Here is a 108,802-nt window from a genome sequence, read left to right on the forward strand (position 1 = left end):
ACATGGTCAGACCACCGTGGAATCACCGGATTGAGTGCTATGTACCCACAGCAAACCCGGTCATGTAAATACCGGTCAAAAAATACCGGTTGCAATGGTCTAGATACAATATATCATAATATCCTCTAATTTATGGCTTTCCCTTGTAGGGCTCATAACTTTGTCAAATCTTAACCATTTTACATGATCAGACCACCGGTGGAATCGCCGGATTGAGTGCTATGTTACCACAAGCAACCGGTTACATAAATACCGGTCATTGTTGCACCCCATAATACCGGCCCACCCGTCTCCATTGCACCCTATCATGCCGGCCCACCCGTCTTCATTGCACCCCATATCACCGGCCCACTCGTCTTCATTGCACCCTATATCACTGGCCCACCCATCTCCATTGCGCCCTATAATGCCGGCCCACCCGTCTTCATTGCACCCCATATCACCGGCCCACTCGTCTTCATTGCACCCTATATCACTGGCCCACCCATCTCCATTGCGCCCTATAATGCCGGCCCACCCGTCTTCATTGCACCCCATATCACCGGCCCACTTGGTCTTCATTGCACCCCATATCATCGGCCAGCTCGTCTTCATTGCACCCCATATCACCGGCCGACTCGTCTTCATTGCACCCAATAACACCGGCCGACTCGTCCTCATTGCACCTCCTTTACCGGCCCACCCGTCTCCATTGCACCTGCTATAACCGGCCCACCCGTCTCCATTGCACCTGCTATACCGGCCCACTCGTCTTAATTGCACCATATTTACCGGCCCACCCATCTCCATTGCACCTGCTATACCGGCCCACCCGTCTCCATTGCACCTGCTATAACCGGCCCACTCGTCTCAATTGCACCCTATTCTCCGGCCCCCTCGTCTTCATTGCACCTTATGTACCGGCCCACTCGTCTCCATTGCACCTCATTTACCGGCCCACTCGTCTCCATCACACCCCAGTTCCCCGGCCCACTCGTCTATATTGCACTCCATTCCTCCGGCCCACTCATCTATCACACACTGGATTCACTACTACTATTCATAATTTCCTATATAGTACATTGCTATACTACCATCTATACTATATACACCGGCCCATCCGTTTGCCTTGGACACTCCACCCCCTCGGCCCACTCGTCTAACACGGTACAATTATTGCCATGGGCCGGCACCGGGTGGCCCATCTCTATTGGTACATTGTCACGCCCGGCTGCCCGTCTGAGACGGGTGAATTCACTGAAGGGGCTTGCGACTGCTCACTGCTCAACATGGCCCCAGATGTTACCAGGCTTGTTTGTCAGTTCTGAACTGCAACAGGGTCTTCAAAACAAGTCTGGTGTCACATACCGGATCCAAGCACCTCCAATACCACCTGTGAACATCCCTACCACTAGTCCGACCCCCTGTTTCCCCATCCACTCCATCCCTCCTTCTCCGACAATGCACGAAGTGCATTTCAGTAGGACTAGCCCTGCTACCTCTGCCCAACTCTATTCCGCTCCTCCAACACTACCCCTATTTTCTCCGACACTATATCCCATACCTCCGGATCTGGAATTCCGGATTCTCCCCTATGAAAGTCCAGTTCTCTGTCCCTGTCCCACCCAGCGCTCCATTTTCATCTCCGGACTTACACCTATCTCCTTTTTAGAACACTGCTCTCCGGTTACCGGTTATGTCCTATTCCGCTATGCTTACTGATCCATCCATTCTTACTTCATTTCTGACTTCACTGCTTTGATCTGTTACACTTAGTAATAGACTTTCCACATGCTTCGTACATAGCCCTTACCTTTGCTGACTGATTTACTTACATGATACCTACAGTATATAAACCCCTGTAATACTCCAGAACTCCTTAGTTTGAATATCATCTTAGTTCTGCTCATTCCTGCAATCTCCGGACTTGAGTCTCATCTCTTGTCTACCTCCAAGTCTTAGGGGTTAAACCTTAGGACTACTTCTCCGGCTCTACCTTAGGGTAGTCTAACCTCTGTTCTGTTTCTACTCTGGACTTCCGTAGTAGCCTTACTCCATCCCCACATAGTCTTCCGGAGTTCCGCCAAACTCCACCGACTTCTGTCCTCTGGAATTCCCCAGACTTCCATCGGACTTCCCCTCTGTCCCCCGGAAATTAAGGGCACGTACTCGGGTAAGGGGCACAGCACACAAGCTGAAGCCGAAGCCCTTTGAGTAACCTCTCCCCTGAGCATGATCTTAACATCTGGCCTCACTCAGCACACACATACAAAGTACGGCACCCCACAAATACAGTGAGACCTCAATTGCACAGCTCCACTCACAGGTCCCAGATTTATACCTCCAAGGAGTCATTCTCCCACTCCAGCAGGTGAAAACCAGGCTATCAATGAGAATTTTCATTAAGACACAGTGGGCAAGCAAGAGGATGGAGGCTTTGTACCTGAGGAAGGTACTTGGGTGGACATAGGGCACTTATTCTGCACATTCCATCTGCACCTCACAGGTGAGTGTTTTTTGAGGAGTCTGTCATACTATGTCACTCATTTTTTTTTGACTTAGGACTCAAATGCAATGCTAACAGGTCATTTATCAACCAGGATACACCCCCACCACCTCATATGGATGACCCCCTGACAGACTGGTACACCTTACAACAATCAAGTTGAATTTGAGATGGTGGAATTTTTATTCACACACAATCAAATGCCTGCAAAGCAGATGGCCATTTCAAGTGGATTGCGAGCTTGTGAGTGTTGACACGCGAAACATGGCCTTTGTACGCGGTCATGTGAAGATTCTCCTCTAGCGTGCTTTGATCTAAATTATACACATGCCTGAGTGCACCTAGTCAAAAGGACTTGATTCAAGAATTGATGCCTCATTCCCTCTTCGTCTCTGCGCTCATCCCCATTTCGCGCGTTGTTCCCTCATTTTTGTCCACTATGTCTACGACATCGCAAATCTTGATTAGCCTCATGTCCACCCCAAACCTTCTGTCTGGCTCTTCGGACCACTTCTAACCCAACTTCTTCAGCCCCAACAGGCAATCCAACACCGGCTCCTACCGCATCATCCGGCATGATCATGACTCATGATCAAATTGTGGCTGAAAATGCCCATCGACTTACAGATAATGTAGCCCTACAGTCGTGCAGAGATGCAGGAGACATCAATGTTCCAGCTGATGAGCTTTTGATCCCACTTCCCCCTCAGCCTTCAGGGACTGCCCTACAACAGTGGATCTCTGCTTTCACGAAACTATCGCCCACATCACAAATGCAAGGCTCGGCCATTCTAGACTCAATCATTCCCAAGGTCATCTCCAGGCCCAGTGTTACTTCGGTTGTGAAGGTTCTGTTTGGCACAGCCAAGGAGCTTCCTTCTGGCTCCAGCATCGACTCCACTTACAGCTTCGGCATTCACAGCTTTGTTCAGGATCTTCTTAATGCAGGACAATACTGTCCTGCTCACTTTGTTCACTAATGCTAACACAGAACACCTTCACCGGGAAGGCTATTCCCTCAAAAGATCTAAAATTCATGTCAACGGCGTATCACACCACCTTCTCGACCTCTCCCAATTTGAGAATGAACTGATGCTTGATCTGTTATTGTGACAAGAGGCGTATCAATGCTATCTCACCTATGCAGGTTCCATGGGTCACTCCGTCAATGACAAGATTGATGCCAGCAACTACCTGACGGAATGGGGCACAGCAACAGAATTTGCAGATATCATAAGTCCCATCAAACTCTCTTATCCTGTTGTGGGTGAGGAAAATAGACTCTGGGGTGATTCAGATGTCTAACAAGGGTGCGAGACCAATACTTGTCCCGAGGGGATTGCTACTGGGTAGTGGGTCCTCAAGTAAGTGCAAGGAAAGCAAAGACTAGACTCTGTCTAGCGACCCGAAGGGTTCTGGTCCTTACTAGGACTGGGAACACAAAGATGCAGAAGGTACGCAACAAGCGGAACTAACGGAACTAACACAGAACAAACAGAACAAACGGGGAACAAACAGAACTAATAGAGGAAAAGGAAACTACAAGCCTGCAGGAGGATGATTGGGCAAAGTCGGACCAGGCTTGTGTCTGGTACTTGCTCCAAGTCGTCGGATCTGATGTCGGGCGTTTTGAGTGGAACTCATGGAGGTAGGAACATTGCGATGAGATCAGGAATAGAATCAGGAAGATATTTTAAACAGTGAGTGGAGTACTGGGAAGTACTCTGTAAGTGGAAGTGGAGTCGAGTCTATCAGAAGGTAAAAAACTAAGATCCCATCTATTGCTATCTATATAGGAAGAGGTTCCGGAAAGCGCTATGCTACAACCAGGGAGGCTGTGAGATAAGGAACTGGTTCCAAGTAGCAGAAGGATCCGTATAAGTATCGTAACACATATGAAATGAGATAGGAACATGTTAGTAACACGGGGAACATAGCTAGTACTCACCAGTGAGGATGGAAGGACAGGGACAGGATGGAGGAGGACGTTCCGAAGGATAAAGGGGTATAATGTGTGTGGTACGTGATTGTTCCACTGGGTTCCGCTTGGTTCTGTGTAGCAGACGGGTCGGGTAAGACACGGATGGGTAGCAGAATGCACGGGAAGATGGTGGTAAGGCTTGAGAATTATACGGGATACAGGCCTACAGTGGGGATGTTCCCCACACTGTACCTCTCTGTCTGGACGCACTTTGCCATGACTTTACATGTCATCCCTGACACACATAATTCATCATTTGAAGGCACGGACACGTACACATACTTGCGTCTTCTTATGCATTATCCTATCAACATACCTTGATACACTCTCTTCTCACCATCTATCATGCAGATTTGTACTGCTCCCCCAGGTGCACAATTCGCCACCCTGGACATTGAAGCCGCCTATTGCGGTATCCCCTGCACTCCCAAACACAAGTGCTACATCATTGTCTATCACGACAGCAAATTATACATTGATCACAATATCCCATTCGGCCTAGCATCAGCCACAGGTCTGCAAGGTGAAGTTGCTGATGCGACGGTGCAGATCTTGCATGAGCTGGATGTCAAACCCTCCAAGAAGTGGGTTGATGATATCAGTCTCTTTCGCTTTCCATCACCACATGGCGCATTCTCTGCCATATCCAATGGTACCATGCACAGATACAACTATGACCTCCCGCATACCAAATCTCTCATCACACCTGCCAAAGTTCCCTGGCACAAAGACAAAGGACAGCCCTTCTTAGACTCGGGGGTATACCTAGGTTTCTTATGGGACGTGCCTGCCAAGACCGTGATACTGGTCGAATGCAAACATCTCAAGTACATTGCTCGCTTTTCCAAGTTTCTCCCTCATTGTCTAGACTTGCAGGCTCCAAAGTGAGAGCTGGAGCATATCGCTGGCTTTCTTAATCACACCTCCTTTGTGCTCCCTCATGGCCACTCTTACCTCTCCAACTTATACTCAGACATGTCCGCCTACAGGACTAGAGAGTTCAACCCTCGCTACATCAGCAAGTCCACCAGATCAGATCTCAAATGGTAGCTTGGCATGCTCACCGCCTCTCAATCACTGCTTGATCTATCTCCTCCTCCTCCCACGAGAGACTATGGCATCTGGGTAGACGCATCTACAGGCACGGGCATAGGTGTGCTCTGGAACCAACACTGGGCCTTCTGGCGCACGGCGGCAGACCGGCGTGGTCCATCATGGGACATTGGCTGGCTAGAGGCCTCAGCCATTGAACTAGCCATTCATCTTATTCACGCCAAGGGAATACATCATGCCAATATCCTGATTCAAAGCGACAATCAAGGTGTCATTGCTGCCTTTCAAAAAGGGCGTTGTTCCAATTTCATGATCAATCTGGCTATTCGCCGCTCAGAAGCACTTCTACACGAATCTCGCATATCCCTCTCCCTTGTGTACGTTCACATGTCCATCAACCTTGTGGATCCCATATCTCGGGGTATATTTCCCTCTGTCACATCGCACCTCTCATTCCCCCCCTCCCTTCCTCCTGAAATCAAACCTTTCTTCTCCAATGAACGAAAGTGATGTCTATTGACAGGTCATGCAGGGCGTAGATGTTGACTGCCACTGCTAATGCCTTCTGGGCAGCACATCCTCCATCCTTTGTTCGCAATTCTGTCTCCCTCTCTTTGCAGCAAACTCACACATGCACCCCGTGCACTCCACACACTAGCTCATCCATCATCCCATCTCAGCACTGTCCTCTCATTCTTGCAAGCAACCATCTACTTTTGTGGACCACTCCATCTGGTACAGACTGGCAAACTGCCCTTGAGCAGAAGTATCCCAACTTGTCTCTCTTTCGCCTTTTTCAAGTGTGCCCTCTCGCGTTCTCTCTCTCATCTCATCTCACCCATCCAGGTCATGATTTGTTCTCTTGATACAGACACGTGCAGCAACTATGGTGTAGGTCTCTTGCGCTATACTCAATTTTGTGACTCCATTCACATTCCAGAGGCCAAACGCATGCCCACCACGGAAGCTCTACTATCTCAGTTTGCAGCAGCGTTCACCAGCATGTTATGACCCACGTTCACCAATAATGATGAAGGAGAGTTCACGACCACTAGGACTCGGTCAGAGATGATAACGAGCAACAGGATAGATTGAGCGTAAATGTCTAGGTCACTACAACAGTAGGAAACGAAGAGGTTAAGTCTAAGGAGCACTTACGCTAACTACCCTACTTTTATACATAACATTGAGTAGGAGTCTGAAAGAAATCAACCAATGAGAAAAGAGTCGTACGATACTGCGGATGAGTAAGTATGACATCATGATATATAAGCGACTAAGTAAGACGGTTACTAAATAGAAACCCAAGATCCGACCGGTTCTTCTTTAGGAAGTGAGATTGTTCTAGCCCTGTGGAGTAGGGGAGCCAATCAGAGAAGCAACAGGTGATCTATGACAAGGAGTCACGTGACCGGCTCGGGTACTGGAAGTAGCCGAAGGAAAACTGAGAAATGAAAAATGGTTCATATTAGGAATTTGTGACATTACCCCCTTTCTAGGATGAGCGTCCTCGCGAATGTAAGATGGTCAGTATGTTTTTCTGTCTCCATTCGAGGAAGTCAGGGGTTGTCAGAATTGAGGCAGAAATTTGTGCTGATTTAACCGCATTTGGGTTTTCTGCATAAAAGTCGGCTACAATGAGTGGCGCATTCTTCACATCTTCTTCTGACTGCCATGTTGCTTCTGCTTCTGCATATCCTTTCCATTTTACTAAATACTGCAACTTGCGCCTGTATAGGCGGCTTTGCAATATTTGCTCTGCTTCATATTCTGGGACTTGATCAACAATATCCGGCGGTGGATGCATTAGAGGTGGGCGATCAATGAGTTGACAGGTTTGATGTGGGGTGAGTAACGATACATGGAAAACTGGGTGGATGCGATATTTAACTGGGAGCTTCAACTTGTAGTTTGGCTCGCCAGTCTTCTCTTCGATTTCGAATGGTCCAAGACGGTGGTCGGACAATTTTTGGCTCAGACGGCGTTGTTTGATATTTGTCGCGTCTAACCATACCTTGTCGCCTGGTTTGAATTCTGGTGTGTTTTTTACTTTATGATCATAAAAGCGCTTCATTCGATCGTTCGCTATTTCCAGCATTGCTTTCGTCTCTTCTTGTGCCTCCTTCATCTTGGCTACTCTCTGGTCAGCATGGGGAATCGTGTGGGAAGAATTAGGGGGAAATCGTAAACTCGGGATTATAGCCGTAGACACATTTGAATGGGGAGTGTCCAGTAACGGTTACTGAGTTGTTATGCGTAAATTCAGCAATTGGAAGCCAAGAAACCCAATCATTCTGACAGTAGGATGTGAAGAGTCAGTAAGTACTGTTCGACTTCTTGATTGACTCGTTCTGTTTGTCCTGTCAGTTTGTGGGTGATATGCTGTTGACATGGACCACTTGGTTCCTAGTCGTTTCGAGACTTCCTGCATGAACTTGGACACAAACTGTGTTCCCCTATCCGAGATCACCTTCTTCGGCGTCCCATGTAACTTCCATACGTGATTGAGAAATAAGTCTGCGACTCCCTTAGAATCAACATTCTTGGTGGTCGGAGCAAGATGCGCTTGCTTCGTGAAACGATCAACAACTACCAAGATACTGTCTTTGCCCTGGGAGATGGGTAGATCGGTGATGAGGTCACAGCTAATGGTCTGCCATGGCCCTTCTGGAACCTCGTTCAGCTTCAAAGGTCCATGGGGTTTTGATGGTAGCACCTTTGTTTGCTTGCATCGATCACATCCATCTACGTAGTCATTGACCCATTTCTGCATCTGGGGCCACCAATAGTTCCGCAAGACAAGTTCAAGAGTTTTGGCACATCCCATATGTCCTGCTGCAGGCGAGTCATGGAAGATCTCTAGCACTGAGCGACGTATTTCCTTGTTATTGGGCACATAAACCAATCCTCGGAATAAAATGAGTCCATCCTCCGTATTCCACTCTTCCAATCCTCTTCTCAACTGCACAGGGGCCTTTTTCAAAGTTTCGATAGCATTTCGGACTTCTGGATTTAAATCGGTGCAGTTTCTGATACAGCTTCAACAGCGAATGCTCTCCTTCTATCAGAATCTGACCTCTTTTTGCGGCTTTGATATGAAAAAAAACTCGGGTTTCAGAAGCACGCGATCGGAATTGTCGTTTTCTACCCCCCCTCTGTGGTCTGGCCTCCTGGACAGAGCTGTCGGCAGTGTCGTTAACCTTTCCCAGGTTTGTGTTGCAGAGTGAAGTTGTACTCTGCAAGGAACAAGGACCATCTTGCCTGTCTGCGAGTCAACTTCTGGCTTGTCATGAAGTACTCGAGGTTTTTATGGTCCGTCCAGATCTCTACCAGGATGAGGTGTTCCTTGCACATAATGCCTCCACTCCTCCAATGTGTGGATGATAGCTAAAAGTTCTTTGTCGTGAATGTCGTAATTACGCTCTGCATCCTGCATTGATTTGCTAAAAAAAGCCACTGGGTGCCATAGTCCAGTCTTCTTCCAACTGAGAAAGTACACCACCAGTAGCGTAGTCAGATGCGTCGCTTTCTATCTTTTGTTTTTTATTCGCATCTGGCATGACTAGCACTGGCGCGGAAGTGAAACTGTCCTTCAGAGCTTTGAAAGCCTTCTCTTGTTTGTCCGTCCATTCCCATGGTACATCCTTCCTGATGAGTTCGTTCATGGGTCTGGCAATGTTCGAGAAACCTGAGAATGAATCGATGATAAAAGTTCGCAAATCCCATGAATCGCTGAATGTCTTTGACACAGGTAGGAGTGGGCCATTCCTGAACTCCCTTAACCTTGACCAGGATCCATAGAGACTGTGTCCATCTTTGACGATCAAACCGAGAAACTCCACTTCCTTCTTCTCAAAAGAACACTTTTCCGGTTTGAGATAGAGATCATTGTCCTGCAACCTTTGTAATACCTCACGCACTACCTTCCGATGTTTCTCTACATCACCGTTGGTGAAGACCAAGATGTCGTTGATGTAGACTACAACGACCTTGCCTTCCTTTAGATCTTGGAAGATTTGGTCCATCATAGTTTGGAAGGTAGCTGGGGAGTTCGTCATGCTGAAGTACATTACGACTGGTTCGTGATGTCCGAAGGGAGTTTTGAAGGCGGCCTTCCACTGGTCTCCTTCTCTCATTCTGATATTATTATAGCCCCATCGAACGTCCATTTTCGAAAAAAGCTTCGCACCGGAGAGGCGATCGATAAGGTCCTGAGAGCGAGGGAGAGGGTATGCATTTTGGATGGTTTTTTCATTCAACCTCCGATAGTCCATGACTGGTCTGAGCTTTCCTGTCCTTCTTAGCAACAAAGAAGAAAGGAGCTGCTACTGGAGATTTGCTATCTCTCAGTTGTCCCAAATCATATTCCTGCTTCAACCACTTCTCACATGCGTCATTTTCGGCGGGGGACAGGGGATATGCTTTTGCATTGGGGGGAAGGTCAGTAGGATCCTTGAGATCTACTTTATGATCCCACTTCTTTGACTCGGGGAATCGAGTAGATTCTTCTTCAGAGAAGACCTTAAGATAATCATGGAGCCAGTCTGGCACCATTTCCTCTACGGGCTTCTTTTCCTTCTTCTTTTCCTCCTGCTGCGCCAACTCTGATGCCACCGAACTCTTGTACCTGATCCACACATTCTGTGATGAATCCTTATCCTCGACTTCCTCGATCTGCACCTTCTGACCAACAGTAGTAGCAAGGTCCGATTGTTCTTCATCCTCAAGCCTGGCAGGTATAGTACCCACATGTCCTTGCATTTTAGAGCTGAAGCTGTTCGACTGAACCCGATGATGGATAGAGGCTTCCTCGATATCCTCATCTTCATCATCTTCTGCTGGTAACAAATCGGGCAACACCGGAAGGATCGAACAGTTCATGGCTGTTCGCTTTTTTGCCTTGGTCTTCTTGTCCTTGACCTTGGCTTCTTGACATTTAACCTGGGCAACAGGTCTGATGCCACCTTCCCTGCATTCCTATCGATACTGGGGTTGTGGAATCGTAGCCAATCTATCCCAATGATGACATCATCGGATCCTAGGTCTGTGACCAGAAAGGCTACTTCTTCCTTATGATCCCCTATGGTAAGCTTTAAGTCTGCGTAATGCATCAGGAAAATGTGGTAAGGCTATATAGCCACCCATAGCGCTATAGACTGCTATACAGACTCCATAGCCCTATAGCTCAGTATAGCCAAGTGCCCAATTGTGCAGGCTTACTACACCAGTGTATAGTGCTATATAGCTCTATTAAAGTTGCTATAGCTGGGTGGAACATACCACAACTATTGTAGCTATTATAGCTCAAAACACAAAGCAAAAATTTCTCTTAATAGCTGTTTGTTGCCATGATAGTGTTCTCAAAATTAAAAAAAAGCGAAAATTCCAAATTATATTTCAACTACTACAATACATGTAAACTAATAACTACAAAACAGGCAAAAATGCGAAAATTACAGGAGGAAGAGGCAAGAGAACTAGAAGGAAGAATCAGAGAGGAAAGATGAATACAAAAAAAAGAAAGACTTACCAAATAGTGAAAATTGCGAAAATTCTTGAGGGAAGAGGAGGGAAGGGAGCTAGAAGGAGAGGATCAGACAGGAGGAAGTGAGAGTCAGAGAAAAGACTTGCCAAATGGTCAAAAATGTGAAAATAGTTGGGGGGAGGAGGGCAGGAGGGAAGAGAGCTAGAAGGAGAGGGTTAGAAAAAAGATTAGTCAAATAGTCAAAAATGCGAAAATTATGGAGGGAGACTTACCAGAGTTCAAAGCACCAGCACCAGTACCAGCACCAACAACATCAACACCAAGAGAAGGATAGAGAAGCAAGAAGAAGAGAAGAGAGGCAAAAACTCGAAAATTGTAAGAAAAATATGGAAGATAATCTAATGAGGGGGCAGTGGGGGGGGAAGGAAAGAATGGGAAAAGACTTGTTGGTTGACCGCATTTTTGCTTACATAAGCAGTGCCAAACAAAGCCACAACACAAGACTTGGTGAATTTTCGAGTTTTTGGTTAATAGGACTAGGATTATGACAGTAAGAAAAAGACAATGAAATTGACTGTTAGCATTAGGATTTTGAATACACATAAGGTGAATTTTCGCATTTTTGCTTACATAAATAAGGTGTACCTTAACACTTTTGAACCCTTCAATTCCAAGTATTTTCCTTATAACTCACTAAGATCTTGACCTATTGAAGTCATTAGACTATGGATAGACTTCCCTTGACAAGGACTACAACTTTGATTTAATCGAAAAAAGTTCCCATGGTCAAGTTGCTTTCTTGAACCCTTCAATTTCGAGTATTTTCCTTATAACTCACTAGGATCTTAACCTATTGAAGTCATAAGACTATGGATAGACTTCCCTAGACAAGGACTACAACTTTGGTTTTCATCGAAAAAAGTTCCCACGGTCTACTGGGGTCTATAGTTGTTGAAATGTTTTACTTCTAAATACACTTACCAAACTTTATGGTAATATATAGACTTTCATGATGTCTATACTGGTCTATAGTGCTGTGATAGCTTGCCATAGACTGTATAGAGCTGTGGTGTGCTATTGGGGCTATATAGAGGATGGTCCTCTATATAGAGATATAGTTTTTCCTGATGTGCGTAATTGGTCCGGCGGAATTGTCTGTTTCGTCAATGTTACGGATCGACATTGGTCGCAACAACTGCTTAATCTGAACTTGATTTTTTTCTACAAATTTTTTGCTGAGGAAAAGGTTTGTTGCTCCACAATCCACTAGAGCATTGACAGCTGCTTTCTTGTGTTTCCCTTCCAACGTAACTGGCAAGTAGAAATGGTCTCATTTATTTCCAGAACAAACTTCTGATACTTCTGCAAACATAATTGCCGAGTCACTGAGAATGGAAAAACGATTTCTTTGATCTAAGTCCGCAGTCGACTTCGATCTCCCTAAAAACCCTTTTGTTCCTCTTTCTTCGCTGGGTTATACATGGTAGAGAGACAGATCCTCTCGTTTACGATGCGATTAATATCTTCCAGGGTGAGTGCTTTCACCGCTGGAACTTCTTCCACCTTGCCGGCGTGGACAGCTGGTCCTTTGCCCTTGGTATCAAGTGGCTTCCCTGTGCAGTTATGGGCCATATGCCCTTCTTCTCCGCAGCGATAGCATTTGAATGGCTGCTCCTGCGCGCGGGGTCTGCCTCCTGCTCTGGTTGCGTCAACGTCCATGGCATTTCCTCCTTGCGACGTGGTCTTGGGTGCTCCAGCTGGTGCAGGTGGAACAGCGGAGCCTCGCCAAGGTTGTCGCTGAGCGAAGCTCATCTTTCTCTCGTCATCAAGCTCCTCGAGGTTCTGCCCGACTAGGAGCGCCTCCCTGATCAATCCTTCCAGGGTATCTTTCCTGTTAGGATGGATATTGGCCAGGTAGTTTTTGACTCGCTGGTCTAATCCATGATGGAGTTTGCGCATTAACTCGTAGTCGGAGAAGTGACAGAAGGCGAGCTTCTGACAGAAGAGGGAGATATATTCTCCAATGGTATGAGTGCCTTGTCAGAGAGTTTCCAACTCTCTTGCTGCTTTCTCCTCCTTGTTGACGACGGTCCACATGATCTTCATGTCCTTGACAATGCTGTCATAGGACCTGGGATGACCGCTGAGCGCCATGGGGGTAATGCTCTCTGCCCACTTGGCTGCTGCTCCGCAACAAAAGGAAACAAGACAGGTGCATTTCTGCTGCTCTGTTGCTCCTGGGTAACCGGTAAAATAGATGGTGAGCTGGGTGAGGAAGGTGTCGATGTCAATGGAATTCTTATCCCCTGTGAAGTCCATAGGTTTCGCCATCTTCAGATCAGAGCCTGAAGTCCCAGATGTAGTGCCTGGGATCCTTGTCGTAGGCAAGTTCTGCAAAACCGAGATGTGGCTCTCTGCCACCATTACGGAGTTCTCCAGATCCCTCACCCTGATCTTCAGATAGTTGATCTCGTCGTCCACGTGTACCAGACCTGCTTGCAGTTCGTCGATCTCCTTCTGCAGACCGTCTATGAACTGTCTGGTGTACTCTCTTTCTGTTACGACGATGGCATTGATTGCGTGCGAAATGTCCTGATGGGTGATGATACTCGACCTGGGCCCGGAGATGCCGAAGGGTGCAGAAGGGCCTGCGGTTGGGGTGGTGGATGATTCTGCAGGTGCTACTGGGCCTAATGGGTTCCTCCATCCTTGCAGGGCCGGAGAGTGGATTACTCCCCTTGGTGGAGTCACTACTCTTGGTACAGCTGGGGGAGCGTCTGTCACTTCCATATCTTCGGAAACGACGATCCCAGGCTCTTCTGGATTCTCGGACATGGAAGAAGGTGCAATTGGAATCCAAACAGGAAACAGTGTGGAGGAGCGCTTCTCTGGCCGCGACTAGGCGGGATCTGTATGGCGGAGCCGTGATAACAGAGGTGTGAATGCAGCGCGTGTAGCGGTTCATCAACCTAAATGAACTCGAGAGGAGTTCGCGAAAGACGCGGTGAACTTCAGGTCTACTTTTAGCACCCTAAGTTCTTAGGTATTGTACTAGGGTTTTAAGACCCGCGAGTGCCGTTCTGTTACGTAGAAAGCAAGTAGGTAGTGTACAGTTGGCAGGGTTTGGGGCTGAACTGCAGACGTACGGAAACAGGACCTAAAGTCACTGATCCTTATGAACTGGCGGCTTGTGTAAGATGAGGGCCTGGTCCACTTCTACTTAAAAACTAACGTAAAGAAATTGAGATAGAGAAACGCGTCGGGGAAATGATGATTGAACAAAAAATGTGATCCACGAGAATATTCTCGAGCAGAACAGCATGGTGAAGTTCGTCGAGAACGGTGACGTCCAAGACAAAGTTCGAGTCGGAGTGGTAGAATAGACTTAACCTAATGTTATGACCCACGTTCACCAATAATGATGAAGGAGAGTTCACGACCACTAGGACTCAGTCAGAGATGATAATGAGCAACAGGATAGATTGAGCGTTAACGTCTAGGTCACTACAACAGTAGGAAACGAAGAGGTTAAGTCTAAGGAGCACTTACGCTAACTACCCTACTTTTATACATAACATTGAGTAGGAGTCTGAAAGAAATCAACCAATGAGAAAAGAGTCGTACGATACTGCGGATGAGTAAGTATGACATCATGATATATAAGCGACTGAGTAAGACGGTTACTAAATAGAAACCCAAGATCCGACCGGTTCTTCTTTAGGAAGTGAGATTGTTCTAGCCCGTGGAGTAGGGGAGCCAATCGGAGAAGCAACAGGTGATCTATGACGAGGAGTCATGTGACCGGCTCGGGTACTGGAAGTAGCCGAAGGAAAACCGAGAAATGAAAAATGGTTCGTATTAGGAATTTGTGACACAGCACCACTTCAGCCAAAACTCTCAATAACTGGTTGGCGGGCCTTCAGTTCTGGCATGTTATCAATGGTGCAGATTGGAAAGGCCCACATTTACTGCATCACACCAGACATGGTTTCTCCAAGATGGTTCCTTCATCTTTGCACAGAGCCAAACACCCTCCCATCACCATAGATGCCTTGTGTCTCTTATTCAATAATCTAGATCTCTCTCTCCCTCTTGACATGGCCATGTGTGCAGTCGCTCTTGTCGCTTTTTAGTGCTGATCTGTGTACCGTAGGGCTGCCTTGATGCGAGCCTGATCCGATAATCCGACAATATCTGCTAATTGGGCAACTTCATGGAAGAAGGGTAGTAGTTCCGAAGCGATACCGGTAAACTGTGGTGTGATGTCCGATGTGCTCAGAGGCATAAAGCTCATTGCAGATGACATTTCTATGCGGGGTGCAAGTGTTAGGTGTCAGGACCGGGTCATGGAACGCTATGCACGATTCTTTGACAGTGAAGCGGATCGAAACAGATACAAAGCGGATAAAAAGCAGATCAGAACAGATACAAAGCAGATAGAAAGCAGATCAGAACAGATACAAAGCAGATAACAAGCAGATAGGAATGGGTCTAAAGTGACTGCTAGCTTTCCAGATGATCCCCTTGCAGTGGGCTCCAGTTGTGGGTACAACAAGTGCAGCAGTGAGAAATTGATCTACTACAAAGTTGGGTCTTTGCTGCCTGCTGCCTCACTTGAGAACAAGCATGTTCGACCCTAAAGGGGATTGCTACTGGGGAGTGCTAATCTCTGTCTAAGCGACCCTAATCAACCCTACCGCAGGTAGGATGAGGATCTGCAAAAATGTGGAACAAGAGGAACAAGCGGAACTCAAGTGGAACTCAAGCAGAATGAAATGGAATGAAGTGGAACTCAAATGGATACAATGCGGAACATACAGATTCATCAGAACTTGCGGATCAAGTTGAAGGAAGTATATCACAAGGTTGGATTGATAGTGGGCATAAGTCAAAGCGGTCCTCTAGTAAGGTGAAGGAAAAGTCGGAAAAAAGTTGGAAGGTAAAAGATGGGATTTGATAAAAAAAAAACACCCAAGCCCTGAGTACCACTACTTATAGGGAACATTATTTTCAAGGAACACTGAGGTACAGGTAGTAAGTTCTCAGGAAGCAGAAGTGAAGGCAGGCAGTGCACAAGGGTGCAATACTCCGCAATAGGGGTTCGTGCCATAGGGGCATGTGTCAATGTGATCCGGACAATGTTAGAAGCAATGGGAAGAGAGATACAGCGTACCAATGGACCTGGAAGGATGGGGACAGGACATGCGAAGGTTGTCCAACAATGCGTAGGAATATCAAATAGTGCAGGTGAGTTCCAAAGGATGCATGGGAATGCGGAACCCATCGGACGATGTGCGGGAAACACGGAATGTGCAGAATATGTGGAACTGATGTGAGACGATGCAGAAAGGACAGGGTTTTATGCCTACAGTGGGAGTATTCCCCACAATGCATCACCCTCTCTCTATCATCCCTTCTCTCAACTCTCTGTCTTGTAGGCTAGGGGAACTAGTTATCCCAAATGTTAATATTTTCAACCCTCTTAAGCATGTCTCATGCTCTGTCACACTGATTTCATCATTTGAGGTGTTAGACAGTCACAACACTCAGGCAGCAGTTTTTCACATCCCCTGGACCAAGACTACAAAGGAACAGGGTGCCGACATCTCGCTCACATCCGAGATCATTGCACTTGCCCTTTGCAGGCACTAGAACACCACCTACTCATCAATCACAACATCCCAGATGAGGCTCCCCTGTTCACCTACCTTACCTCTTCTGGGTGGGCTCCCATGACCAGATCCATTTTCCTCACTTGCTACAATGAGACCTGGGTGGTGCAAGGTTTTCCCAACTTGCCAGGACACACTTTTCACATCAGAGGTGCCACAGAGTTGTTGCTTCAGGGTGTTCACCCGGACGTCATTTCCACTCAAGGGAGGTGGTCTTTGGACGCTTTTTTGGAGTATTGGTGTCGCATTGACACCATCTTGCCACTGTTCATTGCGTCTTCCGCCAATACACAACGTCTAGCTGATCTCGACCACATTATGGACTCCTTTGCCCAACACCATCACTTATCTCATAATGCCCCTCCATCATAATACTCACTCTTTCCTATTGTATCTAATGGGCCCCACATGTTGCATTCAATTTGATTCCATTTCATTCATCTGATCGTTAGCTTTAGGTGTGTGGGTTGGGTCCGTCAGGACCCACTTTCACTGTGAGCTGCGCTCCAATGTGGTCTGAATGTGTGTTTTCCTGATGGACTATTCGGTCTGTACACATTTCACCCGAACACGCTCCGAAGGTTTGATTATTTGATCCCCCATCACTTGGTACTCAAGCATCTCCTCGTTGCTACCTTGGGGTCACATGCTTAGTCCAGACACTGCCTTCCCATGCGGGCCTGGCTTCGCCAGACCTTCCCACACACAAAACAAATCTACTTATGTTGTCTTCACTTTGATTCGTTCTCAAAGCTTTCTAACTTTCACAGTTATTCTTCCCTCTCTTCAGCTGCACTCTGAACTAACTGTACAAGAAATATTAAAGCTCATCCAATAGTATTGCATCCAGTTTAATAATTAATCTCCTCTCCATCTTCTATTAGACAACGCAGTTCATACAAAGGTTGATACACTTCTCGACTTGTGGGCTGCAACTCTCATTAAGCACACACTCCCCCTTTTGCAAACCATAGGGACATGTCACAAATTCATCTGCCTTTGCTGCCTTGACTGCCTTAGAATAAATTGAACAAAGGATAAAATTAGTAACTTACTCCCCTTATACTGCCTTAATGCTATTTTTAATTAGTTTTAAGTAATCTAAGGTACAAAAAGGAACTCAATAATTTGCTGATGTTTTTTCCAAAAGACCTGCAAAGAAGACAATGTACCTGAACTTGAGTTGTTGCAGTGGATCAGGACTCACTGGGCTTCACTATACAAATGTCTCGACTATATGTTACTCTTACGCTGTGTGAGCATTTTTTTTCTTTTGATGTTCGAAGCCTGATATTTATAATTAAATAGGCTATGAACCATTTCACGAACCTCGCTGACGAAAGCAAAGAGGTTCAGAATCTTCACAACAAGTCTTACAAGGACCTTAAGCTTGATTGAAAACACGTGCACTGGTATGAAATAACGCTGCCTTCTTGTGACCCAAGTATCACGATAAGTGCTATGGGCCGGAGGAAGGAACAAAACGTATTTGTCGGAGGTTTAGAACGGCTCGCCGAAGTGGTTTTTTGGTTTTTTCTGCCTCGAGGTGGTGAAGCAGCTAGAACGTCTAAACTTGTTCCTCTGAGCATGTTCTCAAAGCGGTGCGATATTAGATATTGAAAGATAATAGCAATGTGCGCTCACGGTCTGCATTATCTTCCGAGTCGGTGTCGTACCACCCTCCCCATGCAGGTCCCGTCAGAATTCAGAGAAAACCCTCCAAAGGAATTTTAGCTCTTGAAGCCGCTGCACGTTTTCATCTGACTTCTGGCAGGCCACTACGAAAGTCATGAATCATCGTCCCAGAGCAAAAGAGAAAAAATACATGAGATGTACGCTACGAATTAATACAAAATGTCAACAGCCAAATGAAAGCAAGAGCAGAACGTCGAAACTCATCATAGACACGATACGACACGCATTAAGGAGGGCATCATGACCGCGACCGAGAAGGAGCCACTTTATGGGCGTCTGCCACACTATCCAGCTGCGCACTCCGTTTCTGAGCGAGTTCGTTCTGTCGTTCTAGGCTCCTACCGTCACAGCATCAGCACGAGATCTTGAACATGGGAGAAAGGACAAACCTCATCTGATTCTCCAACTCTAAAACCCTCTCCTTCGCACCCTGTCGCTCCCTCTTATACTTCTCCTCCCCTGCCTTTAACCTCGCCTCATACTCCTTCACCCTCGCCTCCCATTTCTGATCAGCCGTAGTCGTCTTCTGGTTTATATTCGAAATCTTCTCTTCGCTTAGGAGGAGCTGGTTTTGAACCACCACGAGGCGTTTCTCGGCGTTCACTGCACGTGAGAGGAGGGTTTTGGTTTCTTGGGAGTCGCCTTGGGTTGGTCGACGGGATGTTACTACTTGAGAGGTTAATTCTGCGTTGGTGGCCTTCATAAACAATAAGCATGACTCGAAATTGACGAAAAATAAAAACCACCAACCTTCAACCCCTCAATCTCTCCCTCTTTCGCAGTAAACTTCCGTCTCCACGTAGCCTTCGCCTCCCCATACGCTTTCACGCTCGACTCAAACTTATCAATCTGTTTCCACCGTGTATCAAGCTGTCTCCGCATCTCAGCAAGCTTTTCAGTGAATTTTGTTTCTACTTCTTTAACGCGTTTGTCAAAGTCGAGTTGGATTTGAGAGAGAGCTTTGAGTCGCGTGATTAGGTTGTCGTGGAAGACGCTGAAGTTGGTGAAGGGTTTTGTCTCTGCTTGATTGCCTTTCTTCTGCAACATGTTTTATCAGTGGCGCGTGCGTCAAAAGAGAAAGAGACTTACGGGAGTCTTGTCCACGCCGAGGATCTTATCCATGTACTGATAGATCGTAAGCAGCAGCGTATTCCGCTCCGTAAGCTGATCACGGTACTGGTTCTCAGCACTCAACAACGTCCGCTGGTCCTTAGACAACCGCGTCTCCAGCTCGTTCACTTTCGTCCTATACCCAAACAACTCTGCCTCGGCGGTCTTGAGGCTGCTTTGCGTGCTGTCAAGCTTATCTGAGAGACTGAGACGCGCTTGGGTTTGTGCGTTGACCTGCGCAGTGAGCTGTTGTACTTCAAGCTGCAGTTTGTGAATCAGATCTTCACGATCGCGAGTCGTGCCTTCTCGGTCCCCAACATCCTTCCGCGCACGCGTAAGTTCGTCCTCTAGGCGGTCGACATCACGTTTCAGTCGGTCAACCTCGAGTTGCAACGAGAAACGGGCGGTTGTATGCGTCTCCCCAAGCTCTTTGGACCGCTGCTCCATATCCCGGAGCGCGTTTTGGACAGCTTCAAGGTCGCTTTGACGTTGAGAGAGGAGGAATTGTGTACGGGAGAGGTCATCAAGGGCGCTGTGAAGCGCAGAGTCTTTATCTTCGAGCGCACGGCGTTCGTGTCGAAGCTCTGACTCGTGTGTCTTCTCTACCTCATCGAACTCGCGCTCGAGGCTCTCCCGAGCTTCTTGCTCGCGTTTCACTTCGACAACGAGGTCTTCGATGTGCCGCGCTAGTTCTTCCTGTCGTGCTCGATGCGCATGGATGTCTTGGAGAGATTGGTCGTAGTTTTCTTGAAGGTCTTGGAGTTGGGATTTTAGACCGGAGACTTTCTAACAATGGTGCTGCGTGAGATTTTGAAATGAGATATTGTGAATGAACGTACATCTTTGAGTGCAGATGCGAGTGCTTCTGAATGTTTCGCGCTCGACCGCGTCTTCCTCTCTGACACGTTCGTGGTCTTCAACCATGCGATCTGCGTCTTCCTCAAGTGCATATACCTGCTTTCCAAGGTGCTCGATCTCCTCGTTCGCAGCACGAAGCTCAGCATCTTTTTCCTCAGCTTCTTGCTCGAGGTGTGTGAGGGTGGCTTCGAACTTGGAATGGAGGTCGTTAGTGTTAGCTTCGAGTTCTGTGATGTTGAGGCGGAGTTCTCTTGCTTCGTTTTCGCGTTCTGCAAGGACCTATAAGTGCGATTGTGAGACACTGAAGGGAAGAAATAGAATAACGAAACGGACGTCTCTGAGCTCTTCGACCTGACTCCTGGCCTCTTCAACTTCGCCCCTCCACTCCTGCTCAACTACGTCGACAACACGATCGTGCTCTTGAATTAAATCGTCGATCTCCTTATTCTTGAGTTCCAGCTCGTCCTCCTTCTGCTGTAGCTCGATAGTGGCGGCAGCAAGCTTATCCCGGATTGCGTTGAGATCGTCCTCCACAGCCTCACGTTCCTCTCTCTCTTCGAGTACCTGAGCCCTACTCTCACTGCGCTCAATACTCTCCGCTTCTCTCCGTCGCTGCAAATCCTCGAGCTCCAGTTGCAGGCGCTCTGCATGATCAGCAAGAGCCTCAGTCTCGTCCTCACGTTGTATGAGAAGTTGATCGCGCTGCTCGAGTTCATGGCGAAGTTCTTCATTCTCCGCACGTAGATCTTCAAGTTTGCGTGCGTATCTGTGATCCACGGTGTCGTCTCCACTGCGCTCGACGATAACCTGGGCCTTCCTCAGCTCCCTGATCTCGTGCTCGCGTTCCTGGAGCTGCATCTCGAGATCGCGTTCTCGTTCATGCAGCTGAGTTTCTAAATCACGTTCACGTTCGTGCAACCGCGACTCTAGATCATGGTCACGAGTTGAGCCACGCTGGAGACGCTCCAATTCGCGCTCGAGCTCCAGAACAAGTTTCTTGAGTTTCTTGATCTCGAGACCACGTTGCTGGACCTCAATCTTGAGATTGATGTTCTGTTTGAGAGCTGCATCGATCTGGTCTGGCGCGAGCTGTGCAAGACGCTCCTCGAGGAAATGAACGCGGAGCTTTATGTTAAAGTTTTCTTTTTTGAGAGAGTCGATGTGCTGTTATGCAGGTTAGATAGAATCGGGTGGCGGGTCATAGCTTACCTTTTCTTGATCTCTTAAAGACAAAGCAGCGCCTTTTCCTCCTGGTGCGCTTTGTCTTGGACGTCGTGCGCGTTGAATGGGTGTGTCTGGGACATCACCAGTGCTAGGAGCTGGGGAGGATATCGACGGGAGACGGAGTGGTCGGCCAGGTGTACTGGGCCCTGATACGAACGACCCTAATGACAGATCCGGGTGCGTCCCAGTGGAGGTGTCTGCACCGTTTGGAACGGCCGACATGCGCGTTGGTGGAAGCGATGAGCACGGGTCGGGTTGATTACTAAGCAGCAGTGAGCACTTTATACGTGCGGAGTAACTTGACCGCCGATCAAAGGAGGAACGAGCCAAAACACAGTAAAGAAGCCAGTATCAAAAGACAGTAGAGAGGAAGACATTATCGCAGGCAGATATAGTACGTGATCAACCAATGCTATAGAGTGCTACAAGTAGACAGTTTCTAGGTATTCAAGATCAATGAGGAACACTGATCCGCTCGGTATGTTCGGGAAGTCGACCTCGACCAAGCCAACACCATATGGTAGCAGCCTCCATCCAACAGATATCTCTTCTTGGGGAGAGGCGTATTTAAATCCAATAAAGTCGGTACACCTTGGTTTACAGATTGGCGGCAGACGTGAGCTGGAGGATCCTTTGGATTCTCGGAGTAGTATGAGGCCAGTCGACTTGCCCCGGATCCCTAAGACCTTGCTTGATCTACCACTGAAAATTGAATAATTGGACAATACCGAGGGCGAACTCCATCTGGCTAGGAACGTAGCCCGAGGTGGTGATAATAACTTGGATGGTTGGACACAACGGGCAGTCAAGTGCGATGTTGATCCCACAATCGTCCAGATACGAGCGCAAATTGAGAGGGAGTATTACCAGAGGTACTCGCAAACCGAGGGTGGTCATATTCATCTCCAGTCGCGTTTCAGCCAACCCCAATTTGGGAGAACCGACAAAGCTCTCTGGCGAATCAGGGATGGCACGCGAAGAACCGTATCGCTCAACGTCACCCACCCAGTTGAGGACAGAAGGGTCGCCAGCCTGCATGATGGCTTCCATGAGTCTGCGAAATGCGCGCTCGCCTCCTTCTCCATACTCAATCTGCAGGCTCACATCGAACATTCCCATCAGGGAATAGGCGACGTCTTCGACCCTTGTTGTTTTGCGTCTTGCTGCCCAGACCATCCGCTCATCCACCCTCATCGAACCTGCATTGAACCAGCAAAGCTCGTGGCGAGGAATGCCAGTGGCTCTTTCCAGAGTCTCCATTAATTCTACCCCTTTGCTAACCTTGTCATTTATATCACCCGTCAGGGGAATCCAGTGCTTGTTGAAGAATTTGATATGGTACGGTGCGAGGAGTTCTTGCAAGGTCCAGCCCCTTCTCGTCCATTCATCAAACAATACATCCTCGATAGCCTCGCTGTTTGCCAGATGGACGATGCAAATGGTCGCATTTCGGTACCATCGAAACATGGAGCGAATCGATTCGTCGAGCTCAGTACTGCTGCTCTTGTCGATGCAGCACGTATCTGACCACCCGAATTCCACGCCGTACTCCCTGGCCTTTTCGCAGAATTTCATCAACTTCTCGTATCCCAGACCTGATGCTGTACCGGCTCTCATCTCTTCGTAGGTTGGTTCTCCTCCATCCAGCCATCGGTGAGACAGTATGGCGTACTTGACATGGCGGGAGGGATCAAAATCATACGGCGTCCAGCCAACAGAGCCCCGGAAGTGCTTCCTCACATTATCACGCCCAACAAACTTCATGTCTGATAGGCGTATGAGGCGGATTGGGATGTCATTCATCACATATCGGTTGAATGTGTCGAGGTTCACCTCGTTCATGACAAATCACTACTAGACGCATGCCACAATGGATTGGTGCAACAAGGCAGCATAGAACAACACCGACCTGAGTGGACGTGGGTTAAGAGATGTTCCGCCAGACGGGACGTTTGGACGCGCGAGAGATCCTCGCACTCGAACTTAACCAAATGCAAATAATCAATCGAGGTCTCGATTGCGGCCAAATTCTCACTCACCTCAGACAAGTTATACAATGTCTTCAAGGACGGTGCCGAGATGGTACAACGCCTATACGACTGTTTTCTCCAAATCTCAGTTCTCGATGTCTACAAATTATTTGAAACATTACCTCGAGCGTCCTTGTGGTACAATGCAGATGTGCGTTCCGCAGTGTGCTGTGAGGATGGTGTGCGGTCCACGAGGATCTGGTCCAAATGACACGTGAGTCATGACATTATGAGTTTGGTACGAGAGCGCTCAGGCTGGAACTACTAGTCTCCCCTAGCCAGACCCAATGTATAGATAGAAGGAAGATAGTCGTTCGGAACAGATTACATGGAAGTTCTCGACAAACGATTACTAAGCAACGGCCAGTGGCCTCAAATCCTCCTGAGTCCTTCGACTGTGTCCGTCGCAAACAACATGCAGACAGCCAACTCAAACGTCATGTCCCGACGTCTTCTCGTTCGTACTATCCAGTAACGGGTCTGCCGACACAGTCTTACGCCCATTTACCCACACCAAACTTCAATCCTTATGCATCGCTCATAGATGGACGTACAAACACCAATTATCTCACCTGCTCGATGCCCTCTCTCCCCAATTTACGCACGCTTACACGTAGCGGCACAGAACCGTGGTCTCATGAGGAGTTGAAGGCATTTTTGGTGCGGTCAAATTGTCCCTTGGAGAGCCTGATTTTCAGCGCTGGAGTCATGCCGACAGGGGAGCAGCAAGCGGAATATGTTGCCCTCATTCCTTCCCTCGAAGTAATAGTGGATCCCGACCGTCGTGAATGCTTTGCATGAGTCTTTATTGATTGTTCTCATCAAATCGAGTAGATTTTCCAGTGCATTCTAATTCTCAAGCGTAAAAATCACGTGTGTCAGGCCTGTACGCATACCAACATTTGCGGCTGGAGTGGGATGGCTCTGACTCGGACGCCGCGCCATACGATTGTTCGCATGCTTTCGATATTGTACATAGGTAATATAACTAGCACTTCCTACAATCCTGATATCATAGTTGCGGTAGAGCCAACGGCAACCGATACTATAGGGTACTACAAATGTACAGTTTCTAGGTATTCAGGGTCAATGAAGAACAATGATTCACTTGGTATGTTCGGGAACTCAACCTCGATCAAGCCCACACCGTGTAGTAGCTCCCACCTAGACGTCTCTTCTGGGGGAGAGGCGAATTTAAATCCAACGAAGTCGGTACCTCTAGGATTACAAATGAGAGAAGAGAGCGAGCTGGAGCTGCAGGAGTTTCGGTACAGGATGAGGCCGACCGACTTGCCCCGGATCCCTAAGACCTTGCGTGATCTTTCACTAAAAAGTGAATAATTGACAATGCCGAGGGCGTACTCGAATTGGCTGAGATGCTGCCACTCAAGAGCGTGGGCCAATGGGTTGATATCAACTTTGATGGTCGGACACAACGGGCAGCCGAGTACGACATGGAGGCGCAGGGGCCCCTGCTCCTCATGCGAATGGTAACTGAGAGGGAGGATCACCAGAGATACTCGCAGACCGAGGCTGGTCATATTCATCTCCAGCGGCTGTGTAAATATATCCAACATCACGTTGCGAGAACCAACGAAGCTCTCTGGCGAGTAAGGAACGGCACGCGAAACGCTGAATGGTGCATGGTTGCCCACCCAGTTGAGGATAGAAGGGTCACCATCCTGCATGATGGCGTCGATAAGTCTCCGGAATGCGCGGTCGCCTCCTTCTCCATACGCGATCTGCAGGCTTACATCGAAAATTCCCATTAGGGAATAAGCCACATCCTCGACCCTTGTAGCTTTGCGTCTGGCAGCCCAGGCCATCCGCTCATCCAGCCTCTGAGGCAGGAAATGCGGAGAGAACGAGTAGAGATCACAGCGAGGAATGCCGGTGGCTGTTTCCAGAGTTTCCATTACTTTGGACTCTTGGTCTTCCTTGTCATTTCTATGACCCGTCAGGGGAATCCAGTACTTGTTGAAAATTTTGATATTGCGGGGTGCAAGAAGTTCTTGTAAAGTCCAGACCCTTCTCGTCCATTCATCATGCAATATACCCTCGATGGTCTTGCTTTGTGCCAGATGGACGATGCAAATGGTCGAATTTTCGTACCACCGAAACATGGAGCGAATGGACTCGTCGAGCTCGGTACTGCTGCTCTTGTCAATGCAGCACGTATCCGACCACGCAAATTCCGTGTCGTACTCCCTCGCTTTCTCGCAGAATTTCTTCAGCTTCTCATATCCCGGACCTGATGCTGTGCCGGCTTTCATCTCTTCGTAGGTTGGTTCTCCTCCATCCAGCCATCGGTGAGACAGAATGGCGTACTTGACATGCTCGTGGGGATAATAGGAATACGAGTGCTCAACAGAGCTCCGGAAGTGCTTCCTCACATCACCACGCCCAACAAACTTCATGTCTGATAGGCGGATGAGGCGGATAGGGATGTCATTCATAACATATCCGTCAAATCTGTCGAGATTTTGCTTCCTCTGACGCATGGCAAGTCACTTCTAGCCACAATGAATTGGTGCGGTCAAATGATGCAGCGTACAACAACACCAACCTGGATGGACGTGGGCAAAGAGATGTTCTACCAACACGACGTTTGCACGTGCAAGAGATCTTTCTCGAACTTGATCAAATGTATATCATCGATTGAGATCGCAATTGCAGCCAAGTCCTCACTCACCTCAGACGAGTAGCAAAAACGCTTCGAAAGATAATACCGAGATGGTACAACACCTGTACGACTTTTATCGTCAACCGCAAATGTCAGTTTCTCGATGTCTACCACATATTTTTGGCGTTACCTCGAGCGTTCTGGTGGTACAATGCCAAGGTGCGGTCCGCGGTGCTATGAACATGGCTTCTAATCCACGAGGATTTGGTCCATTGAAAGATAGAGCCTCGGCGATCGGCAACGAACAAGAGTTGATTACTAAGCAAGGATCACGATCGGTCTCTCATCAAACCTGTCCATCATGCAGACAGCCAACTCGACAGTCAATCTCTCCCCGGCCTCGGACATAATCAGGGTAGTGTGAAACATCGTAAGTGCCCATTACTCTCAGTCAAGATTGCCAGTTTGTACAATTAACCCACGCATTCACAAGCAATCATGTGTACCATACCTTCAGATATCTGATTCAAACATTGACGATTACCAGATACCAGACCTCAAAACCCCATACTCCAGAGCTAGATTCCCCACTACTAACCGCTCCGCCATTGAGCTCGAAGACCACAGCATCAGGGCCATCATCACCGGACGCCAGCAGCAGTTGGATGCAGTTTGCCACGACATCTCAGGTTTCGAAGAAGTCGTGGATAATATTCACTAACAACTCGTTGAACACAAGGACAAGATTCTTCAGTCCATGAATCTGCACAAGAGATTCGTATCGTCCCTATGTTACTTGCCAACTGAAGTCCTATTTACAATTTTTTCTCCGCTCTCTCCCAAAATTCGGTGACTTGTCACCCCCATCAAACCGACAAGTTCCCATATCGTTAAGCATAGTATGCCGACGATGGAGGGAGGTTGCCGTGGGCCTGTCCAGTTTGTGGTGTCGGCTCTGTATGGACCGTGCGGTAGTCTCCTACAGTTTCGACTATCACACATGGCTCGAGCGATCGCAAGGACGTCTTCTCTCGTTAGAATTCAAGTGCTACGAGTATGACGACTCCATAATGCTACGAGACCTTCTTCGCCCTTACATGAATTGACTGTCATCTCTTCATATCATACTTGTACTCCCCGACATCACAACTGATTTGTTAACCGGCGCTCCAGCACTTCAGGAGATAGTCATGAGGACAGATTATACTGATGTTTATGACAGTATTGTAGTTATTCCACTACCGCGTCTACCGCCCAATCTGCGTAGTCTCGAAATAACTAGGAGACTGTGGTTCGGGGACGAACTCCAGAGCTTTATACCATGGAAGGCTCTGATACTCTGATCCCGTATGGGCACGCCTGACAAATATCAAGATCGAGATATTTGAGAACGCATTCCTCCCCTTGCTCAAGTCACGTCCCGACCTCTTCTCGTTAACGATTCGCGTAGCATCCAGTGAGGGGGCTGCGGACATAGTCTTACACCCATTCACCCACACAAAATTTCAATTGTTGCGCATCACTCATATGGGGACGTCCAAACACCAATTATCTCACCTGCTCGATGCTCTCTCACTCCCCAATTTACGCATGCTTGAACTTAGCGGCACAGAACCGTGGTCACACGAGGAGTTGAAGGCATTTTCGGTACGGTCACATTGTCCCCTGGAGAGCCTAATGTATGGCAATGGAATCACGACAGACGAGCAGCGAGCTGAATACGTTGCCTTCATTGAAGCAGTAGTGGATTCCAACCGGTTTGCATATGTCTCTATGGATTGTTCGTGTAATGATCCAAAGTAAATTTTACAGCACATCCTAATTCTCAAGCGTACAAACCACATGCGTCTGAACTGAGCGCACGGCTGGAGTGGGATGGCTCCGACGCCCCGCTGTATCACCCTATAATGATGTTCCAGATCGCTCACCGGTCATTTTCAGCATCCCAACATCTAGAAGCACCACTCACATGCATGAGGAAGTGCCTTGGTGACGTTTAGTGCAGTGACCTGCTGGGCTACTTGCCGCTCCAGAAAATCTCCGCCGATGACGCAGCACGCGGCCACACGATCGGGTCCATATTTTGGGGACCGGACTGCTCACTCCAGAGTGTGCTCGCCTAGGATTGATCAGAAGTGTCAATTCGTATTGGCCAAGTGTGCCAAAGGATCGATGGTATAAGTATGCCTGAGGGAAAGATGTGATACTGCAGCAGCATACTGAACAATGTACTGAACGTCACTCGCGCTGTACACTTCTTGAGGAGAATGTGAATATGCGCCGATGACAGCAAGCTTGGGTTACTGTGCAATCAAGCGGGAAACTAGTCGTATGAACATGTCCATCTTTCCACTTCCTGTTACGACCATAAGCAGGACATCAAGCCCATCAAGCAGATAGGCAATGGCTTCAGCTTGGAAGTCATGGATGTCAGTGGGCATATAATGACTCAGAATGTGTCGGATATACTTCTTTCCTTCCTCCGTACTGAATCGAAAGCGTTCTGTCTGTTATTGGACTGACATTCTATCGAGACATGCACCTCGCACCTGAGGGTGTTGCTTGCACATGTTTGCACTATGTCGTTGTGACGGCATACTGTCGGATTATGAAAATTTGACATCAAGGGCGACTTCTGCGCTGCCCCGTCGCGGTACCGGCGATTTTGCCCACTGTGCCGCGGCCCGTACGGCCCAAACTCCTACCATGTTGCCGATATGGCACCTCGGGACTCCCATTTCTACTTTCACGATCTCAAGGCACTATTCGGATACATTGCACGGACCAGGAGATTGAAACAAGTTTTCGGAGATGTCGCCCATCCGAACCAGGATGAAGAAGGAGAAACGAACGCTAGTTCACTGGCTTATTCGAACGAGGTTGTACCATTCATCTCATTTCCTTAAGTTAGCTTTCACGTTTTCGCGCCTGTGGTTTAGATTGATACATCCTCCAAGAATAGCATACAAGAGCAGCTACGTTACATACGACTCCACCCATCTCATTCCACCCCGTTCGCTCTGAACCCCCAACTTGAACCACAACCCATGTCCCCGTCATCTCACATGGCATCCTCATCCTAGGTATCCCCCTGGTCCAGCTTTCCGGCGTTCCTCATGCGCTTGGCAGCACCTCGATGCTCGTCCCCATCCTCCGCACACTCGCAGAGAGCTTCGCAGCCGATTCCACCGATGAATCTGGCGCGGACGCAGTCGTCAATGCTAACGAAAAAGGCGGCGAAGCATTATGGGCGGGCAGCCAAGTGGGTCCTGTCACCGTATTCCAAACAAACTCCCGCATCGTTTTCGCAGGTGGCGTTCAGCTGTTCAGCGACAAATATGCGAGGAAGGAACTTCTTTCTGGGATGCCGTCTGGAAACTCACAGTTTAGGGATGTTGCGGCGTGGGTTTCCTAGGAAAGCCGTACGCTGCGTATTGATAGCGTTGAGCATCACCGTGTTAACGAAACTCAGGTTCCGAAGATGTGAGTCGTCTCCAGCTGTCTAGTGGATCGTAATATGACGTCTTGTATCAGGTATACATAACGCACAACTTTTCATACAACAGCAAGACCTCGACGTAGACGCCTTACAGCAGTATCGATGACTTGCAGTTGGAATTTTCGATGGTCGACCCTCACATCCGCACTTCTCTGCTGCATGTCCCTGGATCCCCTGGTACATACCAGGTCCAGTTCCGTGCTCCTGACAGACACGGTTGTGTTCTAATTCGTCTTGACCTGGAAGAGGAAGGAGTGAGCCTTTATTTCTTCTCGACATCCCAAACTAACCGTTTTTACTCATACTTCTCGTCGAGCATGACTGTCCCCGTCATGCCACCGAGACATGACAAATACCCTCGCTTCTTGAGCGTTGCATGGCCATACTACACAGGAGCCATCAGCACGAGTGTCGGATTTTTCCTTTTTGGTTTACAAGAGATGTCAAAGGCGAGCAGAAGAAGGGATCCAAAGCACAGTGAATACTTACCGGCGCCCGGTTATGGAGCAAGCGAAATATACTGAACCCATCGCTGATAGTTCGCCTGTATATCTCGCGGAAGATCTGGTTGTGCAACCTAAACAACAACTTGAAAGCGGAACGTATCTATGTATGTATGGGTGCGATATACATATCACGACTTTGCAGGTGGGGCCCGGAACACTTTGCGTAGGTTGTCGCAAACGACGCCTGGACTTTCAGCAGCATCGGGACCATGCCACAGGTACTCTTTGTATTCATATTTCCTCTATTCCGAGATGTCCATTGCTTGAGGGGCAGTGAAATTCGTTCACAAGCAAACACGTTGATCGACTCAGCAGCAAAATACTAGTAGCTCACGCGTCGTGCTATCAACCATACTGCACCGATGTGAAAGCAGAAACACGACTCACTGCAGTATGCTGTCGCGATATGCCACTCACTCACGCACAAAACATGACGGCCTACCACGCCGGTGAGTCATGTGGTTAAATCCAGGACGCACACTACTCATACTCACAAGAAAGTAGCATTCGTAGCCAGGGCAGCAGTCGTGAACAAAGCAAATTGAAGGACATTTTTCACTGTCAGGGTCACTGACAGGTATTGATGCTGCAGATATGGATGTTGTCAAAGCAGCAAGGACGGTGAGGACAAAGGAGAAACGCATTGTTTGTGAGGGTGTGGTGCGGGATCAAATGAATCTGAAGGGGACAGTAGGAAGACGGCTTGCTTTTATGTGATAAACCTATCCCCTCTTTCGAACAGATGGTATCCAATGCCAGCAGATTGCCAACTAAGGTCGACCTTGTGATGCAAGGTCTATTGGTAATTTGGCATGGAACACAATATTACCTTGCCAAGCAATATCAAGTGCCAGCTCGAATCCGCTGTCGGGAACTACTGCAACAAGGACTGATTAGCTAGTCTTCGATCAGCTCGTTCCTTCTGCTTCAAGTTAGTCAAGCCCCAATGTCCCCAGACACATGTCAGCCTCCCAACATATCAAAGGTGTAGTCCAGACTTGTTACGAGTCTATTCGAGGGCATCGAAGCTAGTAGATCCGAGTCCTCCCCAGTATAACTCGCATCATAGCCTACTACTCAGATCTCACAGATCTTATAGGTGCCGTTGCTGGATCTTGCTTCTCAATTCGACAACGACGATTTTCTATATATAGCACCAAGCTATGGGGTCGGGATAAATCCCCAGCGGCTCAGTCCAGACCAAAATGCATCCATGATGCCAGTAAACAGCGCCTATGACGGAAGTCGTCGTCGTGTCACTGTCATCGAGGGCTTCTATGTTTAAGTTTACAATGAGACTACAAAACTGCGTCGGAACATAGTATCCATGTATTCGAGTGTTCGTGATTTCCTCATTCCAAGATCTCCGTTGCTCGAGCGACAGTGAAACCTGTTCAGAAGCATGTACATTAATCAACTCAGCACAAACTACTAGTAACTCACGTGTCATGCCATCAACCATACGGCACCGATGCGAAAGCAGAAACACGACTTACGCGACATGCCGCTCACTCTGTATATATATTGACACACATATATAAGACCCACTACCCCGCCGGTGAGTCATGTAGTTAAATCCAGGACGCAAACTACTCATACTCACAGGATTTTGGCATGCATGCCAAGGGCAGCAGATGTGAGGACGTAATATCAAATAAATCTCAAGATGGCTTGCTTTTATGTGAAGGACTTATCCCCCCTTTCGAACAGATAATATTTGCAATGCCAGCAGATTGCCACCTAAGATCTACCTTGTGAAGCAAGGTCTATTGGCAATTTGGTGTGGAAAAAAATATCACCTCGCGAAAAGTGCCAGCTCGAATCAATACGCAGCGTACGGCTTTCCTGGAAAACCCCGCCGCAACATCCCTAAACTGCGAGTTTCCTGACGGTGTCCCAGAAGGAAGTCCCTTCCTCGCATATTTGTCGCTGAACAGCTGAATGCCACCTGCAAAAACGACGCAGGAGTTCGTTTGGAATCCGGTAACAGGACCCATTCGACTGCCCGCCCATAATGCTTCGCCGCCTTTTTCGTTAGCATCGACGACTGCGTCCGCGCCAGAGTCATCGGTGGAATCGGCTGCGAAGCTCTCTGCGGGTTTGCGGAAGATGGGGAGTGTGCGGAGGATGGGGACAAGCATTGGGGTGCTGCCAAGCGCATGAGGAACGCCGGAGAGCCAGACCAGGAGGGTACCTAGGATGAGGATGTGAGATGACGGGGACATGGGTTGTGGTTCAAGTTGGGGGTTCAGAGTGAATGGGGTGGAATGAGATGAGTGGAGTCGTATGTAACGTGGCTGCTCTTGTATGCTATTCTTGGAGGATGAATCAATCTAAGCCGCAGGGGCAAAAACGTGAAAGCCAACTTAAGGAAATGAGATAAATAGTACAACCTCGTTCGAATAAGCCAGTGAACTAGCGTTCGTTTTCTCCTTCTTCATCCTGGTTCGGATGGGCGACATCTCCGAAAACTTGTTTCAATCTCCTGATCCGTGCAATGTATTTGAATAGTGCCTTGAGATTGTAAAAGTAGAAATGGGAGTCCTGAGGATGCCGATATCGGCAACATGGTAGGAGTTTGGGCCGTACGGGCCGCGGCACAGTGGGCAAAAGTGGCACCCTCCGACGAACAAGCTGACACGACGCGACTCGCAACTTGAAGGCACTTCGCAAAATACAAATATTACTTCCAGCCATTCTGCCTTTTGCCACCGGCAGGAGTCGCCCCAAAACATTTCTGCTTCCTACACTAGCTGGAGTACGGTACTAAGGCTAAGGTCGTGTGGCTGTGCGAAGAACCGAGCAATCACGAACGTCGAAGAACCAATACTCGACCAAGTGTAAACGAAATGAAGCAAGCCGCCGCCGCAGGCCAACGTTAGAGATCCATACAGGAAGGTGTCCGACGAGTAATTGCTATGTCAAAAACAAGACTAATACATAGCGAGTACTTTGATCAGCCAGATATCAATAATCGAGTGCTCTATTCCAACTCCAATGACATGATTACGAGCCAAGCGCTCAAACGGCACCGTTTTCTTTTCCAGAAGTAACCACTGCTTCGATTAACGCAACAACGAACTACTTGGTACGTATCGTGCATCAACACACTGCAGTGTGCACCAAAGCGAAAGCAGAAATATGACTCACTTTCGCGACTTGTTACTCAGGCTTGATTTATCGACATCGACAAGCATTTACGAATGTGACCTACCAGACTGGTGAGTCAAAAATCCTGGATGCAAGGAAAATTACTCGTACTCACGCTTCAAATTCTGCAGCTTCCTCCCCAGTGCAACGTCTTTCATGCAATTGGCAGCAAATGGTGCAGCACCCCTGGTAACATTGCGCACTGGCAAACGTAGATACAGTCAAAGCAACAAGGACGGCGAGGATCAAGGAGAAACGCATTGTGCGATGTGATAAGGAATCAATAACTCTGAGGGTAGGACGCCATGAAGGTTGCTGCTTTTATGCCCTCAAAATGGTGTTCTGGGCAGAACTTCCCGGTGAGAGTAAAAGCAAAACTTCTCAGCGAGAGCGTCATAGGCAGAACATATCCCCCTTCAAACGGACGTCGTTTACCGTGACATTCTCGAAAGAAAAAACTGACTTGTTCCATCACCGATAACGATGGAAGTGATTTACGAAGATAATTTACCCGTTGCCGCATACAGGGGCTGAAATGCCCGCATACCGTAGAATGATGCTAGTTCCGAAGGCAATGGACTACTTCCTAGTTGCCCGACGATCGCTCGAAGGAACGACATGTAAGTATTCTTCCAATTCAACATGCCTTATGCTAATGCTGCTTTGCTCCTGTTTACCAGTGTTAATATCATCAATGTTCCTCATCTCATCATCCTAGTCACATCAGCCACCTATCCAAGTTGATCCGGCCACAGAGTGGGAAATTTTCGATAGCACGACGCAGAAGGCGCGGAGGTAGCTGTGCGAACAACTGAACGATCCCGAGGAACGAAAACCAACAGGCAAACGGAATGATGCAGACCATGGTTAAACGAGATCGACACAGGCAGGTGTCCGATGAACGATATATTGCCTGTCAAAGCAGCAACAAGGGCGAGGACGAAGGAGTGATGTGATATGGGATCAATTGCTCTGAGTGTCGTTTGAGTTCTGCGCGAGCTTGCGAGTACAGAACTCAAACAAGTGCTTACTAATCGAGTGAGAACCCTAAACCGCGACGCGTGTTATCTTCTGACTTCTCGTTGCTCACTCGATTCTCGTTGTCACCCACCCACCTCTGCCGCATTGTAGTGTCTTGATGTTTTGGGTTGTGTCGTGTTCCCGAAAACGTTTCCCAATCCACCTCACACTCGAGGGTTTTTGGTTGCTCTCGTCCTGCGTTGCAGTTGTCTCGCTTTCTCCAGCATCGAGCTTCTCCGTTTGCACTTGATGTTGCGTGATTTGCACACGTTGCGTCTCAGACCTTCGAGTCACGTGACCCGCGAAGATCGTATTAGATGACAAATAGTTGACACGTCACGCGCACAAAATAGCGTGAATTTTCGGTCGGACCTATTTTGTAGCCTCAGCATTCGAACGAATAAAACAGTAAGCGGGGGCACGGTACGAGGACTGCTACTTTTATGTCTTGAACGTAGTAGTCTTCACGACGAGATCATGAGAAGAGCTGTTCCCTCTTTAAACAGATACCCTTTTGCCACCAGACCTCAAGTTGGGCATGCTCTGATTTCGATGTTCTGTTGGTGAGTTGGTGGTGTCGATGAGCGCTAGTACAAGGGTTGCTTACTAAGCAACGGCTCCAACGTTTTTTTCAAGTTCTTACGTTGCTTAAGCTTGCATTGAATTTCATTCGAGGCCGCAATTTAACGTTTAACCTCCTAGTAGCCTTGCAATTGTTGATGTCAACCTTGGAAGTCCGCTGGAACGTCAAGAACGGCCTGCCGCGTTCACTCACGAAGATTGGGACGGTGGGTAAGTAGTTTTCATAGAATGACCTCTGTTAGCTTGAAACCTCACCGACGAGCAGACTAACGCGAGAACTGTGCGTGTGTTCCTCTGTATCTCTGACGATGCTGTCCAATCCAAAAACCGTATCCGTCAGATCCTGATGAGCTCCTGGTTCACCACTCTCGACCACAACTAGATCCCGGATAGTTTCAAGTTCGAACTTTGACTCTGGATTGGACTGCGGCAGCACTGGTCATACTAGTTAGGTGAGCAACTCCGTCCTGCGCAATAGATACTCTGCCCACCTACGACTCGTCAGATGTAGAAACCACACCTTATCTCCACTAGTGGTGTTAGACTTCGCTTCCAATCCTGAGTCATCCTTGGTAAGCATCTTGACGGCGATATTCTTGACAGAGCGCACATTCTTCAAGAGGCGACATTGGCGAAGAGTCTCGAAGAGCTCACCTAATCATCAGGAACCAGAGATCTTTGTTCGTACGTATTCTCTATACTTATGACACTTCTGATAATGCTTAGGCAATGCCCAAGGATCGTGCTGATCGGAAGGAAGTGCAGATAAAGAACGAGTTGTTAATTGACAGGCCTGGTCTGATCCAGAACATGTTCTTCAAGAATGATCGACCGGCTAGAGATCATTCGAACACCGCGAGCACCTTATTTGAGGTCATGAGGCTTAATTTCGCTGAATTGGATATTGACAAAATCAACTCCGGGTCGTCCGAGATGTGATGCGCGGAGTTTGAACTTTCAACCACAAGTCAACGACAAGCAGGTCCCAGCATGGAGTAGAGAGAAATCATCCGAGTGTAAGTAGCGAGTCTCACTAATGTACACTCCACTCATCTGAATCGATAACAGGGGTAGTCGGGCAATCTTTAGGTGCATTTTCAAGAGTATGGATGGCATAGTATGCGGAACAGCATAAGCCAAAATATAGCCGATGGGTCTCCTTTCGGGTCAGTTTGAACCCGCTGACGCAGAGAATACGAATTAATTTTAGGTCAATTCCATATACGCAATCACTTCATCTCGGAGGATGTAACACATATTTTCTGGCAGGCAGGCAAACACAGATCATCAAGACAGATAGGCAGTTCGTCTACAACAACTCAGGGACACACCCGGTGGACAGGAATGTGAATACATATCTGCTCCAGCGGCGGCCTTTGTGCGTTTATTGAGACGGCATCATTTATCTTACGAAGTGACCAAGTTCATCACGCGCATGTTATTTTCTGCAAAATGAAGCTGGGCCACGAGGTTGTCTCTTCATCACCATGATCTCGAGGGTGTATATAAACATCTGCTGTACTCTTCATATTGCGACTCTTCTGTCGGTGACAGCTCATCTACCTGCTCACCTTTCAGCCCCACAGTACAGCCCAGCCATGCCATCGTCGAAATATAACCAGCTTCATGACGCACGTACTACAGTATACATTGACATTTTGCCAGAATCCAGCTCATTGCGGAGTCCATTCTCATCACGTTCGCGTACATCATCTTCTTCTCTATACAAGTCGCCTCAAGTTGTCACTGCATTCCACCCCTCTTCGAACACGCCGTGTCGCATGAGGGACATTGACTCCACAGTAACCTTCGCCTCGCCTTCTGTCGTCATTGCTAAGTCATCCTATATAATAATATTAGATGGCGCACCTATACACAGCGAGGATACGAAACTCGAATGTATTGGACCACGTTTCGCCGGGTCTATGAACCCTTCCAATGACGGTACACTGCTCTACAGAACAGCCTTAGTTCCCAAGTACTGGGAAATCTTGTGCAAATCCCCAGGTCTGTACTTTGTGACCTCGATGTGCTATAGTCATACGACGAATTCCCCCAGATCCCACCATATATAGCATCATTCAGGATGTGTACTGTCCTCCAGACCCAGCATCTCCCAGAAGGTCCTCAAGTCGCCCGCGCCCTGTTCTTATCTTTTCAGCTACATACCACTTCCGATACCCAGTCCCTGTGTGCACGCCCCCATCTTCCATACCACCATGCCTCACATATCAATCCAATCCACCTTTCATCGCAAACAGTGCTCACGCTTATTCCGATTCATTCGAGTCCATCTGTCCACAAAACTACCCTATATTTTCAAGCCTCTCAGATCAAGAGAGCCCTCAGTCGCACGAAGACAGCACGCAAAACCAGCTGTACGAGCACTTCGTATTGAACGTCAGCCCGGGCAACCTTTCCCTCCATGACTCCACAATCAACATTCATGACTCGCTTGTGGCCACATATCCGTCGACGATGGCACAGTCATCGTTTTCAAGCTTCCCGAAGGACATCCGTAATTATGTGAGTAACCGGTTCAATGAGGAAGTCTGCTGCTCATATCTTCGTCAGATCATGTAAAAAGTACACATGTAACTTGCATGTAACAGTAATATTAGCGCGTGTACTGTATACTTGTATCATTGTATGCTTGTTATCCTATATATGGAGGTCAGATAGGCAGGCTGCCTTCTAAACTGACTTTCCGCGGATCCTCGAAGGCCTTGGCATCGACCCGTCTAAAAGTGATAGGAAGTTATATTCAGAATAAACGTGGTACTGCTTCGGTGTGTGTGCTTGTTAATTTAGATATCAAAGTCCTCCGGTGGGGTTAGATCTGCCAGACTGAGTTTCTAACACCCCTGAAGGTCCCCCAAGGTTAAGTTGGCTCCCCTGTCTGATATGGAAATCAAGGGTGGTTAGCGTAGGGTCCAGTTCGAAGTTGATCGATGATTGCTCTCGCTTTCCATAACTGACAGCGATGAGATCCGACGTACATGGTGTTACGTTTTCCTGGCTTCCGTTGGCGGCTCATCTGGCGCTTATTGCAGGATGATCGATTATCCACCTGATGTAAAGTAGCTCCGTCATTATTGGATATGAAGAACTTCGCCGACAGCAGGGCTCTTATCTGACCCCCTGTAGGGTTACGACCCTTTGGTGCTATGTAATGAGAACTGAGGCAGTCAAGCTATAAGTAGTAGGTGGGTAGGTCCTAACCGAAGTTTAAAACCTAACCTAACACGCCCCGGGGCGGACCGTTCCTTCCTCTTGTCACATCCCACACCCAGTCGCCCCTGTCTCTTCTTCGAGCACGCAGAAAGCGATCCCCTAGTTGACTTAGGTATCTTGTGTTTTCGAACGCTGCATCCACTCGTCACTCACACGGTTCTTAAAGGCGTTCACCCACACCGAACTTGAATCCTTACGCATCACTCACATCGCGGGGTCCGCAAACCAGTTCTCTGACCTACTCGATACAACCGTGGCCCCATGAGGAGTTGAAGGCATTTTTGGCGCAGTGCAATCGTCTCAAGGAGGTGAAATGATGAGGACAGACGAGGCAGCGAGCCGAATACGTTGCCCTCATTCCTTCCCTCGAAGTAGCATCGTGAATACTTTGCATGACTTCATCAATTATTCGTGTAAAGACCCCAGATCGAATCAATTTTCCAGCCCATTCTAACTTTCAAGCGTACAAATCACAAGCGTCTGGCCTGATCGCACACCAATGCGGCTGAAGTGGGATGGCATTGATCCCGCGCTGTACCATCCTATACCGGACATCCTAGATTGTTCATCTGTCATTTGAGTACTTCGATATCTAGAAGTACCACTCACATGTAACCGAGGAAGTGCCTCGGTAACGTTTAGTGCGGCGCCAGTGGGCTGCTTGCCGCTCCAGAAAATCTCCGCCGATGATGCAGCACGCGGCCACACAATGGGGTCCACATTTTGGGGACCAGATTGCTCACTCCATAAAGCCTGCTCGCCTAGGATTGAGCAGAAAGTGTCAATTCGCATCACCTTGAGACTAAATCATGCGTGTTTACCTCCGAGAACAAGTCCGTACTGCGCCTCGGTCAAGTTCGCCAACGGGTCGAAGGTATACGCCTAACAAATCGTGAGATGTTGGTGATCCGGCAGAATCATGAGGCAGTAATTACCTCGGACCAGGTCTTGAAGGGATCGCACCAGCTATTTCTGTTCTCCCGAGGCATGTCAGCTCAGATCGAGTACAATCCATAAGATGAGGACTAACCCAGCTGGGTCGTCTCCCAGCCATTCACCGGCACCACAATCCTAGGGTCATGATATAAGGATGACGCGTTGTGCAGGAAGAACCCATCAACTAACCAGGTAGAAGTAATTTGATGGTGCTTGGACGATCCTGAAGCCCCTTTCTGCCACTGCTGCAGCATCCGCAGAAGAAATCCAGACCCTGTCGGCACACTTAAATCAGCAGAACCAGATCATGCTACAAATATACTGACATCACGATAGTCTCATTGGAGAGCGTGATGTTCCAGTTGAGGACCATTTCTGAATGACCGCCTCCATTCAGTACCATCATTCAAAAGGAGAAACAACGCACACCTTCCCATACGACCGGCGTCTTTCCCTCAGCAATCAGTGCGCCGTGAGTAGTCTGTGTAAACGCGTCCAGAGCACCATTCAGCGTCATGCCGGTGCTGTTGAGCTGCTGCTGCGTGAGGTAGTCGTTGGCGTAACAGTTCGTGTTCAATTCATCGCCGCCAGTGCTGAAGTAGTACGAAGGTAGGGTCTTTGCGACATCGGAGAGCATGGAAGCAGTGAAGTTGATAACCTCGGGGAGTGCGAAACGAAGCTGGCCAGCAGGGGGCTCGTTTGCGTACTGGGACCACGGCGTAGCGTCAAAGCACGCGACGTATTCGGGGTAAGTGGCTGCAATAATGGCGGTGTGGCCGGGTGTATCGATTTCCTGGCAAAACAATGAGTTTTTTTTGCAGAATCTACTAATAGATACTGACCATCATAACATCAATACCTCTCTGCGGGACGTCCATAAGCGGACAAATGACGGCGATAAAGGGAAAGACGTACTGCAGCAGCATACTGGACGATGTATTGTACATCACTCGCGGTGTAAACCTCTTGAGCAGAGTATGCACCATTCATAGCCAGCTCGGGGTACTGTGCGATTTCGAGCGGGAAGCTCTGACTGTCTGTGATATGCCAGTGGAAAGTGTTGATCTGTCTAGCGTGTCAGCAACCATAAGCCAACAAGTTAGGGAAAACACTCGCCTTGACCCAGCTCATCGCGTCCAAAGTTCGCAAAATATCAGCGACGGGGTAGTAGTTCCTCGAGGTATCCAGTGCTAATCCTCGGAAGGGCTATGCACATGAGTTTCAGCTAGTATCAAAGTTTACATGATTACTGCTCACATATGCAGGAGTGTCCGTGATGACAATTGGGGCCAGCAAAGTGTAGGTTACTCCTCCATAGTAGTAGAAAAGCTGATTGAAAGTAGTGAGCCCTCTGTACAGACCCAAGGTCGAGTTCGCCGTCAAAGTAGCAGCCGAGCCATCTGCTGGAATCGTCAAGGCATACTCCTCGCTACGGGTGCCTAGAGGCTTCACAGCTTCAGAAGCAATGGGCTCTGCAGCAGCACTGCTCGTGAGAGACAGCGTTAACTTCGAAAGGATTTTCGCGCTAGCAAGCGCGGTAGTATCATTTGCCCCACGTCCGACGACGAGACGTCCAAGTTTGTCGTTTTCGAGATAGTATTGCGATTGTGAAACTGCCTCGTGTAAATCCGCCGGCGCGCTTGTAACCTGCACATCAAAGTAGAATGTAGGGGAGATTGTGACGGCGGTCATCCCTGTCTCAAGGGTAGTTGGGATTGGCCAGAGAGCCAGGACGCCAGAAGGCAAACGGCATCCAGCGACAAGCGTCAGGATGCCAACGTAGCGAGAAAAGGCCATGAATATCGTGCGGATTGAATACGCGACTGGTCCAACTGCTGTTTTATAAAGGCTCAGCTGAGGGGATCATGTGGATTTGCAACATGCGCGTACGTACCTCTAAAAATAATGACCGACTTCGAATCGACACGACGTGAGAGCGTTTGGAGGAGAGTGTTACGTATTTGCTTTGCATCGTCCAGCGTGGCAGTGGATAATAGCTTTGGCGGGTGTTACTCAAACCATGCACTGATAGAGGCTAATATCTGTGCGACCATGTCATACGGATGGGCTTAAAGCTGAAACATTGACCACCGATGCTCATGATCAGACTCTAGCACTCATAGGTGAGAGCCGCGTTCAAACGGCACGTAAACGCGTCTACTGTAGAGATACGACACTAGCTTCGTCACGTGCAGCACGTGACACAGTCACACTTGGTGTCACAGCTTCGAATGACCCTGTGACCTGTGACCACACAAAAAATAGCTTCGCAAATTGTGATTGCTGCACCTTGGCTTCCTGTCTGATTCATATATTATTGTAAAGCTGAGAAACAACAGGTAGAACCTAGCTCGGCATTGTTGTTTTTATATGTTTTCTGTATGTTTTTCTGTATGTTTTTACCATATGTCACAAATTAGCTTCGGTCCCCAAAAAATTGGTGTGACAGTCACACCAAATAGGTTCGATTCGTCGATGGCTGTGACCCGTGACGAACCTAGTGTCGTATCTCTACAGTATCGCGTGACTTCTTGTGACATACACGTGATGACGCACGGGAATTTTCAGTGATGAGTTGTTCAGAACTTGTTCTTTGACGTGGACTATGTTTTTGTCGGACGGTTCCGTCTGGCAAATCCACTGCTTGATGCTTGATAAAACCATCAAGCAAAACAAGAATGATATGCAGGCGAGACGAGAGCAAAGGTAGGAACGGCATATTGTCCAATGTTCAAGCTTAAGAGGTGGGTGCCACAAATTCCGAACATTCGCGTTACTAATAAGTCCGGTATAGTATGTTCCTGCTTCTTTGAATCTTTTTATATAATAGTGGACGAGCTCCAGCGTATTCTTGGTCGATTTGCGAACTGGAAAGGAAAGCCGAGCGCCTGAAAGTGCAACAAACGTTCAGAACACGGGGGGCCCAACGTCTACATTGGCATGCTGATGGGGCGCTACCGAGTATTCTGTCGCGCTGATACCAACGCTTATCATCTGGCCAGTCTTCTCCGTGTGGACGGTCACGACCGCTCTTTCAAAACAGCCAGAGCGGGAAGTGTAACAGCTGCGTCAAACGTTGTACATACGCTAGTGCAACTGATGATCAAACTCAACATCTACCGTACCGCCCATTTTGGTATACTATTTTTTCCGTGGGTTTGCATATGGGTTTAATGTTTCTGTTTAACGCTGCGTCCAGAACTTTGCTGTATGTCTAAAATCCGTGGGCGCTGAACGTCATAGCGTAGAAATACGCGAGTCCTCAGACCACGCCCGCGCCGTTGACCAACAATTCTTGTTTGAACAGTACCTCGTTTACTGCGGATGGTTTGTCTTGGAATCATTATGCCTGATTGTATACCATCGAGGCGAAAGATGATTGTCATCTCATTGCCTGTCAGACTGTCGCAGATGTGGTCTTTTCAGCCCGCACTCCTGAAGGAACTTCCCGCGTTATTTGCCATATAAAGTCACGGTCGCCGTTCACAGCGGCTTGGTTTCCTCTGCTTCAATCACTGGTCATTCTATGCGTTCAGACTGAGCGTCCCGCCTGCACGGATCAAGGTTATTGGAGGCTAGTGCTGCGGCTCATGGGAGTATTACTTTGGCAAAAATCCTAGTGCTGCACTTTCATGGGCGCTGCGTGCATGAGTCGTGGTAGTCTCCCTAGGTCAGACCTTGAAAAAAAGGAAGACAAGGCCTTCCCTTTCAAGAGTTGTTGTGTAATATGATAGGTTACTTCGTACGCCTCTCCCATTGCACTGCTCAGTTCTTGTAATTCATTGATCTTCATTTTCCGTTACCGCAATAAGCCGGCCCTAGGCCTCATGCTTGGCCGTGCAGCTGTACAGGCGCGCGCAGCTCCATTATCAATCAGGGTGTATCTGGCTGTGCAAATCGATGGAACACTGATTGATTGATCGATGGATGGTGGAATTACTGCGTTTTGCATCGGATTCGCACCACGCTTAGTATCCTATGACAACCGATGACTGAGGCAGAGAGCGAGGAGGTGCGCACAAGGTGACAGATGCTAAGGCTGAGGAGGAACAGGGGGGTTAGGTATTGCAAGGTATGTTCGGAGGGGGCTTTGGCAGCCCTGTGAGTTGTATGTTTATTTCGTTTGGAACTCGTTTTTCATGTCTGAATTTTGTGGTGTGATGCCGACAGAATATGACTTTGTTGAGTGACTTCGTACGAAAATTTGACGATCCTTTTGGTGGGGTTTGCAGTCCTGGATGTACAGTCCTGAGATGGGCGAAAAGACGTATTCATGAAGTATCTACACTCAATAAAATGTGTCTGGGAGGTCAGGATGAGCACGAGAAAATGCCTGAGAATGTATGGTAAGTGCCGGCGAGGCGAGCACGCTCCCAAGACGGTTACCGTGAATTCGTGGTTGCTGGCCAGGCATTGGAACTGCAAACCCGAGCGGAGTTGGGACCACCGCACACTGGAAAATCGACGATCCTCACTGCTCAGGTGAGAAATTTGCAGTCCTTTCGAATCCCGCTCGGCAACGCTCATCCGGACTCCGCACGGTGGCGAAATGTCGTGCAAGCTCTCTGCAGCGCGAACGCACGGCAGGAAACGCTTCGGAGGCTCAACGAAACTACATTTTCGACCGCTCTACCTACGCCGACCGTCCCCAGACCTTTCCGTCCACAGCTCGTCCCAGACGCGACTCCTTCGAAGTTCGAACCACCACCTCCGCCCCCTCCGCTTTTGGCAACGATTAGGTAATCCAGTGCAGGACCCCGTGATCAACTCTACTTTGGAGTTGTTACTATTATTACTACGCTCCCCGAGTCCGCAGCGATGCTGCAACAGCTCATTTCGGCGATGAAAGCGCCGGACGGTGGTATATCTAGCACAGATGCCATCGTGATATGCCCATCAAACTTGCCACTCGCTCACACCCATCCTCGGATCGTATGACCGTAGTCTCAGATGCGACCAGTTGGTGGCCGGTCATCAATTCAACTCGTATTTCCAGCTATGTTGTAGGTTCGTGAAGGGCCAGTCGGGTTATCTCGGTCTAACATTAGCTGCGCTTTCGCAGTTGCTGGCTCTGCTGGGGTCATGTACGATTGGTGTAAGCAAGGTACTACTATTAAAGGACGACTGATACCCATATGGTAATTCCAGTACTGAGAGAGAGAGAAATTCTATATTTATATACCGCAACAAACAAAGTGAGCTGTTAAGACGCGGTGCCCTGTTAGGGCTGTGCTGGGGAGTGTTGTAACAGGGTGAGGGATGTAGGTATAGTACGAATAGCCAAGCGGTCCGCGTTTGATGAGTTTTGGTGTGCGTGTGGGCTCGTTTGGTGTCCAGGCTTAGTATAATATGATACACTTTCTCTCCTTCCTCCTCCTTCTGATCTCTCCTCGTCTCCTCCTTCCCTCGTCACTTCCTTCTTTGCCCTTACTCAGGCTTCTGTCCCTCTCCTTTCTTCCCAGTCTCCTTCTCGTTCCAGTGCGACCTTCTTGAATGCGCTGGATTCTTGAATAAACTTCGCTAGTGCCTTTATGCCCTTCTCCGTACCCAAAATTTCGTTGAGTATGATGTTGTGTGATACCTCACGCAGATGGATGCGTTGTCGCGCAAATAGTGGGCAGTCACGTATGATATGTTCTCGTGTTTGACGTGGTTCTCCACATGGGCAGAGGGTGGGTTCGGTTGGAACGAATGCAGCGTAGTATTCTCCCATGAATCCGTGTCCTGTGCGGCATTGTATAAGACGGCCGTATACTTCTCGAGGAGTGTGAGTGAAATGTTGGCGGGGTTTGAGCGTTGGTGGGAGTCGATTTGCGAGAGCGAAGCGTCCAGTCTGTGCTGCCACGTCTCTATTCCAACTCTCTGTCCATTTCTGCAAGATCCCTTCCTTGTTTCTTCGGCGCGCATTTGCATAGGTCGAGTGGTACGAGTCGTTACGTCCAGTGGCTTCTTTTGCAAGCTCGTCGGCACGTTCGTTGCCGATGATGTTGTGATGTCCTGGGATCCATGCAATTTGGACATGATGGAGGGGGGATGTGGTTAGGTAGTCTTCGATCGAGCGTCTGATCTGTAATGCAATGTATTGTGAGGGTCCGGGTGCAGCTGCATATGCAGCCTGCACCACAGAGTTGTTATCGACGTAGAAATGTAAATGGGTCACCTGGGAATTTTGCGCGAAGCTGATAGCTCGCGATATTGCTCGAAGGAGCGCTACCATCTCTGCATCATACACCTCTGCTTTGGGACCCATTCCTTCCTGACCCCAGAAGACTTCTCTTCCTCTGTGATAGCCGGCCCATCCTGCTCCAGCTCTTTCCTCCTCTCTGACTGATTGTTTCGATCCGTCTGAGTAAACGAGAAGGTGCGTGTCCTCCGTTCGTAGATTACGAGCGGTTTGTATGTGCGCTTTGGCGGCTTCTTTCTTGCCTCCTCTTTGCTTGTCCGAGATCGTTAGGCGGCCGCGGTACGTTTCCTTCGTGTTTGCCCAAGGTGGCAGCGCAAATATGTTGATGCGTTCCGCGTTCGGGGATGCTCGTTTTGACAGACGGGTGAGTCTGGTCGATTTTGGTGGTTTGCGGCTGCGAGGACGGTATTTGTCGGTGGGAAGAGCGGGTGGGGGGGTCAGCGAGGTTAAATTGTCGCCAGGGTTGATCAAGTCTCTGTAGGATTGGGTTGAACGAGGGGAGTTTGAGTAGTCGAGTGGCGGCGTTATCGTTTGCGTGTTCGAGGAAGAGGTTGATGGGGGGGATTGATGTCTCTATTTCTAGGGCCTTTATTGGGGTGGTTCGGAAAGCGGCACAGATATGTCTAAGGGATTTGTTTTGGACGCGGGTAAGCATGTTTGCATGGGTTTTCACGCCCGTCCACCAAACGGGGCTTGCGTATGTCATTACACTGCGGACACAAGCCGAGTATACAGTTCTCAATAGTGATTGCGAGAGACCTCTTACCGTATTTGCAAGCATTTGTAGTCCTTGGGCGATATTTTCCGCTTTGCCTGCCAGTTCACATACATTCCTGCGAAAAGAGAGTTTAGAGTCGAAATATATACCAAGCCATTTGATACAGTCACGGGGGTTAATTGTCACCTGTCCTTCGTCACTAGGCAGCAGGATAGGTGGTCGATCCGGTGCACGACGCCATGTGAAATGGATGAGCTCAGATTTGTCAATTTCCGCCATCAGTCCAGCTTCGCGAAGCCAATTGTTCACAAAAATGAACTCCTCCCGGAGTATTGCGACATTGTTCTCCAAGGATGGAGAGGAGACATATAAGTTTCCATCATCGATGTAGCATGCTAATGTGGTCGGTGTGGCTTTGTCCGGGCGTAATTCACGAGCTCGAGTTTTCGCATTGTAGGCTTCGTTTAGTGGGCTTGTGCAGATAATCGAAAGGGCCGGTGATATTGGGGATCCTTGAGGTATACCGTTTTCGACTGGTTCCGATGGTGACAGTACTCCGTCCAGGCAGATTGCTGCTTGTCGTTCGCTGAGGAAGGATTTCACCCACTTTACCATAGGGAGCGGTAGGTGCTTGTCCCGAAGTATTCGGAGTAGCCGTGTATGATTGACGAAGTCGAAGTATCCTTTGATGTCGAATGTGATGCACGACGTGACAAGTCCGTGATTACGGGCTGCTTCGATATCATGAACGAATGATAGGGCTGCGTCGACTGTGGAGCTTCCTGGGCGACCTCCGAACTGTGAAGAAGGTACCAGCAGATATTTTGCTGTGAGATATGCTAATCTACTTGCCTGTACGCTTTCGAGGACTTTTCCAAGACATTCCTCTAGCTGGATTAGTCTATAGGCTCTCGGGTTCGAATAGTCTGGTTTTCGGGGCTTGCGCAGGGCTACTGCGATTGTGCGTCGCCAGGCGATGGGATGGTAGCCTACATTTGCGCAGCGTGAGATTAGTAAGTAGATATATTCCGATGCAACCTCCCAGGCCCATCGGAGAGCCATGTAGTTGATTTGGCTGGGTCCAGGAGCTTTTTTGCGATTTGGTCGGTATATACCATTCTTCACTTCGGCATATGTTATGGGTTCCCATGGGATGTCATCCGGGAGGTCCTGTTCTAAATCTGGTGCAGCTAAGTCTAGATTCGGGGGCGGTTGGAACAGTTCACCTCGTAGTGTAGCACACTTTTCCTCATGTGTTATTGCCATGTTTTGACCGTTGTTTCGTCTGAGTGGTGGCGTGGGGTAGTTTCTTATCCCTTTGGGCCATCGAGTGAAATTCCAGACGTCATCGGGAGTGGCTTTTCCCAGAGTCTCGTTTGCCCACTGTCGTTTAGCAAGGCGTGTCTTCCGTTTGAACTGATTGCGTAGTTGGCGGATCTGTTGGATAAGGTCGTGGTCAGCAAAACCTGTATCGATGAGATGTTGTCTAGCCCTTTCACGAGTTTCTGCAATGCGGTTGAGTGATTGCGTGAGGTCGGGAGTCCACCATGGTTTCGCATGTGCACTAGATTTGCGGATGGGGACCGAGCTTTCTGTTGCTTGCACCAGTGCATCTTGTAGTGCTGTGGTAGCTCTTTCAATATCATCAATATTAGGAAGAGTTGAAACGCGTAGCGGTATCCATGCGTCTTCTCTATCCGTCAGTTCTCTCATGAACGCTCCTTTCCATGCTTTGATCGTGTCTTCATCGATATCTTTCCAATTGAATCGTTGAGCCGTGATATTCTCGATGGGGACACGTTCATGGTCTAGTGTCCATGTGAGCGCTGCGTGGTCTGATCCGTAGGCTTTACCGTAGTCGATTGACCAGTCCTTGATCGTGTCGAGTTCGTATGCTCTGTCGTTGATGAATGTTAGGTCCAAGACCGACGAGGATTCACCGTCGTGTGCGAAGTATGTTGTTGCCCCACGTTCGTTTAGCATGATGAATCCCTGGTCAGTTAGCCAGTCAACGAAAGCTTCTGCACGAGGATTGGGGTTCTCAGCTGTGTTTGACCACATTGGGTGGTGTAGGTTCATATCTCCCGAGATGATGACCGGTATTCCGTTTGGTAGTTCGATGTTGAAAAGACGGTCTGCTGACCAGTTCAATGGATCCTCGCCTGCTTTCTGGTTGTACATATTTACAAGTATTGTAGGCGGATGTGTTCCTTGGTTGATCTGTAAAATTTGTATGTCAGCATCCATTGCGAGATCAGAACGAAGGGTAACCATGAAGTCAGGTCTGTTTTTGATGTATGCCATGACTCGAGGAATGACATTCGGGGGAACAGACGGTAATGGTAGGATTGGTTGCCATCCGGTTAACGACGCTGGGCCCTTTGTGTTATTTCCGATGTCACCATACCATGGTTCCGTTATGAGCAGGATGTCATAATCACGGACGGTGTTGTTGAGTAATGCGTGGCAGACTATATTTGAACGGTTAGTGTTGAGTTGAATCATTTTTATGGGTTTAGTATGGACTATCATTGCCATCCATCCATATTGTTGTCGTTCATTGGTTGTGGCGTTACGATATGGTTCTGGGATGTTGATGGTGGGGTTGGAGTCCGGGTCTCTGGAGGTGCTATTGGATTGTTAGCAGTTTGAGGTCGACGTGCGCGTCGTCCCCCTTGGATACTTGGTCGTGGGTCTCTTGCAGATCCTTTGGTTAGTATATGAATGGGGCATTTGGTTGAGTCTGCCGTGTGCGCTTCTCCACAGTTTGCGCATTTAATCGGTGAGTGATCACATCCTTTTTGTGCTTTGGCCGTGTTAGGGCACAAATCGCAGGTATGGAATGATTCAGTGTGGTCGCCTGCACATACTCGACACTTGGGGGGGTTAATACATTTGGACGTATGATGGTCGAAGGACCAGCATCGGTTGCACTGACGAACAGGTTTCAAATCTTGGAAGCGCGAGAAAGAGGCGTACCGTCCATATAAGAAGACTCCACCGACGTGTTTGAGAAGGTAGTCGATTTCTTCCTGTGATGAGACCGTTAACAGCATGGTTGAGTGGTATTTGTGTTCAAGGGTCTCCGGCTTCGCCATCCACGAGGGTTCTGCCGTGAAGTTGATGTTGCGTACACTGGGGTTGTTAGTTTTCATCTCATAGATTACTTCTGCTCCGGATCGTGGTTCGAATTCCATCATGTCTTCGGCATCGGACTTCCCTGTGTCTACACTGTTGAGAAGAACACGGAACCATTCCTTGTCTGGTGTGGCTGCGTAGTTGGAGTTTCCGACAATTAAGTCTGCGAAGGCGTCTTTGAATGGAAGCAAGTCATCTGCTGTGTAATCCGGATGTGTAATAATGATACAGTTACCTTTGGTGTTCCATTTTATGCCGTTGACCGTAACTTTCGTGACCTCCTTGAGTCTTTCATTGATCGCTTCTACTAATCCTCGGTCTTTTTGGCGTTGTGTAGGGTCCGGAGGAGTTTCGATGTGGAGAATGAGTCTAGAGGGGTGGTGTCGGGTTAACGGGTTGTTTCGGCGTCGGTTCTCTTGTTCTGTTATCTTAGTTGAGTTTGTCTTGGTCTTCGGAGTAGGAGTTATGGTGGGGCCATTTGCGATTTGAGTACGGGGGTTTTGACTGGTTTCCGGTTTATTGCCTTGTCGTAGTTCCTGGACATCTTTGACGAGTTGGTTGAGGATCGGAATTATGTCATCAGGATTGTTTCTTGGTGTTTCAACCGGTTTAGGGGGTAGGATGGCCTGTGTAATTCTTTGAGCAGCGGTAAGTATGTTATCTGGGAACTTAGCGTGGATTGATATGTTGTCTAATGCCTCTGCGGCTTTGATAAGATGATGGTTTAAGTCAGTGATCCATCCTTGCTCCGAACGGGTTTCACTGTAGATGTCCGTCTCCATTTCCGAGTCGTATTCGCGTTGGGCTACATTGTTTACCATAGCCACGTGTTCTGTAGGACGGCGTTTGGTCTGTCTCGCGGTGTTTGGTGAGGCCGATGGAGAAGTGGTTGTTTCCAGTCTACGTTTGTATCCTAACCCTCTACGTGTGGGTGTGATTGGCATGTAGCTGGCATTGGTTGGTCTGTATGGGAATTCTGGGGGTGGGAGGGGATCGTTGGGCTCTGATTCATCCCACGCCCGACGTTGCTGGAACTCCTTCATATGTTGTCTGGTGTTACTAAGGGATGCTGCTTGTGAATATGTTCTTGCTGATATACGTTTGTCAAGGTTTCTAGCTATGCTTATACTGCCTCCTGGCTCGTCGCCCATGTTCTGTTGAACCGTGGGAAAAAAGCAGATGGTGGCGGTTAAAGGTCAAAAAATGCTCTAATTCCAGTACTGACATTTGGACAAGAAGTAGGTTGATACCAAGTTGATACAGTACCGGAGCAGGCATCTCACTAAGAATGATTTTTTAGGTTGAACTAGTCTGGGTGAGCAGAGCGCCACATCAGGAGGACAAGAATATACAATTGATTCACGGCAGAGGCAACGCTGGTCCCTCATGACTATTCTGTATCTCAGTGTACGTAGCTTGCGTTATCTGTGTGGTTGGAAAGTTGTGCTGACTGGCAGATACTACCCTAGGCGCGCTATTTTGGAATATTATATACTGCGTATGTTTGGAATGCTCAGCAGTTAGTGTTGTACTAATCAGCCATCTCTCATAATCAGCATCAGCATATTTTGTATGTCTCCTCACATACACTGTTGTTTTTCCTGACCGGCGCCATAAAGTTTGCGTTCCGACAATCTCGGTGACAGATGAAGTGAGTATTGTGCACCTGTGTCTGCCATTCCCGTCCAATTATTTGCACTCGCCTGTAGGGGTGAGTGAGATTCTCGATTAGCCCGTCGGTTCAATATAATGACTGCCGCAGCTGTGAGTCTGTTTGGAATGCCTCCAGAGGCCGACCACTAAATGAATTCGTCAGGCCTTATGATGTACTTCGCGCTAAATTGGACGAATGTCGTCGTATCTGCAATACTGGGCGGTGAGCTAGTACACACAGCTGCAATGCCTAAGTGATATTGACTTCACTGAAACATCATGCAAGTCATCATGATCACTCGGTTACATGCCATGTATCAGAGATCCAGAAAGATGCTGACGTCTCTCGTTGTCATCTTCCTGGCTATCAACATCGTCAATGGAGTAATAACCGCAATATCAGTGAGGCGTATTTCGGGGGGTAAGCTATAATTATGGATGAAGGTGTATCAGGCTTGTTGACGAATACCAGAGGAACTTATTCTCTCCGGCACCTATCAGTGCAATATTAACTTTGAGGGCGATATCCTACTTCTGGTTTCCATGACTTCAACATTGCTCATGACTGTATGGGAGGTTCTCACACTGGGTCTTGCAGCCTCAATTGCTGTAAAACACTTGCGTGAACTTCAACGACCATCGACAGAGTGGATTACCATTGGGGACTGTTTTGCGGTGTTAATGAAAACTCACGTGGTTTACTTTGCGAGGTGAGCTCATATTGTGAATCTGGTTCTCGTTGTCTGCTGAAGTTCCGTACATGCTAGCTTTGTTGCTGTATCTTGCTTCGAGCTCGGTCGTTTGTCTCCAACGATCTCAACGGTATGCTGATCTGTCACTGGCCTCCGTATGCGACCACGGTTCATCATTTCTATAGGAAACAAATTCTCTGATTTATCTGGGTGTTTTCCAATTCTTCTTGCTCGTGCAGATGGTTGTTCTGGGACCACGCCTCATTCTTAGCGTTCGAGAATATCACACTAAGCTTGTGGCCGACTCTGATGCTGGAACAGGCATGACTTCGATTGTTTTCCAGGAACGCGTGCATGTGTCAACTGGCAGTGGAGTGTAGGCTACACGGGATGTATGTATTTGATGTTATTAACACTTGTCGGGAATTACGTTCGAAGTTTCGTCCTGGTACATGGTGTCGAAGTAGTCTGGTATTCTGAAGTGTCGTTGAAAGAGACATAAGCTGACTACTCACCTGGACTTGCATCAAGTAGCAAGCTGAATCCATGTCGAATTCGGATATTTCACTTTTCTGTGTCCCTTTTTTTCAAGCTAGACACCATTTTCCACCAGGCGTCTCTGTTAAAAACCTGGCTTGTAGTATTTGAAAATATTATGGGGTTCCCTGCAATGTAGCTGTGAAAAGTGTGAACGGGGCATAGCCATACAATAGCGGGGCCCGAATGTGTAGAGTAGGCTTATCTTAGCACATCAAACGACGTCAAAAATCATCATCTCATCCTCCCCTAACATCGGTTCGTCTGCTCGACTATGATGTCCGTCTTTCTGGAACAGTCTCGTGGCTTCAGCAAGTTGGGATGAAGCATTACATACATAGTGTTTCGAACGCAGGGAGGTCGGCTTGTGCACACTGCAAACTCGAGCCCAGAGGTAATCAACTAATAAAGGTGAAAGGGAGCACGCAGGGCGACAATGGAGGGGAAGGGCGCAAATTGGCAACACTGGAACATAGCGGTCTCGTGACTCGTCAGGAATAGATGGTAAAGCTGAACTCCAAGGTGCAGAATCCCAACGAATGCGCCCATGCTGTCGTAACTCGTCTCCAAGCCGTCTGTGGTGAACCGTGGCTACCAGCCGTTGTACAATGACGCCTTCAGAAAATTGGTAATGAAGATTTCAGGAGAACGAATGTGGTGTGTGCTGGTGGAATAATGAGCATAGCAAAACGAGTGTCGAGTACTGACCGTGGAAGTGTTTTCGTCTCATATACTTTGACGTTGCCAATCCATTCATGAGGATGAAAAACAGGATGGATGAGGTCGAGTACGTCGATCATACTAGTTACTACTACGACCGCGGCATGAGTGAATCAGAAACCTAACCAATGAACGAATAAAATATTTTCCGGATTTTCGTCAATTTCTCGCGACGCTCAGTCAGGTCCAACGAAGCGGCTCAGAAGTTGGGTGAAATCCAGTTCAACAGAGTGTGTTCGAGGAATGTTCGCTTACGTAGCTTACTAATATTGGGGTGCGTATGGGCGCTTCCGTCGCCTATTTATAGAAGGACTGAGTACTTAGGTTGACAGCAACTACGTCCACGATGGAGCCGCGTTCAGACGAAGCGAGAGTACTGGTGATATACGCAGGCGGGACCATCGGAATGCTCATTAGCTCACGACTCTCACGAGGTTACATTCCCGAGCCTCATTTCCTCACCGACATCCTGCGGAACCAACAACGCTTCCATGATCCTTTGCAAGGCTCTTTCTCTAATGCTGCGTCCATCTAAAGCCATAGAGAGCGGAGCAACAGCGGCAAGTCTACCCTAACGAGTTCAGATAATGTCTTGACACTGCCGGCATCACCTCAAACCACCCTTCTCGTCAGGTCGTCACACCCAATTGGTAGTATTAGCACCAGTACCGCTTGTCTCCATCTACATCGATATCCTTGCAGATTCAGAAAGCGATTGAGCACCCGGAATTCAGAAAATTTGCTGATGGTATCTATGGACGCGCCTACCATGTCTTGTAGTAACCCCCCGAAGCGTCGTTCCTGGACATAGCTATACCAAACGCACACGATACGCAATCCTTGAGGTCGGTAGTAATTCGTCTTCACAATTCAGCCAATAACTGAGCAAACTGTGGAATCCACTCCTTGATAGTAGCAACATGGAAATAGACGGTGCTTATTTTTCACATTCCTCTTTATATTTCTCCAGTTCATCATTTTGACCAGGACAGATTGGACCCGTATAGCCGCAGAGATCGAGCTAAACTACACGTCCCTTGATGTATTTGCGGTACTAAATGGAACCGATATAATGTCATATTCATCTAGCGCATTCAGCTTCCTGTTCGAGGATTTCGGTAAAACTGTAGTACGTCTCACATCCGCCAATACATAACCATCCTCACGGGACATGGCTAGATCCTTACTGGTGTTCAAATAAGGGGTTAGGGAGTCAGCAATCGATTATCGCGAAGAACCAACGGTGACCGACCAAACGAAATGGGGCAGGCCATCGTTACACGAGATTCCGGGAGGGTGTCCGACGAGCGGTTGCATGTTATGTCAACTACAATATTAATACGTAGTGGGTGCTTCAATCAGATATCATAATGAGTGCTCCTTCTATTCCAAGGTCTCCATTGCTCAAACGGTATCGATTTTCTCTCCAGAAGCATCCACCTCGATCAACGCAACAACGAACCACTTGGTACGTATCGTGCATCAACCACATTGCACTAATGCGAGATATGACTCACTGTCATTGCGACTTGTTACTCAGGCTTGACTTATCGACACCGGCAAGCATTTACTAATGTAACCTATCAGGCTGGTGAGTCAAAATCCTAGGATGCAAGGAACATTACTCGTACTCACGCTTCGATTTTATCCCTCTCCAGTGCAAAGTCTTTCATGGAATTGGTAGCAAATGGAGCAGCACCCTTGGTAACATTGCGCATTGGAAAACATAGATACAGTCAAAGCGACAAGAACAACGAGGATCAAGGAGAAACGCGTTGTGCGATGTAACATGGGATCAGTAACTCTGAGGGTAGGACACCACGAAAGGTGTTGCTTTTATGCCCCAAAAATGGTATTCTGTGCAGAACTTCTCAGCCAGAATATCAGAGGCAGAACCTATCCCCCTTCAAACGGACGTCCTTTACATCCTCGAAAAAAAACACTGACTTGTTCTATCACCGATAATGATGTAAGCGGTTGACACAGATAAATTTCCCGCTACCGCATACAGGGGCTAAAATGCCGGCATACCGTAGGATGATACCAGTTCCGAAGGCAATGGATCACTTCCTAACGCCTGACGATCACTCGAAGGAACAACGTGTAAGTATTCTCCCAATTCAACATGCTTTATGCTAATGTTGCTTCGCTTCTGTTTGCCAGTATTCATGTCATCAATGTTCCCCATTTCATCCGAGTCGCCCTAGTCACATCAGCCACCTATCGAAGGTATTCGGGCCATAGCAATAGCACTACACAGAAGGCGCGGAGGTGGCTGCGCGAACAACCGAACGATCGCGAGGGACGAACACCAACAGGCAAACGGAATGATGCAGGCCAGGGGTAAATGAGATCGACTCAGGCAGGTGTCCGATGGACGATATATTGCCTTTCAAAGCAGAAACGATGGCGAGGAAGGAGTGATGTGATATGGGATCAATCACTCTGAGGGACACGGCACGAGCACTGCTGCGTTTATGTGTTGAACGTAGTGATCTTCACGACAAGATCGTGAGAAGAGCTGATCCCTCTTCAAACAAATTATGCCACTACACCTCAAATCAGATTTGCTCTGATTTAGATGTTCTGTTGGCGAGCTGGTGGTGGCGAAGGAGTCGATGAGCGCTAGTACAAGGGTTGCTTACTACACAACGGATCCAACATTGTTCAAGTACCTTGCTTAAGCCTGCTTTTTTTTTTCACTCCAAGCCGCAGTTTAACCTCTTGGTAGCCTTGGAATTGTTGATGTCAACCTCGGAAGTCCTCTGGAACGTCAAAAACAGCCTGCCGCGCTCACTCATAAAGATTAAGACGATGGGTAAGCAGTTCTCATAGGAGTTGTGTCAACTTGAAACCTGACCAATGAGCAGACAAAAGCGAGAACTGTGCAAGTGTTCCTCTGCATCTCTGACAATGCTGTCCAATCCAAAAACCGTGTCCGTGAGATCCTGATGAGCTCCGGCTCCATCACTTTCTCGGCCAGGTCTGTATCCTGGATAGTTTAGTTGAATGATGATTCTGGACTGGACTGACATTAATCAGGTGAGCGATTGTGTCCTGCGCAATAGATACTGTGCCCACCTACGACTCGCCAGATGCAGAAACAACACCTTATCTCGCCTCCAGTCCCAAGGGTTATCACCGAGTTATCCTTGACTCTTGCGAAGTGAAGAGGCTCGGACTAGAAACGAGTAAGAGAGAACTATGTATCATTAGCACTAAGTATGCAGAGGAATCGTAGTAAGTAGCTCACCTCAGTCTTAGTTGGAAAGACTGAGGGAAGGGAATAGTATGGACGCTGAGGATCGTTGAAACGGAGAACGAAACGTGAACGTGGATGAAACGTGTATGATAAGGTGAATGTGTATGTAAAATAGATACGGGAGAAGGACGTATCGTGATATTGACAAGCATCTTGACGGCGATCTTCTTGACAGAGCGCACGTTCTTCAAGAGGCGACATTCATGGCGAAGAGGCTCAAAGAGGTTGTCATCAAAATCATCAGGGACCAGAACTCTTTGTTCATAGTATATTTTCTCTATACTTATGACACTTCTGAGAATGCTCAAGTAATGCCAAAGCATCCATGCTGGTCGGAAGGAAGTGAAGATAAATGAGGTCATGAGAGGTCACGAGGTCCGACTCCCGAGCAGCGAGGCTTCGCTGAAATGACGTTAACTCCGGGTCGTCCGAGATCAGTAATGCGCGGAGTTTGAACCTTTAACTACAAAGTCAAGAACAAGCAGGTTGGCAGCAGGTCCTAGCATGGAGTAGAGCCTAAAGCGAGTTCAGGCGAGCGACGGACGAGGAGAGAGCTAGAACAAATGTATTATCTCAGTCTCGGGAAACGGACTCGATGTAAGTCTAGTAATGTACCTAGAACAAATATATTCTACGGGTATAGTTAGCTCTGATGCGATAATGAAAACGGGGGACTTTGACTCACATCTCAGTCTCGGGAAACGGACTGAGATGCTCGTTCGTACGACGCGTAGCTTTAAGGTAGTTAGCATAGCGATAGGTAATATAAGATAGCATAGATAAAATAAATAGTTGCATATTGTATACCTCTGCCGATGTCACTTCGTCTTCCATCGTGCCTTCGGGTAGCGCTCGCAATGTCTCACTCTGGCGTCTCACCTTCGGACTTCGATCCGGACTCCAACAGAGCCAGGGCTTGAGAAATTGTCCCTGTGTGAGTAGCGAGTCCCATTAATGTACAGTCCACTCATATAAACTGATAGCGGGAACGGTCGGGCGATCTTGCATTTTCAAGAGTATGGGTGACACAGTATGTGGTACAGCACAAGCTAAAATGTAACCGATGGGTCTCCTTTCGGGTTAGTTTGAACGTGCTGACTCGAAGGAAACACGAATTAATTTTAGGTCGATTCTGTATGCTTCATCTCGAAGCATGTAACATACATTCTCTGCCAGGGAGGTAAACACAGATCATAAAAATAAATAGGCAGTCGTCTCGGGGACATACCGAATGTGAGTATATATCTGCTCCGGCGGCCGTTGTTGTGCGTTCATTTAGACGGCATCATGTGCCTTAGGAAGTCCATCAAACGTACGTATGTTATCTTTCGCGGGAAGCTGGGTCACGAGCTTGTCTCTTCATCACCATGATTTTGAGGGTGTATATAAACGTCTGCTGTCCTCTTAATATTGTAACTCTGCTGCCGGTCACAGCTCATCTACCTGCTCACCTGCCGGCTCGTCCATATATCCTCTCCACAATACAGCCCATCCATGTCATCGTTTAAACGCAACCAGCTTCATGACACACGTACTCCAGTATATATTGGCATTTTTCCAGAATCCAGGTCATGGTGGACCCCATCCTCATCACATTCGCACGCACCATCTTCTTCTCTATCTCTATACAAGTCCCCTCAAGCTGTCACTGCATCTCACCCCTCCTTGAACGCGCCGTGTCGCATGAGGGACATTGATCCCACCGTAACCTTCGCTTCCCCCTCTGTCGTCATTGCCAAGTCATCCTATATTATAATATTGGATGGCGCACCCATACACAGCGAGGACACGAAACTCGAATGTATCGGATCGTGTTTCACTGGTTCTATGAACCCTTCCAGTGACGGTCCATTGCTCTACAGAACAGCTTTAGTTCCCAAGTACTGGGAGATCTTGTGCAAATCTCCAGGTCTGTACTTTCTGACCTCGACTTGCTACAGGCATGTAACTGATTTTCCCGGATCCCACTATATACAGCATCATTCAGGATGTATACCGTCCTCCAGACCCAGCATGTTCCGGAAGGTCGTCAGGTCGTCCCCGCCCTGTTCTTATCTTCTCGGCTATATACCACTTCCGATACACAGTTCCTGTGTGCAGGCCCCAATCTTCCATACCATGCCTCACATATCAAGCCAATCCACCCTTCACCGCAGACGGTGCTCACTCTTATTCCGAATCACTCGAGCCCATTTGTTCGCAAAACCACCCTATATCTCCAAGCCTCTCTGATCAAGAGAGCCTTCAGTCGCACGAAGACAGCACGGAAAACCAGCTGTACGAGCAACTCATACTGGGCCACTTTTCCCCTAACAAGACGCATCACTCGCCTTTGACCATATCGAAGGAAATAATGGCACAGCCGTCGTCTTCAAGCTTCCCGAAGGACATCCGTAATTATGTGAGTAACCGGTTCAATGCGGAGGTCTGCTGCTCATATCTTCATCAGCTCATGTAGGAAAGTAGTACACATGTAACAGTATTAGCGTGTACGGTATGCTTGTTATTCTATATGTAGAGTCCTCTGGCGGGGCCGGGGGCCAGATGCTGCCAAACTGATTTTCCGCGGATCCTCTAGGGCCTTGGGCCTTGGTCATTGGCCCGTCTGAGCGTGATACTTGAGAAGTTATAATGGACGTGATGTTGCTTCGGGATGCACTGTGTGTGTACTTGTTATTCTAGATATTAGAGTTCTCCGGTGAGGTTCGATCTAGATTCTGAGAACACACATACGTGTTTTTTTCCTGACTTCCGCGTGCGACTCGTTTTGCGCTTATTGTCCCCTGGTACAATAGTGTGAAGTAGTCCGTCATGATTGGAGACGGATATGTATAATTTCGCCGAAGGCTCTTATCTGACCCCTGTACAGTTACAACCCTAGTAAGTACTATCTAGCGACGCCAAGCTTCATCCATAGCCTATATTTTGTCAGCCGAAAAAGCCACATCCCCGCTTATGCGATTCATCAACAGTACTGGACGCTTGAAAGCTACGTTTGGTGAGACTTCGCTAGATAATTGACCTATCAGACTTTCACGCATCGGACCACACAGACAAGACGCCACAAAACAATCACTATTGTATTCACAATCACTCATGTACCACCAAACCTCAACACACTCCAAATCGAAGAAGGGGACGAAGCTCGTTGGCCGAGACTCACCGTAGGAAGAAAAGACGTAAAGAGAAGGACTGAGGAAACGCGCCCCGAGGATCAAGCACCTCACGCCTCATATACCTACTCATACACTTTACCACAGCCTTTCCCCTTGTACGAAGTTGGCGTCGGCTTTTGCCCGACAACATGCCAATGGAGTACGCGTGCGTCCCAAACCAGCCAGGAATACATACACCTACTATAGTTAAGTCGGGAGCAAGCCCGCCGCATTCGAATAGGGCTATGTCCAACATAGGGTCTACGACCCCAACGGACAATAAATTTGAATTAAATAATAATAATAATAATAATAAAATAAAAGTACTATGTAATGAGGCAGTCAAGCTATAAGTAGGTGTGTAAGTCCTAACCGAAGTTTACTTTTGGCGCTGTCAAATTGTCCCTGCCCGATTTTCTGCACTGCAGTGTTGATGACAGACGAACAGCGAGCGGAATGCGTTGCCCTCATAGTAGTAGTCTGGGTTCCAACTGTCGTACATAGTTTGCATACGTCTATTAATTGTTCGTGAAAAAACAATATCGAGTAGATTTTCCAGCACATACTCTCAAGCGTACAAATTGCATGCGTCTGGCCTGATCGCACACCAATGCGGCTGAAGTGGAATGGCATTGATCCCGCGCTGTACCATCCAATACCGGACATCCTAGATTTTTCATCTGTCATTTAAGCACTTCGACGTCTAGAAGCACCACTCACATGCAACCGAGGAAGTGCCTCGGTGACGTTTAGTGCGGCGCCAGTGGGCTGCTTGCCGCTCCAGAAAATCTCCGCCGATGATGCAGCACGCGGCCACACGATGGGGTCCACGTTTTGGGGACCAGACTGCTCACTCCATAAAATTTGCTCGCCTGGGAGTGTTAATTCGCATCACCTCGAGACTAGATCATGCGTGTTACCTCCGAGAACAAGTCCGTATTGCGCCTCGGTCAAGTTTGCCAACGGATCAAAGGTATATGCCTAACATACGTTGTGAGGTGTGTAGCGATCAGGAAAAATCATGAAGCAGTATTTACCTTGGACCAGGTCTTGAAGGGGTCGCACCAACTATTTCTGTTCACCCAAGAATGTCAGCTCAGATGAAGTACAATCAATGAGGTAAGGACTAACCCAGCTGGGTCGTCTCCTACCCATGCACCGGCACCACAATCCTAGGACCATAGTATCAGGATGATGCGTTCCACAGGAGTAGCTCGTCAACCAACCAGGTAAAAGTAATTTGATGGTACTTGAACGATTCTGAAGCCCCTTTCTGCCACTGCTACAGCATCCACAGAAGAAATCCAGACCCTGTCGGTACACTTAAAGGAGCTGAACCAGATAGTGCTGCCAATATACTCACATCACGATCGTCTCATTTGAGAGTGTAATGTTCCAGTCGAGGACCATATCTGAATGACCGCCTCCATTCAGTACCATCATTCGAAAGGAGAAACAACGCACACCTTCCCATACGACCGGCGTCTTTCCCTCAGTAATAAGTGCTCCGTGAGTAGTCTGCGTAAACGCGTCTAGAGCACCATTCAGCGTCATGCCAGTGCTGTTGAGCTGCTGCTGCGTGAGGTAGTCGTTGGCGTAACAGTTCGTGTTCAATTCATCGCCGCCAGTGGCGAAGTAGTATGAAGGTAGGGTCTTTGCGACATCGGAGAGCATGGAAGCAGTGAAGTTGATGACCTCGGGGAGTGCGAAACGAAGCTCGGCGGCACCAGGGGGCTCGTTTAAGCACACGACGTATTCGGGGTAAGTAGCTGCAATAATACCAGTGTGGCCAGGTGTGTCGATTTCCTGGTAAAAAACAATGAGTTTTTTTTGCAGCATCTACTAACAGATACTGACCATCATAACATCAATACCTCTCTGCGGGACGTCCATAAGCGGACAAAAGATGGCAATAAAGGAAAAGACGTACTGCAGCAGCATACTGGACAATGTATTGTACATCACTCGCGGTGTAAACTTCTTGAGCAGAGTATGCACCGTTCATCGCCAGCTCGGGGTACTGTGCGATTTCGAGCGGGAAGCTCTGACTATCTGTGATATGCCAGTGGAAAGTGTTGATCTGTCTAGCGTGTCAGCAACCACAAGTTAACAAGTTAGGGAAAACACTCGCCTTGACCCAGCTCATCGCGTCCAAAGTTCGCAAAATATCAGCAACGGGGTAGTAGTTCCTCGAGGTATCCAGTGCTAATCCTCGGAAGGGCTATGCACATGAGTTTCAGCTAACATCAAAGCTTATATGATAACTGCTCACATATGCAGGAGTGTCCGTGATAATAATTGGGGCCAGCAAAGTGTAGGTTACTCCTCCGTAATAGTAGAAAAGCTGATTGAAAGTAGTGAGCCCTCTATATAGACCCAAGGTCGAGTTCGCCGTCAAAGTAGCAGCCGAGCCATCTGCTGGAATCGTCAAGGCATACTCCTCGCTGCGGGTGCCCAGAGGCTTCACAGCTTCGGAAGCAATGGGCTCTGCGGTAGCACCGCTCGTGAGAGACAGCGTCACCTTGGAAAGAGTTTTCGCGCTAGCAAGCGCGGCAGCGTCATTTGCGCCGCGTCCGACGACGAGACGTCCAAGTTTGTCGTTTTCGAGATAGTATTGCGATTGTGAAACTGCCTCGTATAAATCCGCCGGCGCGCCTGTAACCTGCATGTCAAAGCAGAACGAAGGGGAGATCGTGAGGGCGGTCATCCCGGTCTCGAGGGTAGTTGGGATTGGCCAGAGAGCCAGGACGCCAGAAGGCAAACGGCATCCAGCGACAAACGCCAGGAGGCCAACATGGCGAGAAAAGGCCATGAATATCGTGCGGGTTAAATACGCGACCAGTCCAACTGCAGCTGTGGGTATCAGGTTGATGTGCAACAGTCGCGTACATAGCGTTAAATAATGAGAGACTTGACATCGTCAAGACGTGAGAGCGGTTAGATGAGAGTATCACGTATTTGCTTTGCATGAAATGCGTCCAGCGTGGCAGTGGATAATAGTTTTAGCAGACATTCAAATTAAGCAGGGATAGCTGGACAAGCGTTCGAGGAACCTGGCAGGCAGGAAGGAAGCCCAATATTCATCTGAGATTATGTGCGACCATGCCCTATGGATGCTTAACGTTGCAACATTAATGTTGAGCATGCAATGATAAAAGTAACATTTACATACATAGGTGCCACGGAGTTAAACGGGCTCAACGGAATTCAACGGTGCGGAAACACTTCTGTCACGTCATTCCTTTGAATCATATGATGAGGCTGGAATCTGGATCTAATCATCCAGGATTTGGAAATTCCAGTAATCTGCGTGTACACCGTATCGGAGAAAGCAAGAGTGTTGATTCTAGATATACGGGCGAGACCATTATTGCTGAGAGCAAAGAACGCACATAGGCCAGCGAGTTCTTCGTAGATATGGGCTGAAGCAGTACTACTAGGTACTGCGGTGCCACGTAAACCTTGCCACAGCTTTCGCAGCTGTGAAAGGCGTATATACCAGCTGGTCTATTGCATATGATGGCACCACGATCGATTTTGTTCAGGTAATCTCGTCGAGAGTTGGTCGAGAGTGGTACGACCTTGATTCCCATCGCGTGCGGTATGATAAGCCACTCATAGACATCTTAACTCGCCAGAAAATATCAGCTACGTTCATCCAGTATAAGACTATCTCGCTGGTGCTACGATGGATGAAGACACTGAGCTATAGACCTCTGGTCAGTAAGCTAATCTGGAAACCCTGACCGTCAACGTTGGCGGTGGCAGCAGCGGCCCGTCTATATTGTCATCATTGACGACGGCAGTGACTTGGGCTGTGGGGTGGACTTCTTTGACAGTTACGCATTTTTGCCCGCGCCACCAACTGCCCACAACGGAAACTGATCGACTCCGTCAATGTACAATGACACCTTCAGAAAATGCGTGTGATCTGGTGAAATCATGAGCATGGCACAAAAAAAACGGATTTCGAGTACTAACCGTGGAGGCCTCGTGTTTTCGTGTCATACTTTGCATTTGCCAATCCATTCATGAGGATGAAAATGATATGGATGAGGTCGAGTGTGTCATTCATCCTATTTAGTAGGAGTGAGCGATTCAGAAACCTGGACCAATGAACGAATAACCTAAGCGTTCTTGGATTTTCGTCAGCTTCCGGTCACGACACTCAGTCAGGTGAGACAAACCATCACCAGAGTTGACGAAAACCCATCCCCATCATCAGGATTCCAGACCGTGGAATGGGCGAAATGGGTCCTGCTCGCCTCTTCTAGTGTGATCAATTTGTGCATAGGTTCATGGCGTTGAAGGCTGTTGAAGGATTCACAGTCGTCGCTTAGATTTACTTACTAAGACACCCCACGGGGTACTAATACGGGCGCTTCCATCGCCCATTTATGGAAGGAACGACTAGATCGACTACGTGCACGATGGAGCCGCGTTCAGACGAAGCGAGAGTACTGGTGATATACACAGGCGGGACAATCGGAATGCTCGTCAGCTCACGAGGTTACGTCCCAGAGCCTTATTTTCTTACCGACACCATCCGGAGCCAAAAACGCTTCCATGATCCTTTGCAAGACTCCCTCTTTTCCAATGCAGCCTCTGTAGAAGGTTACAGAGAGTGGAGCAATAGCGGCAAGTCCACTCCAACCAGTTCAAATCACGTCCCGACGCTGGCGGCATCACCTCAACCGACCCTTCTCGTCAGGTCGTCACGCCCAATTGGTACCAGCACCAGCACCAGCACTCTGTCTCCCTCTATGTTCTCGCAGATTCAGAAAGTGATTGAGCAGCCAGAATGCCGAAAAGTTGCTGATGGTGTCTATGAGACGCGCCTACCGAGTCTTGTAACCCCCCGAAGCGTCGTTCCTGGACATGGCCATACCAAACGCATACGATACGCAATCCTTGAGGTCAGTAGTAATTCATCTTCATCCCGCCAATAATTGAGCAAAATCAGTGGAATCCACTCCTTGATAGTAGCAACATGGAAATGGACGGTTCTTATCTTTCACGACCCTCTTTATATATCTCCAATTCATCATTTTGACCAGGACAGATTGGATCCGCATAGCCGCAGAAATCGAGCTAAACTACACTTCCTTTGATGCCTTTGTGGTATTGCATGGCACAGATACCATGTCTTACACTTCGAGCGCACTTAGCTTCCTGCTTGAGGATCTCGGTAAAACCGTTGTACGTCTCATGTGCATCATTGAATGACCATCCTCACGCAACGACTAGATTCTTACTGGAGCTCAAATACCCCTATCTCAACTCCGGAACGATGCCGTAGACAATCTCCTCGGCGCACTGTCTATTGCAGGCAACTTCATCATACCAGGTAATTCTAACCTGTCATCGTGCTACTGTGGTTTATCTCTCATTCTAGAATGCAGCTTGTATTTCAATCATACCTTGTACCGCGGTAACAGAGTGTCCAAAGCCTCCTCCTACGACCTCAATGCATTTCATAGCCCTAATTTCCCCTCGCTCGTAAACGGTAAGCGATCATGTGCCATCTATACTTTTGTGACGAGTTTTGTTTCAGTTGGAATAGGTATAGTTGTTAACTGGAACGACGTCCTACGTCAGACCAGTCTTCGAAGATTTAAAGCCTACAAAGGAAAGCATTAATATTTCAAATCGTTCAACAAACCCGCTGACGTCTCCTTATAGAGATGAGTCCCCATGTCGGTGAGCACCTACGAGACATGTTTACATTCAACCTAACTCTCTCTAGCAACTCTCCGCCTATTTCCGGGTATGACAGGCGCCACTGCTCGCGCATTCCTATCGCCCCCGACCCGTGGAATTGTTCTAGAGACATTCGGCGCTGGCAACTCTTCTCAACGTCCAGATCTTCTCGCGGCACTCAAGGACTCATGTGACCGAGGCGTCGTCATCGTTGCAATCTCACAATGCGCCAAAGGCTCTGTGTCGGGTGATTACGAGACAGGACAAACACTAATTCAAGCTGGTGTCGTTCCTGGCGTGGATATGACTCCCGAGGTGTGTCATTTGTTAGTTATTGCGTTAGGCAGGCTGACTGACTGTCGGGCAGTGCGCTCTTACGAAGTTAAGCTACCTCCTCGCAAAACCCGAACTTACAGTGACCGAAGTTCGCTCACTTATAAGTCTTCCTTTACGAGGCGAACTCACGCCTCCGTTGTCATCCCTACCTGCTGCGCCCTCATTGGATGATGTGAATACGACCCTGTCAGGATTGCTCTCTCAATTCGTTCGTCTATCGTCGGCGCGCAGGACAGACGTTCCTCAGATTGTGATTGGAGAAGAAGCGCAGGGTGCTGCAGCTCCATGGAGCCGTACTGCCGCAGAGCACGCGAGTACGGAAGCTGCGCTCTTACCCTTTCTCATGCATCTCGCTGTCGCGCGAGATGACATCGAGGGACTTGAGTTCTGCCTTGCTTCGGGCGAGGCGGGTTCCGGCGTGACTGAGGGAACGGGAGAGGTGATCGTACCAGGAGGTATAGTGAATTGCCTGGATGCGGGGAGCGGGAGGAGTTCCTTGCATGTCGCTGCAATAAATGGGAATATGAGGTGCGTCGAGAAGTTACTGGCGAGCGGTGCGTTGGTGCATCTCAGAGACGGACTGGGACACACGGCCTTGTATTATGTGAGGGTTTCGTGATTTTTAGTGTGGTTTCGGTGGCTAAGGTTTAGTAGGCTGCACGTCAAGGTTATGCTGGCATTGTCGACACGCTTGCGAGCGCAGGCGCGAATCTCGGAGGGATGGAGAATGAGGTGGGATATGTGGGTCTCGCGGTGCGTAATGCAGTTCGTGCTGGAAATGAAGCTGGAGTGGATATTTGGAGACGGGCTGGCGTGAAACCCGTGGATTAGTGATTAATTAGTTGAGACATTGTCTCTGCGAACCTGTGGCGGGTTTCATACGTGTCGTAACTTAGCGTTATGTAGTAGCACGCTCTTGTTAGAGCATAATGAGTTTGATGATACCGTCACGGATGCCGCGGATCTAGATCTCAAAGCGTTGAACGTTGAGCCTCCGTATGTAATTGCCATACTCGAACTCTAAAAACACACCAAAGCGTTCAAAACGTTCTGCTATTTTGCCCCGACTAGCATTGTAGCAAAGCACTTAAATTAGCACAGGGTAGCGCTTGCGAACTTTGCGGGAGGACAATACACGTGACCGACGCGTCGTGGGACTATGTTTATTTTTGTTTAGAATAGTATGCCTCGTGTTCCCCACAAAAGGGTACTTCACACCTTTCACTTTTTCCCCAGGACCGAAGATTCCGCCATATATAAAGGTCTGGGTTCCGCTGCCCAAAAGATTGGGGCTCTTCTCTTTCTTCCATCTTGCAGCTGGTCATCGCTGGAAGAATCAAACTCTCTTTCTCGTCCTTTGTCTACCGCCGACTGCGTTCGTATCAGTCATATCGTATCAGCAGCCCCCACAGAACCGCAGGTTAAAATTCGAGTTCGAGTCAAGTTTGAGTGGAAGAAATCAGCGTCATGGCTTTAACGATAGCACAACACCCAATACTAGTCAGAGACCACGCATCGCGCGTAACACGGGCGGGATCAGTCCTCGTCGACTCAACCAACGTGCACCGTCGTATCAGGCCTTCATCATCGACAAAGCACTACAACCCTCTTTTCCCATTTTGCTCCCGTCCGTGCAAAGCCCCACCTACCCTTTCCCTTTCATCGACATGTGCCAGCTCCTCGCAATCGCGGGCGCTCTTACCATCTCCGCCAGATCTCCCAGATGTCCGGAGCGTCATACCCTTCCCTTCCGTGTCACTCGCAGATGATGTTGCTAGCATAATCGACGTCGATATGTTTGATGGGACGATCGATAGCGTTGATCCGCAGTCTTTCCCATCAGCCTCGTTTTCACCGTGTAATGACACCGCCTCCCCATGCTCCGCGCAGACTCGTCTTCGCAAGCGGCGATCCCAAGCCATCGCCACACTCTCCCAGCCAAAAGGTCCCAGACGGGACAAAAAGGCCAAGTCAAGGGAGAATAGCAGATCTGGGAGTGCAGATGCGACCGTGCGCAAGCGGTCTCGTAAGAGTTGGCGCCAAGTTGCGGACTTGATGTTCCTTGCTACCGTCCATCGCAGCCTCGTGTCGAACGTCTGCGGTACTGATCCGTGGGATTGTGTTAGTGAAGAGGATGTTGCGCCAGTAGATGCACAGACCCTTGAAGGGCAGGATGTGCTCCTGGCGCGCAGGATACAGACACGATTGATCGAATTTGGATGCTCGTTGATTATTGACGGCGTCCCGGCGGTGCCTCGCGATAATGACGTGTCTATTCCTCCTCCTTGCGCACCGGAAAAGTCATCTCAATTTATACGTTCCAACACGATCCTAAACCTCGGCAGTTCACCCTCCGACACGCCCTCACCACGATCATCCCCACCGCCCACAAGCATCCCCATACCCCCAGTCCTCACTATGCCCCAGCTCGTCGCCACGTTGATGATGCGACATAACGACCGATGTAGCACGCGTTCCCGCTCGAGCTGGCGAGCTCGTCGTGCTGAACTCTCTTCTGGTCACTTCGTCCAGCGGAAGTCACCCCTGTTTGCAGCTAGCTGACTTGTGCGTGCTGGCTTCCATGCTCTGATGAGGCAGAGATTGAATCTTTGCTGCCAGGCACGCGTCTTCGCCGTCGTGGCATCGTATCTTTGCCACGAGGCGCCATATATTTGCCATGAGGCATCTATCTTTGTTTTATATCTTCACGACGTTTCACGGGCGCTACGACACATCATACTGTGTATTGATAGTCTTTTAATTCTTTGCGGAGCATGGTTGAGTACATGTAACGCTAATTTGTGGTCTTGCTTGCGAGATCTACGTAGTGCTATGCAATTCAACGCGTAATGATACTGAATCATGTGATCGAGCAGCGAAGGAAGTTGCAATTGGCCATGAGTTTTGGGGTGATGGCAAGCTTCTCGAACACTGAAGGTCATCAAGGCTTAGGCTCCATTAGGACAGCAACAGATGACTGAGAAGGCTTCGAAATAATAGCTTTCCTCCGCTTTTGATTATTGGACGGAGGTCGTCGGCGCCAATGAGATCAGACCTCTTCTCTAAGTCCCGAGAGCAAGATCAACTCCTCATGAGACCATGGTTCTGTGCCGCTAAGTGTAAGCGTGCGTAAATTGGGGAGTGAGAGAACCTTGACCAGGTGAGATAATTGGTGTTTTGATGTCCCCATATATGTGGTGATGCATAAGAATTGAAGTTTGGTGTGGGTGAATGGCTGTAAGACTTGATCGGCAGCCCCGTCACTGGATAATACGTGAATCGTTAACGAGGAGAGGTCGAGGCATGATTTGAGCAAGGGGAAGAATGTATTTTCATAGATCTCGATATTGTCATTTGTCAGGCGGTCCCATACGGGGTCAGGAGTACCAAAGCCTGCCAGGGTATAAGAATCATGGAGTTAGGACCCAAACCACAGCCTCCTAGTCATTTCGAGGCTGTGCAGATTCAACGGTGGGCGCGGCAGTGGAATATGAAGAGACGAGAGTTGATTCACGTAAGGGCGAAGAAGATTTCGTAGCATGATCGAGTCGTTATAGTCGCAGCACTTGAACTCCAACGACAGGGGACGTTCTTGCGATCGCTTGAGCCACATGCGATAGTTGAAACCGTACCGCACGGTTCAAACTTCACACAGAACCAACACCACAAACTGGACATGCCCACCGCAACCTCCCTCCATCGTCGGCATATTCTAGTTAACAATATGGGAGCTTGTCTGTTTGATGGGGGCGAGAAGTCACCAAATTTGGGAGACATTGGAGAAAAAAAATTGGGATAGGATGTGTTCGACGAGTTGTTGGTGAATATTACCCACGACTTCTTCGAAACCTGAGAATCGTGGTAAACTGCATCCATCTGCTGCTGCCATTCGGGGATGGTGGCCCTGATAGGCTATGATCTTTGAGCTCGATGGCTGAGTGGTTGGTAGTGGGTAATCTGGCTCGGGAGTATGGGGTTTCGAGGTCTGGCATCTGGTCAGTAATTGTTGATATGTGCCCATCAGGTATATGAAGGTATGTGTACATACAATTGCTTGTGAATGCGCGAGTTGAATCGATTATTACTTTTAGACACGAGTGTTTATAAGACTTACGATGTTTCTCACTGTACTAATGATATCCGAGGCCGGGGACATGTTGACTGTTGAGTTGGCTGTCACCTAGTCGAGGACTCAGGAAACGTTTGCCGAGTGAAAAAGCTACTAGACATCGTATCCCGCGTATTAATTTCTGGATGCTTCCTCCTGGATCGGGACTTATAAATTGGAGTAGATGTTGGCGGAGTAGCATGATAAAACACCTACAATTCAGTCACTAATGAAGGCGAGTGAACTCATACTGTTCTTGCGAGATTCCGACGAGGTTCGACAGATTCGAACAGTTGTCAAGTTATGAGGGAACGCAGTCAGCCCTACCAGAAGATCAATTGAAGATCGGGCTGAATTGTGTTTCCGAAAGTATATGGGCGCTTGTTCCACATCATATGCGCAATGCTGACCTATATGGGTGACTGAGCAGTGAGCGCTATTTTGTTCAGTCACGCTAGCACTCACCATATTACTTTCCTTGCAGATCTTCCGCGTACCCCTCGATTGTCCACTCACTGTGTGCTTTTCGCTCTGATATCATTCGATTTCGCACTCATTGCGAGATCCTTCACGGTGAGATGGGTCAGTTATTAATAAGTTCTGTCGCGCTAATGTGTCGAGCGGCCTTGCAGCGCTGTCCCCCTGGCCATCCTTGTAGATCCACGTGTCTCAACATCCTTGCCAACACCCTTCAAGACAGAATAGAGCAGCGTGGAGTCATGTCTGACCTTGATGAGGTCATTGAGCACCATCGGACGCTACTGGAGCTCCGTTCCCCAGGTCATCCCGAACGACACTTTGCTGTCAATGATCTTGCACACAGACTTCATGCGGGATTCCAGCAGCGGGGAGTCCAGTCTGACCTCGATGAGGCCATCGAGCTCCATCGGACTCTACTGGAGCTCCGTCCCCCAGGTCACCCTGAACGGCACTTTACTGTCAATGATCTTGCACACAGACTTCACACGAGATTCCAACAGCGGGGAGTCCAGTCTGACCTCGATGAGGCCATCGAGATCCATCGGACTCTACTGGAGCTCCGTCCTCCAGGTCATCCTGAACGGCACTTTGCTGTCAATGATCTTGCATACAGACTTCACACGAGATTCCAACAGTGGGGCGTCATGTCTGACCTCGATGAGGCCATCGAGTGCCATCGGGCTCTACTGGAGCTCCGTCCCCTAGGTCATCCAGAACGGCACTTTGCTGTCAATGATCTTGCACACAGACTTCACACGAGATTCCAACAGCGGGGCGTCATGTCTGACCTCGATGAGGCCATCGAGCGTCATCGGACTCTACTGGAGCTCCGTCCCCCAGGTCATCCTGAACGGCACTTTGCTGTCAATGATCTTGCACACCGACTTCATACGAGATTCCAACAGTGGGGCGTCATATCTGACCTCGATGAGGCCATTGAGCGTCATCGGACTCTACTGGAGCTCCGTCACCCAGGTCACCCTGCACGGCACTTTGCTGTCAATGATCTTGCACACCGACTTCATACGAGATTCCAACAGCGGGGCATCGTGTCTGACCTCGATGAGGCCATCGAGCGCCATCGGGCTCTACTTGAGCTCCGTCCCCCAGGTCATCCTGAACGGCACTTTGCTGTCAATGATCTTGCACACAGACTTCATACAAGATTCCAACAGCAGGGCGTGATGTCTGACCTCGATGAGGCCATTGAGCGCCATCGGGCTCTACTGGAACTCCGTCCCCCAGGTCATCCTGAACGGCACTTTGCTGTCAATGATCTTGCACACCGACTTCATACGAGATTCCAACAGCGGGGCGTCATGTCTGACCTCGATGAGGCCATTGAGCTCCATCGGACTCTACTGGAGCTCCGTCCTCCAGGTCATCCTGAACGGCATTTTGCTGTCAATGATCTTGCACACAGACTTCATGTGAGATTCCAGCAGCAGGGAGTTCCGTCTGACCTTGATGAGGCCATTGAGCGCCATCAGGCTCTACTGGAGCTTCGTGACCCCCTATCATCATGAACGAACCGCATCTCTCAACAATCTTGCATTCGGACATCATGCGTGGGTGATTTCACTTTGTCGCCAACATACGAAATGCACAGAATAACTCAATGAGCGGCACACGGAGCAAAAGAGATCAGAGAGGTTTCAACCATGTAAATATATTTTCGAGTGCTTCAAAATATACAATATGATACTGTTGGGTAACGGAGAGCGACAATATTCTTATGAATCTGAGCTTGCGTGAAGGGTACGACTCAGTCACTGATGTGTACGTTCTCCGACCAAATTATCTGAGAGTTGTATCTGATGGCAAAGCCACAAGTCTCCGAGGGAGAATGCTGACATTACCAGCGTTATGTAGTTGCGGACATTGACATATCCCAGAGGCTGTGACTTTAAGCCACTCGGGACAGTCTTGAGGCGATAGAGTACTGATCGCAGTCGTAAGTATTCCATGTGACCTCAGCTGCGCGGTACACCCCGGAGCGTAGCTTGCCCCCTTGAGCACAAGTACAAGAGGCCAGGGCCACCAGTCGTACACAATTGCGACCTCGAAACGTACCAAGCTTCGGTGTGCACGGGCACTCATGGGGCTTTGAGCGACCTGCTTTCTATCAGTGAAATCGTGTCTCCAGATTAGCAGGTTCGGGTCTCATTGTTAGAGACAATGATTGGGCAGTGCATGACCAGAACTAGCTATGTTCGCCCGTTCATTGTCTAGTTAATCTACGATGTCGAACTCATACCTAATCCAATCAACTCACGGACGAAGAATGGTTGGGTGCATGCTCCATGGCCAACGTTGCATTTATTCCTCAGTTGTTCGATACGCAGTCCAGGATCATTCACCATCCCAAGAAGAGTACTTGAAATGAGTTCGCATGGGTTCGCGAAGACACCGTCGTTTGCGTCACAACTCATCTAGATGACGAGTGATGCCTCTAGGCATCAATATCACGCCTGATCACTGAAATTTCAGGGAAGGATGTTCCTGGCGATTATTTCTGAGTCGTGTTCTCCATTTATCATTGTGCAATTGTCAAAGTTGTGAAAGATGCACAGATGACGACGTTCAGTCATACGGCCGCCCTCCAATTTTTACAATTATTCTACGCAGAATCACCTGCTGCGCTGGGCATCACTGCGCTTGCCCGTCTTGGACACCATATCGATGCCGCATTATTTTCTGCGATACCACCAGAACATGGAACGAATCAACTCATCGAGCTCGGCACTACTGTTCTTGTTAATGCATCAAGTGTCTGACCCACCGTACCCCTGGCCTTTTTGCAGGGTTCTTCCGCTTTTCGAATCCTGAAATTTTAAACCAGAACTTCTTGATCTCTTCAAAGTACCATAGGCGGGCTCTTCTTTGTTCAGCCACCGGTGAGAAGGAGAGAGAAAAGTGGCGTATTTGACAATTTCGTCAGGCGGACCATCAGACGGGAGAAAACGCGCCTCGCGGTGCTCCCTAACATCATCAAGACTAACAAGTGTCTAGTAGGCGTGTGAGGCGCATCGGGATGTTGTTCGCCGCATTTCATTTAGGCGGTCTGATAGTCACTATTGATCTATCGCAAACCAAGATGAATTTATAGAATAAAATGATACAGCCATACAATACCTCTTACCTGCGTGAACGCCAGGAGATGTTCCATCGATGCAGCGTCATTGGCAAGATTAAGTAATGTCTCTGCGGAGGCGATCAGGAAAATATTTTAGGTGAACTTCAGCATCTCAGCCAAACATTTACTCACCTCAAGCGATTGCTAAAGTTAAAGAGATGGATACGGTAGAACCCCAGTATTATTCGTTACGATCTGTTCATCGAAGTCCATCGTCAACCGAACCATCGTAAATATCTGCGGCGTAGTGGAAAAATTGCCTCAGGCTGGTGGTACCGCAGATGCGTTTAGCATTACCATCAGCGCTTCTTGGCAGGATCCGAGCCAAAGGACTAGAAACTTTTGTATGAGAGCGGGATGTTGATCGGACCGGGGATTTGACTTCATCGCTCATAGCCTCAAGGCGCTAAGTTAGCGATTTCGAAAGCGGGAATTTGCGAGCGAACGAAGTTTGTAACTTTAATAAGATTGGTGCAGTGGACTGGTCACTGCAAGGACACTAACATCTTTCGACAAGGAGATGATAGACCTGGATGTTCAGTTCTCCATGATATTATATGCAATAGTACTAGAGAAGTGCGTACTGCCTCGCCTGCACACGGTGGTGTCACGAACTGCACTGGAACCATGAGTTGTGCCCTATTACCTACGGGCGGTGTTAAGAACTATTTCTTCGTCCCACAACATGCCCCTTAGGTTGTGGAGTATAGCTGGTCTTCATATTTGGGCAGGTTCGCAAGGGAGACAATGTAGGAGACAGATAACATGGGATAGGCAACAAAAGAGAAGAAGGAAACGAGGGTATGAACACCAAAACCTATGGGCGGAGAGCTCGCAATCAGTGGCGAACTGCCTTACATAGATTCTGGAGCACAGCTGGTGGTAAGAGACAAAGAGAAAGAGTAAACCAAGGTTGCTTTTCGTTACACAAGTCGAGTTCAGCGGAAATTTGGGCGAGCAACTCAAAAGGACAGTACTAGGAGTTCGAGTGCAAACATTTGTCTGGTTTTGTTAAGGATGGAAGCTGTTGGCAAATAGACAACAACAACAACCACTATTGGGTACTACTTAGATATTGGCAAGTGGTTATGTTGATTCAGAAATCAACATCGCGAAACGCGCTTTCAGCACCTCATTCTTCCTCGGAGTGCACAATCACATGCAGACGACTGGCTGAAGTGCTGAAGATTTTCGGCGCTAAATTTTTGGATTGAAATGGATCTTGGGTGTCGCAGCGGACATGAACAGGTGAATAGTCGTTAATGGATATGCAATTCAACGTTATTTACAAGGCAGAGGCATTGGGTAACGGGTTCTTAGACTGAAAGTTGCTCAAAGGTAGACTGGTGGCCTCATAGACAGAACGGCCCCGAGTCTACATTCTAGCTGCTTTCAACCTCCACACAACACCGTATCTCTCTCGATTTCTATTTAATCTCTGGAGTCTAGCTTAGTCTAGTACACCAATGGTTGAGAGAGAGAGAAATTCTATATTTATATACCGCAACAAACAAAGTGAGCTGTTAAGACGCGGTGCTACACCAATGGTTGAAACATTGAAGCATTGACGGTTACGTTTGTCCCATGTGCGCTAGGAATGACGTCAGCACGCACAGCAACCTCGTGTCCTCCTGCAAGTTGCAACCAAACGAGCGCCCACTCGTCCTTTAACTAGCCTCCAGCGAGATTTCCATTGCAGCATTTCGTCTCCATCACGCTTCGCGCTGCCCATCGTTCCATAGCTCGATTGTTTCGCGACCTATATCTTCTCACAACTTACTCGGCTCCAATAGATCCAAGCTTTGATTCAAATCTCTGTACGTCGTCCCTGTCACCCAGATTGTATCTAACCGCACCCTATAACACAACTAGTGTACTTCCCCTATCATAACCTCAAGCTCACTGTGCGATAGACGAATCTCACCTGCACCTTGCCTACCCACCGGGTGGCGATAGAGCATGGAAGAGCTAAGGAGGGAGAACGAAGGAGGTGATAAATCTCTTCTATCATTAAGGACAGACATACAATTATCGTAGTATACAGACATAGATTCCACTTCTCTATTGTGTTCCACATTCCCCAGTAATACCCGAGTTGCAGTATTTCACCCATCGCTAGGCAATCTTATCCTTCCGCTGTCTGACAAGATCGATCAGTGCCCTTCAAGACGCATCGGTGCCTGCGCCATCGGTAAGTCGAGTTAAGTGGAAGTTTGGGTGAATTCAGTTCGAGTTACTCAGGAATAGTACTGTATGGACGTTATAAAAGTATGTTTGGTCTTGTTAGGAAAGGAAGCTGTTGGCAAATAGACGACAACAGCCGCGCTTGAACGTTTGAACATTAATTCAAATCAGCATCATGAAACGCATTTTTGCGACGTCCGTAGTGCATCCTAAGGGATCGTAGGTGTCATTCAAACTTTGATATTGTCTACAAACACGTTTCTCTCGATTCATATTTAACCTCCGGAGACTAACATGAAAGTTACACGTTGAACTGTTGGCGGTGCTGACTGGCTGTGCAGTCACAGCAGCAGCATATGGGCTAGCAATCATGTCAGGACTCACAGCAGCCTCACGTCCTCCTGTGACAAGACAAGCGCCGACTTGTTGTTACACGCCATACAGTAAGCTTTCAATAACAGAATAGATTGAAACATCCATCCATCCATTTCATCTCACGCTGCACTCCCCATCGCTCAACAGCTTGGTCGTTTCACGACTTAAGCCTGTTCTTGACAACCTGTTAGGCTCGGCTTCAATACCAAGGATAGAAGGAACCACCTTTATTCGTCTTTAGTCTGTCTAAGGAGACAGAAGCCAAGGAACAGCCGAGATGTTATTGCTCTGATCCAATTCTTCGTACGTTATCACTCAAAATAACCGTCATTCAGGTAATTTCTAACCGCACCCTCAAACCTAGCTAGTGTTTCCCTGAGTTATTCCATTCCATCACACAATTTATGTCACAACCGTGTAAATGAGCGACGATCAATATTAATGTTAGTATTTCCATCTCTATCTGTCTCTCGCCCCCTGACCTCATTAACAGTTTCTCGATTGTTTGAAGGAACTTCGGAGAGACTGTCCTAGGTCGCTGTCAAGGGTGCTGAACATGACTCCCTGAACGCCAACCCCATCCGAAGTGTCTGGAAGTACCCGGGTAGACCTTCTCAACTACATCTACGGATTACTGGATGACCGAGATACGAGTCGACTCATTTGGCTGCATGGCACGGCGGGCGTCGGAAAGTCTGCCGTTGCGTTCACTGTAGCTGAAAGGATGCGAAATCTAAAAGCGGCTTGCGGGAACATCTTTTTCTCGCGCAAGCACACCGAATGGTGCACGACTGGATATTTCTTTGCGACGCTTGTATACCAGCTTGCCAACATTTTCCCCAGCATCCGGAGCGATGTGAACAAATATCTATCCGTGACAATCCTGCGCTTCTAGACCCCAACAAGTCTCTACGCGACCAGATGGAGGTGCTCTTTCTACAACCTCCCAAGGCTTCCAGATTGCGCGGGTGTCTTTGACATTTGTCGTTGATGCTCTTGATGAATGCACATCCAACACCGAGCTTGCCGATCTCATCCTTTTTTCGTGAACCTGATCTGCCCGTGACCCACATTCTGCTCACTAGCCGCTCGGAATCACATATCTCTAAAGCCTTTCAGCAGGAAGAGGTGCGCCCACTGGTGTGCGAGATACCAGTGAAAACTTCGGGGGAGGGCATTGTCACCATTATCTCGTTAGACGGCGCAGTTGTCGACACTGACACCTATATTTTGTTGTGGCATTCATTCACAGAATTGGAAAACCGGCATCCTGATTTCCCGCAGCCATCGAGGGACGAACTTGAGCGGCTGGCTAGCCGAGCAGGCAGACGTTTTATCGTAGCGTCTACAATGATCAAATTTATCGACGATGGAGACAATGATCCTCGCGATCTGCTTCAGCTAATGCTCGGGCTAACGAGTGAGCTGTTACCAGGAACGGTGGTTTACAAGTTATACGACTCCATCCTGTCCACATGTGCCGACCCAAAGCAAGCATACCTATACCTGTCTGTTGTTGCTGCGCTCGCGTACCCTCTACCAATCTCACAAATCTCAAAAATTCTTGACCCTGGCCCTGGCAAGGATGTCGAGACAATACTCAAGCTACGGTCTGTCGTAGATATCCCAGTCTCCCCGTGAATATCTATCACCCAGCCGTTCGTGACTATATTTCGGACCCCTCGAACTGCAGCCTCCCCCAAGTACATGATATCCCATCACCGCACTCCCTACTCACATATTCTTCTTTCCGCTTGTTGATGAAAGAGATTCCAGAGAGCACGGCCCTTCTCGGTGCGCTCTCAGAATTGGAGAGGCATAGCCAAGCAGGACCTCCATAGATTAAAAGACCCGTTAGCCTTCCTCGTTCGACCAGGGCCACTTTCAATTCTTATCAATCTGCTATGGCTCCGGGGAGATCGCAGTCTAGATTTATGCTCGTAGCTTGGGACTCTGGGTGGGCGTGCCTGGCTGCAAACCCAAGCAGGGGAAGAATAGCTGCGTGCCTGGAGTGGGCAACATTGGCTGCAGAACCAGCGCATACGAGATTGGCTGCACGCCCAGAGTTGGCAGGACCCACTGCAAACCCAGCGCACGCAAGACTGCCTGCAGGTCCTGGAGCACATCTTCTTGCTGACAAGAAGCAGACGAGGCCCGCTGGAAACCCAATGCGGGCGAGACTCGTTTGAGACCCAAGGAGGAAGAGATTGACTGCAGACCCAGGTAGGGCGAGAATGGCTGCAGCACCCGCGTACAAAACTGATTGCAGACCAAGGGCGGGCAAGACTGGCAGCAGACCCCGCGCTGGCGAGACTGGCTGCAGGCCCCGGGCGCGCGAGACTGGCTGCAGATGACAATGAAGGGCCCGCGTGGGCGAAACTGGCTAACCCTGCCAGTGTAGATGTGGTGTATGCAACACTGTCTGCAGACCCCACTCGGGCATGACTGGCTACAGACTCCACGCAAGCGAGACTGGTTGCACACCCTGTACGGTCAAGACTGGCTGCACACCTTGCACGGCCAAGACTGGTTGCACACCCCGTACGGGAAAGGCTGACTCCAGACTCCACACCGGCGAGACTGGCTACTGATGCCCCATGGCCAAGCATGGCAGTCCACTCCTGCGGTGTCTGTCTAGGTAACGATGGAAGAATTAAAAGCCCTCAGCCAGTATATCATTACCCCAGAATTGCCTTTCGCCAGCTGTCCAAGTTGTCCAGCAGCTCAAGAGCTTGCTGGATTTCTTGATGTTTCTGATGTTCCTGGCGTCAAGGTACCAGGATTATTCCACGTCTACATCTCCAGAAGGTCTTTTCCCATCAGATAGGGATGTACGGGAACAAAGTTGGCCATCTTCCGATGCTCTCAAGTACGCCTGTCAAAACTGGGCCGTACATCTCTCGCGTGCTCCCAGACCATGGGATGACTCGTTCAACCATATATTCCAGGCTTTCTGGCATCATCATATCCTCTCCTGGCTTCGACGGCAATGGTGTTTGAAGGGTCTGCGGTCTTGCCTCGTTATCTTATCCGCCGGGCAGAAACTTACTCGTATTGACGGATGAAGTAGAAGGGGTTTATGTCGCGTCGTAAGTCTTTCTGTCACCAATGTCGGGATCTAGTTGAGTACTGACGTATGCGACCGCCCATATACTCTCGACGAGGTACAAATAGAGGGGTCAAGAACAGAACAAGGTTTGTAAAGTTTCTACCTATGATTACCTTGAACTTCTTCCGTGCTGTAGACGACTCTGCTTCACCTGGGTCCTGGTTACCTGTGAGGCGGCGGTATCATTGTTTTGCGAGCGACTTCAATCCCTAACCTGGAAAGATGCGACTGATGAAGAGCTAAAGAGGGAGAACGAAGAGATGCAAAAACGTCATCAAGAACGGACCTGCGATCATCATACTCAATGAACAGACATTTGATTAAACTTCTCCGCCATATTCTGTATTCCTCAAAACTAAAGGAGCTCCAGTTACCTATCACTAGGCAGCATCGCTGTGATCTTATCCTTTCGCTGTCTGACAAGATCGATCATGGTCTGTATGCCCTTCAACACGCCCTCATCAGCGCCTGCGCCATCGGTAAGTCGAGTATGCGCGAAGTCTATGAGAGAAAGGGAACACAAAGGAGCTTGGGGTTCCTCCTCTCCCTCTGTCGCTTCGTCAGGTATAGACTCTAGAACAATCTGTCCATTTTCATCTATCTCGACCTCCACTTCTTCATCGTCGTCTTCTTCCGTCGTGCCAGTCCCGGAAGGCGCGGAAACAGCTTTCGAAGCACGCTCCCAGTCGCCTTCGTACACAATGAGAAGGCTTCCGCCTACCATGCGCATCTCAATGCTGGATATTGTAGTTTTCAATTCCTCCAGGTCGGCTTGGAGGGTAGTCAGAACGCGGTGGAGTAGGATAGGGGGAAGACCAGGATGAAGGTTTGATGTCTCTAAATCTGATGATTCCTGTGGTTTCGACGGTATAGGGTAAGGTGCCGACGAGACAGGGAAAAACATCTCGACACCCTCGAGAAGTTGCTCCTTCTTGATCGATTTCCCGTACGACCTGGGTATCAAGATAGGTTTGGGAGAGTTATTGCTGTACACCTGCACCATTTTCAATGACGATTTGAAATACCGAATCCGTGAAACAGGTACCTGAAACCCTGTGAGGCAAACACCTGTTTCCTCGCTAGTAGTATCAAGAGCTCTCTTGATCATGCGTGCTTTCTTTTCTGGAGGCGCGTCTTCATCATAGAGGACAGTCCCAAGTTTTACATCTAGAACACAAGGCTTCACGAAGCCATACAAACGATTTTCAATGACGAGGGACTGTGCTGGATCAGATAAGAATAAACTGAATTAGCAGATCAAATCGACCTATCTTTTTCCTCTGGCGCCATGTTGCCCTGCACAGGAACTACTTCCACATTTTCACCGCCTTCCCCATTCGAATCCTTTAATTGTCCCTCGAGCTTCAGCACACCAAGGAACTTTGGGATCCACTTTCTCAGCTTTGATAGCGCATCGTGATCGTCTGCAGCGGCGATTTGTTGATAAAACGCGATTTCGTGAGGGAGAGCTGGCTTGAGCAGAAGAGATCCGTCTTCTGTTGTCTGAACGCCTGCATGACCGCCTACTTGACCTGCGAGAGGGTGGGTAGCCGCTATTGTTGGGGGAAGCGAAGAGTTGGACATGGGTGTTATACTTAGCCTCAGTCTTAAGCGTGGCACGTGACCTAGCGTGTCTCATTTAAATTTGTGACAAGGCGCGTCAAGATACGGTTTTGACCTTTGACATCGTCGACAGCCTTTAATCACTTATTTTCAGTGCTTTCCGCAATGAGCAGACGTGGAAACAATGTTCGGGGACCTACATCTGCATTGACTGAGTTCCTTAGGGTACGTTCTCACACCCCCTGAAACATTTGCATCACTTGAATGAAACGTTATTAACAGGAATCAGGCATCAATCCTACTACGATTGCACGTCGAGTAGCTACACAGAATCAGCCTGAGAACCAGTCTCAAGATCAATCTGTGGCTGGTCCGAGTAACGCCGGAGATAATGTGGAAGAGCAACAAGAGGAAAGTGTTCCGCAGGCATCGAATGGTCGACGTGGTCGAGGCAGAGTAAGTATAGCACGTGAAAGTCTCTCATAATCGAGCCTGACATCAATAAGACCACTGGATACGCCTCAGACGAGCTCGACGATCCTGCGGAAGAATCTACTATAAAGAAGCGGAAGACTACAAAGGGTCGAGCGACTGCCGCTGCGAAAGCCAAGGCCAAGAAGAAAGCCAAAGACGATGGAGAATATGAAGGTTCCTCTGAGGACGAGTACAGGGCGATGTCGAAGAATCTCTGGTCGGTGGGTGGCAACGGTGGCCCTAAACCTTCAGCTGGAAGTTTTGAAACCTGTGCGAGATGCGAAAAGCAGTTCACTGTGGTATGATTTCTTTTGAATCAAAAATCAATGAAACAACATGACATGAGTGCAGACAAAGTACACTATGGCAGCCAATCCGCCTCCTGGCTATCTCTGCCACCAATGTGCCAAGGCTTCTGGTACTGATCCTTTCAAGAAGCCGGCAGTCCCTCGCAAACGCGCTAAAGTGGTGGAGAAAAGGGATGTTGCCAGTTACGAGGAACGCCGTCTGCCATCTCTTGCGGCGATGTGCATTGAGGTGCGTGATTTGAACCTTTGGATGTCCTTAAGCACGGCGACCGAGCTTCATGGCACAGCTTATTACCCGCTACATCGATGATGTGGAAGCTTTGGGTGATATTGGTTCCCTGAACATGGATGAAATTGCGAAAGCACTTTCCAAGAACCGCGGTCTGTGAGTGATGCGTTTAGGGATATTTCTGCGAGATTCTCATAGTGGCATGACAGCACCCCTCAGAACGCACATCTATTCTATGATGTGCTCAACAAGAAACTCAGATTCTACGATGCAACCAGTATGCCGAGCTTCCTTCAACTCGTGTAAACTGACCCAAACTCCTTTTGATCAGATCTGACTCCAGACGCACTGACGACCCTCGCTTCCCTAAATCCCAACTTGACCCACTTACACCTCGATTATTGTGGGCGTCTCACATCGCCCGTACTTTCGGGTTTTCCTACTTCAATGCCGCAGCTGACTTCCCTGACACTCGTTGGCCCGTTCCTCGTACGCGCGGAAGCTTGGATCGAATTCCTCAAGGCTATGCCAGGGTTACGAGTGTTCAAGATTACCCAGAGTCCAAGATTCAACTTAGAATGCATGCAGACGCTCGCGGATAGCTGTAAAAGGTTGGAAGAGCTCTCATTGAGGGAATTTGGTTTGATGGACAACGAGTTTGCCGATCCTTTGTGCTCTCTGTCTCCATTGAGAGTGCTAGATCTCGCATGTCCGGACATAGGCATAGATGAAGACGGTTGGATGAGGCTTATGGAAAGGCACGGGGGCACCCTTGAAACTCTTGATGCCTCAAAGCATGAAGGATTCACTGACCACGTTCTTCAGCAGGGCGTCAGGAGATACGCCCGTACTTTGTTCGAATTAAAACTGGACCACTGCCTTAGTCTCACTGATGAGGGCGTCGCGCAATTCTTTGGCAACTGGGCCTATCCCATGTCCACTCTGAAAGACGAAGACAACGATATGGATGTGGACTCCGACCCTGTGGAGGTCAGTCTCACTTCCCTCGAGCCATTCACGCCGAATCCTCCGTTGCACGCACTGTCCCTTGCCCGAAACGAAGAACTCTCAAGTGCGGCACTCACAGCTGCCATCATACAGTCTGCTCAGTCGCTCACGTGGTTGAGTGTGAATGGACTGCGTAGCGCTTCGTCTGAAGCACTTGCAGAGATCAAGAGAGCAAAGGAACTGCGCTATCTCGATGCCGGGTGGTGCCGGGAGCTAGATGATTTTGTAATGAAGGATGTTGTCACAGCGTGCACGAAGTTGAGCGAAATTAAGGTATGGGGATGTAGTCGCGTAAGGGGTGTTGGTTGGGGCATAAAGGTGAGCCAAGCAGCTTTGCTTACGTCTTCGAAAATTGAGCCGGCTCTACAGAGAGCCATCAAGGTTCATGGGATCGAACCGACTGGGGGCATGTAAAAATATCGTAGTTAAGGGTACACCTGATACGGCGTTGCATGTACATGCTAGATCAATGGGACACTGGTAGAACGCTTAGTGGGATTTCCCATGGAAAAAATCTTCAAATAGTGTGCTGAAAAGGAGTAGTCATTCGCAAGATTCCGGCCGCCTTTTCTTATTGAGCACACTGAACTACTTTCACCACTGACGGACAGGCCAATGACAGTCCAATAATTTGATGCAGGGAGATAAAGATGCAATTCGCAGGCAGTTCGTGTGGAAGACGTTTCATGGGTATTGGTGGATGATTAGAAACACGCATTAAGAAATTCGCTTGTCCGCCATACCCTCGCACTGAACGCGGCGCCAAGCCTATCAAGCACTGCTCTTGCTGTAAGGCGCTCCCAAATTTGACGGCGTTTGAGCTCTCTTTTCATTTCCGAGCTTGTCGGTTGCTCCTCGACATTTAACTTCAACTTTGGAAGTGAAATTTTGCATCTCAACGCCCAACTATCATGGGAGAGCTCGTGCACGTAGAGGTAAGTTCGATGTATCTTAAATGCTACATGCTTATATGAAGCGCAGGAACAGCGATTTCCATCCCGTCTGCTTGCGCAACTAGACCCTCAGGCTGCCAGAATGCCAAAACACGTGGAGCGCTACAATGACTCACTGGCAGGGCTAGGCCCTTCAAACAATGATCCACAAGTTGGAGCACTGAATAATCACGAAGATCCTTGTCAGTGAGTAATTATTCCCCTCGTGGGATCTCTCCCCCCTCATCTCCACCATCTGATAGGAGATCTGGTCCCAAGCTCTGTGCCGCGTTCGTCGGAATGGGATCCCAACATCCAGCCATGGGTCGTCAGCTCGCAGAACAATACCCTTCATTCCTCGCTTCTATCAAGGAAAATGATAGGATCTTGACAGAAGTATATGGTCAGCCTTCGTTACTGGACCGCACGGGCCTCTTCATTCCGGGCGCTGAGTGCTCCCTGAATGCCAGTGGTTCCTGGCCGTTAAATGATGTCGTTATATCCTTTGCATACATACAAATATCGCTATGGGATCTCATTCGAAGTTTGGGATTTAAAGCTGACTTCGCTGTTGGTACAAGGTATTTAATCGCAACGACCAGAACGTGAAAATGCTGACATGCGCCCAGCGTAGGGGAAATAGCGATGGGCTACGCCTCGGGCCACTACGATAGAACAACCGCAATCGGGATTGCCGCGGCCTTCGCTACTACGATGTCTGAAGTCGAAGGAAACGGCGCCACCATCTTTGTCGCGGTCAGTGCATGCCAAGCACGGCTCATCATCGACGATGTGCTTCTTCATGCGGGGGTGACGTGCGGCCTCTGGATTTCGTCCTTTCATTCTCCACACGCCGTTGCCATCGCCGGTACTCACCCACTCATAAACGCATTGCTTGCTTTCTTGAGCAACTCTAAGACGTTCTCTAATACATTTGCAGTGCGACTCCCCCAGCTTGGGTGTGCATTCCACACGCCATTGATGAAACCTATCGAGGCGCCATTCAAGGCAGCACTGGAGAATCTAGACCTAGACCACAAGTCGGATGCGGCGACACCTGAAGTGCGAGTAATGTCCACCATTGACGGTACTTGGCTCAATAGGCCGCTTGATAGCGACTACTTCTGGGACAACGTTCTCCGCCCAACGAAATTCGGTGACATCGTGCAGAAGCTCGTACATGATGAGGGCGAAGAGATTGTCCTCCTGGAGATAGCTGCGCATCCAGCCATGAAAACTTGCGTAGAACAATGTGGAGCTCGTTATGTCGGGCTCATCCGACGCCCTGCCCTAGGCGCCTTGGTCGATGAATCCAACGAATGTCTCCAGCTTCTTGAAGCGGCCGAGCACCTTTACGATGCTGGGTTCAGGAGCGAACTCCCCCGAGAGGCGTTTGAACAAACCCTTCAACTCCTTCATGCAGGTCAATAGGCTATATTCGTTGTAGACATGGTGACTGGACATACTATACTTTTCATAATCGATGCTAATATAACCACCTAGATGAAGGAACTTCAAGAGACGTAACATCTACATTATAATGCAAACCCCCTAATCCTGGATATGGATTCACGTTCCAGCCGTTTATTGTACATCCAGAGTCAGAAGTTGGAATTAAGAAAATGCTTATTTACTAGTTCCGCGTTGAGCCAACCGCAATTCACTGGGATCAGTAGCACGCGGATTCAAGCGCTTCCAGCGATACAGGGTGGAAGCTAGATTCGCGGGTATATAAAACATAAAGACAGTCGTTCGTTCTAGCAACTACTCGTGGGTTGTTTCAGCTATTTGGAATCAAAGTCACGATAAAATGTGGAGAAAGGAACGAGAAACGGTGGGAAGGAACGAATGCGTGTACTTACAGCTCTTTGCATAAAGGATGGCACTGGCGTGAAATTTTCGTTCAATTAGGAAATGTTAGACTTAGTGAAATTTTGCTCGTGTACACTCATACTACCCTTATATTATCATCTTCGCAACATGGGATTTCGCAAGATCAGTCGTGATGTGAAACTTGCGGCAATCCGACTCCATGAACGGAACCTTCTAAGCCTTCGTGATATCCTAGATTGCTGCGGATTTTCCAGCCGCACTTGGTTTCGGATTTTGAAGCTCTGGCACGAAACCGGCGATGTCGTGGACCGTCAGCCTAGCACAGCAAGGCGTGGTCGTCTGCGTGCTCTCGATCGTGAAGATATTGATTGCCTGCTTTGTCTTGTAAGGCAGAATCCTGACTATATTTTGGACGAGCTCATGCACCTCCTCGCAACAAACTAATTCATATCTGTCCATTTCACGACAATCTTCCGCAAGCTCGAACGTGCTGATGTGAGCTACAAGAAACTCAAGGTGGTGTAAGGATCTTTGTGGGCTGGGACTGCTCAGGCTCGTTATCTTCGCCGTCAGAGTCAGAGTCAGGTTCCTCTTCATCCGGAAGTTCTTTGATTCGAGTATCGTCCTCATCGGACCCATTGGAATCAAGGTCACTGTCATGCTCTAGCAGGCTCTTGTGTTTTTTTGGAGGCAGGAATAGTTATAAACGGCATGATGATAATGAATTACAGGGGATGTGAGTGTACAATGAGCAAAATTTCACTAAGTCTAACATTTCCTAATTGAGCGAAAATTTCACGCCGGTGCCATCCTTTATGCAAAGAGCTGTAATAAAATCCGATGGACTGGTAATCTAGAAACTCAAAAATCTACTCGTGCCCAGACGGATAGACAATCTATCAAGTAATTGTCTCCGTCTCCGCCGTCACTCAAATCGGCTGGTGCGACTGAAGCATGTCATTAGGTCCTCATCCACAGTAACGCAACTACTGACCATGGCAGCCTGAATAGGTCGAATGGGAAGCACTACTTCACGGTCGGGATAAGAAAACACGTTCTTCCGAAGTTTCTCTTGCGACGCATTATGCGTGCCAGTGAGGGAGTCACTGTGGCACCCACGAAGTTCGGAAAAATTAGTGGTGTTCACGTTGGACTGTGTGTAGTGCCGCGCATTCAGGAGTGCGATGTACGAGTTGACATAAACTAACGGTAAGCAACACTGATCAGCGCAATCCTCGGATAATCTTTTGTTTCATACGTTTAGCCATCAAAAATTGAAGACTGAGGAAGATGAAGTTCTTTGGCATCACTGCACACTGTGGGTGACGGTCAGAGACGAGATGAACAGTACAACAATTGGAAGCTCACTGTAATGATAGACGCCATTGAGCATATACTGCACGAAATATAAGTCAAGGTATAGGATGGGTTGGAATGAGTAATACCTTGTCAGACAGCCGCTATAAATGCTGTAACCAATGAGTCTTGTGATGAAGGAATCAGTGCTAAATAATCCATGCTCGTGAATCAGAACCTGAGACTAAACGGATTGCTCCTTACTCAATGTACCCAGTGCGGGAGGTAGCGAGGAGATAACACAGCGAGGATGTATCAAGTGTATCGAGAAGAGCAGCCGTGCTCAAAGCCAGGAACGTTGGCCATTGGAGTATAGTCACATTCATATACGGATCGTATCTACTCGCTATCAGCACTTGGCGATGTTAGGGAGTATGCTAATTACTCACACTATCCAAATCAGGGCTGACGTTTGGTTAGAATGAAGAGTCAACAACACAGTACCATTATGAACGCTCACTGAGGGCAACACCTGAAGCGGTTTTCAAAAATCGAGCGGAGAGTATTTCAGTTGGCAGACTGAGCTCACCTGAACCTAGGACAACAACTATGGCCTAATCGTCAAATCTTTTAAATGAAATGGCTATAGAATGTGAGTGTCAATGGCAAACGCACCGGTATTATGAGGAAAGCTCTTGATCTGTCTCTGCCAACTAGGTTCACCGCATCAGTCGTGGCAAATTCATTGGTAGGGAACAAATACCTATCCATATTCGATGAGCATAAAGACTATAAACCAATAATCCATTACTTGAATGGTGCATATACAGTGCATATCAAACTCACAGATGTGTCCCATAGGCAATGAGAATCTGTTACGCATTTAGGACAAATGACGGAATTAAGGGAATACAACTTACGTTGAGTACCATCTGAAGCTACACGAGTCCATCAACAAGATCGTAGAGGTTGCACGGAAGGCCAAAGTAGGAACTCACTTTAAAACTCCATACAACTTCTATGAGCACACTGATGTTCCCGAAGTTGGTCACCACATAATAATAGACGGAATGGACAATCAACGCCAGGTGCATAGCATCAAGTACCCTAAAATGCCAGGGTACAATACAATCTTGACGTGCCCAATATTTACAAACCAAACGGATACCTACCAAAGCCAGAAGACCTGACGTAACGTCAACAACAGAACTGAGGATAAGTCAGCATGGACGCACCACTAGCTTATAGAATGTTGTCCGTTTTCCCGCATGCGTCTGAAAGTAGATAAAAGCTTGAATGTTAGTTAGACCAAAGAGACTGCTCCGTGAGATATGTTACGACGACAGGAAGTGCTCAGCTCGATCTGCATAGTAAGAAAATGAATTGTACTAACAGTGCTGCAACGATGGCTCCAATAAACAATGCTCCGTATGTAGCCCCGAGGTCGATTCGTGGTAATGGGTCATACATTGAGGAGGACATTTGTCGACTGAATCAAATCTTCCAACAACTGTAAGTCCTCTATATTTCAGGCGCATGGAGTGAGCAGCATATTGCCGCATCTGTAAGACTGTGACGTGATGCATTATTATGCTCTCTGGTGCTGGCAGTGGGATATCGTTCCCGTTGTGACACAGTCGGACTTCCGCATGGATCATGAGAAGCATACAAAATGGAACAGACAAACGTATCAGGAATATTATTTAATCCGATGCGGATCGCCAGCGTGCATGCTCCGAAAGGTCGCAGAGATCGAACTTTCGAACCCGATCTTGTAACCTAAACAAAACACTTGATGACTGGCATCCACGTAGTCCTCATGCCGCAGCGTTATTTTGTGACTTATGCCTTGCGTCGCATACCTCTTGGAAGATCCTTACATTAGATATTGTGCCAAGCCCTGCCGACGTTATAGACCTTGCGTCGGCAGAAACATTGTTTAAAATAACGAAGGATGGCTTCTGGTGCTGAATATGTGCGCAGATCAGCTTGGTACACAGGTATCTTGGATCAAGCAGTCCCATGCCCCTTACCTTATCTGTATTGCAAGGAATTGAGCGTAGAAGTGTGCAGCGAAGAGATCGACCTCTGTACACCAAAGTCTGGAGAACGAGCACCATCATAGCTTAGCATGCTATAGCACGATCAAATAAGAAACGGGAGTCACCCCAAATGTCGGAACCAGTAGGAAGAAACGAGCAAGTGTAAGTATGCCTCACGCTCATTCGGAGTCCTTCCCATCGATTTCCGACGTAAACAGAGTACCGGCAGTGACGCTGTCATAACATATCGTCAGTTACTGATGCATACAATACTGGTCCGGAAAAAGAAACATATGACGTTGGTATCATCATGCCGCTGACGGAAGTACCTCAAGAAAAATCACCATCTGATGGCGCTCATAGTACGTGGCGGGTACTGGGGCACTGAACGCTGGACGCGTACGATGTACTATGTAAATTGTTCCGTGCAAGTTGTGACTCGAGCCTCAGCTAGCGCGGGGATCGCTGAGCTGATCATTTGAAGCCACAACATCAAGTCCGAATCATCTCATCCGCTCAGGCGCTCGACGACATCTGAATCGTCACGATCCCAACTCCAGCCACGTCCTCGGAAAGTCTCAAGAGTCTTTTGTCGGTCGAAAGTTCTGGGATACATTCCATCCTCAGAGTGCGTGGCTCTTGTAATAAGGTCGCCTACCTAGATCATAACTTGCACATGTACGCGAATGATGGGGAGCTGGATGTCAACACCATTTTCGAATCCATGGACACAATCTTGCAACGCATCGACGGGGTCGCGAAACCTCAAATTGTGCTTGGTCTGACGAGTTCTGGCAAGATCAATGCGTCATCATGGCTAGTTATATTCGTCCTTCTCTACCGGAGAGGGTGAGGTGTAGGAAGAAACTGCTTAAGGCTGCTATGGGGATCATTAGTCTTCTGTAGGAAATACAATGAAGATGGTCGTTCCTTCTTGGGATCATGGCGGATCTAATGTGGCTTAATGGCCTTGTCTTAATGTATCATGGTAAGTCTCCTCATCTATGATGAACTTGTGATTTCGCTGAACCAGGAAGTGGCTTTTGACCCTCTACTACGTTAACCGCAATCACTATTGGGATGATGGATTGTGTTTCGGTTTGAGCATAAGGCTTGATAAGGGTGAAACGCAGCCAAGTTCCCACGTACGTCGGACTTCTAACCTCTGGAGATCGTCACTCGCAAGTTGACAACGACCAAAGCCACGAAGCTCCGAGTCATCATCGAGATGCTCAACAAACACTACCTCTCCCAATAGACATTCACACCGAAATGCGTCATCTGTTGCACCAAATCGCATTTCACATGTCGCATCCCTAGCGGGCTCACAGGCCAATTACGTGGCAGCAGTGTCACGTTTACTGGAGAAGAAGTTCCAGACTGTTCCTGTGCCGGAACGTGGCTCTCTTCCTGAAACGCATACAGTGTCTTTGAGACTATTGCAAGGTTATGGCTGATACTGGCCAAGGTGTCTACGACGTGGCTGGACGCGCGCATCATGTAAGTTACATCATTTAGGAAGTCCTCCGCCGTAATGGTGCATATCGTGGATTGGACGAGCGTAGGATGAGATGATACGCTACGCGGGGCATATGCGGTGTTTCATTCTGTGATTCGGCCAAACGAAGTTTGCATGCCTTCTGTGTTGTAGCTCAAATACGAGGCTAATTGATGGGCCGGGTTGATAAGGTGCTATCATCCACGCACATGAACGGTATAACGATGTTGTGCAGCTGTACGATGCCCTGAAACATTCATTACCTGTGCGTCTAACCTTCGTTTTACTTGCATAGTGACCCAGTACTAACTCACCCCGGCAGAAGCATCAACGCCATTTCATCCCTCCCTCCAAAAAGTCACCCTTCTCGCACGACCAGCTTTACTCGATCGGCGCCAGAGGCAACTGCAGTATTGGCTCGGCGCGGTCCTCCTGCACCCCGAGATTGGTGCATGTCGGACTGTAAGGTAGTGGGGTATGGATCAGGCAAGGATTAGGCGTCTGATCATGCGTGATGTTTGGTTCATGGTCAGTGCATGAGGTGAGTTGCCACGTTACGAATCATATTTTTTCTTTATTGCACTTTATTCCAGATACTACCCTATATACCACTTATGATATACTCATGAGACTAAGCGCGCTCATCTGCGCTCATCTTTGTCACGCATAGATCTACCATCAGCAACCGAGCCAACATACAGATATATTATAACTTGTGTGTTTTGCGGCCAACTTTATTGAGCGTTGGTAACTTCAACATTACCATGGATGAGAACATGAACTTCTCAAAGACACCAGGCCGGATTTGAACTAGCACAACGCGCCCGGGCGCAAAAGATTGTGCCCGCCTGCGTTGCTCAATACCTGCAACGATAGCTGGTCATGTCATTAGGAGAGCTCGTTGAGTGATCTGGAAAGCTGCAGCGATGTAATTTGGTGGTGGGCGTCTAATGAATGTAAACGCGGCCCACGAACCGCTGCAGCTTAGAGCAAGACACCCACCCTCAACCCAGTCCACTTCGATTGTACTCAACACATTCACCTCCAGTAAAATGGGGCAGCTCATTTCAGTCACCGCACTCGTTCGAGTGTTTAAGGGTCATGAAAACCGCGTAACTACAGTCGCAGTTTTCCCCGATGGACAACGAATTGCCACCGCCTCGTGGGACAAGACGGTTCGTCTCTGGGATTTGAATACAGGTGTTATGCTGAAGAAGATGGAGGGACATCGCGATGAATTTGGGGTGTGGTCATTGGCCATATCACGAGATGGGCGATTCATAGCAAGCGGTGATGCCGCTGGGGGGCTCATCATCTGGCACGGAGAAACTGGGGAAGATCTCACCGATATCATCACAGCCCATCCGAACTTCAATACGATCACTTCGTTAGACTTTTCACCAGATGGAACAGTACTTGCCACTGGTTCATGGGACCAAACAACCAAGCTGTGGAGCACAACTACGTGGCAGCAGCAAGGAGATCCAATCAACTGTGGTGCAGATGTCAACTGTATTCGCTATTCGCCGTCTGGAGAACTTCTTGCAATTGCAATAATGAGCAACGTTATCAAGATTTTTAATACAGGCACCAGGCAATGCGTCACAAACTTGAAGAGTCACCCAACAATAACATTGCGTGGACGGTTACACTACACATGGAGCTTCTCACTCGCCTGGACGCCCGATGGTACTCGCCTTCTCTCAGGAGGAGATAACGATGATCGCACTATACGGGAGTGGGATGTGTTGACTTGGAATGAGATTGGTGATCCCTGGATGGACAGTGTGAACACTGGATCCAATTCCATCGTCATTCATCCAGCTGGTATGCTTGTCGCGTGCGCATCTGGAGACAAGTATGTTAGCCTCTGGCGACTCTCTGATCGAAAAACCATCGCCGTCTTCCAGCACTCTGCTGCTGTGATTTGCACAGCCTTCTCTATGGATGGGAAGCACATCCTCAGCGGAGGCGCTGATAACAAGATATCACAGTGGGCAGTACCCAAGGACGCTTTATCAGAGGAGGCTTCCAAGGAACCGGCGTCAAAGGTACTTTTCCGTCGATTTCCCGCCCATTCGCCATCTCATCTTGCGTCTTTAAGGGTGAAGACTCTGCTCCCAAGGCATGCGGAAATTTACACCCTTGGCTCGTGTAACATAATTCAACCATATTTCATATAAATCCTCGCTATGAACCCGACCGCTCGCAATGCGTGCATCATGGGGGACTTGGCTACTGCTGAAGAGCTACTCACGCGAGAGATCAATGCAGACGTCAACAACTACACCTCCTATGCCAACCGCTCGTTGATTATGGCGCGAAAAATGGAATGGGACAACGCGCTTCAAGATGCAGCTGAGGTGAGATACCCTGACCCACTTAATGTAGGCTAACATCGATCTTCACATAGTCCATCCGCATAAGGCCGTCGTTGGTGGGCTATATATCCAAGGGAATTGCCCTCTGCGGGAAAAGGCAGATTTGGGACGCTATGAAAGCTTTTGACCTCGCATTCGTATCTGCGAACGGAGATTCGAAGACGACATATTTCCTGTTCTTGATCAAGGCAAGCTACCGTTTTATTACATACTGGGGCGCGCTTTCTTACGGGTTTACAGGCCATCGTGTTGTTCAATGCAAATAAACATGAAGAGGCGATGCTGCGCGTCGCAGAGATCGCCACCGATTTCCCCGATACGGATCCTCTTGCTCGTCGTGTCGTCGAAGTGAGTATTAAGTCTAGGTTCGCGTGCTGACGCTGACGCTGAATTTCTGCGCTTTGCACATCAGGCGTATCTACGTGTCCAACTGGGAATTATTGCATTGCGTGACAGGCGTCACCAGGAAGCTGTTGACCACTTCACGACTGCCGTCAATGCGAGCGATTTCTTTTCCAGTTCGCCGATTCATGCCATGTTCGAAGAATTCATCGTGGTACGTTGACATAATGCAACCGACAATCGTTTCCATGCTCAACTGCGCGTTTTTTGCAGCTCTTCGGGTGGGACCTCGAGTCATTGTGGCAAACCGCACACAAGCAGCAGTGTCGTGCACTCATCCGGGCGGGTAGACTTGGAGAAGCACTGGAACCGTACCGGAAGTTGATGGACGCAAGCGATGAAGCTACCAAGGCTAGCTTACGTGATTGGTTCTCTAGTGAGTCTTTTCAGTAATATTGCCCATCCTATGGTCCTCAACAGCCTTTCGCTCAGCTTTAGGGCAAGCATAAAGGGCGCTATATGTTGCCAATGGACATGCGGCCCTCACTGCGGGTGGTTCCTCGTATATATTGAAACAGAGATCGTCGGTTCTCATTTGTACTTCAACATTACTTTATATTCCCTTAGGCCTTTGTATTCGGTATGGTATGCTGGCTCGTTATACGATAACAGACTCATATTCTACATTGTTTACACATACAGTCCCTCCCCACCGCCGACTATGAATATTCGCTTGGTGCACGCCCGCCACTGTACTTCACCATTGATTCATTGACTCGGAAATTCGACGTCTGAATATTCGATCGAGAGCCACTGCATCCACCGCATGCTTCTTCCGTCCACCCCGCTTTCTGCAAACTGCACTGTAAACTGAACAATTTCCTCCATGCACATTTTCAATGATAGTTAATTCACATAGATCTCGATCTCTTCCGATCCTGCAAGAGCACATAGTTGGCATGATACGCTATGCTGATTGACTTACATTAGAAATGGCATATTAAGTTGAACTTGTGTGTTTTGCAGGCTTGTTGCAGGCCAACTTCTCGCCTCATATATCAAGACCGTTGGTCAGCTCAACACTATCATAGATGAGAACATGAACTTCTCTACGGCACTAACTCACTGAAAGACCGGCGCGATCTACCGCCAGTTCACCATGCAAAACTGAGGACATCACACCTGAGAGTGGCGAAGGTGAGAACTAACTTGAGCTACAAATAAAGTAAGGCTGTGATGCCCTGAACAACCCATCACAGTGTCAGATAAAATATGCCTTGGAAGGCGAAAACTTCTGAGTTGCAGAAGTTTGAAACGCGAGCAGCGAGATACATGCAGACCTTTGAACTCCATAGGATGACTGGGGTGATAGTACAGTGAGCTGGTGCATGAAGGGTACGAGATCTAGGCGGGAAAGGTGTACGACATCGCCGAGCTGGAACAGGTTGACAAAGGAATTGTCCCCGCAGCTTTCGAAGATGATGTTCAGCAGGTGGGATCTGACTCGGAGGATGGTTTGTCTTGGGATGTGCAGTCTCTGTTGACTATGAAGGGTGTCTCGTCAATGTAATAATCAGTAGTATTATGCAACATTGATGCAATGTGTCTGGGAGTTTTGCCAAGTTTTGCCAGTGCGCCAAGTGCCAGTTGTGCCGGCACTTGGTCGCAACTCAGCCCAAAGTAGTTTTGCCCCCTACACTAGTCTTAATGTATCATGGTAAGTCTCCTCATCTATGATGAACTTGTGATTTCGCTGAACCAGGAAGTGGCTTTTGACCCTCTACTGCGTTAACCGCAATCACTATTGGGATGATGGATTGTGTTTCGGTTTGAGCATAAATAAGGCTTGATAAGGGTGAAACGCAGCCAAGTTCCCACGTACGTCGGACTTCTAACCTCTGGAGATCGTCACTCGCAATTTGACAACGACCAAAGCCACGAAGCTCCGAGTCATCATCGAGATGCTCAACAAACACTACCTCTCCCAATAGACATTCACACCGAAATGCGTCATCTGTTGCACCAAGTCGCATTTCACATATCGCATCCCTAGCGGGCTCACAGGCCAATTACGTGGCAGCAGTGTCACGTTTACTGTAGAAGAAGTTCCAGACTGTTCCTGTGCCGGAACGTGGCTCTCTTCCTGAAACGCATACAGTGTCTTCGAGACTATTGCAAGGTTATGGCTGATACTGGCCAAGGTGTCTACGACGTAGCTGGACGCGCGCATTATGTAAGTTACATCATGTAGGAAGTCCTCCACCGTAATCAGCAAATGACACGTTAAATTTTAACCTGCAAGGTGCATATCGTGGATTGGACGAGCGTAGGATGAGATGATATGCTACGTGGCATATGCGGTGTTTCATTCTGTGATTCGGCCAAACGAAGTTCGCATGCCTTCTGTGTTGTAGCTCAAATACGAGGCTGATTGATGGGCCGGGTTGATAGGGTACGATCATCCACGCACATGAACGATATAACGATGTTGTGCAGCTGTACGATGCCCTGAAACATTCATTACCTGTGCGTCTAGCCCTCGTTTTACTTGGATAGCGACTTAGTACTAACTCACCCCGGCAGAAGCATCAACGCCATTTCATCCATCCCTCCAAAAAGTCACCCTTCTCGCACGACCAGCTTTACTCGATCGGCGCCAGAGGCAACTGCAGTATTGGCTCGGCGCGGTCCTCCTGCACCCCGAGATTGGTGCATGTCGGACTGTAAGGTAGTGGGGTATGGATCAGGCAAGGATTAGGCGTCTGATCATGCGTGATGTTTGGTTCATGGTCAGTGCCATGAGGTGAGCTGCCACGTTGCGAATCATATTTTTTTCTTTATTGCACTTATTCCGGATACTACTGAGCTATTTACCACTTATGATGTATTCATGAGACTAAGCGCGCTCATCTTTGCCACGCATAGATCTACCATCAGCGACCGAGCCAACATACATATATATTGTAACTTATGTCGAGAAATTTACGGTGGCGCTCAGCCAAAACACCAAGCGAGAGCACGTGACCACGATCAATTCCCTTTTCGAGGCGGGATTCGCTGACCTCGCTGGCACATGACCAGTTTGTGTGACAGGCGTGAGTTTTGGTTGAAAAAAACAGAGCGTTTCAACAAATGCGCTGGCAGGACGGAACAAACGCGAGTGGGGTGCGGGCATGATTAGCGACGGCGAGTGGTAAGGTAGAGTATCAGTAGTATGCTACTAAGTAGTAGGCAGTGAGTGTGGAATGTACAGAGTCAGCCAAAGCAGTGAAACATCGTAGCGAAGCAGTGAAAGCACTGAAAGGCAATGATAGTATGTAGTAAAAACGGGACCGGTATCACTTGTTGCGAGAGATACGGTCCCCTCGTGCAGCGCGTGCCTTGTTCACAGCCTTCAGAAGTTGCGTGTGCCCTAGCTCGGCCTCTGGATAGGCTGCGAGGAAGCGTGCCTCGTTCGACTCGTACCTGGAGCCGAAACAGAGGGTTAGCAGTGCCGGCAGTGTAGATACCAGCGCAGGGACTTACTGATTAATGAACTCTAGCGCGATTGTTGCACGTTGGTGGTACTTTGATGCAAACCGTCTATTTGCACCTTGGTACCAGTGCCTTGGCCAGTCCTTCAGTGGCGTTGTCAGTCCTCGGTCTCGATCGCCAACAAGCCAGTGTTCGACAATCTCCTTCCAGGAGTTGTGCTTCGGGCTGGTGGTTCCGTTGGGACGAGAGACTGGGACCCGAGGGATCACAAGGCCAGGTGTTGGGAGTTTCTGGGTACTTGAAGCCCGAGTGATGCTGATGGGCAGCGTGGTGCAGAGTTGTTGTGACGAGGTGCGGATGGATGGCTCGGTGGTAGGGAGAGTGTGGCTGACGACGGGCCTGGGTAAAACCGGCTGTTCGGCTCTCGCACATATGTCTCTGACAGGTGGAGTTGGTGTGCGGGAGGCACACTCAGAGACGTTGGTGAAGCGGGGGCCTGAATCGAGACGCTGGAGAGCGATTACTGTGGTGCAGGCAGCCTGTGCTACAACACTCGTTAGGGAGCGCATGTCATTGCGAAGGGAGTTGACATCTGCTGAAACGGATGCGTGCACCATGCGAAGCTCTTCTGTCGATGCTGGTCTGGCGAGAGCATGTTCGCCAGCAAGGGAGGCATCAGCACCGCGGGAGATGGGGGCAAGGGCATCACTGTAGTCAGTCTCATATGCATGTAGTTCGTCGAGGAGGTAGCGAACGAGTGTATCACGCTGAAAATAGACACAATGAGAAAAAAATGCTGCATCAGTCAAGTGTCAGTCATAAGAACATGAGACATACCTGCTCGCCATCAGCCCATCCCCCCCACCAACGAACTTTAGCGAGTGTCCACCGCTGGCCCACTGGAGCAAACATGAACCAATATTGCGCACCTCCCCGACGAAAGCAGTGAGTTGAGAAGTTACCACGGATGCCAGCGCCAGCGGTTGACTCATTGATCCATTTTTGTACCGTATCGTGAGAGATTGGCTGTCCAGGATGCACAACACCATTTGCACTCATCGCAGGAAAAATGAAGTCGTTCGGCTGGAGAGTTCGCCCGTAGTGAAATGATTCAAGCCACTTGATCCAAACTAACATCCAGAAGAAATTGTCGCAGGCTGGCATGTTGGGGCGTGGATAAATCTTGTAGTGATTTGCTGCCAGTGGTGAGGTCATTTAGTCATCCGGCTTCGATTTAATGTGAGCAACTCACATCTCAGATCTGCTTCCCATTGGCCCTTGTCCACCTTCTTTTGCCATCCTTTCCGGTGAGCGAGAAAGATCTCGAAGTATGATGTGCATTTACTCAGCGTGAGTGTCTCGTTTGCAAGGTACACGCCGAGCACCCCATCCAAAATAGTGGTATCAAGTGAGATATCCTTTCTTTGCAACTTTACAAGCTCAAAACACCTGCGGGCAAGTTAGATCGCGCACGTGCTGCGGAAAAGCTAATCAGATCTCACCTTGTCCATAACGTCCATCCGTTCGATGCGAACGTGACTTGTTCAAGATGGCGAGTAAGTTTTGTCCTCATTTCCAAGTCCAGGTGCATATCCGAAGGCCGAGCACCACTCATCACCTTCTGAATCATCTGTAGTGCAATCTCGAGTGGACACACAGCCTGGTGCCATCGGAATGCCCGATCCATGTAGTCCTTCGTCATTGCCATTGAGTGAGTGCGATCTCCTCCCTCGGCACTTGCCTTATGCTTGATGGATGACAGCACATCATAAATGTCTGCAGAATCAGCAGGGTTTCCTTCCCAGCGCTGCTTCGCCTCATTGAAGTGCCATTTGCCACGATAGGTATCACCATCTCTAAAATGTAAGTCAGTGCTCGTATGCTCTAATTTGTGTATGATAATACTCACGATAGCTCCCACAGCTTCTTAAATGCCGAACGGATGCTCTCGACAGTAGTTTTGCTGAGGTTCTCGTGGAACCCTTTCAGGGACATGAAGAGCGCCAGTGCTTTGTCAGAGCATCTGTTCGGGATGCTCTCAAATGCATATTTGAAGGCCGGGTCCTCATACACGTCATTGTCGGCATGTATTTCGGCAGTTGCAGGCAACAGAACGAGTGAGTTTTCAGACGTGTCACCCCTCCAAGTCTCGCTGACAGCAGAACAGCTCGGGGTTTCGAAATGGCTTGCCAACCATTCCCGTCCACGCCGAACATGCCCGGCATAGTTCGTCCTTGTGTTATTTGCCTGAAGGTGAGTTTTTATTCCATGTTCCTTACACTTTGGACGTCTGCTAAAGCTGTCTTCGCAGCAGCTGATCTCGTCTTTCGCCCAGCTTTCTTCTGAGCAGTGTCTGGCAGCTGGGGGGCTTTCGTGGAATCCTTCTTGAGTCGTGCCATACTTTGTGAACACGAACGAGTGAGTGTGGCACAAAGGTAGTTCAAAATTTCGGGACGGAGATCATTGTCAGGGGCCTCTAACTAGTTAATGACAATTTCACATTTCACATTTCACACTATTTAGATTAGGAGACGACAATTGATTGCACTAGGCACTAATATACTGCTGCACTACTTGGGGAGCCATATGATCCAGTATTGTTGCCGGAAGACGCATCATGTAAGGGAGAGAATTTCCCTTGAGCTGAGTTGCCTAGGGTGTTGTGTGCCAACCACCAACCATCGACTTTGATATTATAAATAGCGATATCATGCCGCAATGCCATCAACGTTCCACGAGCAATTATTTTGAACACCGGCCGGGTCTGTGTGGTCCGCATGCTGACGGGGCAACTAAAACACGAGTTAGAGTCTATAAAAATTGAACCACATGTGCCGCCTACCTTGCATATGGTGCGGAGACATGCACCCTCCCACACACTCCCGCATCTTGTCAATGATGGCATCATCGTCCCAGCCCAACTGCAGCCTGCAGAAGTCTGCAAGGTCTGCAGATGTGGCTGGGAGGACGACACGTCCAGTAGCACATTCTCTGCGCTGAAAAAGATGTTGGAGGATGGATATTTGTCGATCACTGCACGATGTGGAAAATTGCATGGGATACAATCTGCAACGCCTTATACCGACGCTTGAGGTCATGATAGGGGTCGTTGGTGAACATAGTGTGTAGTTCATTGACGAGGTCCTCTGCACGCTCAGAGAACTCCTCCGCGGCATAGACAGGAATGTGCAGAGCATATTCTCGCCAATTCTGCTGCACATAGCAACCTTGTGAGCAATCTCGATTCCACAACCAGGCACCCCTCTATCATAGTCTCCGCCTGCCAGGAGGGCAATGAGCAGTTGATCTCCTCGGTCAAGGAGCACATGCTCGAGACCATCCTCCGTATACACTTGAACATTGAGATAGTCCTTGTCGTTCTTTGCACTGCGACAAATCAATGGCAAAAGCATGAGAAAAACATGATGGCATACGTTCTAATTATGCACACGCTCCGAAGATCAGAACATCACTGTCCTCGGTCATCACGGCGTTGATAACACCGTGGGTGTTCATGGCAGCCAATTCGGCTTTGGCTTCACTCGGGGCCTGGGGAGTGGTGAGACAACAGTCTCATTTGAGGTGAGCAAAACTTACCTTGGTCCACTGAAAGCCAAACAACTCCAGCATGCGCTGGAAGTCATGGGTGAGCCAGTGGGGGCTGTCTGATTGTTCGACCCTTGTCTGGCAGGTGGCTCAGGCTATCGAAGACAAAGACCACATGCAGGGGAAGCTTTAGTAGTGCGCCCAGCCGAAAAATCAGTCGAACCCCATATCCATAAATCCTTGTTCACTGGTGCATAGTATATTCTTCTTTGGTTTATTTGACAGATACAGTACTTTTACCTTTCAAACTCCCTATTACGTTGCCTTAAGCGGCTCGGACCGATTTACTCTCACATATCCCCATACATATCACGGACGATCGACCGCATGTCCTGCGTACATTTCTAGCGAACCACGAGGTAGCTCGGACATCCCAAGCGATGATTATCTCCATTATTTACCTAGTAGCCGATTTTTTACTTAAGGGATGTTCTCCGGGATCTTCACAGTCGCAGCATACTGCAGATCGTAAGCGCTCAGCTTTGCCTGGGCAATCTACACAAACTCAGTCCTCTCGCGATCCCAATGCTTCGAATCATTACCTGGGTTTTCAGGATGGCGCACATGGACAGCTCTCTCCCACTGTGTGCGCCATTTGTTTGGGGAGTCACACCCACAGCTTCATCGACTGCACCGCCGAGTGTCTCTGGAGCAAGTCCCACCCTGTGCTCACCAACAGAGTCAACAAACAGCTACTATTATGTTCCAACAACCAGCCACTCTGCCTCGACTGGCAGAGGAGTCGTGGATGCAGCAATCGCTCACACAATGAACGACACATTTGCACCGGTTGTCCTTCCACCACACACGGATCTCAGCATTGTTCTCAAGCACAGAAAGTTGCGGCCGATCACACCTTATAATTCTTCCTCCTGGGAACATTTGCTTCACTCTCATGATCTACTCGATCGCTACCCGGATATCCCGCTTGGTTTACGTGCAGGTTTCAATCTGCACCTGCCTTTGCTGCACTCCACTCAAACCCCACCTAATAGTACTTCAGTTCATCAATATCAGGATGTGTTCTCAGCCATTTTGTCTCGCGAGCTGCAAACCGGTCAGTACATCGGTCCTTTCACTCGCCTGCAACTTGTGGACGCCCTGGGACCCTTCCAATCCTCACCCATATCAATCATTCCCAAAGCTGGCAAAGCTGGAAAATATTGTGTCATTCAAAACTTCTCTTTCCCTGATATTCTGTCCCTGGCTCATCCATTACCATCCATTAATTCCATGGTTAACTCCGATGATTTCCCGTGTACATGGGGGACATTCGACACAGTCTGTACCATCATCCGTGGTCTACCACCAGGCTCTCAAGGTGCCACACGGGACATGGCTGAAGCTTATCGCACTGTTCCGTTACACCCTTTGCAGTGGCCAGCAACAGTGGTCCGTTTGTCGGAGGATGCCTTCTGCATTGACACCTGTACCGCCTTTGGCATGGGGCCATCAGCCGGGGCTTATGGTCACGTTGCTGATGCTGGGTCGACTTATTGCGAGCACAAGGTCTTGGACTGATTGTCAAATGGGTCGATGACCACCTGTTTTTCCGCATCCGCAAAGAGCATCTCATTACTTACAATCATCAGCGTTTGTTGGTTCATACTTGCCTGGCCCGAACAGGCCAGCTTCAGAATGGTGGTCGTCTATGGTACAAAGGTGACGAATTTAGTGACAGTTCATTTGATGAGTTTGCTGAAGACTGCGGTTTCCCGCTCCGCGACTTATCTGAATCTTCAGTTCGCTCGCATGAAAGTGATAGTGAATTCACTTTTGACTTCTGCGACATTAACCGCACGTCCTCCGATCTCGATATACCTTGGGAACCGACAAAGGACACCTTGTTCAGCTTTCAAGTTGTGTACATCGGTTTACTGTGGTGCCTCACGTCGCTCACAGTGGCGCTGGTGGAAGGAAAAAAGGAGATACTCTGCCACCATCACAGCATGGTCTTTGGACGTCACCCATGTACTACTCAATGTTCAGAAGCTGCATGGGAAACTTCTTCATGCCTGCCTCGTGCTTCCCGCTGGACGAGCGTACATCACCTCACTCGAAAGTATGCTTGGAGTCTGTAGTGCGAGTCCATTCATGCCACATCACTCTGTCCGTCATCTCAACGAAGACCTCAAGTGGTGGTCTAAACAACTCTCTCTACCTTTCGTCGGTCGGTCAATCCCACACCCAGTTCAACTCGTCGATGCTCGGGCCTTCTTAGACGCCAGCACCACTGTCAGAGTTGGAATTGTTATCGATGGGCATTGGCGTGCCTGGTACCTATGGCCAGGATGGCAGACACTCAATGGAGAATGGGACATTGGCTGGGCAGAGGCCACCGGTTTCGAACTTCTCATCCATGCCCTCCTGCGGGCCTATTCCAGAAGTTCAGTCTCACTTCAGGGTCTATTGTGACAATAAGGGCGTCGTTGATGGTTGGCGCAATGGACGGAGTCGCAATAGGGCCACCAACATTGTTTTCAGAAGGGTCCAACATCTCCTCGATTCCCAAGACAATTTCTCCTCTTTCCATCTCCGCTATGTCCCCAGCCAAGACAATCCAGCAGACGGGCCTTCCAGAGGTGTCTTCCCCCCGAGGCATTTCTTGCTCCCACCCATTCCTCTCCCTGGGGATCTCGAAAAATTCCTCATCCCGCCGTCTAACCCAGGCACTTCACAAATGGACACAGTGGCTAGTCATTTGCAAGCTTGGTTGACCGGAGAAGAAGTGAGACTTCCCGCAGTCACACTGCTCTCAGCTATGAGGCCACGCGCTGTCGGCGCTCCATGTTTTGCTAATTCCACTCCCTTACTGTTGCCCGCACCCACAGGTCCACCGCATCCATATGCCGCCAGTTTGACACCTTTGCTATCACCTCTTCGTCCGCATTGCCTAGCACGCGATCGCTTGCGATTATGGGTACCTGCAACCAAGCACTCAGGCACGGATCGTGCTGGAGCGCCAGTTCCAGTCTCCAAGGCCGACCTTGATAGAATTCTCCTCATCATCTCTCATTCTCATGCTTCCAGCACACATGAAACTTACGGATCAGGGCCCTTAGCATACCACGTATTTTGCGATACTCGGGGCATTTCTGAAGATCAGCACTGTCCAGTGCCACCCGTTCTACTTCTAGCCTTTGTTGCGGCCTGTGCAGTGTATGCAGGTGCCACGCTCGAGAATTACTTTTACGCAGTTCGCGCCTGGCATCTCCTTCATGGAGCACCTTGGCTACCAAATCATGCCGAATCATCCCTCGCACTGACTGGCGCTGCAAAGTTGGCCCCTCCATCCTCCAAGCGTCCAAAGTGCACTCCTTTCACAGTGGAGCTCATCATCAAAATCCGGAGTGTCCTGGATCTGTCAAAGCCGCTACACGCTGCCGTTTTCGCATGTCTGACCACTTCATTTTTTACCATTGCTTGCACAGGGGAGTTTACGGTACCTTCTCTTGTCAGCTTCCACACCGACCCCAGTGCCTACATCAAATTCCGTGACATTCATTACAACCAAGATCAGAACAGTTTCAGAGTAGTAGTCTTTGGCTTGCTGTGGACCAAGACATCCGCAACTGGGGAGGACGTTTATTGGGCCGCGCAGTCTGGACTAGTTGATCCCCAAGTAGCTCTCCAACAGCACCTCACCATTAATCAACCTCCCCCTTCTGCCGCTGTCTTCAGTTGGTGTCATGTGGGAGGTCTGCAGCCTTTGACGAAGTCCACATTTCTCACCTGTCTGCAATCCGCCAGAGATCAACTAGGGACTGGAGCGCTAAAAGGGCATGGAATTAGAATTGGTGGCACTTTGGAGTACCTTCTCCGTGGCGTACCTTTCGACAGCGACAAAATGATGGGGTGCTGGAGTAGCGATGCTTTCATACTCTATCTTTGACAACATGCTGTGGTGCTTGCACCCTATCTTCAAGATACGCCAATCTTAGAACCATTCATGTGCTATGCCATACCTCCGCCACGTTAACTTTCGGTAAGTTTTCTACATCGCCTTTCTCCTTTTGGTTGGGGGACAAGCATGTGCTTGCTGCGTTGACGGGCTCCTTAATTTTCGGGATACACAGCTCATACTTGTCCTTTCTGCTAGGTCCTTACAGTCTGTTTCAGCCTAAAACCCCTGTGGGGTTTTTTACCCAAATAAGCCTTTGTTTGTTGCCGCCGTCATTATAGTATTTGTTTGTCATCGTCGTTATAGAATTTACTTTGCCTTATCTTGTGCTCTCCCTTTGAGTCTAAGTGCATAGACGTGAATTTTTCCAGATATCCTGACTTATTGGGAAAGCCAGGTGATGAAATGGTGTAGTGTGTCACACGTCACAGGGGGTGCTGAATCGAGTGAAATACTACAGTAATCGCGACAGAATGTAGTTACAAAGCTAAACATAAGATAACGTGTTGAAGCATGATGACTTCAACTCCAGCGGAAAAGAAAAGTTTCAAAATGAAAGAATGATACAAATGAAGCACGTATGAAGTCCAGCAGACGTCCTTGCACTAAGAATCCTCTTAGTGTCAAAAGGGGTGACAGATATCATTGAAGAACTGGTACCAGCAACCTTTGTTTTCCGAATTTTCATCACCAACTACAACATGTCCCTGTTATTTTCATCTCTTGTAAGAATGAAAGCGTGTTAGAAGATAGAGCTGAACTCACCAGGGGATTGCGCAAGGCATCTGCCTCCCTGGCAGAATCCTTCCGCTGACCACACATTTACTGTTTTGAGAGGTTTCCTTCACTGTCGAGGTTAGCGGATGATGCAGGGTCATCAGGCAATGAGGTGCACGCATCGGTAGGAGGTTCATCTTGCTGCTTTCCTTTACCCTTGTCTTCTTTGCTAGTGCTGAGCGGATCATTTCCAGTGGGTTTCTTTCATCGAACACGCATTGCCCGTCCCATGTGCTTTCCTTTACTGTTGAGGCCGGCGGAGGATGCTGCATTATCGGGCAATAGCGTGTGCACGTCGGCAGGGTATCATCTCGGTGTTTTCCTTCATCCTTCTTTGTTTGCCAGTGCCGGGCTGGTCATCCACGAATGAATGGCCCATGATGAGGTGATTGTATATGACATCCTGATTGATTTCCTCATCTTCCTTTCTTTCTTGGCATTTCCCATCCAGCATTGGTGGGTTGCCTGTGGTTGTCACAGGTGTGTTTGGGCGAGCACAACGGAAAAAGGACCTGCATTTGGGGTGCCCGGGGGGGTGCACAATCCTAAAAAGTGTCAAAACCTGGACAAATGGGGGGAACTAGATGATTCCGGCTGGCAATATTACAAGTGCTAATCATCAGTACTGGCTATGCCACTGCATGATGAATCATGAGTTTCACCTTGACAGAATTGTTGCATGCATTATTGGGCACATCATCAGCAATGTTATTAGTACGTGGAGGCTTTGTAGTTTCTATCTATCATTGTCCTGTGAGCAAGACGAGGCAAACAGTCAAGTGTGAGAGTACTGACGTCGACGAGTTCAATTTCCTGCTGTGCATCGACATCAGTACTAGTGCCATTGCATGACGAACCACGAGATTCACATTGTAATTTTTATATGGATCATCCGAATCGCCGGTGTTACCAGGCGTAGTATCCGCCTGTGTTGGTCCTGTGAGCAAGACAAGGCAGACAGTCAAGTGTGAGAGTAACGGGCGAGTACTTTATCGATGAGGTCTCATTGGTTGACTTCCACTGGCCTGATCTGTTAAACCAAGAGGTGAGCCCCGAAAGAGTCCAGTGTTGGGGGCCAAAACAACTAGCTAACCTTACACATTTCAAGATAGTCTCGATGGATTCTGTCGACTAAACATGTGATCAGCGCCACATCCTATAGCTAGATCATGACAACGGCCTCACCATCGTAACCACGGCGCCTCAGGATGTTGATGTCTGTGTCAAGGATGGTCACAAGCGACATCACATTGTTCTTTTTATACATAGAAAAAAGCAGACAGCACAAAGCTGCTGCAATACTAAAACTGATGAGCATGCATCTTGAGCGGAACAGAGCACCACATACTCGTAACTGTCAGCCTTCAGCTCCTTGATCCACAACACATTTACACCATCTTTGATTTGGATCTCAGCAGAGAGATCGGTGGGGTGCGCCTCCCATTCCCGAGATCCAGTTGCATGTATGAAATCCAATCTCTTCGTGACATCAAGTTTGCAACAAGCTTGTACAAAGAATTGAGTCTCATCATGCCAGTGTAGAAGGCGCATCCCCTCTCTAAAGCACTGTTCATTGAACTCGTGGAGGAAGATAGGTATCTTGTCGATGATAGAAGATCGAAGGGCCTGAGCCCTTGATGTGTGCAGCATCTCCTTGTCCGGATCTACGGTGTGTTTGATGCAAGAGCTCAAAGATTTGACACCCATATCCAAGTAGAACTCTGCTCGGGATATGTAAGACAGTTCCAGGAAGAATGGAAAACTTACTTTCTAGTAGCTCCTCCCAAGGAGCAATATAGATACAATCACCAAAAGTCAAAAGGTCTTCCATGTCATCCGCTGTAGGGAGTATCCCTACGCTAGGCTCGTATCCACCACTTTTCCAATGCATCAGGCATCCATCCGACGTCCATCTGACACCTATCCATTCCATCCGATACACATCTGCTTTTCGGATGACATGCGGATACCTTCAGATCTCCCCCTATAGCTTGTGCATCCGCCGCATCCGTCCTGTCCACATCCATTCTATCTCATTGGTACGTACTCACATGCATTTTCTTGTTACTGACAGAACACAGACATATCCTCTCACACTCCAGTATTTTTCGGATAGCTTATGGCACGGTCTAGACTCGCTACCTATATATCTATGTTCCTTGAACATACTGTACCCTATAAGCATGGAGGGTTTCGGAAAATACTTACTGGATGTAACTTCCTCCCACTTTTCCTGCACCTTACAAAAAGATCGCTTTGACTTATACCCACTATCCATCCAACCTTTAATGAACTTCCTTCGATTTTGATTTGCATCCCGTCCGATCCGCAAGTATCATCTGCTCTATCCGACGAATCTGTATGTTTCACATCCTATCCGTTTCATCCACTTTTGCGGATCTTTCATCCTATAGGGTCGCTTTAGACAGAGACTAGTATTTTCCCCAGTAGCAATCCCCTTAAGGGTCGAATGCACTTGTTCCCAAGCAAGGCAGCAGGCAGCAAAGACCCAACTGTGTAGTAGATTGACTTCACTCCGCTGCACTTGTTGTACCCACACCGCGACCAATACTTCTTCGGCCTTGCAAAGTTTAAACGTGTCTGCCTCTTGGCTACGCCCATCATTGCTCTTCCCCCATCAATATCCCAAGAAAATTTGGGCATCACGCAGTTCCCCCTCGATGTTTGAAGGAAGTGACTTATGACCCTTCGCGATCAGACGCAGCTCGGCCAAGTAGCTGCAGCATGTTAGTACTATGAATCAAGGTTCCAAAAGCGATATGCACCTCTCCTCGTCCCCAGCCATCTCACGGAACTTTTGTGGACACTTGAGGAGACCTTCAACAATGTCAATGCATCCAGGGTCTTTCTGACACGACAATATTCCAAGAAAGCATTGGCACTGAGCCCAAAGTCAACAAACTTGAATAACCGCCGGTAGAGGTGGCCTGATGGGTATGATGTTGACTCCAGACAGCACTCGCGGGGTGGCACATGTTCATAAGAGACGCCGTTGGATTGTGGCTTCTCGTACGATACCTCTATAGGAACAATCTTGAGGTCTGCAATCTTTTCAAATGTTTCTGTTGAGAAAACTGGACATCTTATCAGCATGAATGAAAGCTCCGGTATCACAAAATTGATTGCTCACCTTTTTCAGCAAGAAACTTGAACCACTTCTTTGCTCTCTCTGGGTTACCTGGCGGCTTCGATTCAAGAACTTGAAGTAGTGTTTCAGCGGTAGGGCCTTCTTGAATCTGCAGCTTTGCAATGATCCTCTTGTCGTCCAGATGGCCAAAGCCAAAAATTGCCCAATTTGCATCCGAAAATACCTTTCAAATCATGGAATCAGCTACGCGTGCCCAGTGTCTTTATGAAACAGTGGTTAACAGACCTCATGGTGGAAGAACTGACAAGGCTGTCCATCTCTGACACCGGGGATGAATGCGTGCGAAGGGAACCTTGACGGATCGAAATGCTCTTCAAGCTCTGTTTCATATGATGGTCCACAAAGAGACGACCACGCAGCTTGTCTAGCAGAACAATTGGATTCGGATGATGTGATGGTGATGAGTTTCTCTATTGTAGGGTATTCGCGCAGCCCTTGTCTAGTGAGGAATAGTGCTTTGCGATGTTTGGTTAGTGTGACATAAAACATCAAATAGTTCACGACATACCTTCCTCACTGTTTGAATTCCAGGAGTCACATTTGACTACAGGCAATCTGAGTGCCCGGTTGATCTCTGTAGATGCAAAGATCTCTTTGATATGATGTCTTTCACCATTACTGCAAGGGAAGAATTTCATATCCATCACATGAGTCACATCTTCCTGGGGAGATGTTCTAATGTATCTCGCTAGGTCCATGACATTCCATCTATCATCACTGTTCAATCTGTGAGGGGTCTTAGCAAAGATGGTAAGGTCATATCCCTAGTGACTGACTGTGTTATGAGTGAGTCGATGTCGCACCGTTTCTGCACTCCCGAATACTGCAACACCCGCACTGTGCGGGATTCCACGAGAAGTTCTTGTTTAACGATGGGAAGGTCATGAAAAATGTCGGCATAAGGGAAGTACGTATCCCGGGCCGCTTCATGGAAGGTACATTCGAGATAGTCATAGGTATGCAAGCAACATCCTTCAAAATCTCTCGAACTTCGGAATGACTTTCTTTGTCTTGGAGTGTGTCCCAAAGGTTACTGAGAACACTGAGGACGTGTTGCGCAAATGTTGGCGCTTTCGTGATGTCGTGTGCCGGATCTGGTGTCCCATCCATAAGGTGTCGAAGCCAATGTGCAATTGTCATCTTTTTCCATCCAAAAGTGTCTGAAATCTTCGAGAGATCCAGGCCTTGAATAAGGGCTGGGGGAATTGTGTCTTCTGGAGAGGGTCATCTTGACAGCGAACGGCCAGCATTGGTTCATCAATAAATTTACTGATGGAGCTAAATTTGATCTCCTTCCCCTGCCAATGTGTTCTGCCTACTCTGAGGAATTTGTTGCACC

General features: G+C 48.5%; 23 protein-coding genes across 23 annotated transcripts; 13 read left to right on the forward strand and 10 right to left on the reverse strand.

Moving 5' to 3' along the window:
• Positions 1 to 2,368: 2,368 nt before the first annotated feature.
• EDB91DRAFT_1087265 (uncharacterized protein) lies at positions 2,369 to 3,465 on the forward strand (the record flags this gene model as incomplete). Its single annotated transcript, XM_041316186.1, has 3 exons — positions 2,369 to 2,431; positions 2,620 to 2,728; positions 2,954 to 3,465. 3 exons carry the CDS (start codon positions 2,369 to 2,371, stop codon positions 3,463 to 3,465), a joined length of 684 nt encoding a protein of 227 aa, XP_041170718.1.
• Positions 3,466 to 18,609: 15,144 nt separating this feature from the next.
• EDB91DRAFT_1254955 (uncharacterized protein) lies at positions 18,610 to 21,785 on the reverse strand (the record flags this gene model as incomplete). The annotated part of the gene is made up of 7 exons (XM_041323894.1): positions 18,610 to 18,709; positions 18,761 to 19,068; positions 19,122 to 19,409; positions 19,461 to 20,263; positions 20,321 to 20,618; positions 20,673 to 21,503; positions 21,549 to 21,785. The coding sequence occupies 7 exons, from the start codon at positions 21,783 to 21,785 to the stop codon at positions 18,610 to 18,612; spliced, it is 2,865 nt and encodes a 954-aa protein (XP_041170719.1).
• A 314-nt stretch (positions 21,786 to 22,099) lies between these two features.
• Positions 22,100 to 23,941, reverse strand: EDB91DRAFT_117412 (heterokaryon incompatibility protein-domain-containing protein). Its single transcript, XM_041320324.1, has 6 exons — positions 23,716 to 23,941; positions 23,603 to 23,669; positions 23,473 to 23,545; positions 23,397 to 23,414; positions 22,569 to 23,329; positions 22,100 to 22,514 (listed from the first exon to the last, which is right to left on the reverse strand). The coding sequence occupies exons 1-6, from the start codon at positions 23,814 to 23,816 to the stop codon at positions 22,260 to 22,262; spliced, it is 1,275 nt and encodes a 424-aa protein (XP_041170720.1). The 5' UTR covers positions 23,817 to 23,941; the 3' UTR covers positions 22,100 to 22,259.
• A 707-nt stretch (positions 23,942 to 24,648) lies between these two features.
• EDB91DRAFT_1350889 (heterokaryon incompatibility protein-domain-containing protein) lies at positions 24,649 to 26,507 on the reverse strand (the record flags this gene model as incomplete). The annotated part of the gene is made up of 4 exons (XM_041326094.1): positions 26,407 to 26,507; positions 26,286 to 26,346; positions 26,160 to 26,228; positions 24,649 to 26,106 (listed from the first exon to the last, which is right to left on the reverse strand). Exon 4 carries the CDS (start codon positions 26,092 to 26,094, stop codon positions 24,649 to 24,651), a length of 1,446 nt encoding a protein of 481 aa, XP_041170721.1. The 5' UTR covers positions 26,095 to 26,106; positions 26,160 to 26,228; positions 26,286 to 26,346; positions 26,407 to 26,507.
• A 2,351-nt stretch (positions 26,508 to 28,858) lies between these two features.
• Positions 28,859 to 30,253, forward strand: EDB91DRAFT_1169542 (Oligosaccharyltransferase 48 kDa subunit beta-domain-containing protein; the record flags this gene model as incomplete). Its single annotated transcript, XM_041320146.1, has 4 exons — positions 28,859 to 29,618; positions 29,658 to 29,688; positions 29,799 to 30,144; positions 30,173 to 30,253. Coding segments are annotated over exons 1-4 (724 nt in total), but the record flags the coding sequence as incomplete, so codon positions are not given.
• Positions 30,254 to 31,902: 1,649 nt separating this feature from the next.
• EDB91DRAFT_117660 (uncharacterized protein) lies at positions 31,903 to 32,597 on the reverse strand. Its single transcript, XM_041320393.1, has 2 exons — positions 32,588 to 32,597; positions 31,903 to 32,536 (listed from the first exon to the last, which is right to left on the reverse strand). The coding sequence occupies exon 2, from the start codon at positions 32,444 to 32,446 to the stop codon at positions 31,988 to 31,990; it is 459 nt and encodes a 152-aa protein (XP_041170723.1). The 5' UTR covers positions 32,447 to 32,536; positions 32,588 to 32,597; the 3' UTR covers positions 31,903 to 31,987.
• A 3,645-nt stretch (positions 32,598 to 36,242) lies between these two features.
• On the forward strand, positions 36,243 to 37,829 carry EDB91DRAFT_117586 (uncharacterized protein). Its single transcript, XM_041320370.1, has 3 exons — positions 36,243 to 36,980; positions 37,033 to 37,499; positions 37,548 to 37,829. Exons 1-3 carry the CDS (start codon positions 36,461 to 36,463, stop codon positions 37,554 to 37,556), a joined length of 996 nt encoding a protein of 331 aa, XP_041170724.1. The 5' UTR covers positions 36,243 to 36,460; the 3' UTR covers positions 37,557 to 37,829.
• A 570-nt stretch (positions 37,830 to 38,399) lies between these two features.
• Positions 38,400 to 41,149, reverse strand: EDB91DRAFT_117750 (glycoside hydrolase family 20 protein). The gene is made up of 13 exons (XM_041320409.1): positions 41,038 to 41,149; positions 40,401 to 40,978; positions 40,260 to 40,349; positions 40,059 to 40,208; positions 39,986 to 40,006; positions 39,573 to 39,936; positions 39,470 to 39,518; positions 39,333 to 39,417; positions 39,238 to 39,278; positions 39,143 to 39,179; positions 39,029 to 39,089; positions 38,817 to 38,968; positions 38,400 to 38,763 (listed from the first exon to the last, which is right to left on the reverse strand). Exons 2-13 carry the CDS (start codon positions 40,938 to 40,940, stop codon positions 38,665 to 38,667), a joined length of 1,689 nt encoding a protein of 562 aa, XP_041170725.1. The 5' UTR covers positions 40,941 to 40,978; positions 41,038 to 41,149; the 3' UTR covers positions 38,400 to 38,664.
• Positions 41,150 to 51,127: 9,978 nt separating this feature from the next.
• Positions 51,128 to 52,243, forward strand: EDB91DRAFT_1350894 (uncharacterized protein; the record flags this gene model as incomplete). The annotated part of the gene is made up of 4 exons (XM_041326095.1): positions 51,128 to 51,257; positions 51,309 to 51,546; positions 51,604 to 51,658; positions 51,714 to 52,243. 4 exons carry the CDS (start codon positions 51,128 to 51,130, stop codon positions 51,906 to 51,908), a joined length of 618 nt encoding a protein of 205 aa, XP_041170726.1. The 3' UTR covers positions 51,909 to 52,243.
• Positions 52,244 to 53,131: 888 nt separating this feature from the next.
• On the forward strand, positions 53,132 to 55,136 carry EDB91DRAFT_1087274 (asparaginase-domain-containing protein; the record flags this gene model as incomplete). Its single annotated transcript, XM_041316187.1, has 7 exons — positions 53,132 to 53,310; positions 53,597 to 53,630; positions 53,756 to 53,914; positions 54,132 to 54,253; positions 54,444 to 54,562; positions 54,797 to 54,888; positions 54,993 to 55,136. 7 exons carry the CDS (start codon positions 53,132 to 53,134, stop codon positions 55,134 to 55,136), a joined length of 849 nt encoding a protein of 282 aa, XP_041170727.1.
• A 2,175-nt stretch (positions 55,137 to 57,311) lies between these two features.
• EDB91DRAFT_1350895 (uncharacterized protein) lies at positions 57,312 to 58,820 on the forward strand. Its single transcript, XM_041326096.1, has 5 exons — positions 57,312 to 57,956; positions 58,025 to 58,242; positions 58,296 to 58,448; positions 58,497 to 58,709; positions 58,762 to 58,820. The coding sequence occupies exons 1-4, from the start codon at positions 57,542 to 57,544 to the stop codon at positions 58,503 to 58,505; spliced, it is 795 nt and encodes a 264-aa protein (XP_041170728.1). The 5' UTR covers positions 57,312 to 57,541; the 3' UTR covers positions 58,506 to 58,709; positions 58,762 to 58,820.
• A 649-nt stretch (positions 58,821 to 59,469) lies between these two features.
• Positions 59,470 to 62,280, reverse strand: EDB91DRAFT_1331167 (glycoside hydrolase family 20 protein). Its single transcript, XM_041325378.1, has 13 exons — positions 61,475 to 62,280; positions 61,334 to 61,423; positions 61,133 to 61,282; positions 61,060 to 61,080; positions 60,669 to 61,008; positions 60,566 to 60,614; positions 60,429 to 60,513; positions 60,334 to 60,374; positions 60,240 to 60,276; positions 60,123 to 60,183; positions 59,923 to 60,074; positions 59,769 to 59,869; positions 59,470 to 59,717 (listed from the first exon to the last, which is right to left on the reverse strand). Exons 1-12 carry the CDS (start codon positions 62,012 to 62,014, stop codon positions 59,771 to 59,773), a joined length of 1,665 nt encoding a protein of 554 aa, XP_041170729.1. The 5' UTR covers positions 62,015 to 62,280; the 3' UTR covers positions 59,470 to 59,717; positions 59,769 to 59,770.
• Positions 62,281 to 63,540: 1,260 nt separating this feature from the next.
• On the forward strand, positions 63,541 to 66,339 carry EDB91DRAFT_1350897 (asparaginase-domain-containing protein). The gene is made up of 12 exons (XM_041326097.1): positions 63,541 to 64,118; positions 64,166 to 64,205; positions 64,265 to 64,401; positions 64,450 to 64,549; positions 64,598 to 64,708; positions 64,757 to 64,831; positions 64,885 to 64,902; positions 64,949 to 65,217; positions 65,270 to 65,842; positions 65,893 to 66,046; positions 66,103 to 66,202; positions 66,271 to 66,339. The coding sequence occupies exons 1-11, from the start codon at positions 63,600 to 63,602 to the stop codon at positions 66,132 to 66,134; spliced, it is 2,028 nt and encodes a 675-aa protein (XP_041170730.1). The 5' UTR covers positions 63,541 to 63,599; the 3' UTR covers positions 66,135 to 66,202; positions 66,271 to 66,339.
• Positions 66,340 to 66,435: 96 nt separating this feature from the next.
• EDB91DRAFT_1169622 (uncharacterized protein) lies at positions 66,436 to 68,100 on the forward strand. The gene is made up of 2 exons (XM_041320147.1): positions 66,436 to 67,803; positions 67,858 to 68,100. The coding sequence occupies exon 1, from the start codon at positions 66,706 to 66,708 to the stop codon at positions 67,798 to 67,800; it is 1,095 nt and encodes a 364-aa protein (XP_041170731.1). The 5' UTR covers positions 66,436 to 66,705; the 3' UTR covers positions 67,801 to 67,803; positions 67,858 to 68,100.
• EDB91DRAFT_1339977 (uncharacterized protein) lies at positions 68,101 to 69,394 on the reverse strand (the record flags this gene model as incomplete). Its single annotated transcript, XM_041325693.1, has 3 exons — positions 68,101 to 68,631; positions 69,074 to 69,230; positions 69,353 to 69,394. The coding sequence occupies 3 exons, from the start codon at positions 69,392 to 69,394 to the stop codon at positions 68,288 to 68,290; spliced, it is 543 nt and encodes a 180-aa protein (XP_041170732.1). The 3' UTR covers positions 68,101 to 68,287.
• Positions 69,395 to 69,834: 440 nt separating this feature from the next.
• Positions 69,835 to 71,539, forward strand: EDB91DRAFT_118183 (uncharacterized protein). Its single transcript, XM_041320456.1, has 2 exons — positions 69,835 to 69,919; positions 69,979 to 71,539. Exon 2 carries the CDS (start codon positions 70,066 to 70,068, stop codon positions 71,350 to 71,352), a length of 1,287 nt encoding a protein of 428 aa, XP_041170733.1. The 5' UTR covers positions 69,835 to 69,919; positions 69,979 to 70,065; the 3' UTR covers positions 71,353 to 71,539.
• A 7,461-nt stretch (positions 71,540 to 79,000) lies between these two features.
• Positions 79,001 to 80,214, reverse strand: EDB91DRAFT_1062511 (uncharacterized protein; the record flags this gene model as incomplete). The annotated part of the gene is made up of 3 exons (XM_041314531.1): positions 79,001 to 79,624; positions 79,676 to 79,874; positions 79,898 to 80,214. 3 exons carry the CDS (start codon positions 80,212 to 80,214, stop codon positions 79,001 to 79,003), a joined length of 1,140 nt encoding a protein of 379 aa, XP_041170734.1.
• A 57-nt stretch (positions 80,215 to 80,271) lies between these two features.
• On the forward strand, positions 80,272 to 82,734 carry EDB91DRAFT_1169659 (RNI-like protein). The gene is made up of 8 exons (XM_041320148.1): positions 80,272 to 80,418; positions 80,476 to 80,649; positions 80,700 to 80,966; positions 81,019 to 81,204; positions 81,263 to 81,360; positions 81,414 to 81,481; positions 81,536 to 82,530; positions 82,582 to 82,734. Exons 1-8 carry the CDS (start codon positions 80,359 to 80,361, stop codon positions 82,624 to 82,626), a joined length of 1,893 nt encoding a protein of 630 aa, XP_041170735.1. The 5' UTR covers positions 80,272 to 80,358; the 3' UTR covers positions 82,627 to 82,734.
• Positions 82,735 to 82,784: 50 nt separating this feature from the next.
• EDB91DRAFT_1169664 (acyl transferase/acyl hydrolase/lysophospholipase) lies at positions 82,785 to 84,999 on the forward strand. The gene is made up of 5 exons (XM_041320149.1): positions 82,785 to 83,147; positions 83,194 to 83,351; positions 83,408 to 83,725; positions 83,774 to 84,596; positions 84,648 to 84,999. The coding sequence occupies exons 1-4, from the start codon at positions 83,124 to 83,126 to the stop codon at positions 84,573 to 84,575; spliced, it is 1,302 nt and encodes a 433-aa protein (XP_041170736.1). The 5' UTR covers positions 82,785 to 83,123; the 3' UTR covers positions 84,576 to 84,596; positions 84,648 to 84,999.
• A 730-nt stretch (positions 85,000 to 85,729) lies between these two features.
• Positions 85,730 to 88,066, reverse strand: EDB91DRAFT_118501 (uncharacterized protein). The gene is made up of 16 exons (XM_041320481.1): positions 87,667 to 88,066; positions 87,509 to 87,590; positions 87,446 to 87,459; positions 87,272 to 87,380; positions 87,194 to 87,211; positions 87,120 to 87,145; positions 87,037 to 87,062; positions 86,949 to 86,986; positions 86,863 to 86,887; positions 86,794 to 86,805; positions 86,723 to 86,738; positions 86,538 to 86,672; positions 86,423 to 86,482; positions 86,346 to 86,373; positions 86,236 to 86,293; positions 85,730 to 86,180 (listed from the first exon to the last, which is right to left on the reverse strand). The coding sequence occupies exons 1-16, from the start codon at positions 87,753 to 87,755 to the stop codon at positions 85,903 to 85,905; spliced, it is 1,014 nt and encodes a 337-aa protein (XP_041170737.1). The 5' UTR covers positions 87,756 to 88,066; the 3' UTR covers positions 85,730 to 85,902.
• Positions 88,067 to 89,656: 1,590 nt separating this feature from the next.
• EDB91DRAFT_1169695 (uncharacterized protein) lies at positions 89,657 to 90,427 on the forward strand. Its single transcript, XM_041320150.1, has 4 exons — positions 89,657 to 89,815; positions 89,853 to 89,914; positions 90,005 to 90,078; positions 90,136 to 90,427. The coding sequence occupies exons 2-4, from the start codon at positions 89,887 to 89,889 to the stop codon at positions 90,277 to 90,279; spliced, it is 246 nt and encodes an 81-aa protein (XP_041170738.1). The 5' UTR covers positions 89,657 to 89,815; positions 89,853 to 89,886; the 3' UTR covers positions 90,280 to 90,427.
• A 4,569-nt stretch (positions 90,428 to 94,996) lies between these two features.
• Positions 94,997 to 95,268, forward strand: EDB91DRAFT_1062483 (uncharacterized protein; the record flags this gene model as incomplete). The annotated part of the gene is made up of 2 exons (XM_041314530.1): positions 94,997 to 95,066; positions 95,123 to 95,268. Coding segments are annotated over 2 exons (216 nt in total), but the record flags the coding sequence as incomplete, so codon positions are not given.
• A 606-nt stretch (positions 95,269 to 95,874) lies between these two features.
• EDB91DRAFT_1254977 (uncharacterized protein) lies at positions 95,875 to 98,409 on the reverse strand (the record flags this gene model as incomplete). The annotated part of the gene is made up of 7 exons (XM_041323895.1): positions 95,875 to 96,001; positions 96,062 to 96,777; positions 96,848 to 97,206; positions 97,263 to 97,459; positions 97,513 to 97,866; positions 97,920 to 98,257; positions 98,290 to 98,409. The coding sequence occupies 7 exons, from the start codon at positions 98,407 to 98,409 to the stop codon at positions 95,875 to 95,877; spliced, it is 2,211 nt and encodes a 736-aa protein (XP_041170740.1).
• Positions 98,410 to 108,802: the final 10,393 nt, after the last annotated feature.

Source organism: Suillus paluster (genome assembly GCF_016628075.1).
Source record: "Suillus paluster strain FC165 chromosome Unknown EDB91scaffold_122, whole genome shotgun sequence".
Classification (NCBI taxonomy): domain Eukaryota; kingdom Fungi; phylum Basidiomycota; class Agaricomycetes; order Boletales; family Suillaceae; genus Suillus; species Suillus paluster.

Bases quoted from the DNA above. Each gene is read 5' to 3' on its own strand.
- EDB91DRAFT_1169659 (XM_041320148.1), top strand. From the start codon at position 80,359: ATGAGCAGACGTGGAAACAATGTTCGGGGACCTACATCTGCATTGACT. The intron at 80,419-80,475 runs GTACGTTCTCAC...CGTTATTAACAG, and splicing joins CATTGACTGAGTTCCTTAGG to GAATCAGGCATCAATCCTAC. The intron at 81,482-81,535 runs GTATGCCGAGCT...CCTTTTGATCAG, and splicing joins CAGATTCTACGATGCAACCA to ATCTGACTCCAGACGCACTG.
- EDB91DRAFT_1169664 (XM_041320149.1), top strand. From the start codon at position 83,124: ATGGGAGAGCTCGTGCACGTAGAG. The intron at 83,148-83,193 runs GTAAGTTCGATG...TATGAAGCGCAG, and splicing joins GAGAGCTCGTGCACGTAGAG to GAACAGCGATTTCCATCCCG. The intron at 83,726-83,773 runs GTATTTAATCGC...ACATGCGCCCAG, and splicing joins GACTTCGCTGTTGGTACAAG to CGTAGGGGAAATAGCGATGG.
- EDB91DRAFT_117412 (XM_041320324.1), bottom strand. From the start codon at position 23,816: ATGACTCACGTGTCATTTGGACCAGATCCTCGTGGACCGCACACCATC. The intron at 23,670-23,715 runs GTAATGTTTCAA...TGAGATTTGGAG, and splicing joins GTACCACAAGGACGCTCGAG to AAAACAGTCGTATAGGCGTT. The intron at 22,515-22,568 runs GTGGGTGACGTT...GATTCGCCAGAG, and splicing joins ACCCTTCTGTCCTCAACTGG to AGCTTTGTCGGTTCTCCCAA.
- EDB91DRAFT_117750 (XM_041320409.1), bottom strand. From the start codon at position 40,940: ATGGCCTTTTCTCGCTACGTTGGCATCCTGACGCTTGTCGCTGGATGC. The intron at 39,180-39,237 runs GTTAGTCCTCAT...TCGGGAGAACAG, and splicing joins CTGGGAGACGACCCAGCTGG to AAATAGCTGGTGCGATCCCT. The intron at 39,090-39,142 runs GTAATTACTGCC...ACGATTTGTTAG, and splicing joins CCTTCAAGACCTGGTCCGAG to GCGTATACCTTCGACCCGTT.
- EDB91DRAFT_1350895 (XM_041326096.1), top strand. From the start codon at position 57,542: ATGTCATCGTTTAAACGCAACCAGCTTCATGACACACGTACTCCAGTA. The intron at 57,957-58,024 runs GTCTGTACTTTC...CACTATATACAG, and splicing joins GATCTTGTGCAAATCTCCAG to CATCATTCAGGATGTATACC. The intron at 58,243-58,295 runs GTTCGCAAAACC...GAGAGCCTTCAG, and splicing joins CGAATCACTCGAGCCCATTT to TCGCACGAAGACAGCACGGA.
- EDB91DRAFT_118183 (XM_041320456.1), top strand. From the start codon at position 70,066: ATGTCTGACCTTGATGAGGTCATTGAGCACCATCGGACGCTACTGGAG.
- EDB91DRAFT_1350897 (XM_041326097.1), top strand. From the start codon at position 63,600: ATGGAAGGAACGACTAGATCGACTACGTGCACGATGGAGCCGCGTTCA. The intron at 64,119-64,165 runs GTCAGTAGTAAT...GAGCAAAATCAG, and splicing joins TACGATACGCAATCCTTGAG to TGGAATCCACTCCTTGATAG. The intron at 64,206-64,264 runs GTTCTTATCTTT...TGACCAGGACAG, and splicing joins TAGCAACATGGAAATGGACG to ATTGGATCCGCATAGCCGCA.
- EDB91DRAFT_1331167 (XM_041325378.1), bottom strand. From the start codon at position 62,014: ATGGCCTTTTCTCGCCATGTTGGCCTCCTGGCGTTTGTCGCTGGATGC. The intron at 61,424-61,474 runs GTGAGCAGTTAT...TCATGTGCATAG, and splicing joins TCACGGACACTCCTGCATAT to CCCTTCCGAGGATTAGCACT. The intron at 60,184-60,239 runs GTAAATACTGCT...AACGTATGTTAG, and splicing joins CCTTCAAGACCTGGTCCAAG to GCATATACCTTTGATCCGTT.
- EDB91DRAFT_1169622 (XM_041320147.1), top strand. From the start codon at position 66,706: ATGGCTTTAACGATAGCACAACACCCAATACTAGTCAGAGACCACGCA.
- EDB91DRAFT_1169695 (XM_041320150.1), top strand. From the start codon at position 89,887: ATGATACGCTACGCGGGGCATATGCGGT. The intron at 89,915-90,004 runs GTTTCATTCTGT...CGGGTTGATAAG, and splicing joins CTACGCGGGGCATATGCGGT to GTGCTATCATCCACGCACAT. The intron at 90,079-90,135 runs GTGCGTCTAACC...TCACCCCGGCAG, and splicing joins CCCTGAAACATTCATTACCT to AAGCATCAACGCCATTTCAT.
- EDB91DRAFT_117586 (XM_041320370.1), top strand. From the start codon at position 36,461: ATGATCTCGAGGGTGTATATAAACATCTGCTGTACTCTTCATATTGCG. The intron at 36,981-37,032 runs GTCTGTACTTTG...GAATTCCCCCAG, and splicing joins AATCTTGTGCAAATCCCCAG to ATCCCACCATATATAGCATC.
- EDB91DRAFT_117660 (XM_041320393.1), bottom strand. From the start codon at position 32,446: ATGTCCCCGTCATCTCACATCCTCATCCTAGGTACCCTCCTGGTCTGG.
- EDB91DRAFT_118501 (XM_041320481.1), bottom strand. From the start codon at position 87,755: ATGTCCTCCTCAATGTATGACCCATTACCACGAATCGACCTCGGGGCT. The intron at 86,987-87,036 runs GTATTTGTTCCC...CGGTGAACCTAG, and splicing joins TGCTCATCGAATATGGATAG to TTGGCAGAGACAGATCAAGA. The intron at 86,294-86,345 runs GTGAGCTTCCAA...CGTCACCCACAG, and splicing joins CAATGGCGTCTATCATTACA to TGTGCAGTGATGCCAAAGAA.